This window comes from Alligator mississippiensis, chromosome 13 (assembly GCF_030867095.1).
Source record: "Alligator mississippiensis isolate rAllMis1 chromosome 13, rAllMis1, whole genome shotgun sequence".
Classification (NCBI taxonomy): Eukaryota; Metazoa; Chordata; order Crocodylia; family Alligatoridae; genus Alligator; species Alligator mississippiensis.
In genome coordinates, this window is record NC_081836.1 from 26,712,940 (window position 1) to 26,855,049 (window position 142,110).

General features: G+C 50.4%; 1 protein-coding gene and 1 long non-coding RNA gene across 5 annotated transcripts; one reads left to right on the top strand and one right to left on the bottom strand.

Annotated features, from left to right (window-relative positions):
• Window positions 1-11,284: 11,284 nt before the first annotated feature.
• CAPN15 (calpain 15) lies at window positions 11,285-95,057 on the top strand. Of its 4 annotated transcripts, none has more exons than XM_006278175.4 (12): window positions 11,285-11,431; window positions 71,425-72,919; window positions 77,920-78,128; window positions 79,481-79,664; window positions 82,730-82,953; window positions 84,696-84,821; window positions 85,880-86,032; window positions 87,190-87,351; window positions 88,706-88,920; window positions 89,711-89,877; window positions 91,218-91,396; window positions 91,706-95,057. In XM_006278175.4, exons 2-12 carry the CDS (start codon window positions 71,447-71,449, stop codon window positions 91,881-91,883), a joined length of 3,270 nt encoding a protein of 1,089 aa, XP_006278237.1. In that variant the 5' UTR covers window positions 11,285-11,431; window positions 71,425-71,446; the 3' UTR covers window positions 91,884-95,057. The 4 variants fall into 4 exon arrangements, with proteins under 4 accessions (XP_006278237.1, XP_014452977.1, XP_019348632.1 ...); XM_014597491.3 differs by lacking the exon at window positions 11,285-11,431 and adding an exon at window positions 24,273-24,376; XM_019493087.2 differs by lacking the exon at window positions 11,285-11,431 and adding an exon at window positions 24,554-27,649.
• A 33,434-nt stretch (window positions 95,058-128,491) lies between these two features.
• LOC109284508 (uncharacterized) lies at window positions 128,492-142,030 on the bottom strand. Its single transcript, XR_009456305.1, has 3 exons — window positions 141,936-142,030; window positions 136,055-136,238; window positions 128,492-133,428 (listed from the first exon to the last, which is right to left on the bottom strand). It is a non-coding gene; the product is annotated as an uncharacterized LOC109284508 (long non-coding RNA).
• Between the last annotated feature and the right edge of the window lie 80 nt (window positions 142,031-142,110).

Here is a 142,110-nt window from a genome sequence, read left to right on the forward strand (position 1 = left end):
GAGCCAGGGCAGCTTTGAAAAGTTGGTGACATTTTCTCCTTTGCTTCATGTGAGCTATGGGATGGCTGGTGGCTGGGGTGCAAATGCCATGGTTCATGTGGGGCCTTGGGTGGGGCAGCATGGGACCACCTTAACTGAAGACCTGTTGGCAGGTGCTGCCAACAGTAGTCTCACACCCCTTCTGATTGCAAGCGGCTGTGGACCAAGACTACTCTGCTCACAAAGTCCATGCCCAGGCAGCTGGTTAGCATGGGGTGGGAGCCTTCTGGGCCTCCTGGGGGATTGATCTGATGGTGGCTCCTGCTGAGATCAAGGCCTTAGTGTGTTTGATGCCATACAGGCACATGGTGAAAGGCCAGTCCCAGTGAGCTGATTAGCAGAAGTAACATGGCCAAGTAGTTTGAGCATGACCTGGGGTGAGCAGTTCTGAGTTTGACTCCCTGCTCTGTCCAGCCTTCCGTGACCCAAACCATGTCATTTTGCTCTGAGCACCTGTTTTCCTGCCTGCTAAATGACAATAGAATTTGCCTGGCAGAGGGCTGGTAAGTGTTAATGTTTCTAATGCACTTAACATTATCAGCCCTTTTGAACTTGTAAGATGGAGGCCAAAGAGGGAAGCCAGGCCTCCAGCAAGTGACTGGTGTCCTAATTAACGATTCCTGTGCTGCAGAGCAAACTCTAAGGTACTGCAATCAATAGGAGCTGCTGATTGCTCTTCCTGAGCGCCTGGAGTGAGCGATGGATTGTTTACCCCGCGGAGACGTGCTTCCTGCAGGTGAGAGGGGCTGACTCCAGAGAACCCACTGAGCGGTATTTCTGTTGGACAAGATGTAAATGATTGTATGCAGGGAGCTTCTGATGGGAGTGGCTGTGGACCCAGCTCTGACAGCCTGTCAATTCTTGCCCTTTACAGAAAAATGGAACAAACAGCGAAGTAAATATACCATCCTGGAAATATCCCGGGGGGAAGAGGTGTGGAGAGGGATGGATCCACTGGACCTTGCTTCCTGCCACTCTGTCTTTTTTGCAGTTGCTTTTCTCTGTGCCCACTTTGGATTCTGCACCTGCTTTGCATGGATATGAGTTATCACTGATGGTGCAGATCGATGGAGATTTGGGCCAGTTATGGCTGTAAGGTGCCATCTGTTTACGTGGTGCATTTGCAGAAATAGAGAAATGTGGTCTGTACTTCTAAGAACCTCCAGTCAAACCTGGATAAACAAAACCTGGGAGAGCCCAGGAGCTACGTCTAGAGGTGTTTGGGATTTGGCACATCACAAAAAGTTTTGCCCCAAAGGAAATGTTCCAGATGTTTCCAGCTGGACAGACTCTCCCCAGATCCATGGTTCTGACATTTTCCTGCTGTGTCAGTCCCAGTGCTGGGGATGTGAGAAGCTTGCAGGGTCCCTGTCCTTGAGAGACTTCCCGGGGAAGCTTGCTCTGGAGCTGGGGTCCCTGGGAAACCCCTACAGCTGCTTGCAGAAATTGTTCTTCTTCTTAACTCAGTAGTGAAACTGCCAAGAATAAGCAGCAGCAGGGACCAAGGAGCTTCTTGTGCAAGAAGACTATACAGACTTCTGACTGCAGCCTGATTCAGACTGAAACCAGGTTCTGATGCCATGAAACACTCTGCAGCCTGGGAATTCTCCTTTTGGGTTGACTCCCATGCCAACCAATCCTGGTTTGTTATGGATAATCTGTGGCATGCTACTGTTGCAATTCAGCTTTGTATTTGGGCTCCTAAATTTTCTTGGAGATTTCCATGATGGAAAAATCTCCGGGTAACCCATAGCTAGCATGCTGGCTGTGGTATACCACACACTGTCATGGGTTGTAGCCAGGAGACATAGGGAGTGGCTGGGAGTGCTCCTTCCTACTGGAACAGCCATCTGCAGCTGGTGCAATTTATTAGAATAGCCCTGAGGTGTCTCTAAGCTGCTCCTTTGAACCTATGAAGCTATGAAGGCTGTGTGGAGCCAGTTTGTAGTTGCCTCCAAGCTGCACCAGATGCAGAAGGGCTGGTCCCATGGTCTGTTAGAGGCTGGGGCATGTTGTGAATGATGCTTTTGCAGTCTAGCAGGTGTTTGAAAATGCAGGCTATAGTGTGGGTCTTTGGGGGAGCAGGGACATCCAGCCTGGAAGCTCACAGTGGGAAGCAAGAGACTGAGGCTTATGAAAGTGGCTGCATAGGGGCTCCCTGTTGATCTGCATCAAAAATTCCAAGTGATAGTGCAGGGTCAGTTACCCCTGCAATGACCCAGTGGGGCTATAGAAACGCCTGCATTGGGGCTTCCCGTTGTTGAACTCCTGCTGAGGTAGTTACAAATGGACAACAGTATCTTTGCCATTCGCTGGTGTCTCATTCCTCTGCCTGTGGTATGCTGCTGTGTGGGTGGAGAAGGGATATTTCTGCACCCATGATTGGTTTCTTAGCTGCTCCAGAGAGCATGCAGGCACTCCTGATTGTGGAACAGTAATCGGCCAAATCTCTCTCTCTGAACTGACACTACCCCTCATCCTGAATGTCGCACTCAGCTTCTCAAACTGGAGGCAAGTGGTAGAGCAGTGTGTTACAGTTTCTCAGCTGGGAAAATAGTTGGGGGTCACAGAGAAAAAAACAAACAGCAGCTCACGTCTCACTTTGCTGTTAGCATGTTGTATACATATGTCTGCGTGTGTCGGTGAGAGAGAGAGAAAGTAGCTTCTTCTCTTTCAGATCCCCTCCACTAAGTACACAGACATGACTGCTTTTAATCAAGACTATGAGTATGAGACCTGGCTCCATTGCTTGATTGCCATTCAAGGCCACTTGCTACCACCCAGGGTCTGAGTGCTCAAGAGAGCAGGCCAGATACAGGGATGTAAATACAGATTTCCTCATAGGTCTGCTGGACAGACAGCACCTCCTCTGCTTGATCTCCTCCCAGAAAGTGAGGGACTTAAATGAACTGAATTTGGAATGAACCACAGTCACATAGGCAACACTGTAGGAGGCAGTTCCTTGCACATCCTGTGGTGTACTGCACACCTGTCAGAGACTTCCATTAAAAAGGAGCCTTGTTTAATTAATTTGCCCCCAAATCTAGATGAGGACAAAAAAATAAACCAGGCCAAAGACTCTGTCCAATTCTAAACCCCTTGCCAGGTTTCAATGAATTTCCTGAAAGGACTCCTCAGTGGGGAAGAAGCAGCAAGGTATGTTTGTATGAAAAAAAAAAATTTGTGTTAGTTTGATCTCCTTGGGGCTTATGCCTTCACTTAGATATGGGGACAGGAAGAAATTTTGGAGCATGGGGTGTTTTTCTTTTTGCTTTTTGTGTTGTGTTCTAGGTGGAGAGTAGGTAGAGCACTAGAAGCAGAAAGTGAGTGACTATAAAGAAATGGAATTGATGGATCGAGTTTCACTGCTCAGGGTTAACAAAGTAGAAAGGCAAAGTACATCCCTGTTGACAAGTAAAATTTTATTCTTCCAAACTGTAACAGGGTGCCTCCTCATCACGTCTTCGCTGGCCACCCTGCTTCTGGGGTAACTGCCTGCTTCTTTTGTCTGCCATGCCTTGATGGAAAAATGAGAGTTGTTACTAAGGCGGGAGACTACCCATTACTCACCCTGCTGACAAGGGCCTAATACCCACTCTGACCTCCCCTCCACAGGTCCCATGCCTCGCAGATGTTACTCTGGTGTTACTTTTCTGGCCTATGGCCGGAGCAAAGCGGGCACATAATTGTAGCTCTTTTCTACAGCCCCAGAGGGCCACTCGCACACTACCCCTCTCTCACCAGGGTCCCACTCACTCTGCTGGCTCTCACCCAGCCTCTTTCATACTGCCGTCTCTCAGAGCTGTGCGGGCCGGGTGCGAATCCGCGGCCCTTGTCACGCTGCACGTGGGCTGTGGCCGGCAGCCCGGGCACGCCGGGTCGGAGAGGGCGGGTGCCGAGCTAGAATTAGGCACAGACGTGTAATGGTAGATTTTAAGATTGTTTACTTACACCGGGATGGTCGCGGTGCAGGCTGGAAAACTTGCTTGAGTTGCGGTTACAAACAAAAAGAACACGAACAATCACGTGGAGTTTGCTAGGCTCCACGCAAACAGAACTCCGGATGTCCTGGACAAGCGCGCCACCGAAATGGAAACTCGTAGATACGTCTTATAATTTTTTGTTTGAAGATGGGAAGAGGTGGGCGGTGGATCAGGCCACCAAACTCCTCTGGATCTCACACAAGGTTTCTATTGCCCTGCCGTGTACCCAGAGTCTCCACGAGATCGATGTGGAGTCCTCCTCGGCTTCGGCAGAAACCGCTCAAGCCTCTTATACAGCTAGCAGGCCAATCGCTAGCCGCCACGTGGGAATAATTTAGAACTAGCCAATAGCAGGGAACAAATTTGCATACGGGTGGCGGGAACTCCTTTGCACCGTGCATTTCTGTCGCAACTTGAGAAATGCACCCTGCAAAGACAGCTGCAAAGTGGCGGGAACTTTTCCCTTGCACGCGGGTTCTCTATGCAGCAAAACTCCACCGTGCAAAGAAGCTGTAATCCCACGGGGATAATTCTAGTGCCGAAGCACACACAAAACCAGACCTTTGGGTCATGACATCCCCCCTTGCTGAAGGCACAGTAGAATTATACTATATGTCCATCATCTGGGTTATTAGTAGCTCTGTTAACGGTTCATGAAACTAAACGAACAAATACAAAATTAGCTAACAATAAAAGTTCGTCCTCAAGGGATCGAATCAAATAATAGCTGGCACACACAAATATACACATAATTACATTCATAACAAAAAATTGGACGATCATGGCTTCAGTGGGCGTCATGGTGGAACCGCGTGTCAGGCCCTCGCTCCTTTTGGTGATGTTGTTCCTCTCGGGGCCTCTCTCCACCATGCACTCCGAATCCCGGATCTATAAAATAATTTTCTTAAAATTTACTAATATTTACAAAATTACACAGGACCTCACGATAATGCAGTCAATTAAACTTACTACCACTATTAAATACAGATATTTAAACACGACTCTATGCTGGACAGCTCTCTCTCTCTTTTCACACTCAGCAACTCAACAAAATCATCGAGGAGCCATCGTCACCTTCTTCTAGGTAATGAAAACCTAACTCGTAGGCTAGTTGCCATTGTCCCGCATCCCCCAAAATCCGAAGCTGTCGCTTATTAAGTCCAGAACGCTGCAGGAGGAATCCAAACATGTATCGTTCCTCTTGCGTTCTCTGGCGTAATACTGGATGTTCGGATTCGTGGTGTCTTGTGTTCTGAGCCTCAGTTGCGCGTTGACATTCCCGATCACTGGGCAGTTTTGGCTCCATCAGAACACGCAGTCTTGGCAACTGATGAAGGAGACTACTCACAGGGTGGTCGACCATTGGGTTAAGCACAGTTCACAAAACCACTATGTTCCTCTGCCCATAGACCTTAAGACAACTGTCTATGCTGTCGATGGTCACTGGAACAGTTCCAGGGTCTCGCAGGTGACGGTGAGGCCATGGTCGCATTCGCTGGAGCGGTGTCAGTCCCAGCGTACATACTCTTGGGTTCCAGGCACAATACGAGACTCCTATGATAGCCAGTACAAGCTGTTCTGCACCGGTGTGCTCTGGTCATCCATCATGCCATGTGTGGGCCTTTTGTTCGATTACTCCTGCCACAAGCGCTGGAATTGGAATAGGCCAGTGGACGCTAAACGCCACCATGTCAATGTCAGTGACATGTCCCCTACTCCATGAAGCCTGTCTCACCAAGAAGCTTGCCTCTTCCTGGTCTAGGAGGTTGGACCCAAGCTCCACGACCAGACGTCCCAACCACACAGCCTGAGTTTCCTCGGGTCGGATCCTGGATTCTCTACACAAATTTTGCAGTTCAGCTCTGGAGCGAGCGTAATAAGTAGTAGCATGAACTGCACTCTGCAGATTGATGACTTGGCTGCTTGATGCTGCAGGCTGATCAGTTTCTTCATGACTCGTTGTTGTCTCTGTTGGAGCTGTAGCTATTGTTACTGTGGGGGTTGTTGCTGTTTCAGATGGGAGGGGCGGATGCACTCCTCCGCTTAACTCCCCCTCCCGTCAGCAGAGGGGTGTGGTTGGCAGAAGCAGCGCTGCAGCGCTGGGCGGAGTCACCGGCCGAACCCTCGCGGGTTCCTCCGAAGCTCCATCCCTCTTTTCCAGCTCCTCCACGCGGTCTTCTTTCTGCTCGGCGCCATCTTGTCGTAGCATTCTAAGATCCCCTCTCTCAGCTGCTTCTCCGACCGCCCGAACGGCTATACGCAGCTGGGTCTTTAAACTTAGAGTTTTGTTCATTAGATCTGTCATGGTTTGAAAAGTTGCATTCAGTTCTCCCCCCTTGTCGCACCGTAGGACCACTCTCTCGTCTACGGCGCGTTCCTCCGTCTCCGGGTTTTCGCGGAGCTCAGACGGAAGATTGTGACCCCTCAGTCTAGGTATTACCATGCAAGGGGAGAGCCAGCCAATCGGCATCGGCTCTCCCATCTCCCGGGCACATCGCAAGCAACGGACACGCTCCCAGGTGAGGGTCGGGCCCACTGCGCTTGCCGGGTCGACTTCGGCGAGGGACACAGCATCGAGGGGCCTGTACAGGACCCTCTCGTCGCTCATGATACACCCGAACGCCGCAGGGTGAAGACACACTTCCCTCCCTTCTAGGGCTTCGTCTTCGGAAGCTCCCTCTTCTCCCTTTAGCGAAAGGCGTCCGCTGATACATCTCTTACCCGTTCCACCCGCCTGGTGGTAAGTGATATGCGCTTCCAGTTCTGCGACGCTTGCTACGTCGCGTCTCCCACTTCTCCAAGGACAGTTTTCAACTAATTCTAACTCTAGCGAGCCCTCTCCTGATCCCATCCTCGTCGCCATGTGCAGGCTGGGTGCGAATACACAGCCCTTGTCGCGCTGCACGCGGGCTGTGGCCGGCAGCCCGGGCACGCCGGGTCGGAGAGGGCGGGTGCCGAGCTAGAATTAGGCACAGACGTGTAATGGTAGATTTTAAGATTGTTTACTTACACCGGGATGGTCGCGGTGCAGGCTGGAAAACTTGCTTGAGTTGCGGTTACAAACAAAAAGAACACGAACAATCACGTGGAGTTTGCTAGGCTCCACGCAAACAGAACTCTGGATGTCCTGGACAAGCGCGCCACCGAAATGGAAACTCGTAGATACGTCTTATAATTTTTTGTTTGAAGTCGGGAGGAGGTGGGCGGTGGATCAGGCCGCCAAACTCCTCTGGATCTCACACAAGGTTTCTATTGCCCTGCCGTGTACCCAGAGTCTCCACGAGATCGATGTGGAGTCCTCCTCGGCTTGGGCAGAAACCACTCAAGCCTCTTATACGGCTAGCAGGCCAATCGCTAGCCGCCACGTGGGAATAATTTAGAACTAGCCAATAGCGGGGAACAAATTTGCATACGGGTGGCGGGAACTCCTTTGCACCGTGCATTTCTGTTGCAACTTGAGAAATGCACCCTGCAAAGACAGCTGCAAAGTGGCGGGAACTTTTCCCTTGCACGCGGGTTCTCTATGCAGCAAAACTCCACCGTGCAATGAAACTGTAATCCCACGGGGATAATTCTAGTGCCGAAGCACACACAAAATCATACCTTTGGGTCATGACAAGAGCCACACTCATCCCGCCCAGCCTCACCTGGGTTCGGGCTTAGTTCTCCTCACCTTGGTCAGCCCCGGTGCAGTCTGTTGGGTGTCTCCTGCTACCCTCACCTGAGCACTGACTGAGCAGTTGAACAACTGTAGGCCTATTTTGGCTACTGACCCCTCACTGAGCCACTATGCCCCCACTGGGCCTCCTCACTCGCCCACACTCATGGGGCCACTCTAATCATTGCCCTTCTCACTCAGGGTCTTTCTACTAGTCACCAGACGTTCCCTAATGCCTGGGCACGACCCCTTGTCTCTCCTCTGGCCTGAGCTCTGCCTCAGGACTCCTTAACGAACCCTGGGCTTCCCCTGCTCGTTAGAACACCACCAGGGACATGGGGCTGAGGTTATGAGGCGCCCCAACCCGCCTTTCACCTGGGAGGTCACTGGCCTGGCATGTCCTGGGGGCTCCCATGACACTAGGAGCCCCACCTGACCACCCTTTCCCAGCAGGGTGCAGTTCTATGTCTTACCCAGGACAAGGGGTCACCTCCACCCCATAGCTCGTGCCCTTACCTCCTGATCAGGCCAGAGCAGCCACTTAGCCTGATGTTACCTCTTTCCTCCTGCAGCAAACTGCAGCCCAGCTTCTATCCCTGGGTCCACCATGGCTGTCCTCATCAGGCACCTGGCTGCTGCCTGTTTTCTGCTCTTAAAGCAGCAGGCACCAAAGGTGCCCTGCCACACTGACTTTATCACTGTAGTTCCTGTGGCATCGCTAAAATGGGGAAGGGACCTCTTAACCATTTGTGCTGGAAGTGGACAGCACTGCCTTTGTTTCCAAAGATTGTAATGGCCTTCTGCTGTAATAGCAGCCTAAAGGTAATGTTATTCTAATAAGTGACTGCCCTTTTTTCCTTTAGCAAACATTGATTTCCCTCCCTGTTCTGAATGCAGCTGAATTAACAAAGCTGGTTTTGTTTGAACGACAATGATTTGTCTCATGTCTTGTGCCAAATCATCTTACTTAGCAAATCAACATCTGGGAATAATGTTCTCTCTTTTACTTGTGACAAAACAATAGCAGCAACCAAATCACACTATTTTTGATGGTCCTACAGAAATAGAGACTACTTCTGTTTTTAATTTCCTGGACTAAATTGGTTGCTATATAGTTTAAATAGAACTGGGAGGGGGTGGAAGGGATCTAGTTATTTTAAATGAGGTGGATTTTCAGTGTTGTGCCTCTGAGGGGATAGCACATACAACTGAGGCTTAAATAGCTTTGAAAGTGAGAGAAAGAGGTTTAATTAAACACAGTGAAGTACTAGTTGGATTCTATAGCATAGGCCAGTGAAAACAATCATCTTCAGAGACGAAATGAATCTCCTGAACTCTCATATGCAGCATTTTGTACATGATTCACCTGCGTTGACTGTGTTCTCAAGCAGAATACAGTTTTCACCCACACTTCAGGATGACTTAGTGTTTATAGCACAGCTCTGGCCATTTCATTAGGATTCTCACTTGTCTGTCACTGTGGTGTCCAAGGCTCTGCCCCCTGTGCCCACTCTGAGCTTCCAGCACTGTAAATGCTTGCAATTTTGTCAGGAGCTTCATAACTTTTTGTGGGTTTTCCTGGAGTCATGTGATCACCCAAGACACAAACCTGTCATTTTATTGACATGAATTTCAAACCCTCCTTGCTATGAGGAAAAGCTGGGGAATGTGACTGTTAAGAGCTCCTGAAAGAAGGCATATAAAAAAGAATGGTGGTAGTTGGTTTAAGTAAATTCTCCTGATTACTCATTAAAGATCCTGATGTTTTGATGCATAGGGCTTGCACTACTGAGCTCCATGTGAGAGTGTGGTGTGAGGCTGCAGCACTTGGCTTTTGCTGAGATTCTGTTCCCTCCTTGGGCAAATCCATTACCTTAGCTATAAACTTGGTAACAGCCCTGGCATCCCCAGCAGAGGTAGACTGAGAAATGCTTTGAATTCTTATTAAGGGGCCAGGCTGCAAAAGCTTATAATTTCTCATTGATTTTAAAGATTAAATCAAATGTACATTATTATTCCTTAATTGTCATAAATAATTAATTACGGTTTTGCTTTTCAGTTGTGCTAGTGAAACCCCATGAGCTCCAACCTGTTGCTTTGGATTGGAATGATAATGCAGGTTCTTCCTGGCACCCAGTCTTTTCTTTCTGGACCACGTGTAGCCCCTTTTGCATTCCTTCAACTTGTTTTCAACTGTGGTGCATGGCTGCTGTGTTACATCCTGGATGTAGATGCATTTGGGCAGAGGGTGGATAACTGTAGGGAAGCGGGTGGCGGACTGAAAGTGGTGTGTTCTAGTGGCTGTAAGGGACTGGGAGGTGGTGTTAGGGGTGGATCGGGGATGGGGGGTGCAAGTGCACCCCCACCCCTCTTTTAATTCCTCCTCCACCCAAAGTTTAAAACCAAGTTCCTGGCAGTGGCAGCAGCATTTCTAGTCGGGATCAGGTAAATTACACTCAGCCATAGACACCCTCAGCAGTGCCTGTCTCATTCATTCCACAGGTGTCAATGACCCTCTCTCTTCTTGTCTTGACATTCCACCCACCAAGCCAGCCTTCGCTCTGCCGTTCTGCCGTGAGCTGCTCCTAGTAACGTGGCAGCTTGTTTTTAACTTATTCCAATGAAGTGATATTTGTTTTTGCTTCAATCTTAAACCAGATAACACAGCCCTACATCCCTGGCATGTTAGTAAAGGTTCTAGTTTATTTTTGACAGAGAAAAATAGGCGTTGTGTGATCTGCACCCTGCTCTTCAGAGCTCCAGATCTGCCGGTGGCAGGGGCTGCTGCTGGGCCCTGATGCTTTGGGGGCTGGGGCACAGGACTTGAGCAGAGGCTGAGGGAACTGGGCTTACTTTTTTAGTCTGCAGAAGAGGAGACTGAGAGGGATTTTAATAGCAGCCTTCAGCTACCTGAAGGGGGTTCAAGAGAGGATGGAGGTAGACTGGTCTGAGTGGTGGCAGATGATGGAAGAAGGAGCAACTGTTTCAAGTTGCAGAGAGGGAAGTTTAGGGTGGATAGTAGGAAAAACTTTCTCGGGAGGAGGGTGGTGAAGCATTGGGCTAGGTTCCCCAGAGAGGTGGCGGAGTCTCCAGCCTTGGGCGGGGGGGCGGGGGTTTAAGACCTGTCTACAAAGCCTTGGCTGGGATAAGGTGGTTGGGGAGGGCTCTGTTTTGAGCAGGGGCGGGTCACTCGATGGCCGCCGGAGGTCCCTTCCCACCCTCACTTCCTCTGTGCTCCGGGCTTGTCCGTCGGGGACGAGGGGCTGAGAGGGGGCGCGGGGCGATCGGGGCAGGGCCCGGGGGGGCGCGAGGCCCCCGCAGTCCGCTCCGCTGCGGCCGGCGGCAGCTGCGGGCGAGCGCCGGGCCCGGGGCGCGGCTGCAGGCGCCGGCGCGTGCGGGGCCCGCTAGGACTCGCCGCCCACGAGAGCCCCCGCCTCGGGCGGACTACACGTCCCGTCGTGCTCCGCGCGCGCCGGCGGCTTCCGGTCCGGCCTCGCACCGCCCCCTGGGGCTTGTAGTCGGGCCGCGCGATTCAGCATCGCCAGCGCGCAGCGTCCGTGGCGTAGCGCCGCTCCCGGCGCGGGGCGCTGCGCTACGGCGCTGGCGTAGGGCCGCGTTTCTGGACTCCAGCGCGGGCGGCGCTCGGGCTGCTCCTGCCGGGAGAGGAAGCGGGTCGGGGCAGGCGCCGGGCGGGACGGGGCAACTTACAGCCGCGAGCGCGGGGCCGGGTCGCGCTGCCTCCCCCAGTCAGGTATCACCCGGGGGGTCGAGGATTCCGGGGCCGGTTCTGTGGGGTCCCCCGGCTCCGGCCGGGCCTCCCCCCGCCCGCGTCGCGCTGGGGACCGCGCCCCCCCGCGCCCCTTCACCTGCTCCGGCCCGGCCCGGCCCGGCGGGGCTGCCGCTCGGGGCACCTGGGGCGGCCCGGGGGGACACGAGCCTGTGGCCGGGTCTGCGCAGCGGGGCCCTGGACTCGGGTTTCCCGGTGCCCTAGTGTGGGGGGCCGGGGCCAGGGCCAGCGTGTCCCGACCCGACCCCGGGACATCGAGGGGGCCATGGCTGTTGTGGAGTTGCCCGTGCCCCAGTGGACGGGCTGGGCTGGGCGCCGTCCCTGCTACCCCTCGGCCTGGCCACCAGCTGCACATGGCAGCCGCAGAGCAATGACCGGACCAAGGAGGTCCTCATGCTGTGGTTGCGTGGCAGCTCCTGCCGGCCTTGGCGCGGTGGCGCGGGGACCGGTTTTGCACCCGACTCTCTTGTGGCACCGGCGAGCGTCCATGCCACTGCTGCGCGGGGAGAGGCAGCTTGGAGCGGCTGAGCGAACGCCCTGGGGCTGAGCTGGGAACAGCCGCCAGGACTCTGCTGCTTTCCAGTCCTCTGCACTGGTCGGGAATCCGGCTGCTATCTGAACTGGGGTTATGCCCCTCTTCTTTCTTTACCAGAGTGTTTAGGTGCAATTTGATCCTTCCTGTCGGCTCTCCTTCAACTGCACAGGTTGTAGATTGACCTAAGGCCGGTCACGTTGTCGTACAACTGTCCCTAGCTCTGGGGAGCCTCGGAGGGGGACTCTTGGGAACTGCCATGCTACGAATAAGGCATCAGTCAGAAATACGTCAGCCCATGATTCCTTAGGTGTAGGTATCTGATACGATGCACATATAAGTCTCTCTCCACTAACCAGCCCCTCTGTTATTCAAAAAGCACTTGCGTTTGTGCGTCACATTCGTATATTTTGGTTTTCACTGTATAGAGTCTGTGCTTGAAGTTTGAATGCAGGTTGCATGACCGTGCTGTCCTCTGTACTATCTGGTGGGTTGGACTCTGAATATTTGTAGTTAGTATGTGTTTTTTGGAGGGTTTTTGCTTTGCATTCCTGTAATGGAAATAAACATCCAGGCTTGTACTTTTCAGGTGGCATGGATTGGCACTGTGGTCAAACCATGTGAGTGGCTTTGTGGTGTATGGAGTCGGGGGCATTGTGCAGTGATGGTGGGAGGCTCCAATGGCTTGGTCAGGAGTCCCTGAAGCTCACACTTCTTGTCAGATGAGCCCTAAGGCTGAGAGAGGCAGAGTGGAGCACAGCTGCCGATGGATACATACAGAAGAGTGGCCCCAGCGGGCTGGCAGTCCCAGGATGCACTGCTCCTTATTGATCTGTGTTCACAGATCTCAGTGTGTTACTATACTTGGGGACCTGCTGTTCCTAGCGGTCCTTTCCCTCATGGGTGAAGGCAAAGGTGATCATGATTTATTTTATCCTTTGCGTTTGAGGTGTGACCTTTTGTAAATGGTAACAAAAATCTGTAGGGCCAGTAAATCCTGAGATGTGTGGCACACTAACTACAGTGACAGTCTGTTGGGATGCTTCCTTCACAGCCATGTCATGAGATTCATGGGCATAATTGATGGCTTTGAACTTGATCCTGCCCTGTCCAAGCCAGTAGGAATTTTCCCATTGAATACAATGGCAGCAGGATCAATCCTGTTTTGGAGTATTAAGGAGTCAGTAGTCAGGTGGCATGTTGGGTGAGGTGAATCATATCACTTCACCCCTGCTGGAAGCGTTACCCTGCTTGTTACTGAATCTGTAAGTTTGCCGGGTTTCTGTCTTGCTCATTGCCTCTCTTAATACAAGGCTAGTGGACTGCTGGGGAGGGATGTCCCCGTGCCTCACCTGTCCATGAGGCACACTAGGGAGCATAGTTGTATTGTACCCCTGTGACTACTCAGGCCAGTCTTGGGCTTGTGTGCAGCATTGCTGAATGAGTGGGGCTGTTCTCACTTGCCACAGCTGAGGATTTGATGTTTCTTTTGAAGCATGTGGTTATTTTAAGCTAGGCTGGAACCAAATGACTATTTCTCCCATCTTTCCTCTCCATCCAGTCACATTCCCATCCCAGTTAGGCTTCTGGTAGTAGCCTCTGCCGTGAATGAAGAGAGTGGTCTGATTGGAGCCCAGCTGGCTTCTGGGCCTGGCGTTGTATGGGTTGAAGGGTAGTTGGAGGAGATCCTGAGAGTTGTCTTTCTGAGCTGGCCATATTGGGCAGTAGCAGTCATTAATAGTTGAGTGATTGGACCCCATGCTTCTGCCTAAGAAGTGCAAGGATGATGCAGCCTGGATTAAGCAACCCCTGCTTGTAATGTAATTGGGGCAGGTGAATTGGTGTTATCCTCCCAGGCTTTCCTTCTTTGGCCCTTCTCTTCAGAGCAGGGTGAACTGTCATCCCCGTTCCCTTGCCTGACTGACATGGCCTGCATGTGGCCATAGGGCATAGATTCTGTGAGCCTCCTGCTCAAGCATGTGTGCCCTCTCCAGCCCAGGGTGACAGTGGTCTAGAGGGGCGCAGCAGGCCACCACCGTATTTAGTCCTGTATGGCTCCTGTTACTATTTTAAGTGTCATTGCTTGTCAAGTGTTCAGTGATCATTGTCTGAGAAGCAAGGGGAGGAAGAAGCACTACAGGCAGTGCTAGAGAGGCATGTAACTCTTGCCTCCCCAATTTACTGCCACATGTTTGAGGCTGTGGTGTTAGCAGATGGGGAATGCCAGGTGTCAGTGGTTCTTAGATTCCCAAGTTGTTCCTGCATTTGAAAGATGGTGAGTGGCTTAAGTGTCACTCCACCAGGCCTCCAAAGAAAAGCAGCTCCAGTTCTGTTTGGTGCGGGAGAAGGGGAAAGGAGCTAGCAGGGGAATCTGATCCAGAAGAGTGTGTCACCACAGCAAGAGGGACCTACCCTCTCCCCTGCATTTACATTGCACAGCATTACTGTTCTGTCAGTAGGACTGATGGGTGACAGCCAGGATAATGCATTTCTATTGATGTAATTAGGAGGACATGGAGTTCACTGTTTAGCTTAGGGGTAAACATGCTTTTGACTTTATCTCAGCAAATATAATGGAGGAGACCAGAACTGCTACAATGGGGCCACATTGCCCATGTTCCCTTCAGGGGTTTCTTATTGCACGGTATGAGGGATATTGGATGGGAAAAATATTGTCTGACTTATTCCCACAGCAAAGAGCACTGGCATTTTGGACTCCCTCCCATCTTGATGGATCCCTAAGCTTTCTGCTGATTTATATGAACTGTAACATGCATACATAAATACAAATAGCTTTGCCTACCTCTGAAAAGCAGCTGCTTCTTTGGTAACACGGAACTCCTCTTGAATGGTGTACGGCAAAATGCTTGGAGGGGAAGTGGATGACACTGGCAAAAGTTCCAAGGTGGGATTCGACTGTGACACCAGCATTAATGATTCTGTCCTTACTGCTGTGGGATCTGGAAGGGTCACAAAGAGTCAGGCGCTCTGAAAAGCAATGCCCCCCCAACACTTCCTAGATGAACAGCCAGCTCCTTAATCAAAAGTGCCACTTCCTGCAACTCCTACATTTTCCTTGCTTCATCTCAGCATGAACAGAGCCCAGACCAGGGGCGGGCAGTTATCTTGGGTGGAGGGCGGCTTACTGAGTTTTGGCAAGCCATCCAGGGCTGCATGATAGGCAGCCAGGGGCAGATTAATATTAATTTTCTAAATTTTTTAGGGGCCCCGCAGGCCAGATAGAATGGTCTGGGGGTCTGCATCTGGCCCCCAGGCCACATTTTGCCCACCCCTGGCCCAGACCCACGCAAATCACTGCAGACCTTACCGCCTCCTTTTCAACCACATTCCTGTGACCTCTGCAATGTGTTCATTCCCATCAAGAGGGAGTTTACAAGGAAGCTAAATCTTTAACTGCTTTGCCGGGTGACTTCCTCACTCCCTAATGGTTGTGTAGTACTGTTCAAATATGAAGCCCTATATAAGTGCCAAGCATTATTCAACTGGAGGCAGTGGATTTCCTTATAGTGGCAGACGTGGCATGCTATTCACAGCTCTGCCTGCTCGCTCCATTCTCTTGGGGAAGGGGGGTGAGGGGGTGGAGAACTGAACTGGACAAGGATCTGGGTCTCGGACTTGTCCATATGAATCACCTGTCTATGCATCAGACCAGAACTGAGAGGCAGAGTAAGGGTGGCGATGTGACATAGGCATGTGCAGTCCCCTGGAACATGAGTGCATTGCAGAGGATTAATTTTTAAGGTTCCGAGGTGTTGAATAGCATCCCCTTCTGGGGGGGGGTGTGCGTGTGCATGTGCATGCACACTTTACCAAGGATGCCAAACATGAACATGAGTGCATTGCAGAGGATTAATTTTTAAGGTTTCGAGGTGTTGAATAGCGTCCCCTTCTAGGTGTGTGCGTGTGTGTGTGCGCGCGCGTGTGTGTGTGCGCGTGTGTGTGCGTGTGCATGTGCATGCACACTTTACCAAGGATGCCAAAGGGTCTCCTCGCTTGACCAAAGTTATAAGTTATTAGTTAGACATTAAAAGATGTCCTCTTGTTCTGATCATCAAAGCTGTTTGTCTTGGGACTGAACTGGAGTTTGAATGGTTTGAGTGTCTGGATGGCTTTTAACAGATATGTATTAGCTCTACCAGGTTTTTTTGGGTGAGACTCGCTACTCTGTGCTGCACAGAGGGTTGAGTCAGCAGTGGGCTGTTCTGGACCTGGTTGCAGTCCTATGTGCCCCTGAAAAGCAGGTGGAAAATATCTCTGCACTGGCACTGGTTGTTGCCTCGTTGTCCCTTGTCCCAACTGTAATTAACAGCATGATCTGCAAAGCAGATGCAGAATCAGGCCCTTTGTTTTAGTTGTAAAATTTTGACTCTCTAACCCCTTTATTCTACTACTGGCACTCTTGCAAGATTCCCAAGGAGACTGGAAGTCTGTCATGTTGTGCTTAAGTGCTCAACCACTCCATGAACCCTGAGCTGCAGCGATCCTAGTACTTCTTTGTGACACCACAGCTACCTTGAAATGTAGGTTAAAAGAGCTACGCAATTATAAATGAGGATCCTTCACTCCCTCATCGTGGGCTATAAATTCTCTTGTGCAGTCTCATCCCAATGGAGACTTTTTTCTGAGGAGGAGGCTGAGGACAGGGACAGTGATACAAGGGCAGGTTTCATTAAAATCAGTCTGGCTGCTTTGCAGAGATAAGGAAATGAAAAAAACACAACTTTTTTTTCCCCCACGAAAGCTGGTTTTGTGGGAGGGTAACCAAGTCCAACTTTCAAACTTCAAACCTTGGAGAGTTTTGCTGGTGACAAGTGTTTGACATGTTCTGAGAAACCTGCATTCAGAATTTGCCAGTAGATGCAGTTGCAAAGACGTCTTGCTGGCCAGCCAGGGTAATTAACCTGTGTTGCTGTATTTGAACATGCCTGCAGTGTGTCCCTTCAGACATCCCTGCATTCACACACAGGTCTCTCGAGAGGGCCTGCCCTGCTGCTAATCATAGGAAGCTGTCCAGAATCCTTATCATTCAGATCCTGCTGAGTTTGCTAGGTGTTGTATTACCTGATTACGATCAAGGCTTTCATCAGAACCATAAACAGCAGCCTTTGGCAGAGTGAGGAGCAACAGAGATGATAACAGCGGCTGTCTGGCTGTCCTCTGCAACAGAGAGTCAGAGTTGTCCTGTAATGCCTAACTGCAGCAGAGAGGCTCCTGTTTCCAAGCAGGTTCAAACTCTCTCCCATTGTCAAGCTGATGCAGTAATAAGCCCAAAGGCTTCTGGGAATTGTAGTTCCAGTGAATCTGGAAGCCTGACAGGTGATTTAGGCATGGGATTTATTATCTGTGGGGCTGAGGTGCCCATTTGTGTGAGATCTCAGCAACTGTTTGTGCACGTATTAACACCCCCTCCATTCTCTGACCCTGTGCTGCTGTCAGCTGGTGCTCCTTCTAACAAACTGGGACTGCAATACAAGAAAGTGTTGTACAAGCTGGTGCATTCAGGGGCCATCTACTACAGCCCTGGGGCCAAGATGCCCAGCTGGCCCATGGGACTCACAGACTCCAGCAGCGCTATGAGGATCTTGTAGTAGAAATAACCTGGCCTGTGATGTAGAAACCAAGACTGAAAATTCTGGCCTGAGGCTTGGAATTCTTTTTTGTGGCTGTTCCCCAGTGTCACCCTTTATGGTGGATGGGAGGAAAAGGAAGACAAGGGAAGACCTATTCTGCCACCTGTGGCTCCTTGGCCCAGTGTGGATGCTACCACCTCCTCCTCCACCCCATCCAGTGGTGTTTTGTTTTCCTTTTTGGTGTTTCCCTCTCCTGCTCTGTGTACAGAAGGTTCTCAGCTGCTGCGGGTGGAAAGGACACGTGACTCTGGATTGCCTGAGCTCTTGTGTCTGAGCTGTGGCTGCAGGAGCACAGGAAAGAACCTGGGGCCATTGTGGGCTGATGCTTTGAACTTCACAGTCTTATGCACCAGAGCAGCTGTTCAAGCAGCTACATCAGAGGCTCCCACAAGAGCAAGGAAAGACAGGAGCTCAGTGTTGCTTTGCCTGTAGCTCCCTGAGTAAAATGGCTTTTCCCAGTTTAGGGAGTGGGGTCTACGTGTAGGGCAGCCTCCTGGGACAGATGTGAGGAGCAGCAATGGTCTAAGGTTATGCACTATTACTGCTCCTCACTCCAGCCCAGTCATTCATACCAAACCTGTCTGGTGCCCTGAATAGTAACTTAAGCATGTGGACCTGATTTGGCCTTCAGAGCTCCCAGAGAGGCCCGAAATTCAGGAGCTGGGTGAGCAGTGGCCCCATTAAGCCCTGTGTCTCCCTGAGCTGACACAGCAGCCATCACTCACCCTGGGGATGAATTCTGGGGTATGGAGCCCCTCTGAGAACTTGTTTCAATAGTAGCGGTGTGAGCATTAGTAGCGGTAAGACCTGCAGTTCTCTGAGGTTGTGCAGCAGGGCTCGTGGAGCCACAGGGCTTAACAGAGCTGCTGTTTGCATTGCTGCTGAAGGTGGGGCTGGAGCCAGTGCATGAGGAACCTCATGATCCAGATTTGGCCCAGGTGGAAAAAGTTTGACACCCCTGCTTTAGTGAATAGTCAGTTTCTGGCTTTGCATCAAAATGAACCAAGAATGTGGTTAAGGATGGGCTCATCCTCTCTGGAAACTCTAGCCTTAGACATGGACCTTCTCTGGATGTGGTCACCTTCATCATCCCCTGTTCTCAGTTATCAAGGAGGGGAATCCTCCAAGATATCCAAAACTCTGTAGAGAAGAACCTGGACCTGGAATCAGCTCTAGAGTATGAGGAGGAGCTAACAGACCGCAAGGGCACCTATGCAGTGTATCCTTACCAGCCTGGCTTGTGCAGGAGTCAGAAAGGTCCATACTATCTAGCTGGAGTCTTCATGTGATCTTAGCAGATAACTTCAGATAGTCACACAGCTCCTGGCAAGTGGAGCCTGCTGCCTCACTGAGTGAAACTCCTCTGAGTGTGGCAGATGCCACCTCTCAGGCAGAAAGGGTTGACATGGAGGAAATACCAGTGCAGAATTGTAATGTGACTGTACATGTCTTTACTAGGCATTTGAATGACTTCTGTAGCACATGAACTCTGAGCTGCCCTCCTTCCAGGCATTCCTTCTGCCAGGCTGATTTAAAGGTGATCTGAGCATCTGGATGGCTGATCTTGGGTGTAGCTGTGGATTCCCTCTCCCCCCCCCCAATGGGTCAGCTGCTGCTGCTTTCTGCTGATCTCTGATTTAACCCAAAGGTTGTGAGGAAGTGCAGTGCAATACTCTTGTTCTGGCCTGGGTCACCATGTTTACTTGCTGAAAGCATCTGTGTTTACATTGCAGTTCTTCCTTCTACAGAGTAGTTTCTTTCCATAAGATCATCTTCTTTGTTTAAAGAGCAGCTTTGCAGTTAAAGACTGCTAAGGCTTTGCCTAAACATCAAAGCTGTATGATTAGCTATATTGGGGTGCTTAAATTGGCACAATTTCCATAGTCTGCATACAGCTAAACTAGTATATAAGTGCACATACAGGAAAGAAGATATAAATTCCAGTGGTATAAGGCACTTTAACAATGATCTAATTGGATCTGCACCAGGGGGGTGTGTTTGTGTGTGTATAAAATATCTATCTCCCACCCCTACCAGAAGGAGTTCTGCCAATACAAAACCTCTGTGTCAAGCAGACTTTGTAAATGAGGTTCAGACACTCGTTCAGTTCTGTTACTCCTTTTCCTGTATTTTCTGGTTTGTTTCTAATGCAAACACTAAATGCCACCTGATTTTTGTCTGCCATGCTTGTTCTACTTCTGTGCCTGCCTGAGGCGAAATGTGAGACACCAGCCCTATAAAATCTAGGAAAGTGGATTAGAAATTGGGACGTGGTAAAGGATGAGAGCAGAGAAACTCCAATCTGTATTGAACAATGTAACCTGGGGGAAAGAGTCTCTCAAACTTATAGTGGCTTGTGGACCCACTGTAAAGGAGTTGCTTGCTGAGTCCCAAAAGGGGTATGGGAAAATGTAGCAGCGGTGTGCATGGCTCTGTTGAAGACAGCTGTGATATGAATGCTCATGCTGTAAGTAGCCCTTGTCTTATCCTGCTGGAGAAGTATTATGGGTGAGATATTCCAGTTGTTTTCTTATAGGATTTTCTATAGCATCCAAGCATTTCCTTGGAGAATTACAGCTGCTGGTCTTCCAGCCCCTATGCTGTGTGTGTTTTCCTTTTGGCTACAAAACTTCCTTTCTTACCACAAGTCCTGGCCCCACCCTATTCTGGCAAGCCAGCTAGTTATCTACTTATCTCTCTGACTTAGCTGGCATTAAATTAATGTACAATCCCCTTTGCCCTTTAGAATAATATCTTTTCTGTGTACAGTGCACTGGAACTCAAGGCACTCTACAAACGTAATTGAAATACAAAATGTACCTGGGATTGCTATACCCAGTGGAGGGTGAGGTGGTGCAAACATGGGATCTGATTTGGCTATGGCTAAAACCTGCCCATATCACAGGGAGCATAGGACTGTAGGAGTAAGAATGGGCAGCCCTCCTGGGACCTCAAGACTTCTTGTCACATCCCTTCCATAACTTCATCAAGTTCCATCTTGGTGGGTTGTTTGCCCCAAGAACGCCATTCTTCTGATGGTTCGAACCCTTCCTCTGATATTCTGTCTAAACTTATTTGTAGCCAGTTGATGCCCAACACAGACGTTAATCCTCATGCAACTTATAAATGCAGTTCCTTCGCTACTCTAGCATATCCAGCTGTTTTTAAGTTTCAGGACCCTGTGTCCTGAGTGACCTTTCTACTATGCAGGCTGTTTCTTTTTGTGTAGGGTTTTTTTGTTTTTTGGTGGGTTTTTTTAGTGTTCCCTTTGTTTTGCTTGGTGATTTCCCAGTGGTGGGACATTAAATGACTATGTGGAGCTGGAGTTCAGAATGGACACACAGTTTGTGGATTTCAGTCAGTGCAGAAGATCTCTCTACAAGCCAATGCTATTCCTGTTTGGCTTCACTTCTTGCTTTAGCTGCTTTCACAACAATGTCCCAGTAGGGGAAGTTGGTGTCAGAAGCCACCAGTGCCACGAATCAGGGAGACCCGGGAAGGCAGATGCTTCGAGGGGATGGTGCCTGGCTCTTAGTCATGGTTCTTACTCATGTTTATCTCGCGCTGTGAATGTGCAATAACAACAGTTCTGCTCTATGCAGGCTGGCTCAGCCTCAGACAGGAAGATCTGCCATTTACCAATCAACACTCAAGTGTAGCAGGAAAGAAAAATTTTTTTTTCATTGCTGCCGGGAAATTCAGTCAAGTTAAGCCCATCTAGAAAGAGAGAGAACTGGAGTGCATATCTGTATGAGAAGCATTCTCCTCACCAGTCTCGCATGCATTCCTTGTCTCATTTTGAACTATGTTGTCCATTAAATCTGTAGCGCATTTTTAGTCAGTAACTTAAAACTTACCATTTTTTATAATGGTCTCAGGCAGGATGTAAAGGTGATTTTCAGCTACCGTCTCTCAGCTGGGCTGTGTGAAATGATAAAGATATGTTATGAGGATTATAAACACTGAAGCGAAAGGGTTGGAAAATGAGACCTGCTGCTAATGCTTATGGAGGTTGGATGCAGTGGCCTGTCTTGTCTTGTTTTGTATTTTTTTTCCTCTCCTCTCTTCCTGTGGCACCTACAGATACTCCTGCGGTGTCACTAATGAGAGGAGCTGTGCCAGCCCACACAGGCTTTTGTTAATGCTGCACTCAGAATCTGCACACAATTGGCTAATAAACTGGAAAATAGAAAAAGCCCCCTCATATCTCATTGAAGGCATGTTAATTGGCTTAATGGAGTGCCAGGCTCTGCCAGTGTGTTTTTTTTAAACTTGTGTCTGTTTAGGCCCCAGCTTAATGGTGGTGGGTTGCAAACTTGGTGCTAATTCAGATAAAATGAACTTCCTGTTCATAAATCAATGACAGAAATGGACTTTGAAATTAGTTGTTACTTAAAGACACCATCAACCAACTGCCTCTTCCATAGCTTTTAATTAGGACTTTGATTCCCCTTCAAGAGCTGTATAATTCTCCATCTTGAAGCCTCTGTTACTCATGATAGATTTACTGTAATCAGTAAGAAAATTACTGTGCCCGCCCAGATGTCCAGCCTCCAGCAGCAGTTGCAACTTTGTACCATGTTGTGAAAGGGGGAGGGCTGCTTAACTTTGGCAACAATTGATTTGAAGCTTGTTGGGAAATGAGACTGCCTTTCATATCTGCTGTGACCCTCTTGTGCATTAACGTTTGCAGAGTGAGTCAGTGCTGGGGTTGGGCTGCCTTGTGTGTTGTTGGGTCATTTGCTAGTGATGGCCTAGAGTCAAATCCCAGTTTGCAGGGAGTTATGACATGAAACTGAGCTTTGTGGCTTTACTTTTGTGTGCAGCATCAGCTGGAACATGCAGAGATTTTACGGTTAAGCTGTGAGGCTTTGATTGACCTTTTATGACTAGATGCAGTGCACTCTGTGGAAAAGAACCTCTCACTGGCAAGTGTTGGCTGTGCTGTCCTGCTGAGGGACAGGTTATGCAGTGGGTTCATTCGTTCATAGATTCATAGATGTTAGGGTCGGAAGGGACCTCAATAGATCATTGAGTCCGACCCCCTGCATAGGCAGGACAGTGCTGGGTCTAGATGACCCCAGCTAGATGGCTATCCAACCCCCTCTTGAAGACCCCCAGGGTAGGGGAGAGCACCACCTCCCTTGGGAGCCCATTCCAGACCTTGGCCACTCGAACTGTGAAGAAGTTCTTCCTGATGTCCAATCTAAATCTGCTCTCTGCTAGCTTGTGGCCATTATTTCTTGTAACCCCTGGGGGCGCCTTGGTGAATAAAAACTCACCAATACCCTTCTGTGCCCCCGTGATGAACTTGAAGTTCTGGGCATACCTTCCCCCAAAAGTAAGGGCTCATCAGGGCAAATTTTCTCTCCCTGTTTATGCACGACTCCAACACCTAGGGTCTGAGCACCTCTGTCTTTGGTGTACATTTCTTTGTACCATCGACCCCTCTGTGATGTCGGAAGAATGGAGTAACTTGTTTGAGGTTGTGTAGGAAGTTGGTGGCAAAGCCAGGGTCCTGGGTCTTTCAGGTCCCAGGCTCTTGTTCACATCACTGCCTGTTCTTCCTGTTTTCATTCTGGTCTTGGTGACACCCAAAGCTGGTGTGTGACTCTTCAGGGGTTTGCACAGACTTGTAGTGGATTAGAAAGCAACTTGCTTACTGACTCCCCAAATGTGGAAACTCCAGCTCACTCCATCCCAGCTGTACTGGCTCTGCAGGGCTAACAGGATGATGGAAGAGCAGAAGCATTTGTTTGTTACCAAATTGTCAGATAGGCACAGGGCACCATCTGACTGCAAGGAGAGGCTGGGCGGGTTCACAAGGCCGCTCTGCTTCCCGGGGCAGAACAGCCCTTTTAAGCTCCTGCAGCTGCCGGCCGGGGGAGCCTGTAGCCACATCGGTACTACATGGTGGGCTGGATGAAGCCCTCGCACCGTGGCGGTAAACACTGGTGAAGCTCCCTTGAGGACAGTTTAGGAGGGACTGGAGCTTTGCTCCTAGCCCTTCTCCCCTCACTGAAGCGGTAGCCAGACTTCTTCGGCAGGTCGCCTTGTCCCCAGTACTGAGAGAATGCTCGGGTGGGTGCTGAGGAAGGCCCGCTCCCTGTCCTGCCTGAGGCAAGCATTTCGATCCCCGCTTTCACTGCACCGAGTGCACAGTTGGGATGGAGCGAGACAGGTCTTCCAGGGCAGACCTTCTCCAGGACGGGGCTCCCGTCGCCGCAGCCGTGCGGGCCCGCGGGACTCGGGGCCTCGCGCGCGGCGGCCGAGCCCGGAGAGCCGCAGCGCCCGGCGGGACACTGGCCTGGGGAGCAGGCGTCGCCTTGCTGTGGGGCAGAGCAGGGCTGGTTTGAAGCGGGCGGGTGAGGAGGCAGGCGCGGGCCGGCAGTGCCAGCGGCCGCTGCTTGGCCTCCCGCGCGGGGCCGCTCCAGCAGCGCAGCGCAGGGCTCGGGCTCGTGTCGGGGCGGGGAGGCGGGGGCAGGAGCACGAGCGCCCCCGGGCCCGCGAGTAGAGCCGCTCCTCCGCCCGCGGCACGGCACGGCCGGGTCCCTCAACGGGGCCGGACCCCTCCCCGGCCGGGGGCGGCGCTGGCTGCGGCTGCTGAGCGGCCCCGCCCGCCCACCCCGAGGAGCCGGTGCGCGCCCGGACGGCCGCAGCTGGTGCCGCGGGCTCGGGGCAGGCGCAGGACGGAGCCTTCGTGGGAGAACTTTGCCGCCGGGTCCCGTAAGTGCGGCCGGGGCGGCTCGTTTCGGCTCCAGGATCTCGGGAGCAGCGGCTCGTGGCCAGCAGCGCCAGACCCGGCCGCTCCGCTCGTCCCCGCTCCGCCGCCAGCTCCCGCCTCGGGCCGGGCCGGGCCCCGGGAGTAGCCGCCGCGCTGTGTGCAGCGGGCTCGGCTCCGGCCCCGCAGCTGCCAGTGCTGCGGGACTTCCCGGAGCGGAGGCTTCCCTGCCGGTCGCACCATCCCTGGCTGCCGGGTCTCAGTCCCGTGCTTCCCGCGGGGCAGGGTGGCGGCTCTTCTCTAGGAATTTCACAACCCTCCGAGCACCGGCCCCTTCAGCCTGCTCCTTAGTTTAGCCCTTTGCCTCCCCGGCAGCGTCCTGCTGTAAATGAATCCCCACGACCCCCCCGAGCGGTGGGGAAGCAGCCCCTAGACCCTGCCCTCCCTCAGTTGTGCCATGTAGCCTTGACAGGGGGCCGGCTCGTGCCTCACCCCGCGCTACTGCAGCCAGACACGCTGGGTGCAGAGCTGCAGCCCTCAAGCCTCCTGCAGTCCTGCTCTTACTTGTGCACAGATTTCCCCCCCCCTCCCCCTTTTGAATCATGGGTTTCCCTGAGCCCTTGTTTCCAGGGCCCCCTCCTAGTGTAGAGGGAGCCAGCTCAAAGCCAAAGGAATTTATTTTAACACTTTGCCCAGAGCAATCTGATTGCACAAAGCACTGACAGGAAAGTAGCCCAGTTAGACCAAGTGGTGTGAGACAGCTCCAGCTTAGGGAGGTTATCCTGCACCTATTTATAGATCCCTTCCTGTACCCAACTCCACCCATCACAGAGGTTTACCGAGCAGCCGGATTCCCATCTTCTGTTTCCTGAAATACATTTGCATTCCCGGTGCCTGATCAATCATACTTCTTGTTACAGTACAGACCTGGAGGGCTGGGGGAAGGGACAAGGCAGGGGCCACATGTTAGATGCCAACAGTCATGCTAATGGCCCACTTCTCTGTCACCTAGTAAAAGCCCAGGAGCTAAAACTGGGATGTTCATGTAGGAAGAGGAAGAAGATTGGCCTTTGGGTTGTCATCTTGGGCTGGATAGTTGAGGAAATGGTCACCAATACAGCTGAGTTGCTTTATCCAGTTGCTCAGCTCTTCTTGCAAAGGTGTTTCATGTTGCAAAGTTCCTTTTTCTAGCCTTACCTTGACTCCTAATTTGGTGTCACCTTGTCTGCTCCCTCTGAGCTTGATTTCCTTTTTGGCTGTTTGGGTCTTGGGACAGAAGTGCAGCCTGCTTATGATTCGTAAATCATATGAAAAGCACTTCTTAATCTTTTGCCTGCTGAGCTTTTGGAACTGATAGTGCCTGAGATTGGAAATTACTGGCATCTAGGACTGAGACAGAAAGTTAGGGTTCTGCTAGTTGTAAATAGGTCAGATGAGACATGATCTATCTTTTAAATTAAGATGATCATAGATTGTGTGTTTGGCCAGTAAATGGATATGCTTTTTTTTTTTTTTTAATTCCAGTTTCTCCTATTAGCAGGGAAAATCTGTTTTCTTACCAATTAGCTACTTGGATGACAGTAAAGGGGAGAAAAAGCAAGGGACTGCTTTTTTTTGGCAGAGCCACAAAAATCAATGAGGTCCTCATGTTGGCTGTGCAGCAGCAGCAGCAGAATAGAGCTGTGCTGTCTCTGGTAGTGCTAATACACCGAGTCCACGTTGGCCAATTAAGGAGACACAATCTAGGAGGAGAAAGTAATGCTATTCTCAGGCTTCTGCACCAATCATTACTGACCAGAGGGAATTAAAGAAGAAACCATTTAAAAAGTAGTTAACAATGTCTGTTTAATAACTAATGCTGGCATGGCAGTGCTAAGCTCCTAGCCAAACTGCACCTGTCACACAAGGTTCAGTGTTCTGGGGTCTGCTTTCTACCAAGGCCTTTCTTGATTCCCTGGAACAATCCTGGGATTGAAAAATGGTATTTTAGAGTCTTTGTTTCAGTGCTTTTACTGCACTAAGTAGCTTCTTCATGAAGTCTTTCTACAATTTGTTCATTTTAACGAATCCTGGTGGGTAATTGAATAAGCTCGGCTGGGCTAAGTTTTTTTTCCTCCTTGTTTCTTCTTTTTCACTCTGTTAAATGTTCCCTTGATCCTTTTTCTGACCCAAACCCAGATTGTAAAGTCTTTTTTTGAAAGTGGAAGAAAATAAAATGTTGCTGAATCTTTCTTAGAAATCTGTGATAGCTGTAAAAGAGTATGTATCTTCTGTTTAATTTCACTGTACAAAATGGCCCAAGAACTGACTAGGCAGCACAAAATCTACTCAATTCCCTCTTAACCATAATGATGGTAAGGACTAGCTCCCTTCAGCCCCCCAAAAGTTATTTTATTTAAAAGAAAAAACAAACCTTTTCACTTCAGATAGACAGGCAAGTTATATTTCCCTGGCTAATTTAATTGGCATGCCGGATTTTTAATTAGCTCCTGGAGCTTTCAGAATAACCCTTCTGTGCTAGTGCTTCCCAAGTGCTGGTGCTTCAGGCTCTGTGGCTGGGATTCTACATTTTCCCCTTATCCTACTTTACCTGCAGTAAGAGCCCAGCATAAAGGCTTGTGCTTGGCTCTCCTCCACTGACAGATTGGGTAGAAGTGAATAGGAAGCAGCAGGCACTGACCATTGCACCCTAAGTTTGGCTCTGTTGGTATGTGGTATTTAACCGGAAGATGCCTCTCTCAAACCTTCCTGCATCCCCCCACATCTACACTACAATGAACTACTTTAGTAAAACAGCCTTTCCCATCTCAGTAGATGCTGGAACTGGGTCCTGCCTAGAGAGTTCATTAACAAGCTTCTAGAACCATAGTGTTGCTGGCTTAAATCATACCTTGTTTCTTTCTCTTTCCCTTTTTCCTTTTCTTTCTTTCTCTTTTGTTTTTTTCCACCCTTTTGATCAGAACCGGCTTCCCTTTCTCCAGTGTTGGGATCTTTACACCAGTCCATGCCGCAGTGCCTCGCCCGACTGGCTGCGCCATTGGCCCTGCTGGCTTGGACCTAACCTAGGATAAGCCTCTGCGTGGGCCTGGGTAGGGGGGAGCCATGGGGAGCTCTGCCTCGTCGCTGGCCGCAGAGACGGAGTCGGACCATGGCTTCACTAGCCCACCCTACCCGGGGCACCCGGCTGCAGGCTGGTATAGGAGTAGCCACAGTGGCCCTGTTTGGGAAAGTGCCCTTATAACACGGCAGCATCAGCACTTGCATCACCGGGCACGAAGGTAAGAAAGGGGAAGGAGCCTGATCACATACCTCTCAGCTGCGCCCTGAACACAGGACAAGTCCCCTTAGGGGCTAAATTACTTAGGGCCATGCTGGACCATCTCTTTTGAAGGGCTAGATCCTGGTCCTATTGAGATCTATAGTTTAATTCTCATTGGGGTCAATGAGTCAGGATTTATCCTTTATATCAAGGAGCTTGTGTCTTGAGAAAACCCATCTGTGTGGCTCTCCCAAATTCCCCCCTCCATTTAATGGTAAAGCTGCCTGCAATGAGAGAGCTTTCCATTCTATTCAGCATCTGCCTTGTTCTGGTCCCATATGACCCCATTTCTTTGTGACCTCCCAACTGGTTGCTATAGAAGTGATTATGGTATCACGAATGGAGGATTATGATTTCAGGTTGGTGGGGATAAGCAACCAGAGTCTGCCAACTCAGGAGAATGAGAGATGCTATTTTCAAGCTAATGGCTTGAAAAGAAAGAACGAGGGGGAGAGGCAAAAATACCTCACGCCAAAAAAACATATAGGCTTCAGAGACCATTGCTTTGAAGGGGAACTTGGCCCATTCGTCACCAGTTCTCCACTTCTGCTCCTGTGAATCACGAAATCTAACTGCAGGCTAATTGCTGTACATCCTCCATCTCTTCCCTGCCAGCCACTTACAATTAGGAAATTTTCTTCCTATTAGAGGGCTGGTGTCCTGCATTTAGTTTCCCGCAGGTTGAGAGGTATGTCAAAAGTATGTAACAATGTGCTGCCCTGGGAGCTTTGGCTATGAAGGCTGCCATGTTCTGCACTAATAATATTTCAGCCTTTGATTTATGCTTGCTTTGTATAGCTTCTCAGCTTGTAGGGTGACTGGACTTGCTTGCCTCTGTCTGGAGACCCCAGCTTTTGGGAGTAGCAGCTTGCGCTTCACTTTGAAAGCATTTGCTCTGGCAACTGTGTGATGTGTGTTGCGTTTCTGTCTTTTGCCTGCTGCTGCAAGTCCCAGTGAGTCTCCTCCCTGCTTCACAGCATCTGGGTCTTGCCAGCATAGAGTGGGGGAGAAATTCCCTGGCAGACAGAGTCGTGCTTTGCACCTTGGCGGTTTGTGTCTTGAGTTTTCTGTCAAGTCGGTAACAGTGTGAAATCAATCAGTTTTGTCTGCTCTCAGTCATGTGACCATGTTGCTGGAAATGCCCAAGTGGTCTTTAAGAAGGATGTTTCATGTCATCTCTACCATTATTGCTCTTCTGCCAACCTGTAGGCAGACCTGCTGATAATGTCCATAGGTCTCTAGGGCTGGACCTTTTGTATCTGTGCAGCAATTGTTCTCCCTTCATGTAAGTCCTTTTTTCTTACCTATACTTCACATCAGAGCTCTGATATTGGATTTGCAAACTTCTAAGAGGGAAAATGTCTGCATCTGTGACTTTTCCTTCCCTCACTCTAACTTCTGAGAGGTATGAACTGGGAAGCCAGAGTCTGGGCTTGGATTTACAGGGTGGAGCCAGCCTGCTCCTTCTGGGTCAGCACGATACTGAACAGATCTGTTTTATTCATGTTGAAATAGCCTGGCAAGCTCTAACACCTGATGTAGAGTCTGGAGGACATGAAGACCTGTATCCTGGGACACCACCATACATGTTTCCTAAAGGGTCGCCCTTTGTGATGGAAAGGATGTAGGGCAAGAGGAGGAAGCGCTTGTCTCTGCAGATAAAGCCAGTGTCCTGTGAGGACAGCAAGCTTGTTAATGTTGCATTTCCCCATCTAGAGAGAAGAGAAACAATCCCCCCCCCTCCTCCCCCCCAGTGCATTGTCACTCTAGGAGGCGGGAAGAGATCTTGGTTGTGATTTGTTAAGGATTTACTGTGTGGGAAGAACTTGCTTTTTGGCTGGTGATTATGAAGCTGGGTTCAGAAGCTCCAGTGAAACTACACAGCCTTTCAGTGCATACATCAAAGTGCCCCCAGTACTGGGGGAACATCAGCACTAAACAAAGCAGCCAGTCTTTGTCCAAGGAGAGCTGGATAGATGTACTCCTTAAAAAAATAAATAAAACAAGCTGAAGCAGGCAGCGTCAGCTCTGGCTGGTTCTTGTTAACCTGCCTTTGAATGTCTTGGTCCCTGGAGCCCCGCCGAGCAGGAAGGAAGTATAGTGCTGTGCAGTCAATATGAGGTGGGAGTGAAGTTCTGAGGTAGACTTTACTTTTCCTGCTGATTTCCTGTCTGTATCCAGCTGGCTTCTGAGCTGATAAGTCCGGCCCAGAGGAAAACCCTCTGCAGCCAGTTTGTCATATGAATGAAAACAGATCTTCATGCTCGGAGAGGGTTGCTTGTAAGGTGATATCAGCACAGTTGGGGGTGGGGGGTGGAGAGGAAGGGGCCCTTCCCTTTTTGGATTTTATAGTTCAGAATGAGGCAGGCATTGTGTTCAGAGATTGGTGCTTTGGCTGGGGTGAAGCCTCAGGGATGGAGTCCTGCTTAGGCTGAAGGCAGGCAGAGCATGGAAAAGTCTAGTGGTGGAGGTGGTCACCTAGGACATGGGAGCCGCTGGGCCCAAGGGTCTGCCTTGATGTAGATTTTTGGTGTGACTCTGGCCACGCTGTTTAATCTCTCTGTTTCCATTCTCCATTTGCAAAATTGAGATGGTGGCACTGCTCTTACCTTCTGGGGGGTTTGTGAGGATCCATATGTTAAATACCAAGCTGCTGCTGCTGCTGTGAGGCTGACCTAATACATGGTGAAGAGTGGAAGTCCCTTGGGTTTAAGATCATTGTTTTGGTATTGAAATCCCTGTTTAGAGCAAGTGATTATATGCCCTTGGTGAAAACCCCAGGCAAAAGGACAGACCTGAGGGCTTGGCATTATTTTGTGAGGGATGAAATTGCAGGTCATGGGCAAAATTAGTCTGTCTTTGTGGGAGAGATTTCAATGGAGAATATAGGGCTAGGGACAGACATTCAAAAAGCTAGAGCCTGAATTCATTCAATATTTGCAGTTTACTCCAACTTGTGTAGATTGAACTGATTTGCAAGTGAACAGATATTTACTTCTGACTCCAGAAATACAGGCACATGCCTGCAGTGGCTCAGGTCAGAAGCCAGGGGGTGCTAGAGTGAGCCCGTGGCTGGAGGGAAAATAAGCTGAGGGAAGGGGCATGGCCAAGCCCAGGAAGCCCTGAGTATGATTGGGGAGGGGTTTAAAACCCCACCTTGGCCTGCAGGGACCCCTGCTGGGGTCTGCCTGGAGTGGGAGGGGGGAAGCAGCCCCTGTCAGGGGTCCCCAGTCCCCCAGCCCCACTCACTGGCTTGCAGTAGGAGCGGGGACTCCGGTAGCCTGAGGGGAAGTGGGGGTTTAACCCCCCCATTGCAGGGGGGGAGGGTTCTGTGTGGGCACCAACAGGTTTTGCTTGTGCACCCGGGGCCATGTACCTGGGGCTGCAGCAGCCAGACACCAGTAGCTTTGATCTCCAGGAGGCTTAATCTCCTCGTTGCAGGCAGCAGCAGTGGGGGCACCAACACAGCACCCTGAGCCGAGTCACTCCAAGGAGCGGCCGGGGAGAGGGCAAGGGAGGGGGGATGTGACCTGGCTGTAGGGGGGGGGGTGGGGAGCCGAGGCTGGTTATGGAGCGTGACTAACCTGTGCCTCCCGCTGTGGCAGCACAGCCTAGGCTGGGGTGGCCCCAGGGGGTGGGTGCCAGTGCTGGCTGCCTCCAGCCCTGCATGGGGGCTGCAGTTTGCAGGTAGGCTGCAGCTGCAGTGTGGCTCCCTGCTCCCCTCTGACTCCTGGCAGTGATGGCAGAGCAAATGCATTGCAGCGAGCAGAGGTGAAGCACCTCACATCTCCACCCCCTCCCCGTGGTCAGCTGGCCACTCCTCGGATGGACTCGGCCCAGGGTGTTGCTGCCTGCAACGGGGGGGGGGGGGGGGGATTAAACTCCTGCCCTTCCCCTCAGGCTACTGGCATCTGGCTGCTGCAGCCCCGAGTGCAAAAGTGTAGCCTGTACGTGCCTGCGCTATCCCACCCCATAATGGAGAGATTAAACCCACACTTCCTCTCAGGCTATCAGGGTCTGGACCCAACCCTACTTCTGCCACTGGGGCAGTGGGGTCGGGTGGGGCTGGGGGCTGAGGATGCTTGGTAAGGGCTGTTGCCCCCCTGCCAGGCAGACCTGGCACCACTCCAGAGCAGGGTTTCCCACCCCCACCCTTTTCTCAGGCAGCCGGAGCAATGATAGTTTTCCAGCTAGGGAGGAGAAGGGCAGGGCCAACCCTGCTTGGCTGGAATAGACAGCCCAGCCCAAGATTGCTGAGCATGCTGGGATGGTGGAGGACTCTGATTTAATTTAAACCAGGAATGGATCCGGGACACAAGTTCCACAAACTGGTTTGACCTCAGTCAGTTAAATCTGATGCTACATTCAACCATGTTTATCTCAAACCAGTTTCAGCCATTTTGAAACTGGTTTATGTGCACTGAACTTATTTTCTGTTACAGGTTTAAGCCAGTTTCTGATCACTTTAACAGTTTATGTGCACTTCTGTCCCTAGCCTAGATGAGGTGGCTCACTGGAATGTTCTATATCATCCATTGCAAGGTAAGATGGTTTGGGGCATACTGCTGCCCTTTGAATGAAATTTCAAACAGACATTCTGGTTGCTTCTCATGGCACTTTTTTCATGAGCAGAAGGAAGTGGCTATTTCTTGTCTTGGCCAAACTCTGCTGGGTGTGATTTCCCTCTGCCCTTCTTACTTCCTCCATGTAGTTGCAGACTAACATGGTAATTCTTGCACTAACTTCCTGTTCACTGGTGAACAGTTGCTGAGTCATATCCCAGAAGTGGTTGCAATTTCAAGGTGTGCCGAGGGATGTACCTAGTTGGCTCAGTCTTGTCTACAGTCTCCCTCTTATAGGGAGGATTCTTGAGAAAGGTGTGGCGAGAGAGCTCGGACTGGCTTTTGATTCCTCCAGTCCCCTTGACTGCAGTCAGTTTGTTTCCAGGGTTGGGCAGACAGTTCAGGCCCCATGTGTTCTCTGCCCAGCTGGCACTAAGTTCTGTAACACAGTTGTTACATTTTCCAGCACTCTAGAAATGCTTGAAATTTTGCAGCAGCTTCAGATTTTTCACTAAAAGCCTCTGTTTTTAATTAAATATTGATAACTCTCAGTCGCTGAGGGGACTGAAGGAAACAGTGTTGTCCAACTTGCAGTGAACGTTTGTGCTTATAGGATGAGGATTGTCACCGTGTGAGAGAATGATGAGGGAGGCAGTACTCTGCCCCATTCAGGTAGGGAAACTGAGGCACAGAGAGGGGTACCAACTTATGAGAGGCCACAAATGGGTCTTTCAGAGGCAGGGTAAAAAAAAAAAAGGCTCTTTTGCTTTTATTCCTCTGTTTCATTTCCCCCATGTGGTGCCTTTGGTGGTATTAAGCTGCCTCTCCTTGCAGCCAGCCACAACTCCAGCTGGTCAGTGGAGGAGATGGCTTAGCTCTTGGCATCAAGGTGAGGGAATAATTGCTGTATGCTTTCTATCAGTGGCCTGGGTAGCACTACCCCCTATAACTCCCAGGTTGTTGCCAGCCTTGAGGTATTCATGACTGTGGTTTGTGTGAACCCCAGACAAAAGCTGAGAATAGCTTGGACACATGTTACCAAACGGGGAGCAGCTGGAAGTGGGTAGTTGGTTCTCCCTGGCGGGCTCCTCCAGGTTCTGTTCTGTGGTCCTTCCATCTGCTGGTGTATGAGACTCTTGGGCAAGTTAACAAGAGGCAAAGGCAGCACTAAGCTCTTAACCAGTCCCTCAAATTTCTTAACTTGCACATGGAAACTTTTTACTGACCTGTGGTACCAGCAGTGTTTGTACTGACCCAGGAGAAGACTGGCTGATCTGTCCCCCTGTCATCCTCTGGCGTTTTATGCAATGGGGAGTGGTGTCATAGCATATTGCCTCGATGCAGAGGACTGCTGGATGCAGCGAGTCAGGTAAGAAACCCTAACTGACATTTGGGGTTATTTAAGCAGGCCAGCAAAACAGTCTTTTGTACATCTGTGGGACCAGGCTGGGGAAGATGAGGGCTTGGCGTTGGGGTTATTTCTTCTGGTTTGGTGTGAACAGGGTCTACTGGAACCTTTAACATAACTGGCATTTGGGTTGCTGAGACAGGTGGGCAAGTCCTGTAGAGATTTCTAAAGAACCTGCATTCTCTGTAGCAAGTTTTGCCCAGAAAGAGCTGATTTTGCTGCTCATTGAGGTTAGAGCTGCCTCATGAGCTCCTTCACTTCCATTGTAAGTGCAGCCTTATAATGCACATACCCCAGAACAATATACCTCTGGTTTTACTCTTTAGTAAAATTATACTGGTGTCTGGTGTGAACACACAGCCAAGCTCTACACAGGTTATACCAGCTGCAGCAGCTGGCAGGAGGCATTGGCAAAGGGTTACACATGGATGAAATATAGTCCTCCTGGATAACTTACACCAAGGGTATAGTTGCACCTCATTTTCTGAGGGTGGTAACTTCGTCAGAGTGGAGTGACTTACGCTGGTATTAGTGTCCACTCAACTCTTACCCCAGAATAAAGGCTTAATTACTCCAGAGTAAACATATTCATTGAATCATTGAAAATTAGGTTTGGATCTCTGCACTCATATATATACACTGAAGGCAGAAATTTAGCTCTATTATTTTATTGTAGTTATGATTGCCCCCTACATCTCCTGCTGCTTTTTATTCCTTAATACATTTAATCTGAAAAGCACAAGCCAGGGATAGTGGTATGATTTGGGATGCTCACTTAAGGTTGTCATGAATCTGTCCCAGCAGCATCTGGATATCTAAGTTCTATTTCCTCTACGCAAAGCCAGCCAAAACCCAGCCTGTGCTTGGAGATCATATCAGTCCTTGGGAAACTGCTTCTACAGCTCCCAGGTGAGGAACAGAGAAAGCCCTGCAAAGGGAAGGCAGAGGATGGCCAGAGTCTGGTTTGACTCTCTTGTACCTGGGCTAGAGCAAACAATGCTGCTGTTTCCCATGTGGGGAGCAGGGAGGAGGAAGGAAAGACTTCATCTCCACAGCCATGGGGGTGCAAAGATCTTGGGACTCTGGACTGTTTTGGGCCATGCTGATGAGGTCAGTGTTCCCAAGGCTGTGCTTCTGCTGATGCTTCCCTCTGTGCTGTCCTCTCTTTGGAGCCCCTTTGGTGCTGGCTGCAGATGCTGGAGCAGACCGAGGTGGGTAAGGCTGCCAGTCCCCCTGGGATCCACCACTGGGTTCAACTTCAGCTGGGATGTGGTAGCATAAGAATGCTGCTTGTTGCCACGGATACGCTCTGGATGGGAGCCTCCAGGCTGTAACTCTTTGTGTGCCTAGTCTCTCTAAAGCAAATGGTATATGCACTAATACCCTGCCTGACTAGTGTTGAGTACAGAGGAGACAGAGGTGAGAGTGGAAGAGGTGCATCCAGCTTCTTTTGACATCGTGCCAACCCCACGGCTTCAGATAAAGCGTGCTTGCTTTGCACACAGGCAGTTCCAGCAGCCCCTTGGTTTGCAAAGCCTCTTAGTTGTTTAAATTGTTGCTATTTTTAACACATTGCTCTGAGGCTGTGGAGAGCTTGGAGGAAATGCTTGTTGGGTGGGGACGGTGCAGTGGTGGAGACTGACGCTCAGCTTGTCCGTGGACCGGAATGGCACTGGCAGCACATGGACGTATTTACCCTTTCGCAGTGCTCCGGTAATGTGCCTTCATTCTGCCCTGGGACATGATAAGAGTCTGGCGCCTCTGCCCTGTGAAGGCCTTAACTGGTCTAGTTGTGGGGACTAGTCCTGGGGTGTGGACATCATTGGTTCTTAGGGAAGTTGGCCTGAGCTACCAACTCATCTCAAGATCCTTAGAGGCCCTCCCCTGGCAGCAGAGTTGATTCACTTCCCACCTCTGCTGGACTGCATCTCACCCATTCCTCGCTTTCCTGGAGCCAGTGCAGCAAAGTGGAACTATGTAAATGCCTTTGCCTGTTGCCCTCTCTAAAAGCCTGCCAGTGGATTTGGAGCTTGCCAGGGTCTCCCCTTGGGTAGAATCAAAAAGGCTGCTTCATAACCTATGACCTGTTTTTCAAGAGGAACTGTTCAAACTCAGCCTGAGGAGTGAAAGCAAGGGTCTGTACTCCAGTTTACCAGAGAGCACTGCAGCCTGATATTTAGATAGCATTAATATTAAGAGCCCAAATGCTTGTGTTTTGTTAGCAATAGAGCAGTGGCTCCATCAGACTTGATCTAGGCTCGTCCCACCTCTCCCTGTGGTATCCAAATGCTTCCACTCCCAGTGGTGTGTGCGTGGGTCTATCCTCCATTGACCTGCAAGGGCATTAGTAACTTGGCTTTGCTCTCTTGGTGGGGGCAGCCTGATTTAGGAAGGAGGTTGGCCTTTTGTTGTGAACATGCTCAGGTCCACGTCCTCTCTGAGTTTGTGGGCTGGTTGTCAAGGAGGTGGTTCAGTCCTGCCCTGGTTACTGGTTATTCTGTCAGCCCCTGTAAGCTACGGCAGCCCATCCCAAGAGAAGTGCTGTGGAGTTGACTGGGGTTTGTTCTCAGGGGCATAGGCAACCTGTGGTGCCCCCTAGGTTTCTGTGCCAGCTTCAGGGCTCAGGGCTGCAGCCTGGCTGGAGCCAGCTCCTGGCAGCAGTGTGGGGTTGTGAGCCCCCACTGTCGAATCTTACGCGATGTCTGTGCTCTGGGGCACCCAAAGTAAAGGACTTGGAGGCTGGGAGAAGCCAGAAGAAGGGGTGGGAGCGGACAGAGCAAATGCTTTAAAAGGGGAGATCTCTGTTATGATCTCTCCTGAACACCTGCTCCAGCCTCACTCTTCTGCTGCTGCAAGGAGGAAGCCCAGTCTGGCGGTTCATAGTAGATCATTCACAGGAGCTCTGGGACTGCCGAGAATCATTGTGTGTGCTACCTAGTGCTGCTTGTGCTGCGCGGCCGCCTCCCAAAAGGAACTGCTGAATGAATACCATGTCGGCAGGAAGGAGGAACATGCTGAGCCCCTTCAACGAAGCAGCAGACACAAGAAGGCCCCCCTAGGGGTCACATTAAAAGGCTAAAGGGTGGGGGGGAGGGGTAGAGGTAGAATGGGAGATGCCAAATCTGCCTGTTACCTCTGGAAAAACCTCTGCCTGTGTCAACTCCTTTGTTCTTGCTGTGATGTGCATGCCTTCTGGCAGACTGGGTAAGGGGCTTTTAAATCATGTGCTTTTGTGTGCGAGCTGATCTGGGCAAGGTCAGGCAGGGAGTTCCCTTCTGTGACAAGTACGGCATTGAGTGACTGGGCAGCTCCTGCACAGGTTCGTTCTTGTTGTGCACCTTCCTCTGAAGCATCAGGTAGTGGGCACGGCAGGAGTCAGGAGCTGATGGACCAGCAGCCTAATGTGGTCTGACACCTCCTATGCTGCTCTTAGGACATGGAAAATCAGGGCTTCAGCTAATGCAGTTCAGAAACCAGTGGAAGAAGAACTAAAAAGCAGCCATCTCCCTCCCCACAGCTCTTGGAAGGAGGCTTGCAGGCTCCTTGAAGCTGCCTTCATCTGCCTCTGGAGTCTTCATTGTGGTGCCTTGGAGTGGGCAAACAAGGCTTCTGGAAGCCTTGTCCAGTGCAGATGAAGACCCATGTGACCCCTGGTTGAGGAGGCAGGGCTGGCAGGGAGATGAGGGCGATGACTTGGAGAGGTGGTGAGAGAATTCAACAAGATGGTTAAAAATATGAGATTTGAATTCAGTAGTCTTTGCTCTGTGTGTGACACTGCATCTGTGCTCCTGCTCTGCAGACTCCAGCGAGGCCCAGCTGCTGTGTCTTATTAGATGTCTGTCTTCTAGTGTGTAGCTTCCTACTCATCTTTCTTGGGTCACAGGGTAGAGGGCACCATACCCAAGGGTTTGTATCTGCCAGCACCATATAGAGGCAAAGGGACCCTCTGCCACCCCCACTGGATCACGCTGTAGTGTGCTAGCAAGGCACAAGGTGTAATGTTAGTGAGAGGACAACAGGACCAGGTTTCAGATCACTGTATCATCTGTGCTAGCAAGCTGCACTCCCTGTGTCCCTTCAGAGGGCAGGCGCTGGCAGGGACTGTGGTGAGGTGTGACTGATGAGGCAAATGTTACAAATGGTCTCTGCTAGGCCTGGGTATTTCTCCTTGGCTGCAGGTTATTAGAGCAAGCAGCAGGCTCAAGTTGCACTGAAAATGCAGCTTTCATGTCATTTAGCTGGAGTCGTACATTGCACCTGCCTGTACCTGTTGGAATGGCTGCCAGAGCCTGTGTTGGGGAGCCCAGCTTATGCCCCGCTGAGCCAAACTGACAGCCTGCAGGAGCTTGAGCGTTGCACCAGCTGTGCATAAAGTGGGTCAGAACAACCCCGCTTGCCTTGGTGCAGCAGCTCAGACCCTGGAGGTTGGATGTCCCAGTGTGCCATGCTCAGAGTGCACTAAGCTGGGGCCTGTAGCTTCCACAGGACTGTGCCTCTATATTGAAGATGATGGGGGAAATTTTCCAAGTCATACATGACAGTTAGAAACCCACCTGAAGTAGGCACCAAACTGCCCTTTGCTGCCCTGGAATACTTCCCCCAAGCAGCTGTTGTGGTCACATTTGTAGGCCTGCAGGAACCATGCTTCCCTTGACCCAAGCTGAGTGAAGAGGGAACCTTCTTTCCAGCAGCCCCTTGGTGCTAGGGGAGGGACTGCAGAGAACGTACTTTGGCCCTGCTATAAATGGAGAAGCTTTTTCATCCTGGCATCGCTAAGCAGGAGGAATCATCTCTGTTCAGGCAGTGTTAAAGGGGATCAAGGATGTGAGTACAACTATTCTCTGCGGTTATTCTGCTTCTTGTGCAGAGGGTCACAGATGCTCCACAGAGCATTGGCAGGGTCTCCTCATGCTTGAGCTGCTTGTTAGAGCAAGAGGGCTTTCTTAACTTTTCTTGCCAGGAGCTTGAATGGAGAAATCTGTAGCTGAATCACCTGACAGCTTCAGTGCGTCTCCTCAGAGAGGGCTGGGTTTAGAAGCACAGGATGCTTCTGGGCGCATGAGGAAGATGTCTGATGAGCCCGGGGATTCCACTCACCCATGTAGGATGCTTGATTGTTAACATCAACTTGGGATCACACAGCTGGATCCATCAGCATTGGATTTGAATGCTGGCTGTTGTCTGGTTGTGTGTGTGTGTTGGGAAACTCCGTATTACCAGTACAACCAAGCATCATAGGTGGATTTTAGTGCAGTCTTTTTGATGCTTCCCATCCCTTTGGAGGGGTGGTGTGGGAGTCACAGCTGCTGGCTGGCTCTGGCTCTGTAAAAGCTGCCTGAGAGAGTGCTGTCCGTAGGGCTCAGCTGCAGACAGGGCCCATCTGTCATGTGTAGTGCTAAGTGTCTTGTGGGCGGGATGCTGCTTCTCGCTCCCCTTCATGTGTGACCACGGGTGGGAAGAAGTGTTACTTAGCTTGTCCTCTCTCCTTTGAGAGGGAATATGTGATCTTGGGCTAGAAAGAGGAGGAAGGGAAGGCAGGTAGGTATGTGTATATAAAGACGGATCAGAGTTTGGCCCACCTTAACCACTTCATTGCTGAATATTAAAAAAAAAAAAACAAAAAAAAAACCAAGAATGAGGGTGGGTGTGGATTTATGTTTAGCTCTCTAATGGCAGCGGAGGAAGATTGTGCTATTGCATGGGAACTGGAGCAGTGGGGTGGGGAGTGAGGCAGCAGGGGTGGGCGGGGAATCCAGTGATCATCAGAGTAGAGGGGTTGCAGGCCAGGCAGCAGCTCACACAGCTACAGCTGCAGCTGCCTATAATGGAGAGAGTGGGATCTGGCCTCCGGCAAAAGCAGTTGATCTGTGTTTGGGGAGAGGAGAGGCCTTGTACTGTGAGGGATGTAGGGCAGTGGGATTTCTGAAGCTCTTTGGGAATCCGGTAGTTCCTGGCCTGCCATCTCCCGCACCTGGGGATTAAGAGGTTAATTGGTTATGACTGAACAGGGAACATCCTCTGAATTCTAGCTCCTGAGACACTAATTTAAACATACTTCCTTTTTATGAGGCAATAAAATGTATCTTGGGTTCTATAAGTGGAGTTCAAAGGCCTCCAGGGTACGGTATAACTCATAGGTGCTTCCTTGGTAATTACTCTCCGATTGAATTGCTGAAGGGGTCAGAATTTCAGAGGCCTAGTTGAGCAGACTGAGATTTTCCCTTGTTGGACAGATACAGTGAGAGGCTGAGGTGGCCATGTTTGCAGTGGGCATCTGGATGCTGATGTCAGAGAGTGAGAATCAGAGGGCAGGACTTATGTCCTGTCCAGCTGCTGCAAACAGTCACGCAGTTGAGTCCATCTCTGCAACCTTCTGGTGGCCGGCTGCCCCTGCAGACCTCTCTGGTGCTGTGTAATCTCCATTTCTCTGTGCCCAAGAAATTAGACATCCAAATAGCTGCTGTTCTTAAGGGGGGACCACAGAGATTAACTGAAAATTAAACTAAATTTGGATTTGGATGTTAAGTGTTGCTCTTTGTGGGTCTGTGGCAACGAATGACTTCTGTCCAGGAAGAGAGCACGCCAACTGCTGAAACTTCCTCAGCCTGATGAAGGGTTTTTGAACCCGAAAGCTTGCTTAAAAATTGTTTTCCAACTATTTAAGTTGGTCTAATAAAAGATATCATATTCACCCAAAGAACCTTGTCTGCCTCAGTTTTGGTTGATGTTTACCCAGGAGAGGCTGCTCACTAGTCACTTGGTTCTGGGTAGAATTGGCCCTTGGGTACCTTGCATGTGCTTAGACCAGGGAACAGCTAGTTATGGCCCACGGGCTGGATTCAGCCCATGAGGCTGTTGGATCCAGCCCAAGGATCCAGGGGACTATGGCAGTGTTTGGCAGCCAGAGACTTTGCTCACCTTGGCTGCCCTCCACATGTGTAGTGTGGGAGGCTTTACCTTGCCTTTACCTTGCTGCAGCCAGGCAGCAGGGAGAAATGGTGGTGCCAGATGTGGCTTCATCCTAATACCACCCCTCCTGAGACCCAGGCCAGGTCATTTCAGCCACTGCTGCAGAAAGGTTGCCGATTGCTGGCTTAGACCTATTCAGTTACTTCAGCTAGCCTTGCCAGGCCTGCTCATGTGCCCCTTTCTGGATTGGGTTCTTAGTTTGCATGTCAGTCAGCACATTGAGCCCTTTGCAGCAGTGCCTGGGATTAAGGCTGTGAGAGAACACTTGTCCTTTAGCAAAAAGCTAAATCCAGTTTTGTGACCTCTATGGCCATGAGAAAAAACATCTCTTGGAAAAGCTGCTCCATTGGTTTTCCATGGGACCAGTTTTATGTCTGGGCTGCCTCTCAGGACGGGACTGATTCTAGGCTGACTCATCTCTACCCTTAGCCTGGCAAGTGGTATCAGCCGCCATGTTTAGCTGGTTCTTGCTGAGTGCAGATGACTCGGAGCCTTTGGAAACCATTGCTTGAAATGCCCAAGAGTGTTTGTGGGCGCAGCCCCTGCGTGAGCCCCCGCCCAACCAGCCATAAATCTGCTACTGTGGTAGTGGTGGAGGCAGGCAGGAGTTCTGTGTAGGGCCCAAGGTCTGCCCAAGCCAAGCAGCCCATCGGGCCAGAGTGGGGCTAAAGACCCCAGTTTCTGTAGCCAGGCAGGGATGCACACAGCTCTAGTAGTGTGTCTAGCATCGCACCTCTGAGTTCCCAGCCCAAGTGACCAGATGCCCATTTCAGCTTGGTTGATGGGAGGTATCTGGCAGTGGGAATCCAAAAAAGGCTCCAGCTCCATGAATGAAAGGGACCTGGGAGTAATAATAGACCACAGTATGAATATGAGCCGGCAGTGCGATGCTGTAGTCAGTAGGGCAAATAATACTTTGACGTGTATCAATCAATGCATCTCCAGCAAAGCCAAGGAGATGATTCTTCTGCTCTACTCAGCACTGGTGAGACCGCAGCTGGAGTACTGCATCCAGTTCTGGGCACCGCATTTTAACAAGGATGTGGTAAAGCTTGAGAGAGTCCAGAGAAGAGCCACCTGTATGATCAAAGTCTTAAAAGTCAAGTCAGACAAGGAGAGGCTGAGGGATCTGGAGCTCTTCAGCCTGAGGAAAAGAAGGCTGAGAGGGGACCTAGTAGCAGCTTACTGCTACACTAGGGGAGTACGTCAAGGACTTGGTGAGCAACTGTTCACCAGGGCACCCTTGGGGAAAACCAGGAGTAATGGCCAGAAACTCTTGGAAGATAGATTCAGGTTCAACATTAGGAAAAACTTCTTCACAATCAGGGCGTCCAGACTGGAATAAGCTCCCTCCAGTGGTAGTGCAAGCATCTACCCTGGAAATCTTCAAGAGGAGACTAGATGGTCACCTTGCTGGGATCACCTGAACCCCAGTTGTTTTTCCTGCTTGGTACAGGGGACTGGACCCAATGATCTTCTGAGGTCCCTTTGGCCTTACAATCTATGAAACTTGAGCCCCCCAAAGTGGCAGCTTGAAGTGAACCACTGTGCTAATGCACCCCTCCTCTGTGTGGTGCCCAGCATGCATGCCTGTGTGAAATGAAGCCAGCTTTTAGTATCTCAAGCACAAGAGGCTGGAACTTAGCAGCTGGAAATGCCTTGTGATTTATTAAATGGAGATGTGAGTGATGGGAGCAGACAGCTTTGGAGCTGCGCTGCTGCAGCTGACCCACTTCCCCCCCTCCTCTCCTCTTTCTTTTCTGACTTTATTAAGCAGTGTTGCAAATTGTAACATAAATTCCAGCCCAGCAGCTATCAATCAGGGTAGGAAGTATCCAGTAAAACTTTTCCCTCCCCCCACTTCCTTGCTCCCATGCACAAGAAGCCCTGGGAATGAAGGTCTGCAAGCACACGGGAGTTTCTCTGGGGAGTGAAAATGGTTTCTGTCCCAGCACTTCCCTATGGTTCTCTCCATCTGTGCAGCATGCGGTTGCCTTTAACTGAGTCCCAGTAGCTTCATCCCGTGTCAGCCTGTGTGAGCAGGAAAAGCTGTCCCTGTCTGAAAAAATGGCCTGGGATGTATTTCCTCTCTGACACTGTCCTCCGTGGGTGAGGCCTTGCCTGTTTGGACACAGTGAGGGACTCCCTCATGCTGGATGGGATGGGAGTTCAGACCAGATGCCTAATCAGAAATAGCTCCATTTGAGTGAAAGAAGGGAGACATTCCAATGGGATCATCCAGTCATCCTGCCTCCTTTCTTTAATAGAAAACATGTGGTTACATTGCCAGAACATGCTACAATAGCAGAGGTATACTTCCTCAGAGCCATGCTGGGAATGGAGCCTATAGGCTCCTTTTTTACTCGTAGAGGAAGAGCTCACACCTCCTCCACTGGTCATGCTTAGAGGATTGAGGTGAAATGTCCTGTTTCTTCTCCCTTTACCCAAATACTGACTGTCCAGTGGGCAAAATCCACTGCCATGAGGCTATGCAAGGGTCTGAGTTGGTATCCTGCAGCCTCTGGAGTAGGAGTAACTGTTCCTGTCAATTGTAGGGCATTTATACACATACTTGTTCATGCTGCGATGTGCTAGAGTTGGAGCAGACTTGATTAATTGAGTCTGCTTCACATGCAAGCTGACGCGCACCATGCTGTGTCGCTTGCAGTTGTATAAGTGGTGAAATGCACATCAGCATGGAGAAAATGGTGGCAGTGCGCTTTTGAACTAAAACACCTTTGTGTTTTAGTTCAAAAGCACACCGCTGACATTTTCTGCACGCTGATGTGCTTTTCGCCACTTATACCACTGCATGCGTCACAGTGCTGGGTGTTTTTTCAAAGCACCTGATGCTGCGGTGCGTGCATGTGTAAAAATGCCCATGGTTCCCAAATGTATGTTGTAGGTTCAGTTGTAGGCCCATTTCTCTTATAGGGCTCTTATTCCTCAGGTTGTTGCATGAACACCCCTTTTTAAAGCTGGGGAGGGGCTACATAAAATGATAGATCAGGTAGTCTTCTCAGCCTGTGCTTTGCTTTTGTCTTTGGCATCTTAGGATCATAGAAAAGTAGGACTAGGAAAAGAACTAACCCGTGCTCAAGGCAGGAACGTCTCTGACTAAACTATCTTAGTCGAGTGTACATCTAACCTGCTCTTAAAAAAAAATCCAAGGGTGGAGATTCCTCAACTTCTCAGGGCAGCCTGTTCCAAGGCGTTAACTACCTTCATAGTGAGAGAGTTCTTCCTAATATCCTGTCTACATTTCCTTTGCTGCAATTTGACGCCATAGCTCCTAGTGGTGTTCCCTGTGGCGGCAGAGTAGTCTTTCATCCTCCTCCTCCATATATCCACCCTCCATGTTGGGATCTCAGGGCTCTGGACAGTGCAGTAGAATCCAGCCCTTTGGCTCCCATCTCACTTAGGTAGAGCATCATTATGCAGGTTTTACCAATGGGGAAACTGAGGCATGGGAATGGAAGGTGACCTGCAAGACAGCTTTGGAAATGACAGACAGCTTTCAGCTCACTTTGTTGCTTGGGGATGAAGAAAGGCTGGAAGGACAAGTGGTGACGCATTTATAACTTGCTTTTTACTTTTAAAAATCTCAAGCACGTTGCATCTGGTTGTTCCCAGTTTTACAGGAGGACTTAGAGATCTGGAGAAAGTTTATTGAGAACATTAAGCCTTTAAGAGAAACAGCAGGGCCGATGTTCTTTCAATCACTAGAACACTGAACAGTCTGATGAAACAAATCCCTCCTCCAGCCCCATGGAGCTGCTCAGCAGTAATTCTTGCATCTCCCAATGTCCTGGTTTCACCAGCTCTCCAGTCAAGTAATGATAATGAGTTCTCCAGTTGGCCATGAGATACTAGCCACAGGTATCCATTTAGAGAGAGCATAGCATGGTCTCCCTGCACACCAGTGGTGGCTGCTGCTGCTGCCACTGTGCAGGTTCCCTGGCAGGGGCAACAGCTGGGCTCTCAGTCTCCAGTAAGACTCTCCCCCACTCTCCTGCTTTTTGATCCTCAGCACAGCCTCCCCTTCCTTGAACTGCCCACTAGTTAACTCACCCCTTCAGCTACCCCTGATAGAACATGGATACGTGGGATGGGTTTACTTCAGCTCCCGCGCTCTCTGTTCCCTAACTTATATCCCCGGACAGACCTGTCAGGCTTGTCACTGACTTTCCCCCTCCCCTTTCAGCACCGGATTCAAAGCTGAGTTCAAATCCTGCTTATGTCCCCCACAGTGGATTTTAAAGGTCCCCTTAGCCTTTCTTCTAGGGCGTCTAGTATTTGTGGGTTGCAGGCTTCCCATGCTGCAGCTGTTGTGGAGCTGCCTGCATAAGGGTGTTGCACAGGTCACTGGAATGGCTGCCCCTGTATGGCCCCTTTGTCTCGGAGGAGAGCATTGCTTTGGTGGATCATCAGCTGTTAGTGACACGTGGAGCCAGGATGATGAAGGGAACAGACTTTTCTTGTTTCAGGTCTTGCTGTACAGTTGTGCCCCTGTTTCCGCAGGGCAGTACTGCTGTTCTGTGCTAGCCTGACTTGCTCTGAGTTTGCTCTGCCATGTGGTATCCCCCGAGGAAAGGAAACTTAGCAGAGAAGTTTGCCTCGGGACACGGAGGCATGGGCTGGAGGGGGGGAGTTTGGAGGCATGTTTCTCTCTGAGCCTCCCCCTCAGGTAGGCCTGAGATTATGGGCCAAAAGAAGCCGGACAACAGGGAGCATGGTCAATGGTGTTAATGCCCCAGTGCAGACTGGCTGTCTATATCACAGCTAGCACACAGCGTGCTAGGACTTGCATTCCCCATAGCTCATGCCATTGTTTTTCAACAGGGGCTACAGGTGCCAGGTCCATTCAGCATAAACTAGATTTGTTCCTGCTGTCCCCTCTGATTCTGAGATGCTGGCCCTCCCAGCATCTAGGGCAGTGATTCTTAACAAGGGTGCTATAGCACCATGGGGTATCTGGAGATGATTTCAGGAGCGCCATAGGGGGCCATGCAATGTTTGCACTGATTCACAAAATAAACCCAGAGATTTCAAATAGGAATCTATAATGTTAAAAAGCTTCTGACCTGTTGTGGTTTTTCTGAGTTCTTTGCAACAGAAGAATTGCTCTATTCTCTTTCTGTATTCAAAAAAAGGAGTGAAAACTAAGCTGAAATTCCTTGAGGGGCGCCTTGAGCCTAAGAAGGCTGAGAACCACTGATTTAGGGTACACTGTGTCTACAACACTCCATGGAGGAGTTGACGCTGTAGCTGAAGGTAGGAAGAGATAATGATGGCTCTACAAACAACACTATAAATCTTCCTGTTAGCATTAGAGAACTTTGGGAGATGAAGTTCAAGAGCAAAAAAGGTTTCCATGAGTGTTGGTAGATCATGGTCCCCTGGTCCAATGCTTGGAGGTCGTGCCAGCCCATTGCATCACAGGCACCATTTACTGTGATGTTCTTTTAAAATTCCCTTCCTATCCCTTTAATTACTGTAATAAACCATATGCCTGTGTTATTTAAATAAAATAAATAAAGTTGAAAAGGCCGCCTAGGAGCATCTGGAACTTCACTGCCCGTGGAAAATCGGCAATAAAAGGAGCCATGTATATATGGAGGGGTGAAGAGCACAGCCCATAAAAGTAGCTTCCCTAGAACAAGGGGAAAGTCTGTAAGTCTGATTTTCCTGAGCCCCATATGAGGTACTCAGCTGGGGTGAGGTGAGTTGGTCATGGGCTGGTTGGGATGGTGGTGAGCATATGCTCAGAGTACCAGCCTGATTGTCATTCTGCCGGACAGCCCTTGTGCTATAGCTCCTTTGCACAGAGTTGAGGAGGCTCTGGCCACAGCTTGGCAGGTTCCTCCGTGCCCCCTCCTGCCCTATGAGAGCTGCGTCCCCTGAGGGATGAAAAAAGTTCAGTCTCTGGAGCACTGAATCTTCACCACTGTTGATTCAGAGTTGGGCAGGGAAGGACACTGGTTGTATTTGGGGAGCCTGATACCTCCTTGCTGGGAGAACTCGAGGGATGGCTTTGTGGCTAAGGCTCTGGAGTGGGACTCAGGAGACTTAAGTTCAGCTACTGGCTGTCAAAGACTCAGTGCTTGACCCAAGGCAAGTATTTGCTCTCTGTATGCTTTGGCACCCGTCTGTAGCGTGAGGCTGATGCTGACCTACCTCTGAGGATTTCCCTAGCTGACTTCCTGCCCTTAGGGCAGGGGGCTGGACTCGATGATCTCCTGAGGTCCCTTCCAGCCCTACTGTCTGTGAAATCTATGATGCTGGGGTGATTTAGATGCTACAGGGATAGGGTTTTATAAATACCTTGGGAGAGATCTGGGCACTATCAGAGCTCCACATGGGCAGTGAGGGAGACAGGGCAAAGCAGCCAGAGGCCATTAGGTTATCCAAGGGAAGGTGTGGGGTATTCAACTCTCCAATACCAAACTTGCTTTGCTTACATAGCCCCTTGGTTAGCAAGTGAGCCAGCTAGGCAGGATCCAGCCATATTGGTGTCTGAGTGGGAGACTCAGGCAATGCAGGTGATTCATAGGTAGCCAATGCCTGTATCTGAGTCAATGGCTGAACACTGTGCTGCAGGGCAGAGCTGTTTTTGGATGAAACCTGAGCCCAGGTGTCCTCAATGCTTGGAGTAATTAAAGATCCCATGGTCTCTTTCCTAAGAGCTAGAGTTATTTAGTCCTGACATTTTGTTCCAGTTCCAAATTGAATGACTACACACAGCCATTTCACGCTTCCCTTTGTAGGTTCACTTAGTTGGGAACTTGTCCCACCCAGTCCTGCCCTGCTGTGCCATGTTGCTCTGCATCATTAAATGGTGGCATTGTTGTACTCCAGAACAAAGTGAATTCCTCTGTGTGTAACAGTCCAGTGTTTGGGGATGAAAATTGCCATTGTATTGAACCTTGAGCTGCTAAATTTGCAGTCTGTCAGCCTGGAGTCCCAGAGCAGAGCACTGGGATGGCAGTGACTAGCTAGTATGATCACACTGCTCCTGTCATAAGGTTGGCTCTGTCAACTGTCAGCTTCCTTGGTTTAGCCCATTGGTGGAGGCTGAGTTGGTAACCAGGACACGTGGCTTGGGATAGGCATTAGTGGAAGGATGTCATGGGTTCAGTTCTCTCTTGGGGGAGAAGGGATAGGAGGAAAGGGGGAGGCCTTCAGGGTTCGTATTGGTTGAGTTTCCCACTCGCCAGTGGAGTTGACCTCTGCTTACCTCGGAGCAGCATCTGGCCTGCTGGCTCTGGCCCTCCCTCCTCCCATTTGTCGTGACTGCCTCCTTTATGGAGGCAATGTGCAACTGGCAACAGTGCCTTGTCTGGAAGGGCTGAATCAATGGAAGAGCTTAGCCAGTTGCCATGCTATATCAGTCCTTATCACCCAGTGGGTGGAGAAATGCCATTTCATTTGTGCTGAGTTTGAATAGTGCCAGGAACAGCTGCAACCCCCACCCCATACACCCCTTTTCCTGCCTGTGGGGAAGACAGAGGCAGTCAGAGGGTTGGAGCGTGGCAGCAAGCCGTGCTCCCTATGCTGTCAGTAGTACAGCAGCTAATTTTGCGCTTTGTTGCACTTGTCTGCTAGAACCAAAACACCCTGGGAACTCAGGGGAGAGGGGTCGGGAGCAAGGAAGAGCCAGGAGAACCGAGGTGGGGGCAGCGGTGAGGTTAATAGGATTTGTTACTGTTCAAAGTATTGACTCCCAGCGGAGCCATACAGGAGAGGGGTGATTCAGCTGCCACAACAGTCTGTTCTACACAGACACAAACCAAGGCCTCTGTTCTCCTGTACCCCATGGTTGGTGCGTCAGAAAGGCACAGGGGCCCAAGGCTCCTCTCTGGTAGGCTTAGGCTGATTTTTCTGCAGGGCTCTTTCAACTAGTGATGAATGTGATGCTGTATCCTGTGCACTGGGCTCAGGAGAAGGAGCATGAAGGGGGGGATGGGGGGGGGGGGTTATGTGTGAGCATGACAGCACATTCTTGGAAATGCTTCTTAAAACGTGAGCCCTATATCTGGCGTTCCGTAGAAGGGGTCACGTTCTCCCTATCTTTAGTGGCTACTGATAGAAAATAGGCACTTGGGGCATCTCTGGGGAACTCATCTGCTCCGGGATCTCTTACCACAAAAGGAACCAAGTTGTTCAAATAGCCACATCCCTAGAGATCTTGGACATGTCGACAGTGCCCAGAGTGGGTGGCATTGATGGCAGCTGGCTGCTTGCAGAGAATCATCTCGCTGACTCAGTGCTGGTCTGTTACCCAAAGGAATCGTCCTCTACCACCACCATGAGGTCAGTTCGGATATCATACCCTGGTCTGAAACCAGGTGAACTGAACTCCAGGAAACCTCAGGGCATCACATATCAACATAGTCATCATCCTGTTCCAGCCCTTGACCAACCTCTTCTTCCAAGATTGGAGTTTTGCAATAGGCTGGCAGTTGGCAGGATTGGCACCATCAAGAGGTGGTTTCCTTAGCAAATGCTTTGCTGCAGGTCTCTCAAGGGCTGCTGGCCCTCTTGAAGGGAGGCACTGACCGTTACCATAAGCAGAAGCCCCAATACTTTCGCTGCCAACCTTCGCTAGCCAAAAAGGCCCACTTGTTTGTCACCCAAAATGCAGCCAGTAGTTAAGGCAACCAGGCATTGACCCCCAGAGTTTCATCCCACCAACAGCAATGCCTGATGAGAGTGACTTCATTAATTTAGGTATGTGACATGAAAGCAAGGGTGTTCTGTGCATGGGGTTGTGGGGAGCAAGAATGAGTCTGGGATGAGCATGGGGAAGTGTGCTAAATTGGGGCTGAGGCAGAATGTGGCTTCTGGGATTGCAACTTGATGGTGAAAGGCCCAGGCCTATGGATTGGGAGATCTGGATGCTGTTTCCTAACTCTGCTGTGGACTCCTATGGGCCAGTCCCATTTTCACTTAATCCCAGAGCTCCACAGCTCTGCCAAGCCTGTCAGATGCATTAAGCCTGAGGTTGGCAGCCTTGTTAGGCCCAGGCTAGTGGGAGGCTGAGAGGAGAGATTGTGAAGGATGAAGACTGGTGTGAAAGGTGGAAGAAAGGACTCTGTTAGACCTGTGCCTCTGGTTTCCCCATTTATACAGTGGTGTCACATTCTCTAAGCCTTTGAGGCCTGTTCTTTTAGCTCTGGCAAAGGCGCCTTCTGATCCTCTGCCTGGAGGCACTCTGGATACGACAGGCATTTCTGCTGCAGGCTCTCCTGAGTGGAGGGACAGGAAACTTGAGGTTTCTATACTGCTTGGAGATAGAGCAGGCAATAGGGAGGAACAAACACAACTGCTGAGACAGGTGGGGGGCATGGCTGTCTTCATCATGTCAAGCAGAAGGGAATGAAAAGAGAGGTATTAATTAGGTTTTATGTGGTGATATCTGTGAAGCTTTGTGCCCACCTAGGGGAAGAGCCAGCAGTGGTGGGCTGTTCCACTGAGCTCAGTGTGGTTCCCTCCAACAGCAATGTTTGCTTCTCAGGCCTCAAAGTCAATAAATGATTTTGAATTTCCATTTCCTCCTGGGAGGAAGGAGTTTAATCTGATCTGTTAAATTAGGGGCAGCATTTTGAATCTGAGCTAGGGGCTGGTGGTGCCAGCTCGATTCAGGCAGGGTTGTGCAGCTTCCTACACAATGCTCCGCACTGGGCTGCCAACACCTCTCAAGCCTTCCTCTACCATGCAGCACAGTTAGCAGTTCATTCCCAGGCTTTCCTGACAGCTCTATGGCTGCTGCTTCCTCCTGACCTAACCCACTTCTACCCTCATCCCATTCTAGACCAGGAGATCTCTTGAGCACACTGTTGTTGCAAATAGGTGCCTTTTACCTAAGCTGCTTTACTACACAGCTAGCAAGCTGCAGACTGCTCAGTGCTGGCCCACCCTCTCAAGTAGCTGCTTCACTTGCATGGGTTATGTAGGTGAAGAATGTCTGCTGATTCACCTGGTCTGGTGTTAGTCATGTCCTGTAAAGTTCCTTTAGCTGATTTTAGGAGGAAAAGATTTACAGGGTGATGAGTTAACAATTTAACTGCAGCTTTCACCAAGAATCCTTTCAGATCAGGGTGTCATCACCCAAAGCTTCCTTTCAAGCCACCATATTCCTCTAAACCATCCACCTTTGGGCTGCTCTTCACCCAGACAAGAGGTATCTTCAGCAAGTTTGGTTAAGTCTCCTTAGTTTCTTTGGGCTTTTTATCAGGCAAGGAAAAATTATTTGGAAATTGCTTAAACCCCGACCATCCCCACTACATGCTGCTCTCTTCTCCCCCCAAATTATATCAGTTGGCCACCCGCATTACTAGTGTGTTGAAGGGTGTGGTGTCAGAGTAATGTATTTTGCCCATGTACAACATGTACAGTGAGTTCTGCACTCCATCCTCCAGAACTGTTGCTCTCACTGGTGCTTTCCCAAACCAAAGGGACGGTATTTGGGTTTGGTCTGAAGGCCACTGAAGTTAAAAAAAAAACAAAAAACCAAGCAAAAATAAACTCCTAAAATTAAATACAGAAAATGATGGCTCCAGCTACAACCATAACTTGGTAACATTGCACACATATATTGAAATTAAATAGAAGCAGTAATTCAGTGATCGCCAATAAAATATACTATATGGGACAGGAGCCTAGTTTTAGTTGCTGTAACAACCATGGCTTTCCTTGTTTTGACACTGTGGGCCTGATTCTCAGCTGGTTTTAAGTCAGTGGAACTCCTTTGAAAGTCATCGGATGTATATTGATTTACACCCGCTGACAATCTGTGCCCTCATTTTTAAGTCTTGGTAGTAGCACTAAATCTGTGCGCATTTGTTTTTATGTTAAGTTGTGGTGGTGTCAGCTTTCGTTGTTAGAGCTGAGAACTTAGTTTCCAGCCTCAGCTAAAAGAGCCATTTTCACTATTTTATTTAATGACACTTCTTTCCTGCCTGTCACTATTGTGTCTAAAAACCAAGTTCTGCCCTCCCTAATCCCTAGTTCAGTTGTTTTTACTTTTGTTAAGCAGATTCCTTTCATGCTGATATTTTCCATGCTGCTTCTCAGGCCAAAGATTGGGGAGGAGGTGGGAGTTGGGGTGCGTGCACATTATGTGTATAAAAGAACAAACTGAACCAATTTTGACTAGACATCCTTAATAAGCCAGACATGTTTTTTCTCTCATGTTTTGGCTTCAGTTCCTGCTCTTGTAGTGCACATAAAGAGAAGGCAGAGAAAAATCACATTTTTGTTCTGTCTTCCTCCTTTGAGGGTCTGAGCAATCTCCAGATCTACTGGCTCCTGGAGGAATTAAGGGAGCTTGGAACCTCACAAAATCACAGTTGAGATTATTCAGGTTTTGATGAGTTTATTCAGGGTAGGGATGAGGATTTTTACATTGTAAACTCTTAAAATCACATGTATTGGGATTTCGGTAGGGTTTTTTTCCCAGGTATCTTTAAGGAATTCTTTTAGGGATGCCTTTTAAAGGTTCATCTTTCATATATTTTAGTAGTGCCAGAAAGTCTTTTCAGACTTAGCTCTTGTCCACGAAAATTGCCCTGATTCATCCAGATTGATTCAGAAACTGATGCAGTGAATTTACTACAACTCCCTGGTGTGCATGGTTTTACATGGGTTCAAAACACATATTATAACAGGGATAAATCAGCGAGGTATTTACTAAGTTAAATCTATATATTGATTTAGCGTAGTCAATTCATTACTGCCTTAAGCTGCTCTTGAACCCACTCATCAGTGTGTCCATCAATGAGTTGCACTTAATTAACTACGCGTGTATGTAGATCTTCATACACATGTCCATGAAGTGGTGGGCCAGGCCTAGCTAGATCTTAGTATTACTTTATCCATATTTCTCCCATCCTTTCTCCCTAGCCCCCTCACCTGCAGAAACCCAGAAACACTAACAAAATTAAATGCAAAAATCTTAAGAAATTAAGTAGTTGAGTCCAAGCATGGCAGAAACCAGAAAACAATTGTAATTGGCCTACCTTGAAAAGGCTGCAGCTGTGACTGGAGTTTTCAGCTTCTCCAACCCAGTGCGTGAAATTCAGTTTAGTCCCTGTGATGGTTTAAACAGCTGTCCCAGGTCTAAGTGGAAATACTGTAATTCCAGAGGGCCAGTTTGCAATGTTCCCAAACAAATATCATTTAGTAGGAGCTTGCATTGAATTTTCTTATGAGGATCTTTGTACCTCTGTCTTTTGTTCCAGTGGAGAACTTAATGTCACTCCTTGTTACAAGAAAGACGCATTCAGCGGTGAGTCTTTTCTCAGTCTCTCTAAGCCAGTGGTTCTCAACCTTTTTAGAATCAAGGTACCCCTTCACAAGTTTTCAGAATTTAGTGGCACCCCATTAAAAACACATATAAATATAGGATGAATATTATAATATAAACATTACATTTTAATCAATTTGCTTTACATTACATTTTATATTATAATATAGTAAGTGTAATAGTCACACCTTCAGGGTGCTCTCCCCTTTGCTGCCAGAGTTATCCCTGGACTCCCTACACATCAGTCGCCACTAGTGTCTGGTGACCAGCAGGCCAGTTTCTGGCCTTAGTTTTCCCAGGGTGATCCCCCCCTAAAGTCCCCCCTGCGCACACATGGCACATGACCTAGTGGGTCAGAGGGAAAGGGTGGAGGGCAATAGAACATGCAAGGCCTCAGGTAGGTGAAGAGGGAACCCTCTCCCTGCCACCAGTCCATACCTGAGGGATAAGCACAGCCTCCACTGCCACAGCTGCTCCTCTGGGAACTTACTTGCTTTCCGGGGCCAAAATCACCTGGCCCTGTGAACGTGCAAGGAATTGGGGGATGAATCAGGCTGAAAAGTGCAGCTCTGTGTCCACATATTTTCCTGCCCACATGCAGAAGAGCATGGCGCTCAGAGCAGGTGGCACAGGCCTGCTGGGGTATAGGAGGGGGCAGCCATGGGTATCTTTGTTCTTAGGACTCTGGGACAGGTGGGCAGGGGGAGGAGCGAACGGCACACACTTCCTTGCACAGGCCTGGGTGCTTCAAAATCACCATGCTCTGAGCAATGGCTCCCATTCCTCTGCTTTCTGAGCACCTTGCTACTTTCTGACATTTCTCTTGCAGTTCTCCCCCCTGGGAGGGGTGAGGCTTCTTTTTGCCTCATTTAATGGATGGGGAACTCAGGCAGAGATGCTGAGTGACTTGCCCATTTCTCTTTGGCAGAATAGGTACTTGAACCCAGGATCGTGGACAAGCATTGGGACAAGTGACCCATCATTTCTCTCTCACCTCCTCTGCACTCCCTATCATGTTAGATTCCAGGGAACACTTAGGTATGATGTGCATTTCCCTTTGGCTTAACAAGATTATCTTCCACCCAAACCCCAAACTTTAGGTCAAGGAGGAGTCTTTGCAAACCTCCTTGAAATAATCTGTTGTCCTTCCTTTTTTCTGTTGCTCTAAAGATTCTGCAAGTTATGTCAGACAAAGGCGTGGGGAACATTTTCATCTGTGACTGAACCTTTAAAAATTGCATTGTCTTGACATGCCTGTAACTGCACAGCTCGCTGCTAGCCAAACTGGTTTCCTCCCAAAAGGTAATTGCTTCAATGTCCTGAGATATTAAGACCTATTAGAGACTAACGATGCGCATCCTGTTTTTCTCATAAGGCAGACCTTAAAAATTCAGATCCCGCTTTGATGATTTTACGGGCAAGATGATCAAGTCCCTGTCTTTGTGTCATTTTTTGGCTAAGAGGGTCCATAGCTCTACAGTGTGCTAGAGCTACATATTGCAGGGCAGCCTCAGAGGTGGGGGGGCATTCCGGACTCCCGCAGCATTGTATTTCATAGTGTGACACTGGGTTTGGGACCCCCAGGGCTGCAGAAAGTCCACTTATGCATCTAGTGCAGTCTTGTCCAACAAACGGCCCGCGGGCCGCTGTGTGGCCCGCCAAGCCGTTTTCTGTGGCCCGTGGTGCTGCAACAGGAAACGAAAGTAAACACTGTTTACTTTCGTTCCCACCCCTTGTCCCTCCCCCAGCCGCTCAGCAGCTTCCTAATGGCTGCTGAAGGGCTGGGGAAGGGACAAGGTTCCTACGCGCACCGCGTCAGCTTGACGTTGCCGATGCAGTGTGTGTGGGAAGAGGAGTAGCCATGTGCCACTTGGGACAGGATGAGCCCAGCCGGAGCAGCAGGGGCTCAGCTGCTTTTTCCCCCTACCTGTGCTGGTCAGTCCTGAGCGGCACACGGCTCCCCCGCTGCCTCTGCTGGCTGGTGCCAACCTGGGCAGGTCTGTCCCATCGGGAGCAGCATGCAGTTGAAGCCAGATTCCCACGTGCTGCTGGGGCCGGGAGAAGCCCAGCTGGGTCGGCACCGGCCAGCAGAAGCAGCGGTGGAGCCATGAGCTGCTTGGGACTGTGGGCAGGCAGGGGGAAAATGCAGCTGAGCCCCTGCCGCTCCGGCCGGGCTCGTCCCATCCCAAGCGGCACATGGCTCCGCCGCCGCTTCTGCTGGCCGGTGCAGACCTGGCCGGCCTCCTCCCGTCCCCAGCAGCTTGTGGGAAACCGGCTTCAGCTGCATGCTGCTCCAGATGGGACGGACCCAGCCGGGTCAGCACCAGCCAGGAAAAGCGGCATACAGCTGAAGCTGGCTTCCCACGAGCTGCTGGGGATGGGACGAGCCCGGCTGGGTCAGCACCGGCCAGCAGAAGCGGCGGCAGAGCCATATGCCGCTCGGGACGGGATGAGCCTGGCCGGAGTGGCAGGGTCTCAGCTGCACTTGCCCCCTGCCTGCGCGCCCGTCAGTCCTTAGTGGCACACAGCTCCGCTGCCACTTCTGCTGGCTGGTGCTGACCCGGCCAGGCTCCTCCCATCCCCAGCAGCACATGGGAAGCCAGCTTCAGCTGTGTGCTGCTCCCGATGGGACAGACCTGCCTGGGTCAGCACCAGCCAGCAGAAGTGGCGGCGGAGTCGTGTGCCGCTCAGGACTGACCAGCGCAGGTAGAGGGAAAGTGCAGCTGAGCCCCTGCTCCTCTGGCTGGGCTCATCCTAAGGTTCATTTCATGTTTGTAAAATGCTTGGAGAGCCCCACATAGATGCACTGCATAGAAATGCAAAATATATTTTGACTTCTTTGGTTGGCACCTTGGGCTGAGATTTTCAAAGCTGAGTCAAAAGGCCAACTTCCATTAAAATTAATGGGATTTAGAGGGCTCCAAATCTTTTATGACAACTTTGTAACATGCCTATCTACCCCTTATTGCAAATCTCAGCCATAGTTTGGAAGCTCAGCCAAAGAACATAAGAGCTTCTGAACATAGCATAAAAAATGCCATGCTTGGTCAGCCCCATGGTCCATCTAGCTCAGTATCCTGTCCCGAACAGTGGCAGAGGTGGATGCTATAGAGGGAGAGTTTTGAACTGGTTATTTAGACCCATTTCATTGTCACTTCCTGCAACTTCATTGGTGTCAAAGGTCACTTGACATCACTTCCTGATGTGATACCACTTCCTGTGAGGTCTTTGAATATGGCTCGCTGGCCCACTGGGTGATAAAAAGTTCGTGATCTGGCCCCACATTCAAAACGATTGGACACCCCTGATCTAGTGGATGGACTAGAGTCTCAGCTACTGCATTTCAGATGTTATGGAAAGAAGTTTCCTTCACTTTCCCCTCTACCCCTGGGACTGTGTTGGGGACTATTCACTCCCTGGTATAGCAGCTCTAATTTGTAGTGTGCTTGCCCGGACCTTCTATGAGCAGTGGGAAATGGAGAACAACCACAATGCATTGCTCTCTCGCCACACCCTGGATCCATTTTCTGTGCTTGGCATTGGGGTCTGCAGTTCATGTAGAAAACCCTTAAACTAGTCAAGGAAGGCTTCCTGAGCAGGGGGGATTTTTAAAGGGCCATTTACATTGCCTCTCCTTTGCCTGATCAGTGTAACAGGACTTGAGTGTAACCCAAAGCCCCCAGCTTTCCTGCCTTATCAGAAAACTGGAGAGCGAAACATGTTGGACGTGAAGGAACTGCTTTATAAAAGGCAGTATGCAATGTAAATTGGTGCAGAAAATCGTGCAGTTCAAAGCAGGTTCTGGGCTTTAGCTTGCTGGTACCGAAGCATCCTGTAAAATTCCCTGTGTTTCCAGCCCAGGGTTCTCATTACTTGAGTTCTTACATTTTCACCAGAAACCTTCCATTAAACATCCCAGCCTTTCATCCTCCAGCCTAGCACACTTGGTATAATTCTGCTAAGTATTTATTGATGTGCACAGTATGCTAATGTTAGAAGAGCTAATCCTAGCAAGGCAAGCACGGTACTAAATGGAAGCGACACAGGAGCCAACACAAGTTCCTGGTTTGGTGCAGCTGAACTGAAATTTTTTTTGCCACTGGGATATGCTATTAGAGGGACCAGCTATTTGTGTCAACCCTAGGTTGTGCGTTTGGTGTGTGAGCCTGAAAGTGTTATAGGGGATGCTAATGGCTCTTTCAAAATAGGCCTGGCACTCACAACTTGTCCTCCAGTCGTGTGCATTTGTCCGTGCTCTAGCTGCAAACCTGGATTTGTCTCTTTGCTGGATATCCCTCCTACCTCTGTGTCCCTATTAAGCTGTGAGAATATGGCTCTCATGCTTCGACTCGTTCGCAAGTGATTACCACTCCAAAGTGCCATTTTCAGCACAAATGCACTTGCATTGCTTCAGTAAATGGTTCTTTGCTCTGACTCTGCTGAAGCCAGAGGAGTGGAACTCCTGGGATGGAAGGGGCCCAGGTGGAGGTGGGGTTGGCATGAAGAGTGAGCAGACTGGACCCACGTGCATTTCTCCCCTGCCAAACTGGTCTCCCAGGAACCAATTGCTGATTTGTCCTGGGCTGACTCCAAAGAGCAAGCAGGCATTGGAGCAGGTATAAATATATAATAAAGCTGCGGAGCGCTCAATAATGAATATTTCAGGAACAAGGAGCTTTTATTTCATCAACCACAGCAACACAGGGAGGATTTTTTTAAATTTCTCCCTGTCCCTGTTCTCTCACACCAGGGTGAGGAAACTGAAGGACCAGCTCAAGTTTACAGAGAGCTGGGGGATGCACAAAACACATTGGCAACACAGGGGGGTGGGGAATGGGGGAGCATGCCCCCCCAGTTTCTGCGCCAACAGCAGGGTGTGGGGCACAGGGCTGCAGCCTAGCTGGAGCCAGAGCCTGGCAGCAGGGGGTGACAGCGATGGCGATGGCAACGGCACAATTTCTGTGCCAGTGGCGGGGCATGGGGCTGCAGTCTAGCCAGATCTAATGGTGGCAGTGGCACAGAGTTGTGCCCCAACACTGAGGCATTAGCGCAGAGTACTACCCTGCCCCTCCCCCCCCCCTCCCAGCAGCAGTTATACATCACCTATGACAAAATGGGTTTGTTTTGCCTGACCTTGTCTCTAATTGCTGGTTTGCCCTGCTACCTTTGCCCAGAGCACATGTGTGGATGAGCTTGTACTTGTGTGTACTGGTACACCACCCCCATGTAGAGCCCTGGGAGAGTTGGGGTCAGTAGGCTGGGCTACAGGTTAGCTTGCAAGCATGAACTGCTGGACTGTAGTGTGCAGATAGGACAGTGTTTCTCAACCAGCGTGCTGTAGGATCCTTTTAAGAGTGCTGTGGGGTGCCATACAATGTTAGCATTGTTAGGTGGGTAAACATGATTCACAAGATAAGTTCAGAGATTTCAAATAGGAATCTGCCATATCAGAAGCATTCAGACCTGCTGTGATCTTTCTGAGTTTTTTGTAACAAAGATTTTCTCTTTTACTTTTCTGTAGCCTAAAACACAGGTATTTTCCAAGGGGTGCCTCTAGCTTAACAAATCATGTGTAGGTGCTTCCACACCGAACAGTACTAATGTTGTACAACATCCTTGAAAGAATCTCAAGGCACCTTAGAGTGTCATGGCACCCTGGTTGAGAATTACTCCTCTAGAAACAGATTTACCTCTTTGCAATCTCTGGAGCATATGCCAGTACTCTACTAGTGACTTTTATCCAAAAATCTCTAACTACTCAACATAGCCCATTTTTGAGACAAGAATCTCACCATGCTTATCTTGCAAGGGGAAACAGAGTTTGAATGAGTTGCGCAAGGTTATACAGGGAATCAATGTCAGGGTTGGGATCAAAACCTAGAAACTCTGTTCTCCAGTGTCTGGCTGTAAGCCCTTACTTCCCACACCCTTTCACATAAGTCTGTGTTTTGCTAAAATGCCTCAGGGATTTATGTTCTTTTACATTTGCCTGAACAAAATACTGCTTCGAAGGAAGACAGAGCCCTACTTAATTTTGAAGGTGGCTTAGGCTTCAGCTGAGGCAGCAGTAGGCCCTGGGCCTGGACCTTACAATGAGAAACAACTCCTTTTTTCAGAGAGTTTTATGGGATATTGCCTGCCTAATTCTCCTGAAGTTTGGTGCTCCCTTGTGCTCCTGGATTAAGAAGATCAGATTCCTGAATTCAGTCCTGCTGTGGAGACATCTGAATAAAATGAAACCAAAGGGCATTTAGAAATTAACTTGTATAGGTAATGGTAGTTAAATTGCCCACTTAAGAAGAACTTGTGATCTCACAATGGAGCAACATGATGTTATAACTCAGGGCTGACTTGGAGCATTGGGTCCACTCAAGAAATGAGGCATCTGCTCTCCGCCTTGATACATCATGAATAGCTGCGTTCAGGTACCTACTCATAATCTTGTCTGGATGAATAGGTTAGAAGGTGAGTTGGACATGGAAAAGAAAAAGGAGAAGCTCACGTGTTTGGGGTTTTTCTTTCCCCACCTGGAAGACCATTAGCGGGTTGGCTTTTGGGACAAGTCTTGGAAAGCCAAGATCTTCTTCAGGCCCCTCCCTGCCTGTGCTGTAACTTCAGCAAACTGTGATGAAAGTCCCTACTGGGACCCACCTCATATTTAGACAATTTGTTTTTGTGTAATTGGCTGTTTTGGGAGCAGGTGGGGAGGCAGGGCTTGGAATGCTTACATGCCACAATAGTTTGCATGAAGTTGGCACAGAGGGTACCAGATACCCTGGTAATCTCTCCTCTAACTGCATAGTGCTAATTCTGTTTTAGATCCTAAATGACTATGGTCATCTCTATTCAGTGCCCCCTGCCTAGCTGGAGATAGACTCACAGCATTTTTGGGTCCATGCAGGAGTCAGAAAGTGCTATGCAAATGTGTATTGCACTGTTCCGGTATCTAACCTAGTATCTCCTGTTCTAGTCATTGACTTTCCTACAGCTGTGCCATTACAGTTGGTTTATAACCTGCCACATCTCCAGCAGGTCCACTCCTATACCCCCATAACAGTTCAGCCTAGGCACCTCAGTCCTGACCTAAAACACCTCTTTTTCCAGTTTAGTGTAAGAGACTTTAATGTGGGTGGTCAGTGGAGGCTGCCTGCTGGGAGAGGGCAGAGTCTAGAAGCTGGGATCACTGTTAGGCACCTGGAGTCAGGAACCAGAGTCAGAGGGAGCTGAAGTAAGAAGTAAAGTCAGGTATAGATGAGTGGTTTCAAGCAGGACAGGAGCACAGTATAGCAGTCTTTTTGCCCAGACATCTTGCTGCTGTCTTTGGGCTCATAGGCCATGTCCAAATGAGCGTAGTCGTGTGGTATGTGACACCACAGACATCTGTGGTGCTGCATAATGCACTTTCAGTTCTCCGTGCTGCAAGGGAGCAGTGTGGAGGGTTTTTTTGACCCCTGGATATCCAGGCCTCAAAAAAACCCTCAGAGAAAAAAAGAGAGCAGTGTACACATGGGCAGCACACGCTGCTCAAAAGCAGAGCCGGGCTGCCCAGAGCTGCTCTGCAGCTAGGTTCTGCATGGCAGAATTGCCACTTGCAGCCCTGGGAGGCCCCCAGGACTCCAGGGAAGGCTGCTGAGGCCAGCCCAGTGCTGGCCCCAGCCTCCCCTACCCCACCTGGGGTAACTTGCCATGCACCAGAGTGGGCATGGCACAGAGGTATTCCCCAGGGACAACTAATGGCGTCACAAGGTGCATCGCTGCTACTTGTCCCTGGGGAACCAGACTTCTACACTATGTGTGGACACAGCTGTAAAGGCCTATGCAGGCAGGTCCTTTTTCCCGTAGGTCTGGGGGGATGACTCGGTCTAGTAACTCTAGTCCCTGATCATCACTTCCAACAGGGGTCTGGGGCTAAATCCTCTCCAGCTGGGCCCAGACTCACTACATGGCAGGTGCACATATAGTTTTGTGAATGCAGCTCATTCATTGTCTGCTCTTTAGCTCCCCCTTCTTTCATAGTTACTGGACTCTATTTAGCATTGTCTGACCTAATGTGTGGAAGTTCCACGAATTGGCCCTGGAGCATGAATGGACCACACAGCAGTTCCCTGTGCTGCTCTGGAGATCTGCTCCGAGATCTGTGAGATATGTACCCGGAAAACGGTTGGTCTGGGGAGAATGGAAGTGATTTGCAGCTTGAGAAAAATGAAGCCAAATGTTTTCTATAAAGTTTAGTGCTTTTCTTTTGTAGTCAAGCAGAAGGATTTTGCTGAAATATATCATGTAATGGAGAATTCTGCCCTTATACTTTGTTAACAAGAATGATTGATTTTTTTTTTTTTTTTTTACTAGAGAACTGAGACAACAAGGTTTAGGGCTTTAGATGTTTTGAAGGAATTTTATTTAGAGAGAAGGTCTGATCCTGGTGCTGTTCCTGACTTACTCCTCTCAGTGATTCTGTGCCAGCTGGTGGAGAAGCCCCAGGCTAATACTGGGGCAATGGAGTCATCGTGTGCCTAACTCTGACACCCAAGTCTGCTTACTCCTCACAGTAGGATTGAACTGCTTTAATCACATAGCACAGGGGTGAGATGCATTTGCTGTGAGATGCTTAGCTTCACTGCAGAGAGCAGCCACAACACAGCTCCTGATCTCAAGAGTTGTATACGTTGTTGGATAGCAGACAGTCACTGATTCTCCCTCACTTGCTGTCCTAGAACATTGCCACAATTAAGTCTCCAGCCTCCCAGTGAAACATCTTTCTGAACTGTTGCAGTCCCCAGAATGGATCCATTGAGTTGTGCCAGTCTACCCAGTGCCTGTTAACAGCTAGTAATGGATGGGGCTGGCTGGAGCAGTATTGTAAAATTCAAGTCCCCCTTACCATCTGACCTGTTGTTGCTTTCTCTTTGCCAAGTGAATGGATGTGGTGGGAATATGAGTAACATTGGCTTGAAATAGGTGATGTGCCAGCTTCTCCTACAGTCAGCTGCCCCTTACTTTTGACATGAATTCCACCTTTCCCTGCTATTCCAGTCCTAACCCCTGAACGTGGCCAGTGCATGTCAATATAACCTGTGATTGTTTCTGCCATTCCAGACCAGCACCATCTGTCCTGTTGTCCTTTGCAATCAACCTCCTTGCTTACTCCAGTTCAGATCTCTTACAACCATTTCTGGACAAATATACCTCACCAGCTTAGCTCCCAAATTCATCACAGTTGAGACCCAGTATGAATGAGAACCTAGTTTTCCAATGGTGACTAGCTGTTGCTTTCACTCTCTCCACCCTCTAGTCCTAATAATTGCACCCCCGTTTAATTGAAGGAAGTTGCTTCAAATCAGCAGGAAGGAAAGGAACAATTATAGCTGTGTAATGGGCTCCCTGTTCTCTCTCTGCCTTTCTCTCTCTGTTTCCTGGTACATCTGGGAATGCTCAGGACTGTGGTGGGTCTCTTGCATTGGGGGTGGGGTGGAGCTCACATGGATATTTCCAGCTGCAGCCTCTTCCCAGCATAGCTGCATGTTTGAAAATTGAATAAAAAAGGAAAAATCGCCTTCCTGCCATGGCTACTGTCCCGAGCCTTTGTGAGGAGATTTTGCCCCTGGAAGCCGGTTCTCTAGCTCATGTGTCTGCCATTGTTACTGCAAGGTAACCATGTTTTTTGTCTGGACTGCATCTCATTAGGGGCATCTCCTTTGCTCCTGAGAAAAGCCTGCCCTGGCACACTCCTTGCTGTCCCTTCTGGACAAGCAAAGCACTGCACCGTTTTAAGATTTTCCTAGATCTAAGCTACACCTGGAAAGTTGTACATGTATAACTGTGTGAGGTGGGGGGAGAGGAGTGACTTTATTTAAACTGACAGACCTATTGCGCTGGAGGTCTGTAATCTTAGTAGACATATTCCTCTTCCTGTGTATCAGAATAACTATATCAGTGCAAAACACTTTTCTACTGATGTAAATGCATCTGTGCCAACGAGGGTTGTACAGCTTGAAGTGTGTTGCCATAGTTACATCTTTTCTGGTGTAGGCAAGAACTTCTTTAGCTCAGTGCTTCCCCAGCTGTATCACTACCTTCCTTGTCTCTCTTGCACCCTCTGAGTCAGGATTTGGGCTGCACTGATTTTTTAGAATAGCTCCTGGAAATGAAGCTGCCCTGCAGAAAACTTGTAAGGTTGGTTACAGAGTAGCTAGATAAGTGAGCCACTGACCAAGGGGGTTGGGGTTGGATAGAGGCACATAATTAGGACCTTGGTGCTTTCCACTCCTAGTTATGCAGTTTGAACAGAAAAAAAACTCCTATTTGTTTGTGATCTAGTGGAGCAGCAGTTGTCACTTTGGATCACTTGTGTCCCATAATCTCAACCAGGCCTATAGCTGCACTGGACATAGGGGTCCTTGGGCAGTCAGACAAGGCTCCACATTGCTGATGACTAAATTCCCCTGCTTGCTTGGCTCTCATCAACCACCATGGGTGAATGTCACCTTCTTGGCCTTTAAAGTACTGAGGCTGTCACCACAGTAAAAAAAAGCATTATTACAATAGTGTTCGTTTCTGTGTTCTGAGTTTCTTACCAGTAACACGCTTTTTGAGAGACAAGAAGACAGACTTGGGAGTAAGTATATAAAGAGGATTGTATTTTTAACTGAGGTGGTTAACTGGGTCTGCTGTGGTTCAGATGGGAAGGAGTGTAGGGTTTGTGATACTTTGTCAACCTCTAGAAAAGGCTAATTCCTTCCACCATTGAAATGCAGCCAGGTCTGGGGGTAGAACTTCATAGCTGTTCAGCACCCCTCAGTGCAGTCACTCAGGGCAGGGAGTGAAGGATAGATAGCACCTCCAGTCACAACTGCAGTGCAGAATTTTAGGCATAAGAAGCACAGTTAACTCAGACTGGAGTTTATTCTGGATATCAGGGCTGACCTCCCTATTCTTCCAAGAAGTTCTGGGAGTCCTGCATTTATATCCCTTCTAGACAAGTTTCTCCTACAGCAGCACAGCATCCTCTTCCTTCCATGGGAGTGTTGGATATGTGCTGAGTCCATGCTGGAAGTGCATAACTCGCTGAATTGTCAACTTCATTCCCTGCAATGTGTGATTTGACTTGAAAACCTCCCTTTGAAGTAGTGGTTCTGCAGCACCTAGTGGGGATGATCTGCTCCTCATCTGGAGACAAAACCTGCCTTGGGCCTGTAACTAGCCAGAGCCATTCCCCCAGCAGTTCTCTTGAGAAGGTATGTGTGATGTTGGTGGCTTTGTTACTGCTAGCACCAGAGACTGGCTGTGAGCTAACTTGAGCCCTGTAGCATAGACATGGGCAGGCATGGGATGCTGCTCCACTCGGGAAGGCTTATAATGGCTGTCAATCTCTGGCCTGTATGTGATGAGAGAGACTTGCACGTCCTCTCCTCCCTCCAGGTGCCTGATGCACAAGGAAGCCTTGTTGCTTAAACCAGCAACGTAGATGCAGCCCAGGCAAGAGCCCCATGAACTTCCCCTTGTCATGTGCCATAGCCCTAGTCGAGAGAGGGGAGGGGTGGTTCAGTGTCTGGTCCATCTCATCCTTGACTTTTGTGCTCCTGAAGCCACCTGCCACATCTGGATGGTCTGAGGCTCCCAGGTAAATGTGTGCAGTTATGTTAACAGCTGCGAGATAGTGATAGCCTCCAGCAGCTGCTAGTACTTGTGACCCAGGTGACTGTGCTGAATCATGGTGTGGACAAGAGCCTTCCTTGAGCCCATCTGATTTTATTCTTCTTGGGAGTGGGGGCAGGGTTTGAACTTGGGTGGTAGCTTTGTGCACTAGGATGTCATACTAGGATGCTACTGTAGATGGCACCTGCACAGAAAGAAGTTCTTTGGTGTCTTAGCTCTGTGTAGCTTGTGTCTCTGTTTAGTGCGCAGTGGCTGGTGGCTATAAAGAAATTCTCCCATTCCAGGAAGCATGGAGCAGGATGATCACACACGTGTTTATCTCAGTAGCTTCCTCTGGAGCTGAGAAATATTCCTGTTATTGGGTGGCAGAGATAAATGGCCAATAGATAGGGAACAATTGGATTTCCACACACCCACAGCCTGCTGGGAAAGGAGCCAACCAGGCCTTACTGTGGGGAAGTGGTGCAGAGCCAAAGTGTGCTGGCATTTACAGCCAGTGGTTTGACTCTCCAATCCTCAGCCACAACCCCTGTTAAGGAGGAAGCAGAGCTGTGGAGAGAGGGGACTGGGCAGTGCTAGTGTCAGGGTGGTTTGTCTGCACCAGCTCAGGAAGGCTTAGGGGGGCCAAAGCAGCTGAGGCCTAGGAGGAGGCAGGTGGCAAGGCATTGTATCTGCATGGAGTATCTCCGGAGGCAGGTGTGCTTGGTTGCTCTTTTCTGGCAAGGGCTGCCCTACAGGCATCTCTTCAAGGTGGCTTCATGCTGCTATGGCATCCTTTAGGAGCTGGCAAAGGGGGAGGTAAGGAGCTGTGGAGAAGCCCAGCAGCCTGATGTGTCCAGTCCAGCTGTCTGGCGTATAAGGGCTCACCTTCCCTCTTCCAGGGAAGCAGTTGTGCTGGGAACCAAAGGGAAAGCTCCAGGAGTCTCCCTCCACAGAAACCCCCCTGTTGATTTGGCTGGTCCAATGGTGTTTGCTCATTCAGCCCTCAGAGAGCAGGTAGGTAGTTTCACCCCAAAGCCTAGGTCAGAGGAGCTACTTAAGGTGGGGCTATGCTGCAAAAGCCTCAGGCTGTAACGGAGATGTCTTCTGAAGAGCAAGGGGCACACCTGTGTATGAACAGCCTGCTCTGTGCATAGTGTGATGTTCCCTATGGCCCCTCCTGGGACCCTGTTCTGGTATCTTCATGGAGAAACAGATCAAAGGCTCATGCAGGCTAGGAGGAAGCCAGTGCTGGGTGTCAGAGTGACCACACTTGTATAGGGCAAGTCCTTGGGAACACCTCTTCCAGGTTTAGAGTGGTTATCTTTTTGTGCCCTACTGTATGATACCCAAGGCCCTTGCTGAGTTCACTTAGGGAGCTGGTGCCTCTGCATATTGCTGTTGTGGGTACTGATTGATGCCTGCCGCTTTTTAAATTGTGTCCAGCACTTTTCCTCAGTAGCATCCCAAAGGGGTGAGTTCCTCAGGTCAATGAGGCACTGTAGTAGCCTCTTGCCTGTTGAGAGCAGTGAGCACCCTTTCATTTCTGAGATCACAGGGGGGTGGCCTGGGAGGGGTCCTCTGTTCACATGCTGTGTATGCATCCCTTATCCTCACCCCCTGCCCATATTCCTTCTATGGGCTCTGATTTGCAAAGTGCCTCCAACACATGTATAACTTGAAGTAGCCAGGATGCCCCATTGACTCCAGCAGGACACTAGCAGGCTGATGGGCTCATACTTAAGGTAATGTCTGGGTCACAGCTACAGGTTGGGAAGGACACCCATTGGCTCAGAATTTGCCTTGGTTGGGAGAAGAAGAGTTGGGTTGTGGAGAACAACCCCACCCCATGAGATTGGCATGCCCAGTTCCTTTCCCAATCTCCATGTCTCCTTCAGGTGCCCACACCCAGCTCCTTGCCGCTGTGCATGCTCCCAAGGGGGCATGGGGAGCACAAACCCCCCCAGATTTGTGCGTGGGTAGGGATGGGGACAGATGCAGGCTGCCCAGTGCAGGCTCAGGGTCCTCACCTTGCTGCTCTCCCCCCTGGGCTTCCATAGTCCAGCAGGCAGGACCTGGCAGAGCAGAGCGGGGCTGGACGGGGAAGCTTGGTGCTACCGATGGGAGCTCTGCACCGCCATAGCCAGGCACCCCCTGGCCGCCTGGCAGCAGAGAGGGGCACAACCTCCCACCGCCACCCCTACTGGTGCTGGACAGGCAGGGGGTGCCTTGCCATGGCTGTGCGGCGCTTGTGCCAGTGGCATCAAGCTTCTCCACCCCACTCTGCTCTGCCATGCCAGCTGCTGCCCTCCCTCCACGGAGGCCTTGCGGGGAAGGCAGCAGGGCAGGGAGCCGTGAGCCTACAGTGGGCAGCCCCCTCCCACCCCCACCCCCAATGGGCTCCACTCCGGCCCTCCCGCCCTTGGGGGAGGGGGAGCCAGAATCCATGCTCCCCTCTGGGGCCGTAGCAGCCTCTGCCTCCCACCAGCAGCAGCTGGGGTTTGGGTGCTGCTATGGGGGATGGGGCTGCGGATTTGGGTCCTTGGCCCTGTAGCCCTGCCAGCTGGGAGCCCCTTCCGATAGGGCTGGGGAAGGTGGGAGGCTTTGGGTGGGAAGTGAGGGGCACAGCGGGGCTGTGGCTTGGGAGTGAGGAGCAATGGCAGGGGCAGGGCGCTGGCATATCAGGGATGCTCAGCACCACAGACCAGTGGCAGGGGGGACAGCCTCAGCTGGACCCACCTCCTGGTGAGTGAAGGGGGCAGGGGAGCTCTGATTTTCCATGATAAAAAACCCGAAATCAGGTGCCAAAATTTATAGGTATTTAGAATTTATCTTGTTATAGTGACTGAGGCACTGCTAGGCTTTCAGATTGCTTTAAAATTGTAAATATATCAATAAAACATTATGTTCAATGGATGCCAATACATATAGTGGTGTTTCATTTTAATTGTGGATTTTGGGATTTTTAATGAGAGAATTTGCATTTTCTAAACAGAGAAAACCAGGATTCCTGCTTATCAGTCAGGGTGGAGGGTGTGTGAGAGGAGGGCTGTGCTGCAAGCAGTGTACCAGAGGGAAAGTCAGAGCCTGTGGGATAGAGATAGTGGCTCGGGGCACAGCTCATCCTGAGTATTCAGGGTCCCCACATGGAGATGCAAGCTTGCAGCCTGGGCTCTAACTCCTGGAGTCTCCTGTTCTGCCCCACTAGCCCACAGCTCAGTCCATGCATCTCTGGCCTGTCTTGACTGCAGTTCAGTGTCTCTGGGGCAATGCATTCCCTCCCACTTGAGAGCCTGCTTATATTTTCCTTTGGCAAACTCGAAATGGCCAAGCAGGGATTGTCACTACAGCTTCCTAGCATGGGAAGGGGGCATAGTTTTCCCATGACCCCACGGGTGTGGGCAGCCCTGTCGCATCTTGTGAAGCTCCCCAAATGCAAGTATGAGTTGTTTCCCAAGTCTGTTCAGAAAGAGGGGGGCACCCCTGAAGTGGGGGTGGGTAACTTTGGGGGTGGGGTTCCAGAAGGCTGATGCCCTGGCTGGGATGGAGTTGAGGTGGTGCTAGGTTGTCTGTGCCTCTTGTTGGCTGTGCTGGGGGAGAGAATAGAGGAAAGGGCTGTTAGGCATTCTTTCCTTGCATTTGTAGCTTGGTACTGGGTCTCTTCTACTTGTACCTCTAACAGCATGCACTGAGGCAAGGGCATGCATAGGCATCTGTGTCCAGCAGCATGTGGAGGATGACCTGCCCACCCACTCTCTTCTTTGCTCACCAGGTCCCAGAAAGGAGGCATGAGCACATATAATGTGAGCCCAGGCTCTCTCTGTCAAGTGTGTTCACTGGCAGGTGCTCAGTGCTGCTTTGAGGTGGCTTCATCGCCTCATTTCTGAAGTTAGTGCTTGGGGAGTGGGAGCGTGGGAGCAAGGGAGTGGGGGATGCTTCACCAGGAAGGTGCAGACATGTCTATAGTGTCTGGGTTGCACAATGGCAGGGGGCTCCAAACTTCCTTTTCTTGCTTGTGTGTGTGCACGTGTGTGCACACGTGCATGCAGATATGTGCATGTACACACACCATGCAGGAGCATACGCATTAGAGGCAAGGCCATCTTTCCCTAGATGTTGGTGCAGCATCTAACACAATGGGGCCACGTTAGAACAGCAGTTATACAAATAATGTGTGTGTTTGTGTGTATGTATCCACATGCATAAAGTATGCAAATGGGAAAAGTGGGAAGAGATAAGTGTCATCTTCATGGAGCTGGAGATTTGTCTGAGTTCTGTGGCTCCTGATGCCGATTTCGTGCTAGCTCCCAGCTCTATTAACTCAAGGCAGAAGGAAGAAAAATCAATTTTTACATTTCACTTTGTTATGAAAGATTCCTGAAATAACGCCAATAAATACCTTGTAAAGAACAAAATATTAAAGAATGTTATATATACCATAAAGAGTTTGCAATATCCCCGTCTCTCTCCTTCTCTCAGAATTCATTTGATTCTCTGAAATGGGCTTTGCTTTTAAAGATATTTATCTTATTATTAAATGGGTCCTGTCGGTAGTGCAGGTAGAGCAAGCAGAAGAGAGAACAAAGGTTATACTGGTCTTTGCGGAGGAAGGGCTTACCTGCACTCGGATCGCATGGGTTCATAGGTTGGGAGTGTTACTGGATCACTCTTAGGCTATTGATGGGTCATTGGCTTTCAGTACTGGCCAGGGCAGCCATTTCCCATTTGCCTCTACCCACTGGCAGTGCCTTTTCCTCTCCCCTGTGATTCTTACTACCTTGTTACATACCTCTGTTTGTCACAAGACCACGAATACTTGGGGTGACAGTCAACCAGCATAGCGCCTTGCTAGGGCATATCACACCTCCTCTCTGGCTGCTGGTGGGTATCTGGTTAGGGTTTGAGATGTCTGTATTCACCTGAAGAGATCTGAGCTCTGGGGCCTTTATATAAGAGGTGAGATGCCTTGTTTTCTGGGCAATATGGCTGTGCTTAAGATCAGTAGAGGAACCGGAGCCCAGCCTTGTACAACATAACAGTGAGGGAGTCATGGCCTTGTCCTATGGTGAGGTCCCCCAGATTTGGAGTTTGCTCCTGCTCGGTGGTCCAAAGCTTCTGGAGTTTGTCAGCCTTCAGAGCGCACTGCGCAGCTCCTCCTTTCAGATGAGATGTGCTGTGAGGTGTAATGTCCAGGAAGGGTTGGGGGTATCTTTCTTTCCAGTACAAGCTAAGTTGCTGCTGGGCTTCTTTGAAAGGGTCCAATCCCACAATCATACCTGCAGAGCTGTAGTGGAGCCGAAGGTCTTCTAGCATGGTTCTTTTCACAGGAAAAGGGCCTTAAGTTTGGTATTCTGTGATCCCTTATGAGGGGAACTCATGCTTGGTGACTGGAGTTTTGTAGTGTGTCTTTTTTAACATTACAGTCACTTGCGTAAGTGAAAAAAGAAGCCAGAAGTTCATTTTTGAGCCCAACCTGCTGAGTTTTGCTACTGCTTCAGGGCTCAGGGCTGGGCACAGGGCAACCACTTGTGCAGGTCATTGTCTGTACATGTTAGAAAGTGACATAAGATTCAAGTGCAGCCCAGTGCACATCATGCTCCTTTTGTTGTTTATGCACAAGGTAAGTGTAGTGCAAAGGTAAGGTAGTGGTATCCATCTCAGTGTTTACAGTGTCTGAGAAGCTGCCCATAGACATACTGGGTTTTACAAAATCTGGGATGACCAAAGGTGCTTCCAGGACCCTTTTATCTTTGCCAAGGAGAAGTTCCTTATTAGGATTCAAAGCCTCCTGTGCAGCAGAACCTGAAGTGAAACAGCAGTCCCAGAGTTGCGTGGGGTGTTAGAAGTACAGCACTGCCCTGATAAACCTGTGGGCCCAGTGCCCACAGCACTACCCTATGCCATGACAACCAGGTCAGAGTTGAAATTTGCTCCAGTTTCAAGCAAAAGGGGTTGCTGATCACCAGGCAAGTTTCTTTTACAAGCTTGATTTCTCTTCCTGCACAGACATGCTACTGCAGAGTTGTTAGCTAAAAGAAGCACTCTCTCTTTTTGGAAGTAAGATTGACATCTGTGTGTATGTTTCTGTGTGTCTGTCGCCTTGTGGCAGTAACAACGTGCTTCCCCTGCCTTTGTCCTCATATGCACTACCTGGGTGTTTCTCCACAACGTTGGGCCTAACCACAGTTCCTTTGTATTCCAGCCACGTGGACGTGGCATGCTGCAGCTAAGGGAGAGCAGTTGCTATTTGATGGTGTAATGGTGCATAGATTACTAACCAGGAGATTTATTAACTACACATAAAGGTGCTGCTAATATGGGGAATTTGCTGAGTGTAAAGCTAGAGGGGAGGGGAAGGGAGGAGGGGGCTCCCTTACTGCTCCTTAATGAATGGCCCTGGAACCAGGGGTGCTTGGAGGGGTGCATCTGGGCAGGGCAGGCACTGCACAGTGTTGGATTGCTGTCACTCTTTAAGAAACTTGGTAGGATGCCAGTTTACTACTTGTGCACTCAGAGGAATAGGTTGTCAGTGCCAGAGAAGCCAGTCCCAAGAGCACAGCTACACTGGATTCCTGCTTGCTCCCTTCCTGGAAGCAAGGTTCAGTCTATGGCAGGCAAAGAAACCCTGTTCATGCTTTTCTACAGCAGCTGTACTTGTTTGCTGCCAAGGGCAAGGCTGGTCCTGGTGGCCTATGCAGACAAGGTCCGAGAGTCTGGCCCGTAATGTGAGCCTGTCAGCAGATGTGTGAAGCCCCTCCTCCCATGGTGCTAGGCCCTGGTGTGATTCTTTCTCCCATCACTCCACTGCCTCATGTTCCCTGCTGGTAACGGTGTCCTCTCCTGCTCTCTTGCAGTCACACCCACTCTCCTGGTTCTATGGCTGCTGTGCGGGAGTGGTCCTGCACGCGCTGCACCTTCCTGAACCCTGTGGGACAGCGGCAATGCTCCATTTGTGAGGCTCCCCGCCAGAAGCCAGACCTCAACCACATCCTGAGGCTCAGTGTGGAGGAGCAGAAATGGGCCTGTGCCCGCTGCACCTTCAGAAACTTCTTGGGCAAAGAGGCCTGTGAGGTGTGTGGCTTCATGCCAGAACCCGGGCCGGGCGGCACCCCACTGCCCATCATCAACGGTGTCCTGCCCAAGCCCACCGTGCTGGTGGAACCCAAGGGGATCTCCAAGGAGGATGTACACAAAGCTGAGAGCAGCAGTGAGGAGTCAGGTGGGAAGAGCCCCGAGGAGACAGAGCTGGAGAATGGCTGGGCCTGCCAGCGCTGCACGCTGCACAACACACCTGTGGCCAACTCCTGCTCAGCCTGTGGGGGGCCACGCAAACTCTCACTGCCCAAGATCCCTCCGGAGGCACTGGTGGTCCCCGAGGTCATCGCCCCTGCTGGGTTCCACATGGCCCCTGCCGCCCCTCAGCCCGGCGTCTCTATAGAGATCACAGACAGCGACCCTGTGGCCAGTCAGGGCTCCACAGCCATGGAGCAGGATGCTCAGAAGATGCCAACCTTCAGCCCCTTCTCCCCTGGCCTGCAGAACAACCCTGTGCCCAGGAGCCGCAGGGAGGTGCCACCCCAGCTGCAGCCACAGGTATCCGAGACCTCTCAGCCCACGGCTCAGGCTGCAGCTGGGCAGAAGGGATCTCCACAAGGCCAGGCCCGGGTCCCCCCTGTTGCCCGCTTTCAGGAGCTGTTGTGCACCAAGCGTCTGAGTGTGCTGGAGGAGGAGATGGAAGTCAGCCCATCACACTGGAAGTGTAGCACCTGCTCCCTGCTCAATTCTGCTGGGGCTAGCAAGTGCGAGGCCTGCAGTGCTCAGAAGAGCAGTGACACGATTGACCTGGCAGGCGACTCAGTGAGGTTCACCCCCTGTAGCCCTTCAAGCCCTGACTTTACCACGTGGTCCTGTTCCAAATGCACCCTAAAAAACCCCACCCTTGTGCAGAAGTGCAAGGCCTGTGGCTCCTCCAAGCTGCACGGCTTCCAGGAGCATGGAGTGCAGAGTGAATCAGCCCCCAAGTGTCCCGACTGTGGCATTGACAAGGGGAGCTGTGCCTCTTGCAGCAGCAAGGCCCCGTCAGCCCGCAAGGTGGCCTGCCTCTTCCCCTCTCAGCCACCCTTGGTCCAGGATAGGCTGAACCAGTGGCCATGCCCTGCTTGCACCCTGCTCAATGAACTGAAGGCCAAGCATTGCGTGGCCTGCCACACTCCCCAGCAGTACATGACCCAGCGCAAGGGTGCCAAGCCACTCAAGAGGCGGGAAAGCATGCATGTGGAGAAGAGGCGGCAGACGGATGAGGGTGAGGCCAAGGCCCTGTGGGAAAACATCGTGACTTTCTGTCGGGAGGTGAGCACTCTTTAAGCTTCAACCTTCCCCTACCCCTTCCCCACGTCCTGTAAAGAATTCCTCCCGTGTGGAGGGAGGTGCGACCTGCCAGTTCTTGGCTGCCAAGCCTGGCATCTCTTTGGCAAGCTCTGCTCAATGTGCTGCTTGCCTGAATCTGCAGGGAACTTGAAACAATAGGTCTGAGACATGGGTACTGCCCAGCTCACCTCACTGGGTGTTGATTCTGAAACCTAATGTTACACAGAATAATATTATTATTTACTTACTACCTGGGAGCCTCAGTCATGAATCATTATGCTGAGCACTGTACAAACACATGAAGAAAAAAGCCTTGCCTCAGAGAGCTTTTAGTTCAAGCACAGGGCAAGAGACAGCCAGTGGGTACAAACACATGGCAAGAACACTATTATCGCCCACCCCGAGGATTTAAGTCATGAGTCAGGGCCCCAAGAGTTACACTATTGGATTGCTGCTTACCACCCCCCATTGCCCAGGCAATGAGCATTCCTCCTTGGCAGCTAGGAAGGCATTCATCCAAGATTGTAGAGCTAAATGAACCCAGTTGATTAGAGCTCCTGCCACAGGTTGGCGTCAGAGTGTAGTGTGGATTCCTGACAACTTCAGAGAGTTAAAGAACTAGAATTGCTCATTCAGAAACCCCTTTGTACTGTCCTGTTGTCTCCACTCTCCTCCCATTATCAGTCTCAGCTCAGAGCAGAGCAGCCCAAGAAGTCTGTGAAATCATTCCTGCCCTATGCCTGTTTTTCAAAGGAGGTTCAAGCCTTCTGTTGGCTGCTGTGTTCAGTAGTCCTAAAGTCGCCTATACATTCTGTTTGTTATGCTGTTGGAGTCAGGATGCCAGATTGCTCAGAGCATTGGTTTGTTCTGGGATAGCCACAACCCCCTGGATTAGCCTTGAGCATCCTCATGTGCCTGAAATATATCGAGTAACCTCTTGAAGCCCATTGATGCTGTTTGCATTGAGCGTTTCCCCTGGCAGCGTGCTCCATATGCTTGCAGCCGGCGGAGCTGGGAAGTTCTGCTTGAATTCACTGCTGATGGCATTTTTATTCTCACGTGTTTCTCTTGTACATTTCCAAATGTTTCTCCCTGGCTTTGCACATAAGTAAATAGGGCCCTGGCTTTATTCCTGTCTAGCTTTGCCCTTCCTCTGTTCTCCAGAGTGGAGCAGGATTTTGTCTCCACCTCAGCAGCCTGATTTTTCCCCCTGCCAACTTTTTGCACTGCACTATTGCATATTCTAACAGTTCCTCAAACCTGTGTCTGTGCCTTGTCCTCCCTTCTCGTCCTGCTGTGGTCTCCACCCTGCAGTCCTGCCTTTCTCCTTCCTTTCAGTAACACCTGCCACCACCATGTCCCCATCTGCACAGATCTTGGGGCAGGTCCATGGCTGATGCAAATTGACAGGACTCCTTTGGCGTCAGTCTGGGGATGACAGTTTATATCATTCAAGGATTTGTCCCATTAATTAACCCTCAGTATCCCCTCTGAGCTCGTTCTGGTAATGGAGCAAGCCTCCTTATCACCAGTTTGCCCCAGGGAAACTGAGGCAGGAAGAGGGAAGTGACACATCCAGGAGTTTTGTACAGTGAAGCAGTGGCTGAATAGGATGTTGAACCCGTGCGTCCTGGGCTCTCTGCCATGCGCCAGGCAAGCTGTGGAGGTCTTCTCCTTCTCCCATCCCATGCGGTGCCTTTTCTTACCTTCCTATTGACTTGTCTCTCCCCTCAGGTTTTGTTCCTCTGTCTTCTGAGCTATCATCTCTGTCCTTCTCTGTCTTTCCCCTTTGACACTGTTCACTGCTAGGGCTATACCTGGCTGTTTGTTCTCAGAAGCATCCTCCTCCCCCTGGCCCGTGACATCCCCTTGGTCTTGGTCACTGAAAAGCCCTTAAGGCCCTGGAATTAGGGTCAGGGATATGGGACCTGTTCCCAGCTATGACACTGACTTTGGGTAACTCCCTGCCATGTCCCTATGCCTCAGTTTCCCCCCTGCCCAATGGGAATCATGATACTGAGTCATCTTTTGTAAATCTTTCTAAGATCTCTGAGCAAAGCATCTTACAGAAGATCTAATTACTATGTTATCAGGTAGTTGTCAGACCATGTCATAAGTCTGATTCTTAGCCTTGCTGCGTTGGACTGAATGAACTCTGAAGTCAGGGGTATCATGCTCCACCTTTATGTGTGGAGGGCCAAACCCTGCAGATTCCTTTGGAAGGGCAAAACCAGCAGAGTCCAGGCTGAGCAGGGCCCTCAGGCAGCCCTGTGCGATCCCCAGCAAGAGCAGGTGCAGCCAGGCTCCAGGCTCTGGCTCAGCTCTGTTAGCAGCTTAAGATAAAGGTCACAGGTGTGAGTCATTGATTCCTAATCGCACAATTGCTTTAATTATGCAACTCTTTGAAAAGCAAATAAATAAATGACCAGGGGTGGAATGGGCAGCCTCAAACCGGTCTTTGACATGTTTAACTCTTTGGGATTCCAGCCAGAACGTTCCAACATTGCAGCACACCACTCCTGCCTCTCAGTAACCACAGGTGGATCAATAACTGAGTGAGCTTAGTAGCTTTGGGGTGTTTCTAGAATGGAGGTGATGTTACCAGCTAATGCCATATGGATGTGCAAGTCTCCTGCACATGCCTTGGCAGAAGAAGTGCAGACAGGAGCACTACAAGGAATAATATCCCTGCCCAGGCCAGCATCAGGGAGACCCAGAGCTGAGAGAGAGTGTTGTGCCAAGAGAAAGCATCACCAAATGGGGAGATCTTAGCTGACTTTAGGACCCTGCCAGTGGAGCACAGGGCAAGCCATGTGTTAGAAACAGACTAGGAGTTAAACATGAAGAATAATGAATTGGTATTCTGCTTACAGGGGAATGCTATCCCTGCAGGGCTGTGGCCATAGACAAACCAATGAGGTGAAGCTAGCTGCAGGGGAGGTCTGGGTCTCATGATTTATCTTCCGGAGGGTAATGTTAATGAGTGATTGGTTTCATTAGGGGAGTAGTGACTTTCCCCTGGGATCAGCAATGTATGTAGGGTGCACACAGGCCCCTTGGGACTGTAACACCACTTGCTTATACTCCTGTGTGTGCTTTCTGGGGACCACTTCTGGGATTCTGCCCCCATTGAAATCATTGGAAGTGGACTTGAATGAGGCCAAGATTTCACCTGGGATCCTCTCTGCTATCACTTCATTCCAAAGATATCCCACCACTGCAGCCCCTGTGGTGGAAAACAACCTGGCCAAAGCACTTCAGCATTCTTGGCTGTTCAAAGTCTTTGGGGCAGGAACCATCTTTTTCTTCTGTGTTTTTTCATTGCCCAACACAATGGGGCCCTGGCCATGACTGGGTCTTACCACAGGGTAGATAACAAAAATAATGGCACAAGTTCCAGATATTGCGAGATGTTGTTGGTTGCAAATCCAGCCCCAGCTATTTCCTCATCAGTTCTGTCTCGGGGACGGTGCTCTCCCAGTAGAGAAGGTTGATGAGTCCCAAGGACTTCTCTTTCTTTGGTCTAGAGCAGGGGTGGCCAGCCTGCAGCTCTGGAGCAACATGTGGCTCTTCAGAAGTTAATATGCATCTCCTTCCACTTGGAAGCTGGTCACTGTGTGCTTGTGCAAAGATTTAAGGAGACATATATTAACTTCTGAAGAACCGCACATGGCTCCAGAGCCACACATTGGCCACCCCTGGTCTAGAGGAATATTTTAAGTATTAAATTTCCCACTTAAGAAAGAACCCCTTTATAAAATATGAGGTTCTATGTACAATTAGGAGATGGTTGTTAAAGAAAAAAACCACACAAAGCAGTCATTTTAATGATTCAAGACCATAACAAGAGAAGAAAGTACCATCCTTATGTATATAAAAGCTGATTTATATCAAATTGGATTTTAATCATAACAGTTTGATTTCTTTTAATTACAAAAATATCCTGATTCTTAATCACCCTGTTTTAAACACTACTTCTCCTCTCAGTTAGCTTTGGCTTCCTTGATAGCTCTTATGCTATAAACCTAAAAACTTGCCTATGCTTGAAAGTTAATTTGGATTAAGGCAGACTGAATTTCGAGTGTGGCCAGCATTTCTAATGGACACATGAGTGTCCGCATGTGAACATTTGGCTGCTATGGAGTCATGACAGTTCAGAACATGGTTTAAGGCAAAGGCCTGGAAGATTTGCTGCTATTTATACAAGCCCCTTGAGGCCCTGCTGTGCCAGGAGATGGGGGAACACCTAGTGAGAGACACTTCCTGCCCTGAAAAAGTTACAGTTGAGGTGGGAGACAAAAGAAGGCTGGTTATCTCCACATTGCAGCTGGAGGCTGAGACCCAGAGAGATTAAGTGAATTGTCCAAGGACGTTCAGGGAATCTAGCACAGCTGGGGATTGAGCCCAGGCGTCCTGAGTGCAGTAGCAGATAGTGGAGCATCGTTGTGGTGGCCCTGCATGCACAAGGTGTGCTGTATACCCTGGTGTCAGTATAAGAGGAGGGGTGAAAAGGCTGGTTCCTGAGCTACTTATTGACTCATGGGAAAACTGCCGTTGCATCATGTGAGCAAATGCCTCTGGGCTTGTCTCTCCTGTTAGTTCCAGCCCTTGCCAGCCTGTGCCCATTGTGAGGGTCTGAGCCATGCAGATTTCTGTCTGTTTTGAAACTTCCCCTAAGGGATGTGCAGTCACAGGATGGGCCCCTCCATACAGGTCAGCTCTGTGCCCTTAGCCCTGCCTCATTCAGAAACTCCCACTCTTACTGCAGCAGGGAATGTCTAATGACCCTCTGCTCTTGCCACTCACCTGACTCTGGCCACCTGGCTTAACACAGCCTTTGCAGTGCTGCCCTCCTTGCCTGGGCTAAGTCGTGCACTCACACCTGAGACCTGCCTCTGTGAGCCCCTGTGGACTTGTGGGGCTAGGACCACTATGTAGCATGGACTGCTTGGTGTCATTGCCCATGTGATTTGTGTTTGCAGAACAAGGTGAATTTTGTGGATGACAGTTTCCACCCCGGGCCCAAATCCGTAGGGTTCCCGGATGGGGACAGTGTCCAGCAGAGAGTGAAGCAATGGCTGCGGCCTCATGAAATCAACTGCAGCATCTTCAAGGACCAGTCTGTCAAGTGGTCGGTGTTCCGGACACCCCGGCCCTCGGACATCCTGCAGGGACTGCTGGGAAACTGCTGGTAAGGGGTAGTGCAACCCAGGCCCGCACAGCCCCCTCCTCTGCTCCTGCAGGCACAGAGCTTACTGCCTGTCATCTAGCTGCTATCAGATCTTTATCCTGCTAGGCTTCTGCCACCCTCTGATGTTGTCCCACCCTATGTTGTGGCTCATGCCCCATTATAGACCCTTGTCTCGTTCCTCTGCCACCAGCTGTCATCCCACCACATGTTACCCCTCTCCCTTCTTTGCCTCCCCACCGGCTGCTGTCTAGTTCCCTTTCCCCCCACCCAGCACCCATTCCGGGTTCATTCCCTCCTCCACATTGCATTGACTCCCATTCCTGCCACCTCCGAGACCAGTTTAGAAGGTGCCAGAGAACTCATCCCTCCCAACCCCCATTCTCTTCATGGTCTCCTGCCCCTCAGTGTTGGCTGCAGGACTGAGAATGTGACTGGACTGTCATATCAGAGGTCCAGTTTACCTAAGACCTTGCCTCCTGCATGGGCCAAGACCATGTCCTTCCGAGGGAGGTGCATAATCCCACAAAGGGCAGGGTAGGATTATCTGACCATATGAGATCTCTAACAGCTGCTGATTGGCCTGAGCCCCAAAATGGAGCCCTCCCCTCCTTTTCAGGGTGCATGTCGTAACTCTGGCCAGCTCTGCCTGTTCTTGTGATCCCCATGAATGCCCAGACTCAACTTGGCAGCAGGTGCCCAGATACCACAGGAAGCCAGCTCTTTCCCTGGACACGTGGGCTAGTCACCCTTTTGTAGGGTTTCTCCTATGTGCTGGCTGCTAGCTTTGAGTGCCCTTTGCTAGCAGTGCCTAGCGGTGCATGCTCCTATGCATGGCTGGCCTACGCACTGCTCACTACTGCTGTTTTTAGAGCAGGAAGGTAGGGAAGGCTTTGAGGCATTCACTGGAGCCAGTGAGAAGAATGCTTCAGGAACCTCATGGCTGGATGTGAACCAGGTCCTGAGCTTGCTGTCAGAGACCCCAGCCCAGTTCCCATCAGGTGATAGATCTGGGCTGGGGAGTCACCACAGTCTGCTGAAAGGCCATGAATCTTCCTCTGGGCACCTTTCTCCTTTAGGTTCTTCAGTTATGTCGAGGGGACTCAACTAAGTTGCCCAGTGGTATCGTGGGGAGCATTTAACAAGCCCCTGGCTCTACATGGGGTCTGCCCAGGTTGTATTAAATTGTTCTTTGGAGCCAGCTCTAGAGGCAATATTCATTTTCCCCCTCAGCCCCTGTGGCTGAGAGAGGTTGGGCCCTTCTCTCTTCAAGGCCTGAGGCAGCAGCGTTTAGAGTCCTTTTGCAGTGATCCAGCGCAGATGCCCAGCATGGACTTCATCTCATGTCTCCCCAGGTTCCTGAGTGCACTGGCAGTGCTGGCAGAGCGCCCCGAGCTGGTGGAGAGGGTCATGATCACACGGACACTGTGCCCAGAGGGGGCCTACCAGGTGCGACTTTGCAAGGATGGCACGTGGACCACAGTGCTGGTGGATGACATGCTGCCATGTGATGAGTGTGGCTACCTCCTCTTTTCCCAGGTCAGTCCCTGCTCTGATATGAAAGCCCTTGGCCACTGAGCTAGTTGCTATAGGGAGGAGAGGGCTTAAATAGTCCCCTGACTCCATGGGGCTGGAGAGGGCAGTGGAGCTCATAGGAACAGAGGGTGGTAACACAGCAGGAAGATCAGGCTAATTTCAAGCAGCCCACTCATAGTTGTGGGGCTGGGGGACTGACCTTAGTCGATCCTATGGGATAAGTTAGCAGGGAGCTGCCCCAGGTCTAGAGCCTGATCTTCAGCTGTGCTACTGACACAGGTGACTGGTGGTGGGAGCACGGGGGGGCATGTGCCCCCCCCCCAAGATTGGCCCCCAACTTGGCACCACTCAGGATGGAGCAGTTTTTTTGCTGTGTGGGCTGGCAGTGTGTTGGTGGAGGGCGCTAAGCCTCAGCACAGAAGTATAGGAGCTTTTGGCCCGTCCCTGGGCCTGCCCACAAATTGTGCCCCCCCCCCCCCCCCCCCCCCTACACAGGAGGCACCAGTCACCCCTGGCTACTGAGATGCATTTTGCCCCCACCCTGAAACTGGTGCCTGCTTTAGGGCTGGAAAGCAGGCTCCATTGCAGAGCCCCTTGAGTGTCATGTACCTTGAATTTTCTGGAACTGGAGCTGGAAGTTTCCTTACTGCATTCTCTGCTTAAAGGCTATTTGGGTTTTGAGCCATTTTTGTGCTGCGATGAGCGTGAGGGGTGAGACAGTGTTTTATCCCCCACTTTTGCCTGGACTTCCTGCAGACAGGGGCTGAGGTTTGATGGGAGGCAGAAGCACGGTTCTTGTTGATGCCTGCTGTCTGCCTGCTTCAAGTGGGACCTCAGAAGTGCTCTGAGCCATGGTTTAGTCACTTCTGAGCATGCTCAGTTGAGGTCAGCGGGAAATGTAGTGATTTCAAGAAGTCTTTGGGACATCAGTACACTCTGTCCCTGCCCAGCCTGACAGGCTCAGAGGCTGCTGCTGGGAGCATTTGCAGAGACACAGTTAAAAAAACCTTTATTGAAAGACAGACAGCGCAATTCTCCAGACAAACTGAACGGCCTCAGTATTGGAGATGGAAGTGAATTTGGGGATGCAAAGAGGCATCCTGGCTCTTTGCAGGCTGTGTGCTGTAATCCTGAACATTTGTTTTAAACAACACAAAAATAAAAGGCTTGATTTCTGCAGACTTGCCTTGAAACTCAGATCATATGCAGAGAGCTGTGTAGGAAAAATGCTGATGCAGTTTTAAGGGTGTAGCCTTCAAGGTAACCTGCAAATGGCAGTCATGGGTGTATGCATAGGAAAAGGGTGATGAGAGCCTTATTTATGTATTTACTGTCAAAATAAGATTTTTTTTTTTTAATCAACTTCTTTCTGTCACAAAAATGTCAAGTCTGCCTTTCCTGCTTTTGCTGGAGGTGTTGTTGCAAGTCTTGCATGTAGACTGAGCTTTGTCTGCCTTTGGCTGAAGATATGTAGTGTCACATTTTTAGGAAAAATAATTTTTTCCTGAATGTCTCTTAAGCATTTGAGTTATAAGTGTTATTCAACAAGAACAAAAAGCCAAAATGTTAAAGTAGTATCACCTCAGGGCACACTTGCATGGATTTTCAAAAAGAAATAAATAGAAGTTTCAATGGTGATGGGAGAAGAGGAATTTTTAAGTCAAAACAAACAATAAGCATTTTCTGGCCTTCCTTGTAGATTATATAAACACCCAGCTCTTCTTTTCCAGCCCAAAAGGTTCAACCCCAGTTTACCCCTCCTTTCTTGCATATCACCTTTTAATCTCCCCAAGTCATCTAAGGCAAATATCAGTCGCATGTTGCTTTGCTTTTCACCTGTGGATCTCAAAGTATGTACATTCCTGCTGCAGGAAATGCTGTAAGATAAGCCAGGCTGCCTGCAGGTAGTGATTTCTGTTACAGTTTCAAATGCGTAAACAGACAGGCTAACAAAACTCACACCAAATAGCACCTCTGCAGCTTCATTTCTAGGTTTGACCCCTTCACCTACTGTTTGTCTGCTGTTTACTCTCCTTAGACTGTAAACCCCTTGGGGCTGGGATTTGTTTTGTTATGTGTCTGCAGTGAGTTTGTCATAAGCTGTATGCCACATGCTGATGTATTTGAGGTAGCACCTAGGAGCCTCGGTCCCAGGCCAGAGCCCCATCCTGCTAGGTGCTACCAAGACAACAGCAATATAGACTGTTCAAATCACTCCTGATGGAACCTTTGAAAAAGGGCCGGTTGCTTTCATGAGGGTAATGTATCCCCTGTATTTATTTATGAACATATAATCAGCGTAACGATGCCAGAGCAACAGCCTACCACCATTTCAAAACGACTTAAGGGTAAGCTCCATTTGTAAAGTGTGCTAAATCTAATTAGGTCTCCCCATTGTCCCCATGCCATGGGTGAAAGAAGTTTGCCTCAGTGTCTCTAACATCTCCATGCTGTCATCCTCTCGTCCGTGAAGAACCTCGCCTCACCGTTGTGTGAAATGTAATTGGTTCCATCTCCAAATATTCTCTCGGCTGTCTAATCCAGGGAGCCATTGTGGGTGGGAAGGAGGGAGGGTGGGAGGGGAGCATTTGAAATCCAGGCATTCAGGATGTGTATGAAATCCCCTTTTCTTATGAAACATTCCTAAATCTAGATTTACTGGGAAATGGGGCCATTAGCCTGTCATAGAAATAATGCCTGCATTTGAAAGAACTGTCCAAATATATATTTACAGTGCAGTGCAATGCACCATGCAGGCTGTAAAGTGATCGCAGCCTCTTGTCTCTGCTCCAGTGCATTTCCAGAATGGGAGAGGGGGGAAATCACTTCCTGGGCACAAGATGCTGATCAGATCATGTACAGATCTCATTTGGCCCCATAAGTAACTCACCGTGACTACCACCATTGCTGGCTCCTCGCTGACTCTGGACAAGCAGACCATGGTAGCTTTAGTGCAAGTGTCCTGCCTGGCCTGAGGGGGTCCACGCTTGTTTTGTTCAGGTGTTGTCTGCTGTTTCTTTGTGGAGCTGCCATGTGAACTGTAACCTGTATCCCTGTCCCTTTCGCAGGCCCAGAGGAAGCAGCTGTGGGTAGCCCTCATTGAGAAGGCTCTGGCCAAGCTACATGGTTCGTACTTTGCCCTCCAGGCAGGGCGTGCTATTGAAGGCCTGGCTACGCTAACCGGCGCCCCTTGCGAGAGCCTGATGCTGCAGGTCAGCTCCACTAACCCTCGCGAGGAGCCCATTGACACTGACCTCATCTGGGCCAAAATGCTGAGTTCTAAGGAGGCTGGGTAAGACGAGGCGGGAGGGGTTCATGCGAGTTGTCAGGAGCATAGCGATCCTAGAAGAGAGGCTAGGGTGGCAGCTTTCATTCATATTGCTCAGAGAAGAGAGGATAGTGTTGACTCAGGTTGTAACCTGCTACACTTGGCAGCCATCTTAAATGCTGCCAGAAGGCCCATGGATATAGTGCTAGGAAATTAATTTCTCCTTGTTTGTTTTCATATTGAAGATAAAACCCTGATGAATTTCCCATCCATAATTAGTGTCATTCTGTGTGGGTTTCTAAATGGCTGATGATTAACCTAACTTTGTTTTTGCTTTGATCAAGTTTTATTTTCCAATCTCCTATGTTACAACAGGCCTGACCCTGCAGATTCCCCTACTGGGTTATAACAGCTCTGCTGTCTGTAACAAGCTGCAATTAGGAGCGAAGTCAGTCCAGAGCTGAACAAGACTAGGAGGAGACAGGGCCCATTTGGATCTGCAGCTAAGAGCATTTCTGGAAGATTCAGGCTGAGTGGTGTGGGAGGGAAATTGGATTGCTAGGTGTCAGAGATGCTGCTGGGCTATGGAAAACAGGGTTATTTCCATTAGAATTGAAACCAGAGGGGCTAAACCAGACCACATGACCCATAATGTTCTGCAATACAGTGCATTGGCTGCCATCATTTTTAACATGTGTGTACTGCATGTATGTGGAGACTCCCTATCCCAGCATGTATTGCTTTTCTGTGACTAGAATGGTGTGACCCAGGATAATGCTAGCCTCCAGCCGAGATTGGGTTTATTTCTCAATCCAAGCAGACAGGAGTGTTGTATGTGAGGGCCTGCAGTCTCAGCAGGCTGTATCACCAGGCAAGTAACTAGGGTGGTTGCTGCCTCCTCTTCTGCATGCCTCTTGGATGTGGCCAAACCCACAGATATTGGCAATGGCTGGGTCAAAGCCAGGTCTTCTCTGACAGGGAGAAGAGGTGAGCCAGGATGATGAGCCTGGCTTAGGGTGTGAATAATACCTTACACCCTGGCAAGCTCAAAGGAAGGGTGGATCTATGAGGAGAAGGCATCAGGATGGTGTTTCTGGTTCAACTCCAATGACCTGTCTGAGACTGTTGGTTCTGGGCAAAGCCTTCCCTGGGTTTTCTGTGGTACATAGAACATGGTTTCCCCTGGCTGCCTTGGCTGTATCCATCCTCACTCCCCTGGCTGCTGTTTTATGAGTCTCCTCTCAATGCTGTTCTGCCTGTGTAGTGTTAGGATTGAAGGGCTGGTAGAGGGCTATGTGTGGGGCAGAGCTTGGTCTCTCTTTCATATGCTGAAGTTTAAAAAAAGTAAGAGTTAGAGTGCTGTTGCGGGGAAGCTCACACCTCCAGGGTCTTTATTGGCCTCAGTGTGAATTACAGTGCATTGTTGAAATGCTAGAGAGCTCTGCCTCTCAGGCAGGCTTGCCAGTTCACTGCACAGGCCATGAGCTGTTGCAGAGGTTGGTGGGATAGGGTCAGAGCACAGAGTGAAAGCTCCTAAGAGTGGAGTAGAAGCAGCTGGCTCCAGCAATCCTGGCCTGCATCATGGCCAGCAACAGGGCATCTGTTACAGTGACAGTGGGAACTTCCACCAGGGGGTTGAGAATGACTGACTAACCCTGGCTCAGGTAGAAGGGTCACATCCAGCTTATCCTATGTCCCATTGGTACGAAGCAGGTGATGCCAATCTCCATTGTTTCTTCTTCCTCTTCCCTTGGTCCCTACTGCAGGTTTCTAATGGGCGCATCCTGTGGTGGCGGAAACATGAAGGTGGATGACGCGGCCTACGAGAGCATGGGCCTTCGCCCACGGCATGCTTACTCCATATTGGACGTACGGGACGTGCAAGGCTTCAGGTGACGTATCAGAGACATTCAGGCAACCTCTCTGCATCTCCAGGGTGTGGGGGTCAAGTCCCCAAGCAGGGCAGGGTCAGCCTGCTGTTGGGACAGGAGAGTTAGAGACTTCATCAGTAGCCGTGCACTGTGGCAAGGGTACATGAGAGAGCCAGGCTGTGGCTGGGAACAAGCTGTCAATGTTGAGGCCATCTGGAATCCTGCAGAAAAGAGAAGGGGGTATCAGGAGGCTGTGGGTAGGATGCTGAAATAAGGGAGAATCCATGCTGAATTGGATGCTGGAGGTTCCATCCCCTTTTAACTGGGACACCCAGGGACCCCAGGAAACCAGTCACTAGGTCTCCCCTCCATGTGGCAGCAGATGCTTTACTGCATGTCTTGGGGTTGCACAAGTTTGTTTGCATCTTGGTGCACCGCTGAGTCACCAGGGCAGCCTCCTACCCCCCTGGCAATTAGCTGGGCCAGAGTCAGTGAAACCAGCCCCTTTGATCTTTCAGGGTGAGGGGAGAAGGAACCCATGGTAGGTTTTCTCACATGGCCTCCCTGAGGGGCAGTGTAATGCAGATGCTTTTGCTGAGGTTGTTCAGGCCTGGGGATGGAGCTGGACACATCCGATGCATTGTCCTTGTCACCATTCAGGGCACTGTGGCAGGTGTTGTGTCTAGAGGCTTGCTTTCAGTGACTGCAGCTTGGGTCACTGTTAAAGTGTTTGCTGTGATGCATTCATCCAAAACACTCCACTGCTTGGCTCTTTGGGGCCAGTGGCCTCTCCAGAGCTGAGATTTCAGACTGTGTGTGGAAGCCCAGGGCTGGACCAGCAGAGTGCTGCAGTGTGGGATCCTAGTGTGCTGGTAGAAGGGCCTGGGGAGGGTTGCACAGCCCTTGCCTGTACTGGGCCAGGCCAGGCTTTAGGCTTTAGGCCCTGTGGTTCCCAGGACTCTGCCTGTTGTCAAGGCTCCATCTCCTGGGTGATGAACAGGCCCTGGGGCTCACAGCTGCCCCGCATCCAGTACGAGTGCATCCCTCCCAATTCCACGTTTGTGCTTCTGCCCTGCCAGGCTCCTACGGCTCCGTAACCCTTGGGGCCGTTTCTCCTGGAATGGTGACTGGTCCGACGAGTGGCCTCACTGGCCAACACACCTGCGACATGATCTGATGCCGCACGGGAGCAGCGAGGGCGTCTTCTGGATGGAGTACAGCGATTTCATCAGGTAACACAGGGCAGAAAGGCACCCCTTATGCCAGCACCTGGGCCCTTCTCAGCTGACCGGACTCAGCATTGTTATCCCTGTCACTGTCTTAGATCAGTCTGTGGGGAAGTGGGAGTATGGTGAGCTAAGCCACACCAGGGCAGTGCATGGGGCCCTTTGTACTGCTTTCTGCTCACCCATGTTGCCTCAGGCTGTCACCAAGCTGAACCTAATGCTTTAAGCAGGGCCGGAGATGGGCAGCATGTGGGAAGGAGCTTTGTAGAGATGGGCTCCAGCAGGTGCAATGCTGGCGATTCCTGGGCATGTGCTGCCAATCGTGGGGGAACATTGTCATTCCCATCAGTAGCTGGGTCTGTTGCAGTCTGTAAGCAGGTGGTATGGGGCTCTGTGTAGGGCTGGGGGAGAGGAGGGCTCCTGTTGCATGACTTGGTAGAGGCTCCCTGGGCTGTGCCTCCAGGATCGCTCTTCTCTAAATGCGAAGCTCTGGTGCCACCTAGTGCCAGTTGGCTCACTGCTGCCTCGAGGAAGAGGAGCCCTCTCCCTTCTCCACCCCTGTGGGATCCTTTGGGGACCCCTGGCAAGAGCAGGGGCTGCACAGGTTTGGGGTAGTGGCTCTTAATTGCCCTTCCTGCACACCTGAGTGCTGCTCTCCTCCTTTTCCCTTTCTCAGTCTCTTCCACACTCACTCTTTCCACTGGGAGCCCTTGGGTTTCTCCCACACCAACAGGTACTGGCACATTTTGGTCACAGGTGGGTTCTGCCATCATTGAGTGCTTACTGGCCAGGCCACTGGAGGCACATTGAGCTTTCCACACCACAGCAGCTCTCTGGAGCCCTGTAAGTGCTTAGCTTAGTTCTAGGGGTGCCCCGGGCTGAGCCCAGTGGTCTTTCCATTCATGCCTGAGATATCTAGCCATTGACCAACCCTCCTGCCAAAGCCTGAAACAAAGCTTTACTGAAACAAGGGGTGCGAGCTTCCCCTTCCAGGCACCCCCCGTTGTCCCCAAAAAAGGTTGTCTGAGGGCTTTGCTTTGGGAATGGCATCCAGCATGGCCAGCGTGGGGACATGGTTGGGATTTTGTCAGGTGGGTTTGGCACTGCTGGTGCTGCTGGTGCCATTGCTTGGGTCAACTGTAATGTCTGTCCCCTGCCCACAGGTATTTCGATTCAGTGGACATCTGTAAGCTGCATTCAGACTGGCATGAGGTTCGAGTGCAGGGCACCTTCCCCAACAAGGCCAGCGGGCCTGTCACAGTGACCTCACTGACAGTGCTGGAGCGTGCCACACTGGAGTTTGCCCTTTTCCAGGAGGGCAGCAGGTGAGCCAGAAAACAGGGCCTGGCACCTATGCCTGCCCTACAATCAGCCAGACACCTGCAGTGGGCAGAATGGGCCACAGGCTAAGGCATCATGCCAGAAATCAGGAGTCCTGCACTTCATTCCCAGGCTCCTTTGGCAAGGCACTGCCCCCCTCTATGCCTCAGTTGCTCCACCAGCAAACAGAATTACAGTCTTACCTGCTTCTTTGGGCAGAAAGACTTTTGGGATTCTTTTGCAGGAGGGGCTGGTTACAGGCAGCTGCCATTCCTCTCCCAAGTGTCTGGAGCAGCCCAGGTATGAGACCAGTCTCAGCTGGCCTTATTTGGTGTACAGGCTTGTGAAGCAATGGGAGAAGCAGTTCTGCTCTGAGCCTACAACCCTTCCAATGTCACGTGGCAACAGGGCCTGAAATGCCTCTGCAGAGTTTATCCAGGCTTTGCCATCAGGTGGGTTAAGCCCATGGTTTACAAAGAGCAGCCCCATTCTTTCCCTGCCACAACAAAATTATAGGATCATAGGAAAGTAGGGCTGGGAGGGACCTCACAAGATCATTTGTCATAGCCCCTTGCTCAAGGTAGGATCATCCCTGACTAAACCATCCAAGGCAAGTGTCTGTGTAATTTGCTTTTGAAAGCTTCCAAGGATGGAGATTCCACAATTTCTCTAGGTAGCCTGTTCCAATGCTTGACAACCCTCATAGTCAGAAAGTTCATTTTAATCTCAAACCTAAATCTCCCCTGCTGCAGCTTGAGGCCATTGCTCTTAGTCCTGTCCCCTACAACCACAGAGAAAAGCCTATCTCCATTCTCTCTGTAGTCACCCTTCTGGTATTTGAAGACAGTTATCAAATCCCCCCTCAGTCTTCTCTTCAGACTAAATTACCCTAGCTCTTTCAGCCTTTCTTCATAAGTCTTGCCTCTGAAACCCCTAATCATTTTTGTTGTGCTGCACTGGATTCTTTCTAAATTGTCCACATCCTTATTGAAGTATGGGGTCCAAAACTGGACACAGTAGCTGTTTGAGGCCTCACCAGTGCTGAATAGAGTGAACAGATAGCTTCCCTTGATTTGCAAATGACATTACTATTAATACAGCCCAGGATGCTGTTAACTTTTTTTGCAATAAGAGCATACTGTTGGCTCATATTTATTTTATGGTCTACTGTAACCCTGAGGTCCTTCCCTGCAGTACTGCAGCTTAGCCATTTACTCTCCAGTCTCTATTTTGTGCATGCAATTACTCTGTCCCAAGTGCTGGACCTTGCACCTGTCCTTGTTGAATCTCATCTGATTGCTGCCCGAGGGCAGAGGAGGCCGGGACATGGATCACACCTGAGCTGTTCCCACCTTGCAGGCGCTCTGACATGATGGACAGCCATTTGCTAGACCTGTGCATCATGGTGTTCCGGGCCACATTCACCAGTGGGAACAAACTGAGCCTGGGCCGGCTGATGGCGCACAGCAAGCGGGCAGTGAAGAAGTTTGTGAACTGTGATGTCATGCTGGAGCCTGGAGAGTATGCAGTTGTGTGCTGTGCCTTCAACCACTGGAACACAGCCTCCGCCCAGGGTGAGGCACATGGCCGGTTGCAGTGGCCGGCTCGGTGGAGGAGCATGGGGTTGGGAGAGTGAGACCAGCAGACAGCACATTCAGGAGGGGAGGGGAGTAGCTAGGGGGTGTAACTGGCTACTAGGGAATCCAACTTAATTTATTACCTGTCTCCTGTCCAGCAGGTTGGGCTGGAGGGTTGCCCTGGGAAGCTACAGCACATGGGTTCAGCCAGGCAGTGATCAGAGAATCTCAGGCTCCCCACTCCCTGGGTCTGTGGCCAGTGCGAGGGGTGGGGAGGTGGCTCTGCGATTTTGCTGGAGGGAGATGGCCAGGCCTGTAGGAAGCCCACTGTGCTTTGCCAGTCTGCTCCCCTCTGGGCAGAGAGCTCTCTTCCTCATCCAGGTCCCCCATCCCACAGGTGTTGGCCAGCTAGGCTAGTATCCTTGCCATTACCCCAGTTTGCCACTGCAGACACAATTTGGGCATCAGGATTCCTGGGCTCTATCCTTGGTTCTGCTACTGATTCACTATGTGACCTGGGTCAAGTTATGTCATCCCATGGTACCTCAGTTTCTGCCTTTGTGCAGTGGTGTTAGCAAGGCCTTGCTTCTGGTGCTGAGAGAGGTGACTCATCGGTGTCTGCAGGCCTCTGAGGAGCTGGAGCAGGGGGTGTGCAGTGCCAGGGGAGCAGGGTGCCCTGTGCAGCAGGCCCACTATCTGGAGGCGGCGTTAGTGTGGCAGCAGTTAACAGGAATCCCAGAGATGATCCCAGGAAGTGCGCCCCCCGAATCCATCTGTGTCTCCCCAGTCTCTAGCCCCACCAGCAGCAGCGGGCGCCCCCCAACCGACTACTCCAGCTACATCCTGGCCATCTACAGCTCCCGCCTGGTGATGGTGGAGCAGATTGAAGCACAGCCCACCACGCTGGCCGATGCCATCATCCTGCTGACAGAGAACAAGGGCGAACGGCATGAGGTAGGTAATGCCTACCTGAGCCCCAGGGTGGGAGAGGGTTGCAGCTGAGGCAGGGCACCCTGCAGAAGCACTTTGCAGTGGGGCAGGAAAGCCATGTCCTGGGGTACCGTTGGTCTGGGCTGGGTGCCTCTGTCCCTGCCATACCACCAGCAGGGCAGGCATGCACCTCCCTAGGGCACCACTAGATGGCACTAATGGACCAGCCTGTGTCACCTGTGTGAGACCAGAGCTGTAGGAACCTGAGACCTCTGGGGTTACTGAATGCAGCCCCTGCATAGCTGAAGACTGCTGACTTTGCCCCTTCTTCTCCCTGTCTTGCTGACCCAGTCACCACTCCAGTGTCCCCTACTGTCCCTGATCCCTCAGCTAAGGGGCCTGCCCCTGTTTGAGGAAAACCAGACCCTTCTATGTCAGGCAAAACCCTTGAAAGGTTCTTTGCAGTACAACTCACCCCCTGCTTCAGCCTCAGCCTGGGGTGTCATGAGCAGGATGGTGCAGTGGATTTCCTGTCTTCTGCAGGTACAGCTCAGTGGGATGCCCAGGGTGCCCCAGCCAGGGGGTGGCAGTTGGCAGGAGGCCATATGCCCCTAGGGTGGAGGCAGCTCAGGCTTCTGGAGATGCGGGCAGGGGACCCAGACAGCAGTGAGAGGGAAAGTGAGCAGGCTTAGTCTTGGGAAGTGGCAAGCATGGGAAATGGAGTGCACAGGACAATGCTGGGCCCCAGAAGTGTCCATCTGTCCAACCCTGTGTTCTGAGGAGGGTCAGGCCCTGAGTTGGTGCACTGAGTGCAGGGCTGATGCCTTGGGTGCCACCGGGGTGCCAGGAGTTCCCTGGAGCAGGCATTATGACCACGAAGGTGTCAGGGGAGAGTACCTGACCAAGTAGGTGCCTCACAATTGGCTTTGTGTAGTGGAAGGTTCACCCTTGTCTGCTTGCAGACAGGACTCCCTACAAGAGCCTCCTCCATAGCTTGCTCCTACAGCCATATGGCTGAGGGCAAGTGAAACTCAGGGGCATCCAAACCCCAAGTCTCTAGGCTTGGGCCTGCACATAGGATGCCTTCCAAGGGATTTGGATGTATCTGAAGCCCTGGGCTGGGGTGGAGGATACTTGCCGGTAGCAGGGCTACATATGATTCTTGAATCATTCAAACAGATTTGGACCTGATCTGGCTAATTTGACCTGGGACACAAAAAAAATTGCTTAAAAAGAAAAAAAAGGTATCAGCCTTCCCCATTGCAGTTCTGAGCCTGGCACTGCGAGCCAGCCCAGCTGTGGTGCTCTGGTCATGCAGTGGGGGAGGGGAGCTGTGTACCTGACTGCAGGTTTGCTCTTGGCAGGGCCGTGAGGGGATGACCTGCTACTACCTGACGCACGGCTGGGCAGGGCTCATTGTGGTGGTGGAGAACCGGCACCCCAAGTCCTACCTACATGTCCAGTGCGACTGCACAGACAGCTTCAATGTGGTGTCCACGCGGGGCAGCCTGAAGACCCAGGACAGTGTGCCACCTCTGCACCGGTGAGAGAGCATGGGGGGCCTGTAGGGCAGGGGTGGGGTGGAGAAATCCACAGAGACTGCCAGAGGTGGGGCCATGGGCCACAAACTCCCATGAAGCAACAGAGTCCTGTGCCAATGGTCTGGTCAGAGGCCAACCCACAGGGCCCAGCCTAGCTGGAGAAACCACCCCATCCTGCCAACACCCTGGCCAAGGAATCCCCACAGAGGCAGAGCCTGGTGAGGGAGTCCACATGACTCTGTCCCCTTGCCCCCAGCATCAGGTTTGGGGTGCCCCTGCCAGACCAGGCACTAACTCCTCTTTCCTCACAGGCAAGTGCTGGTGATCCTCTCCCAGCTGGAAGGCAACGCTGGGTTCTCCATCACCCACCGCCTGGCGCACCGCAAAGCCACCCAAGCTTTTCTTAATGACTGGATGTCTACAAAAGGGACCCACAACCCACTGCTCACACCTGAGGTGGCTGGGCTGCACGGACCCCGGCCACTATGACAAATGGCCCAGCCTTCCCCACCCTTCTTCTGCTTCTGCCTTTTTGCTTTAATCAAGTCCCTGGCCCCTTTGGCTTCAGGCTTCTTCCCCAGCTGGCATTACTGAGCCACTGCAGGGGTGGAGGCAGGAGCGCGAGCCTCATGCCAAGCGCCTTGCCTTATGCCTGCTCTACTTCCATGGGGTGGGCTGGGGCTAAGGAGGACTCAGGACCCCCCTGGCTTCCTCCCTGTATCTGCACACCCCTTCTTCCTCACCAACTCACGCACTTTACGAGGAGCCGTCAGGAGTGCGGGAGCAACAGCGTGGCTTGAATCATGGCAATCTCAGGATCTGGGCCCTCCCCACTGGAGTCCAGGGCCTCTCATCCCCTTCTCCACCCCTTCTCATGGGAAGGATCGCTGCCACTCACCAGGAAGAAGTCTGGGCACCTTGGCAAGACTTGGAGAGGGGAGTCGGTAGGACAGGTCCCTCCCCTCCCCCATGGCATGCTCAGGACTCAGCCCCCTTTCCTAGTGTCAGAACCCTAAGGCTGTGAAAAATATACCTCTGACCAACTTTTGTCCATCTGTGTGAACCCCAGTGCCCAGCTGGTATTGCTGTGCAAGAGATCAGCTGGGTGCCACTCTAAAGTAGGGTTACCAAGGCTGAATTGGTCCTGCAGAGCTGACTGGAGTGTTGGACATCCCAAGAGGCTGGGGAATGTGGGCTGGAGCTGTGTCAGGGTCATGGGGAAGTGGGAGGATGTGGAATGGATGCGGGGGGAGGTTGCTGCAGCTGTGTATGTGTGGTATTGCCCTCCCCAGCCAGGCTTGTGGAATAGGAGGGCGTCAGTCCCTCTGTCTAGGGCTGGCAGGCTGGTGGCTGAGGGCAGGGACAAAGCGCTCAGGCTGGGATTGAACACACCCAGTGTGATAGAAGATACTGGGAAGTTCCTTTTTCCCCAAACAGCTGTGCCCTGCAGCTGGGGCCTTCTGCCTCAAAGGCTTGTGGAACTTGTAGTTCTCTTGTCCCCTAGCCACGATCTGTATCCTTGGAGGCAACTTCTTCGTAGTGGGCAGGAGTTGGAGGCTGCTTGTTACTGCTGGGAAGGCAGCTGATTCACAGCATCTTGTACCAAAAATCGCATCGAGCAGCCCTTTCCTCTGTTGTGCTGTGGGCTATGGGGCAGATGAGGGGCTCCTGCCTCTTGGAGTGTGGGGTGGCCCGCCTCCAGCCCAGTGCCAGCAAGGGCACTTCAACTCATTACTATGCAACTGTGACCACCAAGCACAGCACTAGGAGAGAAGCCACGAGCCCTGAGCTGGAGAACCACTGCCCCCATTCACATGCCCTGCTTCCTCTGGCTCCTCCATATCTGGCCTCAGCCCCAGGTGGAGGGGATAAGGGTTCCTTCCAAGCACCGCTGGGCCTCTGCTCCCTGGTGGCTGAGTTGCATTCACCTGCCAGGTAAAAGCAGTCTGGGAATGGGGCCAGTGTGAGAGCCCAGTTGCAAAGACCCAGTACAGGGCTTGGGCTCTCCAGGGCTGTTGATGCCAGCCTGGGTCAGTGGGTGTGGGGCAGAGGGATGCAGGTACAGGGTAGCGGGTACAGGGTTTCCAGCCAGCATGTGGGGCTCAGACACAGGGTTGGGGGTTGCAGTTTTCCCAAGTCTCAGGGCCTGGACTCAGCCCCAGTTTAACACATTGCTGTGCACTGTTCTAGATGTGTTTTGTATAATCACTTTGAGGAATCAGCGGGATCTAGCTCAATCTGCCAGTGCTTTGCTGACAGATCTAGTCCCTCCCAGGCCCCCTTCCCCCTGAGGTAAACCTTGCACCTGCCGGCAGGGCCAGACATCTGCCCAGGCAGGACCTGGGCTCTGTGAGGCAGGAGCGTTGTGAGCCCAATGGGAGCGGAGGCCGAGGTTCACTGGGTGGGAGAAAAGCCAGCAGTACAGGCAGTTCCTGTGGGCTAAATCCTGCTCCCATGGAAGTGAATGGACCTCAGGGGCTGCTGGGGGTGCAGCCTGCTGGTGAAATGTACCCGGCCAGGGGGCCCATGCTGCCACCTCTTTGTCCAGCTGGGTCCTATGCACATGCTGTCAGTGACGGGGTGGACCTATTCCTACCTGGGATGGGATGGATGGGAGCCCCTCACCATTCACATGGAATGGAGGAGTGGGGAGGGTGTCTGTGCAGTGCACAGGGCATGGCTAAATGGGGCCATGCCTCTCCCTTATAACACAAGTCCTTTGGCATTAAAATCTTGGGGGGTTGCAGTTCTTATTTAAGCTTTGCTGTAACCTCCACTCGGGCTCCTGGGAAATGCAGGAGGTCACTTGGGCAGGGCAGGGCTGGAAGCCCTTGTAAGGAGAGGCAGGTCAGTTTTGCTCTCTGTTCTTTCCTTCCTTCAGTCTGATTTCTGTAGAGGTCCTGAGCTCCTGCCCCTGCTCTCAGTCCCCAGGCAGGCAGCCAGGTGCCCTGGGCCCTGGCTTGCTTGCATCAAGGGATTCCCTATAGGACTGCGTAAGAGGGTGAGGCCTGCACAGTTGGGTCCCAGGCTGCTTGCACCCCATGGGTCTCCCCCAAACCAGCGCTCTGCCCTGGGAGATGGCAGCTCCATCACTCTACTTTGGAGACCAGGCTGGGGGCAGGCTGATGTTCTTATGGGCATGGGCAGGGGCTGCCAGTGCCAAGGTTTTATTCTGCCCTTCCTTTGGACCCTCAGTGTTGTGTTTCCCCTCTAGATGCCTCAGTTCTGTGGCAAGCATAGGGCACATCTCCCCGTCCTCTTGTGTTCACCCCCACCTCCTGTTCACTGGGATGGGGGTGACTCAGACTGGGGGTGCCCTGTGAGGAGTCCTCCTCCTACATCTGTCTGTTGCCCCTCGGGCCCTGCTGGTCCCTAGGAAACGGATCGGCCGAGCCAAGCTGTGTTTGTACTTTTCTTTGTCAGCCTGTCTTCTCCCCTTCCCCACTTGGATATTTTTTGTCCTTTTTTTCTCTCTGGTTCTGTCATTCTCTTTCTGAGCTGTGAATATTTTTAACCCTGTAAATACTGTCCAGCCCTTATGAAACATAGGCTATTTTATCAATTGTAAATCAAATCCGTAATCCCTGTATGATATGAATTATCCATGGATGGTTTTCAAACTCAGGTTCCGATGGACCAAATAAAGTTTTGTTTTTTAATTAATCCCCAGCTTAATTCTCTTTTTTGTTGAATGCTTTGGATCAGACAAGAAGTCCCAGAAGCTTGGCACTGTGGGACCAGGGTGGTGAAATCATACAGGTTCAGAGGAGACTGACCTGTGGAACTGGCTGCTGCAAGATGTCCCTGAAGTCAAGAACGGAGCAGGGGTTGGGCTGTTATGTGGAGGAACAGCAACCAGAGCTAACAGCATGTTGAATAATGACTTAAGATGCTGTTGAGTCTGAGCTTCAAGGCATGAGTCATCCTTTAGCTGCTGGGGATCAGAAGGGACCTTTCCTTGGGTGAGTTTATCCTGCACTTACTAACATGGGCGTTCTCCTCCCTGGCTGTAAGGTGGGAGTTTGGATGCCGACATAGACAGACTCTCAGCCTGATCCCTTTTGGCAACTCCTGCACAACACTCACTGCTTCATCCAGCTCAGTTTCTCCAGACCCTCTGTTCTGCAAGCTAGTTTGCAACCCCAGGCCCCGCATGGGAAACCTGACTGGGTAGGGGCTCTTCAGGCAAGTTCTGTTCCCTCTCTGTGCTTATCTGTGCCCAGAGGGTGGTGACAGTTTTGTAAAGAGCTGCCACTTCTAGTGATGAAGTGGTACATGCATACTCTGCAGTACTGTCACTGCCCTGGACTCCAGGGTCTCTCAGATCCCTTCAGCCCAAAAGCACTGACCTCTGTCACAGGAGTGAACAGCTGCCAACTGGCACAGCAGGAGATGAGGCCAGTTCTGCCCACTGGAGGGCAGCAGTAACCAGCAGTATCTTGCTTGGGCTACTAACTGCCCTGATAGCTGCTTCCTTTAACCCTTGAAGGACCGCAGACCTGCTGCGTCCTTCTTTGCCATCCCTTGGCCAGCAGGATCAGACCAAGGAGAGAGCTGGCAACATGATGCATCCCACAGAGGTCCTGGTTATGCCACAGCAGGTTGTCACAGCTTTGCACCATGCTTCTCTTGGCTCAGGAGCAGGGAGGTTTGCACTGGTCCTGACAGCAGAGGGGATGCAATGTGCTGTGCAGGTCATGGCCAGGGGTACAGACAAGCACTGTGAAGGGTGCGCTGTGCGGGGCCCAGTACTTCCAAACTTCTTGGCTTGGGAGCTTGAACCTTGGAGGAGGCTAAGTAGCTGCAGCCAACACCTCCTGGCTCCTGGCAGCTTCTCTGCCTGGCAGGGGTCCCCAGAAGTGCAAGGGGGCATAGTGCAGTCGTTCAATCCACCCAGGTCTGAACTGGGCCCAAAGTGCATTAAAAACTAACCTTTTTCTTCTAGAGATAGTGACTGTGTATACATGTGTGCATATATGCATATATGTGTGCATACATGTGTATGTATATTCATAAAACATTAACTCTTCCTAAGTAGCCAAGTCCTGACTGGAGGGGGACACATTAATGCCAGTACACAAAAGCCCCCATGGCTGTGAATGTCTCTCATTCCTAGCTGCCCTGAGTCACTGGGAGACATCCAGCGCATCCAGGAAGAAAATTTATCCTGGAAAAACCAGTAAGCCCCTGAACCTGTGCCTCTTCTGGGCTGCTTGTGAAGAGCTTCGTACACTGTATGCAGGGATGAGGAGAGCCAGCAAGGGTAACAAACCCCAAGGGCCAGGGCCAGTGCCAGCTTGGGCCTGATTTGCCTTTCCCTGCCTGCTGGGATGCTCTTGAGCTGCACCTTTGACTTTAGAGATGCTTGGCACATGCCCCCATCCCACAGCGCTCAGATGCTGCAGAGACCAAAGCCAGGCAGATGTTACTGGTCCAGCCAGCACCCCCCTGTGTGCTGTGCTGGGGGATGGATATGGGACTACTGGACAGTTTGGGGGCAGGCTGGGGTAAGAATGACGGTGTAGCTGCCAGTGCAGGGGGACTTGCTCCTCTCCCAGTGCCCCTGCTCCTGCAGACAGCATGGCATTGTGGCTGGCCAGTGCACTGCAGTGCCCCTACTTAGCCCTTGTGCTCAACTGGCAAGGGACAGAGCAAGGGAAAGCAAGGGGCAGAGGCATAATTGTTTGCTCCCAATCCCCCAAGATTATGTGGGGTGGTTGATGCAGCATGTCAGCCATGAGGCAGGATGGCTCCCAGCTGAGAGCACTACCTTCTGCTATGAGGGCTGGGCCAGCAGGTATGTCTGTCTCCACAGGGTGGTTGTGCCTGCCTTCCCTAGGGTCCAGAGCCTGGGCACAGCCTGGCAGTGGCTTGCTGTTCATATCCCTGGACACAGCAAGGGAGGAGCCTGCAGGGCGCAGCTCTGGCACTGGGGGGTGCTGCTGCACTAGGCTGGGAGGCTCTGTGGCCTCTTTGGCTGCTTGGAGATTTCTTTGCTCTTTAGTTTTGGGAGCTGTTTTAAACCCCCTTAGGTGGGGGTTACATGAAATGTCACTGTGCAGTTGATTTATTACTGCACAGTAAGCATCTGGGTGCTTACATGTGCACCCCTATTAGGGCACAGGAAATGAAACTCCATAGTAGGGTAGGACTTGGACTGCTGCGGCGTTTTTTCATGCTCAGCAAAGCATATGTAGATGCTAACAGGGCTGGCTGGGGCATGAGCATGCTTCAGTGCAGAGACTGCCTGCCAGCTAGCCCCACCCACATTGAAGTACCCTCATGCCCCAGCCAGTCCCTCCGCAGCACATTGAGCTGAGCTGGAGCAGCCCTGGGCTGGCAGGCTGACCCCCTGCACCCCCTGCCAGCTGAGACTGCTGTGACCCAGTTCAATGTGCTGTGATCTGGGCATACATGTAAACCATGTGTCTGGGAGCTTCCCAGGAGCAATAAACTGGGGAGCAATAAGCCTGGGTGGGGGCAATGCTGGGGATGTGCACAGGTTGCTGCCCTAACCTGAGTCTGTGTTGTTGCATCTCTGCTGCTTAGGTGCCCCACCACAGTGAGGTCTGAGCTAGGGCAGGCCCCAGTGACCTCCCTCCCTGGCTGCTATATAGACACAGCTGCAGCTTGCCAGCCTGGTGCTTTGGGGTTAACTGCTGCTGTCTCCTCAGCCTTGGCCCAGATGAAGCTCTGGGGATAGTCACCCTGCAATCCCATGTAGAAGGGGCATGGCACAGATCCGCAGGCAGGAGGGCAGGAAGGTGAGGGCTGTTCTCACTTAGTGCCGCACTGCATTTGTCAGCTTGTCAACTGGGGCCCTAACAGCACCTCAGCAGCCATCTGGTGCTAAGTGCAGCATGTTCAGGGCAGGGAAGGGGGGGAGGGGACTTGACTGCTTTGATATCTAGGGCTCTCTTAGAGGCTGAAACATTCTCATATCTATCTCCAGAACAATGCCTACCACAACAGGCCAGGCACAAGGGCCACCATCCCTCCCCCCACCTCAGCCCAGCCATGTGAAGTGAGCCATGCTGCAGCCAGGGCCTCTCAGTACCTGCCCCTGCCAGTGTCTTCAACACTTCTGATTTCAGCCACTTCAGTTGCAAATGGAGTTGGTGCTACATTGAGGGAGCACATTTCTCCTCTAGCACTGACAGTGCTGGGAGCCACAACTTCATTACAAAGCTGGGGCTGGGTGGAAGGATGCTGGCAACTTGTTGCAAAGACACTTGAGGTTTAGTTTAATTGCCTGGATTGCAAACAGAGCAATTTTCTGTCGAGGTGAGTATATTTCTTGACCAGTTTGGGCTTGGAAAATATTTGAGTTGTTTGTTTTTTTTAATTCTCTTTTTTTCTATTTGCCACTGAAAGGAAAGCAGGGAATCAGAGGGGAAAATGAAGCTGGACTCCATGGCCTGGTCGACCTTTTCCATCCCTCACTCCTTTGGACCTCGCATGCTCCTAGGAAGGTCTCTGTCTCTCTCTTGCAGAGCCTGGGCTCTGACACCACCTACCTCCAGCATCTTCCCTCAGGCAGATCTAGCCACACACTCTGCTTTTAGGCAGCGACAAGGACCTTAGAAACCTGGCCCCTTGTTACCTTCAGCCTCCAATTTATGCTAACCAGGGAACCTGTGGCTGTGTTCTGCCCCAGATGTGGTGGAGCTAGGACTTACTGAGAGGGCTTTGCTGTGGGTATACATCTTGGTGCTGCAGGTCCTGCTGCGGTAGAAGAGGTCATGCCAATGCAGCTGGGAGCACTCAGCAAAATGAGGCACCTGCCTCCCCTCATGCCAGACAGGCCAGGATGGGATGGGAAGCTCATCCCTGCTTACTGTGCTGGTGATAACACAACTATGCCCAGCACTTGGACCACACAACACTCATGGCTACTCTGGGGGGCTAGGGTCAATACTATTAGCCCCATGGCAGGGACAGGAAAATGGAGGCTGTGAAAGGAGTGTAACTTAGCTTAGGCTAACCCCTAATACTGCAGTATTGTCTGCTTTAGCACATGGAGCATAAATGCCTCCCCCCAGGCTTTGGTTATTATGCAGGTGACTGGTGCGTATGGGTCTGCAAACCTGGCTTCTACAGGGCTCTATTGGTGATGGATGCTAGGGTGAAGGCGGCATGGGTGGGAGTGACTCAGGTCAAAAGAGAGCTCTTGGAAAAGATTTGGCCCACACCCAAGGGGAGGGGAGGGCTATAAGGCACAAGAGTCAAAAAGGCCATCGAGTGGGCCTACCCAGGCTGAGTTACTTGGGGGCCTTATTTCCAGAGGTACTGGGCACCCACACTTTTAGCCAGAGACAATGGGAGTGGCTAGTGTATGCAGCTAGCTGGTGGGTGGGGGAGCAGCAGGTAAGTTAGTACTGCTGGGTGGAGGGTCCCAGCTACTTCAGTGCAGGTGGGTGGCAGATGTATTAGCAGGGCTGGGGTGTCCCTGTGTTGGCATTACCAAGGTGCCTCGGCCGCATTAGCAGCGCTGGGAGGGAGGGGAGATGCACTGTTGAGGCTATTTTGCAATCAATTATATGTTCATTTCCAGCCCCAAATAAGCTGGATTTGCCACAGAATCCTCCGGCTGCCATCAAAGCCATAAGAGCTCCCAGCCCCACACGAGGCACCACCATGTGGCCATTATGGGTCCTGGAGGCAGCAGGGGGCAGCCAGGCCCTGGCCTCCCCATGAGCTCACAAAGGCAAGCTTTCCACCTCAGTGGAGGCAGCAGCCTGCATGTGCCAGCCCCCAGAGCCCTCTCTTGCCTGGGGTGGGCACCTTGAGAGACCAGCACGGGGAGACAGAAGGAGTGAATTTCTGTCTTTCTTAGAGCAACTTGTAATAGATTTTCCAGGCGAAACATCTTTGCATTCAGGAGCCCTGTCACAAGCCATCACAATCAGCCGAAGAGAAACAGATGGAGAGTTAATTTTGGGGGAGGGGGCTCAGGGTAGCAGCTCCTCAGCAAGGGGTTGGCTCTCTTCAGGAAGGGAAATAAAGGAGATGGAGGGACTTGCTTATTTAACCCTTACACTTCCCAGCCTCTCCCACAGGAGCATGTGCCAAAAATACATGGGGGGAACCAGACGGGGCTGCTCACATGCTCCCATAGTTGGTCTCTTGCCCTCCCCCTCCCTGCTGCATCCTCCTGCCCCATGACGTGCTGTGTCTTTGTCTCCCCAGCATGTGAAGCCAGAGCACGAGGTGTCCTTCTTGAGACTGCCGGTTGCAGACAATCCCCAGTGGGTATCCCAGAATGCCTAGCACAGCCTGTCCCCACTCAGTGACCAATGGGCTCCTGCAGACATCACAGCCAATGTCCCTCACTCACCGCAGAGCTTTTTTTTGCTCTACCCTGTGTACTGCAGATGGAAGTTTACAGTGGCTGTAGCAAAAAGCAGTGATGGAGGCTCCGGGGATTGCAGTGGCTGTACCTGGTGTTTGTTCTTGGTGATGGGGGTGAAAGCTATAACGTGAACAGGGACAGCTTGAGTCTCCCCCTGGAGCTCCTGAAGTCAGGCGCTCTCCTAACTAGCAGGGCACACCCATCTCCAGTTTCTGTCCACTGAGCTGCATCAACTGTGGGCATCTACAACGTTCATTCTGAAATACACCACTGGTACCTGCGTCCTCTAGTGTGTAATTAATTCCTGCATGCTACTGACTTAACAAGGTGATGGCAGGGGGTCCTCCATGTCCATCCCCCTCCCTTCTCCCCCCCCTTCCCCAGGCTTTCTCCTGATTGTAAGCCAGGCTATTAGTAGAGAGAAGGAGAACCACAGTGCCTCTCATCCTGCATTCAGCCGATAAATCTGTATTCTCTGTGTCATTTCCAGCCTATGAGACCTTTGCACAGTGTTTGATATATGTTGTCCATGCTCAGTGGTAGATCACTGCTATCCTGACTGGATAAGTAAAATACATGGCACAGGCACAGGAAAGAGTGAGTAACATGATATCTGGTATAAACTGTTGCACTACTCCTCAGTTATGTTAAAATGCTCAATGCTTTAGGGGCCTACCACCATTTTCATGAGTGCCTGGGGGCTGTGAATTCTCCAATAAGGAATAAGACCAGCTCAGTCCAATCAGCCAGCTCTATATATGCTAATAATCTCTTGGAGGGTGTGGTGATGGGTTTTTTTGACATTGGAGAATGCAAGGCCAAAGGTAGCTACTTCTTTTGGGTTGATTTCCCCCAAGAAACCCGCTGATAGAATAAAACTTTAGGAGGGGAGGGAGGGATGTGGACAGTAGGATTGTTAGAAAGAGTAAAGGAAGAGGGATGGGAGCCAACTGGGTCAGCAGGATGTCAAGCCTGACATGGCAAGAGAGGGATCAACACATGAAGCTGCTGCACAAGTCAGTGTGAATGAGGCTCATCCCAATGGGTTCAATGACTCCTTGTAGGCCAATGTGAAGGCAACAGTAGGAAAACCGACCAGAGCATCGTGTCCAGCTACTGCAAAAAGGAAGGCACAGCCAGGACTGGCTGGCTGGGCACTCTTAGGCACTGGAGTTAGAAGTGGACACTGATTTTGAGTGCTCAAAATAAAGCACCTGGCAGAAATGTCTGGTGCCTTGTCTGTCAGCTAAAGCAACTATGGATGTTTGTGGTGGGACAAAAAGGTCACAGTTCTTCTAGGAAGGTCCTCCAGGGGTCAGGGTGTCAAGTTAATGGATCCCTACAACTTTGGGATCCAGTCTTTACAAGTAAGCATGTGTTTGGCAGGCTTGACCTAGTCCTCATTGTTGAAGAGTAGGTCTGTGTCACACATGGTATGGTAACAGGTCCATGTGCATAAGTATCAGGGGAGTTTCACATCAGGGCTGAGGGATAAGGGGCATGGACTGTGTGAGGATACAGACCAGTGGTAGCAAGGGGGTGGTGGATCAGGAGCAAATGCAGAGGTGAATAAGGAGCCCATGACTGGTATAGAAGAGTGCTGGAGACCAGGTTGTTGGGCCATGCCAGAGCTGAGAGGAGGCCAGGACTGGAGTAGCATGAGAGGTGCTGGGTTAGGGCTAAAGAGCAATGACAAGGTCCATGTGGGGCCCAGCACTGGAGCTGGAAGGGGGGGTTGCTTTTTAGTGTCTTCTTGATTTATTTGTTGTCATACTTTTACTGAATCTGTGTAAAATGAGACGAGTGCCTTCCCCTCTGAGCTGAGTAGCCACTGCAGCCAGTTGTAGATGTCCTCTAAGAAATGTGGTGGCTGTGGTCAGGCATTCCCTTCTGAGCATCCACTGCTGACCTGAGCCATTACCCTGGGAGGTGCACAGCTGAGACATCATGGAAACACTGTCAAGGCTCATCCAGCCCTCAGACTTCTCCATTCAGAGGGCACTAATGATGCTCCCAGGTGTGGCCTTGAGCAGATCAGCCATGACTGCAGGGTGCCAGAAGCAAGGTTGATAGAGTGATGGGGGCACAAGTGGTGTTTGTATTAAGTCATCCAGTTTAAGGGACAATATCTATATCTAAGGCAGGAGCAGACAAATACTGGAGCTGAACACACGGTGTCAGCAGCAGGGCTTTGGTTTCCTTAACCAGGGGCAGTGGCCTGTGGAGGAGGATTGCTGGGAAGAGATGCATCAGAATGTATGTCCTTGTTCCAAAGTCCAGGAAGAGGTGAGAAGTGGATTGGATGAATGTCTGTGGGGGGAGCTAAGTGTGTGACAGCACAAGGGCAATATCATGGTTGGGGGCTGGAGGAGGAGGTAGAGGAGGCTTTTCTGAGCAATGAACAGCAGTATCCAAAGCACAAGCTGTTGTGAAAAAGGAGAACTTGAATACTGAGATATCTACTGGGAAAGCAAGGACGAAAGCCACTAGTAGCCAAAACATACCAGGGAAAGACTCTAAAGCAAATGATCAGACACCTAATTTCTTGGCACCTGTAAAGCAGCCAAATGGATCACTAAGAAGCAATCATTTCCAACCAGCCTAATGCCTTTATCTGGCCAGGTACTTTGCCTGGTTGATAGGGGGGAAATAGTACAACTGACCTGGCTTGATTTCAATAAAAATTTGACATGCCCCACACTCGTAAGCAAACTAGGAAACTGCGGGCTTCTGATGGGCGTACGCATAGCTGGGAACCTGCTCTCGGAGAGTGTTTCAGAGTGGTCTGCTGTCAGACTGGGAAGAAAGATCTTATGGGGTGTGACAGGTCTGTCCTGGACCCCTTGCTCCTCAGCAGTTTTGTGAATGATTTGGCTGATGGAAGGAGCAGTGTACTAATAAAATAAATGGAGCTGCAGCCTGAAAGAGGCTGCAAGGGGGGGGCTGTGAAATCACCTTCAGAAGCTTTTAGGAAGAAGTTAGACCAATGCCTGTCAGGGATGGTCTAGATTTACACACACATGCCTGCTCACATGCATGTACACATACACAGGCTGAGCAAGAGGCAGGCTCTGGCTGCTCGTCAGGCGCTAGCACCATTTCCTCACTGCCTGCTGGGTTTCCCTCCCCTCACAAGCAGGCCCTGGCATCTCCCTGCCATGCTCTCTGCTTGCTGGCAATGGCTGGAGAGCATGTACAGTTTACACCATTAAGGAGAGCATGGGGAAGTGTCACTGAGCGAGGCCTGTAGCTTTCTCTGCCTCCCTGATTCACTCTGACTATAATGGGAGTTGCTGGTGAATATTTTATGGCTCCCACAGGGCAGATAGAACATATTGTGCATTTTACGCCACAAATCTCCGCCTAGAGACAGAGGGAGGTTTAAAAAGAACAACGCCAACACGCTCCTGGGGTAGGGGGTGGGGGCGCAGAAGGGGGAGGGGGCACATTAGTGCCTGTATGAATAGAGAGGGTTTGTGAGGAGTCCCTATCGCCTCCCTGCCCACAGCTCCACAGCCTCAGCTTGGTACCCTGAAATGGCTGCTCCTGTGCCAACCACATGTGATATCCCTTTGCCGACAGCCCTGTGCAACACTCATGGGATCCCTCCTTGTCATGGTATATGCCAGTCCCCTGTGTCCTGCCCATGTCAACCCTGTGTTCTTTCTAGGTGCGGGGTCACTGTGGGCAGGTGTAGGCACCAGCCCAGAAGCTTGCTCCCAGGCAATGCCTAGGGCAGCAGGCAACAACCAGGAGAGTCCTGGCACCATAGCAGGGTCTCTGGGCAGCCTAGCACTCACCAACCAGGGAGGGAGGGCAAGGTGACCAGGGCTTGTGGCATGGTTGTTATAGCCCTTAGTCCCTTCTCTGGTCTGTGCAACACCTCACTCCCAATGCAGCCAACACATAGGGGAGAGTCCTGCAGAGCTGTCCCATGACACATACTCCCTCCTCTTTCCCTCTGTCCACAGCCCAGGTCCAGACCCAGGCCCAGGCCCAGGGTGACCCAGGCATGTGCCAGTTGTCTCCACAGGCAGGTCTTGCCCTTTGCTGTTAAACGCTCCTCAGGGGGCTCGGCTTCTCCCAGGCAGCCCTCCCTGCATGACTGGCCTGCTGCATGGCTTTGTGCAGCAGGCTAAGTGCTTTGCCTGGGGGCTGCAGGCTGCAAGCCCAGCCAGGCACACATGCAGCCTCCCCAGCTCGGGCTGGCTAAGCTGGGGCCCATCCTCATCAGTGCTGCAGCCCACACAGGGTGCACCCACCAGCAATCATGGGGCACCAGCAATCACATCCTCAGCCTCATCTGAGGACAGGGCAGCTGGCTCTGCTGCCCCTACAGCTCCTAGCAGGAAGGAGACAGCTTCCCCCTGCCTTCTGCCCTGCCCTGTGCCTGGCTGTCCCTGGCACCCCTTGCCTGGAGACTCTCTGCAGTGAGGGGAACAGGCCCCTTCCTATGAGGGCCCCTCTGCTTGGCCATCCCTTCCCTAGCCCTGTGAAAAGCAAGGGTATCACTGAGGTTTCCACTGCTGGCACCAGGATTGAACCCCTGATACTGTCCAGGATTTGGGTCTCAAGTGCCCAGATCAGCCATGGAGCACACTATATCACATCTCTCCTGGAAGGTGGTGCCAGCAGTGCCCAGCACCCACCTCAGTACCCCCTTGGTGTTGCCCAACAGCATCACCCACTCCTCCCACCACAGGGCTACTCAGGGGTCTCCTCCATCCCCTGCCTGAGCATTACACATGTGAACTGTAGCAGCCTCACAGGGCATGTGAGCACTGTCACAGGACAGATAGGGAGATGGTATGTGTGCTCCATGCATGCATCCCGAACTGGAGCTGCCTCTGAGCACATGTGGAGGAGGTAGGCTCTCTCTCCCTGTGGGGCTCTCCAGCAGAGTCATAGGCAATGCAGACATCCTGGCACTGCCCCTTACCTCCCTTGAGAAACAGTCACAGTCACTTTGGTTGCTGTTTCTGCAGGGTCTTGCTTTGTCTACCCAGGGAGGGCTCAGCAGAAGCCACCAGGCTGGGAAGTACACCCCCAAAATTGGGGAGAGGCCCCCAGAGGCTTGGCCCTGGAACTTAGTTGGTGGTGGTAAGAATCCAGTCACAGGAGCACCAGTGACTGGCAGGACCAGAGTGGGCAGCACAGGTCTGGAACAGCAGGGAGGGCTAGGATTCAAGTGTGAGGAGCATTGGTGTGCAGAGCCCAAGGTTGGGCAGGCAGGCAGGGGCTGTCTAGAGGACTCGCACAGCCCAAGGAGGGCAGGACAAGGAGGACAAGGCGTGTTTATACCTGGGTGAAACCAGCTGTCTCCCTCCCAGCTGGGGACACACTCCCCCTCCAGCCTGACTGGGCACTTAGCAGGGAGGGATCCATTAGACACATTGCCGGCAGCTGCCTTGAGCTGGAGGCTCCATTAGGGAGAGGGGGAAGCTTGAAGTGAGAATGCAAGCAGCAGGGAAGGAGCACATCCCCCTGGGCTCCAGCACTCTAGGTCTGGCCCTCAGGCCCCACCACTTGGTTCAACAAAGTCCAGCCCCTTCCCCAGCAGTGGGAGCCTCCCATCAACACTGGCACTAGTTCCCACTGGGAGCCAGTGCAGAGCTGAGCATCCAGCCATAAGCCAGGGGTAAGGAGACTTCAGTTCCTTCACTTAAGAACGAAAGACTCCAAGCCTCAGCTCTCCCCAGCTCTGTTGAAGCCCCTTCTTCCTCACCTCTGCTATCGCAGCGCTTTCCCCCTTCATCCCCAGCTCTGCCAAAGCCCTTCATTCCTGACTTTCAGCTCCTGTTACTCCAGGCCTGGGACCCACATATAGGTCTGACAGTGCCCTTCAGTGCTGCCACACCATCCCTGCCGCACCAGGGCTGCCCCTCTCCACAGCACTCTGCATCTCAGTCTCATCTGCTCCTCCATGACAGGGTGGCATGGCTCAGGACCCAGACAGCCACAGACTGGAAGTGCTGTGTCAATGCCCTTCTCTCCCAGGCAGTAGTGATGGCTCTGGCTCCTCTCCCCCTCTCCCCAACACACCTGATACACTTCACTGCTTACCTGGCAGGCCTGTCCTGCCCTGCCCAGAACATCCTTGCTTGGGTGGCTCAGACTACGCTGTGTGCAGCATGGCTCAGGAGCCCCATTAAGAGACTCAGGTTCAGCAGCACCCTGAGGCCCTTTTCTGCCAAGAGCCGCTTGGAGTAGTGACCTGTTAAAAGAAGAAATTGCCATTCAGCTTAGAGAGCAAAGCCGTATACTGGAGGGGGGAGGGGTAGCTTGTGGTGCAAAAGCCCGTGTGTGTGTCTGAGTGCACGTGTGCATACATGCGGGCATCAGAGACCCATACGTAGGTGGGACATGACAAGAACCCTGCAGTGTAGCTTGTCCCTGCTTCCCAACGGGATTCTCCTAATCATCCCTTGGTGCCATTAACGCTGCAGCCCCCTTGTACCTGTCAAATAAGGAGCTCAGAGCTCTTCATAGGCAGTAATGAGGCCTCCCAGTGGGTACTGTCCATTAGCGCCATCCTCTACTGAGGCTCAGAGAGGTTACAGGGTGCAGCACCTCGCTGCTACAGGGAATGGCACATCAGAGATACCTGAGAGGGAGGGATAAGATGGGTGGACAGTCACTTGCCTAAAGCCAGCAGGTCAGTCCAGAAGGACCCATGAGTCCTGACTCACTGCCCTTGAGTCTAACCAGAAGACGCCTTCCCACACTCAGAAGAGAATACAGGATCCTGGATGCTCCTGCCCTGCTCTGACCATTAGACCCCACCTTCCTGGACTGGGACCAGTACCTCAGGGCTCTTCCTGAGGCTGAGATTAGAGTCAAGGAGCCCTGCTGCTCAGTTCCCCATTGCTCTAATCACTGCACCACCTGGCTGAGCTGGTACAGGGCCCAAGAGGCTAGACTTCCAATCCTCTGAGCTAACCCTGTATGCTCTGATGACCCTGGGACTCCTGACTTCAAGTTGCCCCTTGCCCCCGCATTCCTTCTACCCTTTCTTGAGCGGGCTGGTGTATGGCACTGTGCAGATCTGTGTGTCAAAACACTACAAGTATTAATAGGTGGGGGTCTCCTCTCCCTGAGTGACAGCTTGGGGCAGGTACTCTGCTCCCCAGCTTGCCTAGCCCCAGCCTAACAAAAAGGAAAGTATTTAGCAGTGTTTCATCTACAGCCTTGTGTGTTTTAATGAAGCCCTGCTTGCCCTGAGAGCCTGCTCCCCAATTCCCAGTACAGTCAATATAGTCCAGTTGCTGGGCTGGCCGACTCGGTCACTTGTGGCAACAGCTGTTTCCAAGGCAGTGGAGTTTAATGTCACGTTTACATAGCTGGTCACTGGAGCCCATATGGGGCAGCACAGGTGAGAGGTGAAATGTTCCTTTAAAGTGCCATATCCCGTTTCAGAGCCCTGGCTATAGCACTGCCATGGCCTGATCTGGCAGCAGGGAGGATGGGGTAGAGCCATGGTTACAGCATATGGCTGGGTCATATGACAGCTCTACAAAAATCCAGAGCCCCAGTTGGGCTCACAGCTGCTTGGGGCTGAGACCCTAAGAGCATTTGGTGGCCTCTAGTGAAGGGGCTTCAGGCAGAGGCCTATGGGTTTGCTGCTGCATTCACTCTGGTTGGAGAAGGTTAGGCTTTTAGCTCTGTTCAAGGCCCTGATGACCCAGCCAGGGAGGTGAAAAGCACAGTCCCCCATAGCAGTCTTGCTGAATGGGTCCTGGGGAGTGACCATGGTGGAACTGGTATGGTTACATGTCAAGCATTGTGACTGAGGGGCCTAAGCATGCAGCTTCAAACCAACCTGGGCTTCCTGTTTAGCTCCTTGTGGTCACATGGCTTTCAGTGCAGGTGCTGATAGGGACCAGGAGGAAGCGCTGGACACTGCTGAGTGGGGCTGGAGGGCTGGTGGGGTGGGATATTGGTTGCCCCTTTAGAACACCTGCATCCCACTGCTCCAGGACTGCTTCATGATAAATCCATTGCGCCACCCACTTGAGAATGTCAGTGCCCCAAGCCAAGCTCCAGAATCCAACAGGAGGGAGGAGATTATAATAATGCCCAGCTGACAGGTGGGGAAACTGAGGCACAGAGAAGGGGAATGGTCTATAGTTATGGGCAAAGTAGATTCCTGACTTCCTGTCCTTACCCCAAGCATGAGGTCACACAAAGGAGGAATGGAACCTGGGAGTCCTGGCTCCGAGGCCCCTGCTCTTACCACTGGACAGTGCTAGCTGTACTTTGGGTGAACTAGTTCAGTTCCTCACCCACCCCCGGGGCTTCTCTCACATGCTGTTTGTTGGGTTGTGTGCTCACTTTGGACGAGCTTCACATTGTCCCTTCTTCTCCCTTAACCACACTCTGAGACACCCCAGTCTCAGAAACCAAGGCAAATCCCACAGGTGGTTGCATGAGAGCAAGCTCCTCTCCCTTCCCCTTCCCAGTCTGCAACTGGTTAGATTGGGAGTGCGTGAGAAACTTACAGAGCAAAACTGCTTGGCTGTCACTGGGTAAGCAGAGGGGGCCAGGGGCCAGGGCTTGTGACCTGTAGAGAGGGAGTAGCCTCACCTAGTGGCTAGAGCAGGAGCATCTATTCCTCACTATGCCACTGACTAGTGTCACCTTGGGCTAATTGGGAGCTGTTTTCCTGGCTGTTAATAAACTGCTCACAGAAGGGCCATGAGGCTTGGCTGAGGTTTGTGAAGTGTTTGGGGAACCTTAGCCAGAAGGCAGCAGGCAGTAAACTGATATTGGTCCTGTTATTAACATGCCCTGGTGTTAATAGATAAGTGGGTGTGGTGTGGTGTCCTCCTGGCATGCGGGGGCCTGGCAGGGCTGGGCCTGGATGGCCTGGCTGGGTGGAAGGGTCTGAGGGCTCAGAGTGCTGGGATCTAAGTGACGAGTTTACCAGTTTGTACAAGGAGCCGGGCACTTTCTTGCTTGTGTTTTTCTGTTTCTTTCTTTCAAAAGCAGCCAGGAGAGGAGATGAAAACCAGACCCCCATCCCTCCCAAAGTGGGGACACTTGGCAGAGCTGCAGCTGCTCCAGTTGCACAGCCAAGGCTGTCACGGGCTAGGCTATCGAATCTGAAAGCAATTAAAGCCATCATCAGTGCTAGCTCCGGGCTGGCTCCAGGCTGCAGGGAAGCTGCCACAACAGATCATGCACTGTATGCTGCTGTCCCGAGGACCCAGACTCAGACGGTCTCTCCCTGCCTCCCACCTGCCTGAGAGGGATGGCCGCAGCCCGGCACAGCCCCATGCGCTGGTGGGTAAGCGCTTTGCAAAATGCTCTGTCACAACGATGTTCTGTATAGCTGCTCATGCCTCCAGGGAGGGGGCAGCTTGGTCCGGCCTGGCCTGGCGTGGCCTGGCTGCCTGGAGAGGGCAAGTAGCTTTCCTCCCGGGCCTGGCATCAGGGCCAGCACTGAAATGCTGGTCTAATTAACCCATTAGTGCCAAGGAGCAGCAGCTCACATTGACCCAGGGACTCCACCCAGCTCCATACCTCCAGGCCACCAGCCATACCCCAAAGTGCCTGCCCTGCACCCTACATGCTATCACTGTTACTGGGCAGAAGGAAAATCACCGAGTGTTTGCTCAGTATGCACTGGGTCCTGGTTGCAGTCCCCCTCTGCTACCAGGGTGTACAGCATTGCTGTCAGCATGGCTCCTTAGACGGGGCTGCTCACCTCAGCTTCTTGCTTAGGGCCCCACCAGCCAGTTTGACTGCCCCGCAAGCCCCTTCTGCATTATAAAGGAGTCAGTGGTGTTGCCTAGGTAGAGGCTTGGGGAGTCAGGGCTGCACTGGAGCGAGTGCGAAGCCTGGTCTCCAGCTACTGAGAGCAGGTACCTTGTATGCCCAGGTTCCAGGGCCCTGCCAGAGAAGAGCAGGGCAGCTACCCCAGTGAGCTCCCAACATCTTTCAGCTTAGCCAGTGGCTGCTACAAGCAGAGAATAACAGGGTCAAATATTTAAAGGAACTATCCACTGCTGCCCTCTCCTGGCTGCACTTGGAACGGAGGCAGCACATCTCTAGGGGCCTGCTCTGAGCAGAGGGCTCCAGGTTCTAGGCCTGCTCTTTCTGCTGTGAGGATAATGGGGAATCCTAAGGGATTTTCCACATTATCCTCCCCCCTCCATTTATCCCTGTGTGTTTGCTGAAGCTGTTTTTCCAGGTTCTTGCACATACTGGAACTCCCTACTACTGTGAACATGGTCTAGCAAGATGGGAGCGGTGACGGCTTCCATCAGTTTGATCTCAGCCTTCCTGCCTTTGGGTGTGTGCGAGCGCCAGCAAGGAGGCACTGGCCATTTATTGCTGCTGCTTTCTGTGGGACTAGAAGTAACAGACCCTCAAGGGATCCTGGGAGCCATGGCTTCTGATGTGTAACACTGCTGGGTTGTCCTTACAGCTTTTCTATATTCACGCTTCCTGCAGGAGCTCCCAACAGGCACGGTGCCGTCTCTCAAGGCTTGGGCATGAGTCCCAGAGATACATCAATATGCAAAGCAGAGGACAGGCTCCCAGTCAGGAGATGACTTTGCTGCTTCTTGAATGGAGCTAGTCATGAAATGATGCCACCTGATCCAGCTCTAGCTGTGGTCCCCAACCCTATATACCCACCCCATGCTCTAAGCAGGTAACTGCTGACAGGCATTGTGGGGAGATTGCTTTTCCATTGTTTTCATCTGTCCCACAGAAGCTCTCAGAACTGAGTTCAGACAGTGCAGGGTAAATAGCAAGCAAAGCAAGTGATAGATGCATTGAGACTTTCCCTAGCCATAGATCAATGCTACGAAGTGCTAAGCAGGCTGGCCTTGCTCCTGCCCCTACTAACCGGTACAGGAGGCAGGGCTGCTTGCCCTTGATCTCAAAGCACTTTACAAAGGAAGGCAGCAGCAGCAGGTGGAGAAAACAAAGCATGGGGAAGCAAAGTGACTTGGCCAAAGGTCACCGATCAGGCCAGTGGCAGATCCAGGGCTGGAACTGAAATCTCATGTGTCCCAATCAAATGCTCTGTATTAGGCTGATTGCTGCCTATTCCTATATTCCTATTACTGCCTGTAGGGGCATTGGGCCACTGTCCTTTCTCACCTGCCCCTCTGATAGTGCAGAGGAGGTGTCCATTGTGTCTATTATCCTAAAGGCAGAGCAGAGAGAGTGTGTGATTCATGATTAGACATCTGTGCTGGCCTAGCTATGAGCTTCCTTGAACTCCCCTCTCCTAGGGCTCATGCCCATTTCCCTTATTCATTTGTTGACTCTTGGTTGTAGCCAGTAAACCCCCTGCACTGTAACCCATTCATTCATGGACACAGAAAAAATGACCACTCCAGGTCAGGGCTAGAAACAGGGCAAGTTTTCTCCAGGCCAGTCAGTGGAGCTCCTGCAGGAAGGCAGGATGTCATGCTGGGTATTTCTTCTTAATGCAAGCAGTTTGGATGATGTTGCTTGTATCCCATAGAACATCACTCTTATACTACCATAATCCTTTTTAGACAACCTTAATAATCCCTTTGCCTTGATGCCTTATGTCACTGAGGCCCACAGATGAAGAATATTGCAGCCTATTGGGATTCCTTTGGATTCCTTGGTGTGCAAGCTAGGGCCACTAAGGCATGCCACCTTCCTACTGAGCACTGCCACCTTGCCCTTGGTCTAGTCCTTGCCGCCCTCCTCCCAGCCTGTCATGCTGCCTGGCAGTGCCCACTACCACTGCCTGGGTGCTTTTTATCCTGCTGCCCTGACCAGCTGCTTCAATCAGCTGTAGGTGCAGCCAGAGGTGCTGGGCCCTGCTGCTCAGGTCCCAGGATTAGCTGCCATCAAAGTGCCCCAATGGCTCCCACCCAGCACAAGTAGCAGGGCAGGGTGTGTGTGTGTGTGTGTGTGTGTGTGTGTGGCACCCCCCTGACCATGGTGCCCCAGGCAGTTGCCCACACTGCCCACACTTAAGGCTGTTTCTGGAAGCCACTGTGGTTGCAGGCTGGATGCTGCATTCTCTTCCCACCTGTTCTTTCTGAACATATCCCATTTACATTGCAGGCCTTAGGCCTGTGGCTATCCAGCAGCCACAGTTCACAGCTCTTCCCCTTCCAGACTAGGTGGTTGGCTATAGTACACTATAGTCCACAGTAGTGCACCTACTGTTCTTACCAAACAAGTCAGACTGGGTCCACTACCTGCTGTTGTTCCCTTCAGACAGCTTTCACAAACTGACTGTGTTTGTGCTGCTGTAAGAGCAAAAGATTTAGAGAAAAAAATGATTTTCAAGCAGCAATCAACCCAATGGTGAACTCATCGGGCCTAACTTCTTCACACACCTCACTGGCTGCTTGTGCCTCAATCTGATCCTTCTGGACAACTCTCTCCTGCCCCCAGCTCATGTGAGTACTGCTTTTTAGCTCTGCCAGAGTCCTTTGGATCTCTATGTATACAGGCATTTTCCTGCCCTCTCATTCAATCCTACCAACTCGCAAGAATTTGTGGAGAAGCAGCTTATCTTGAAACATCTCTTTTCTTTCCTGGCATTTCCTTCCCACCACAGTGGTATGTCCATGGTAACACTGTGTCTCTATCCCACTTTGGTGATTAGACCACTTCTACCTGCTTGCACAGATGATCAACCCTCTTGCTTTCTTACTTCAGGTCCCATCAACGCATCTGGCTGGTTTTGCCAACCTTCTCCTGGAGTTCTCTGTTCCTTCCGGGAAGGGGCACAGTCAAGGTGAACACAGTGTTCTGTGTAAGGCGTGGGCTGCTGACTCCTAGCATAAGCTTCTACTCACAATATTTTTCTCTCTTCGTACAACCTGACATATTGTTCAGTTGTCTGACCTCCTGCATGGATTGAATACAGGTTCCCACAGAACTAACACCCCCACCTTGTCAGTCTGTATAACTAGTTGTAATTACTACTTCCAGTGCCTTGCTACACCAAATTTCACCTGCTGTTATGGTAGTGGGTGGCAGCTTTGTCACCATCCTCCCTGCAGAAGTTCCTTACACTTGTTGTTTGTCATTCCTCAACCTTGTTACCTCTCTGTTCACCTCTTAGCTCCTCATCATGAACTAATACCTGTATTATGTGACCTAGGTCAATGACTCTCAACCTTTTTAGACTCAAGGCACCCCACAATACATTCAAATGCACATCTTGTGAGGCATGAGATACCCTTTGGTAGACTTGAGGTACCCCTTGAACAACGCCAGATCTTAGCTTTCACTCAGTTTTTGACTACAGAAAGATAACACAGCAATGCTTCTGTTACAAAGAACTCAGAAAGACCACAGCAGGTCGCACCAGCTTTAACACTGTGGATTCTTATTTGAAATCTCTTGATTTAACTTGTGAATCATGTTTGCACATTTAACAGTGGTAACATTATGTGGCACCCTGCAGCACCTTTGAAAGGATCTCAAAGCATGCCAAGGTGCCATAGCATCCTGGCTGAGTATCACTGACTTCGATCCTGAGCAGCTAGCACCACCCTTTCCTTTCCATCTATTTATGTTGCCCACAGTGGAGCATGTGGGCATTTGCCAGGCAACAGAGGATTGCTATCTGCACACTGTCCCTAACAGGCACAACAAGAATATCCCTGTTTTACCAGCAGGAAGCTGACAGACTGTGATTTGCCCCATGCCCCATAGTTGGAGTGCCCACCCACAGGAAAGCTTTGGATACTTCTGGGGCAGCAGGGCCCACCCCTGGCTCATGGGCAACAAAACCTTCTGATGTTGCGTGTGGTCACAAGAAATGAAACACTTAGTGGGAATAGCAAAGAATGGTGTTGACCACTGTGTCCCATCATTTCCCCACTACCCAGGGGAATCTACTGGGGTGCAGAGATTCTCCTTGCTCAGGTTCATCCCACTGCTCCCTGACCAGTCCCCATGGACACTCCCACACAATTCTTCTCCCTGCCTGGCATCCACTGGGTATGGAAGCAGAGGGGTACAGAGCCTAACTATAACTCTAGAAATGTGAGTCTGAGCCCTGCTCTGGATTCATACTAAGGACTAGAGAACCCATGTGTAAACAGGCACTTGTCATTTGGGCTGAGAAGTCAAAGGCGCCAGACATGATGCTGGCCAGTGGCCACATCACTCCCTTGTGTGTCACTGGCTATGGAAACCGGTAAGTCCTAACCACACTATGGTGCTGGGCTGAGGAAGACCTTTGACCTGGCATTTATACATCTCTCAAGGGTTTGGAGCTGCCAGTGTTTGTTTTCGGCCAGACCATACAAACCTGAAAATGCTTATACACATGCATAACTTCCAGCATGGAGCAGGCCCGTTGACCCCAACAGAGCTACAGTCAGCTACGCATATAACAAACACAGTAAAATCGGGGCCTTGGGGTCAGATTTGCCAAAGAGCATGATGGATGTTGGGTGAGGTGGAAAGTCTGGCTATAAGCATCTCATGGGGAGCTGCTGCAGACGGAGCACATCAAAACAGCTGGCCCCATTTGTGGGTGCAGAGTCCTTGGAAATACTCCCTGCAGCATTCAGCAAATTAGCCCTTTGTTCCAAGTCTCTCTTCAGCAGCCCATCCTTGCAATGGTGCTCTTGCATTGGCAAAGCTGGGCTTGCCCCCAGCTGATGCTGAGCTTCTTGCCAGCTAGGAGTTGGGATCAGGCCCCTATCTTCTTGGGCCCTCAGCTGAGTTCCCCAACCCCAGTCAGCCACCAAGGCCAGGAAGTTTTAACCTTGAACTGACCTCACCTGTAGTCCTGGCTTCTGAAAGTACAGAGCATACAGCCTCGACTCACCAGTGTGATTGTCCCCAAGGGGGTCAGTAGGCACTTGTGGCCCATTTTCTCTCATGGGAAACATGAACAGCAGCAGAGGTAACAGGGCTGGTGAATTTGGCCTGCTCTGCTTGGCATTTATGAGGTTCCCCTTTATTCCTGCACTAAACAGTTAAGCAGAAGTTTGCCGATACGGAAGCTGAACATTTTCTTGAGGCACATTTTCTGTTTTTTCACTTGTGAAATATTTCTGTCAGAACCAGTTAATGTACAAATTAGCAGCGGTGGTCTCTCTTACGTCTTCTGACTCACTAATTTGACAGGGGGTGTTTTGTCTGTGTAGCAAACTCTTGACAGGCAAATAGCAGGTCAGTAATCGGGTCTTACTAGTAAAGGACCCGCAGGTGAACAGCACTGGAGGGGCCGGGGGAGGGGAGGGGAGGCAGAGGGCTTGGCGGTACACAGCTGTGACAATTAGAGGACCACAGCTGAATGAATTACACTTCTGAGGCAAAGCACTTCCCTCTTCCAGTTGTAAAGGAGCATTCCCTCTGTTCCTGCTATAAATTCCTGGATGCCTTTTACAAGTTGCCTTTAAAAGCTGGATTAATCATTTTAATACAAGGGCTGGTTAGCAGCTTTAAGCACTATGTCAAAGCCAGAGGTTGGAGGAGAGGTGTGGTGACAGGGTGGACGGTCCCAGGTTCCATCTCATTTAGGCATCAAAGATCCGGACCCAGGCTTCCCTGTAAAAAGCCTGGGGGCTCTGGGGTCCCCAGACTGAAGGCTCCCTCTCTGCTAAATCACTCAGCTGAGGAGAAGAACCAGGACTGCATTCACCTGGGTGGGTGCTCTGGGCGCAGATGGCTAATACTGTGAGTACATCCACTGAGAGAAGGAGAACATCAAATTGACCCTGTGGAGGGAAACCCGGCCTCTGAAGGGCTGTCGGGTGTGCTCCCCTTCTCACCCTCTGCGGGGTGTGGGGGCCTGTTCTTTCCCCATCTGCTCTGGAGAAGCTGGCAGTGGGAACAGCCTCGCAGAGCCCACATTGGGTCTAGAGTTTCCTCAAAGGGCCAAGCACTCGCCCCAAGTGTGCCACATTCTTGATGCCTGCTGGCTGGACCGGATCTTGGCAGGCTCCTCACTGAGCCTCAGGCTGCTGTGCTCTGCGGGGACAATGCACTGCAGTCTCAGAGAAGCAAGAAGAGTAAAGCTCAGCTCTGCTGCTCGGAGGGAAGCCAGCACTGGTGTGAGGGGGGTGGGCCTGGGAAGGGTCCCTACGGTCACAGTCACCAGGAGACTCACCTGCATCTGCTGTTGGCCTCAGCTGGCAGAATACACATTCCTCACCATGAAGGGAGGATGGCCCAATACCTCACACCTGTCTCTTTCTCTCTTGATTAGATAGCATTGCTTAGCTCTTCACTGATTCCCACCTCATTCACAAAAGTCTGGTTTTCCCTGAAATGTGGGAATATGCAGAGCTCTCACAAGCTCAAGCTGCTGATGCATAGAGGTACAAGCTTTAGTGACTCTCATTGCCTTGGTTCCCTCTGTTGCACATTGGAATAAAGAGCCCCTGCCCATGAGCTATGAAACCCAGGCAGCCACTGCTAGTTTGGGGGCCAGTGCCTTCCCCACAGATTAAGCAACTCCTAACTCTAGTCCAAACATCACTACTCAACCCCTGCCTCAGTTTTCCTATCTATACCATGAGAGTAACAACAGCAGAGGACCTCAGAGGGAGCTTTTGGGGCATTAGTTAGTGACTGTGCTAAGTGCTGTTTGATTGTATTTTCCTTACTGCTTATCGGTTACAATGATGGAGAAGCAATAATTACCACTAGCTAGGATCAGTCTATGACTCCCTTTATTTGCTTATTTTATTAATCAGTTAATTAGATGATAGCTAAGAGTGCACCATCACACCTGCCCCAGGCCACACAGCTACAGCCTTTCAAAACAATCTACAGTGCGCTGACCAGCGTCAAACCAGAGATGATGGACTCAGCCCTAGAGTTAAACTATGTTCAGAACCATATCCCACGATCTGTCCCCAGGGCAAAAGTCTGATGGAGCAGATGGGCAATGCATCATGCCCTGGAGGTCAACAGATTTTGGCTCTGTCAGACCAAGAGGGAGAAAGCAGATTTCAGCATTGATGGACAGCCATTGAAAAAAAACCCACAACCCCTTCCTCTGCCCCCCATGGTCAGGTTTCAGGGCTGCGCAAGCAAGAACACATCAACTGAGCTCAGCTTTTGCAATGGTGGCTGGGGAGAAAGACCATCTCTGAGGTTGCTAGAACACAAAGGGCTAGATCTTCAGGTGGCATAAAGTAGTGTGGCTCTCCTAACTTTGAGAGTGATGCTGATGAATGCCAAGGCATGTAGAGCTTTCAAATCCAGTGTTAGACCCTTGAATGGCATCAAGAATTGATGAGGGAAGCCAGGCATTCTTTGGAGTCCTCATATAAACTGTTCCCTAGGGCTAGCAGTGTCCACCAGCTATAGCTTCCTGGTGATGCCTGAGGGTAGCACAGGGGAAAAACAGTCCCATCTGACAATTGTATAGGGGCAGGCAACTGTAGCACAGTACACTGCAGAAGCAGTCACAATCACTCTGGCTGATACCTCACTGGGTGAGGTGTGGAAGCCCTAGGTCTTCACAATGTAGATGGCAGATGTACTATAGTTTAATATGGCCTCTCACCCATGCAGCTTACAGAGGGAGGTAAGCATTGCTGGTTTCATAGGGAAATTGAGGCACAGTGAGGGACCATAATTTGTTTAAGGTCACATGGCAGGCCAGTGGCAGAGCTGGGAATTCAACTTGAGCCTCTTGACCCCACAGAGCCCAGACCAGTGCTGCCGGTGAGCAATTCCTCCACCATTTATAAACCTCACTGCGATGGCTAGCCAAGCCCTGCACAGTCACAGTAGCTCATACCTGTGTTGCCATATTCTCAGCCAATGTGACCTTCTTCCTACCCAGCCTGTGCCCAAGCACAAGAGGCATATTAGACCATCTGACTCAATGTCACAGGACTGTGTCTCAGCAGCAACCCAGGCTCTCCCACATGACTCAGAATCTCTTTCATAGATTCATAGATTCATAGATGTTAGGGTCAGAAGGGACCTTAATAGATCATCGAGTCCGACCCCCTGCATAAGCAGGAAAGAGTGCTGGGTCTAGATGACCCCAGCTAGATACTCATCTAACCTCCTCTTGAAGACCCCCAGGGTAGGGGAGAGCACCACCTCCCTTGGGAGCCCGTTCCAGACCTTGGCCACTCGAACTGTGAAGAAGTTCTTCCTAATGTCCAGTCTAAATCTGCTCTCTGCTAGCTTGTGGCCATTGTTTCTTGTAACCCCCGGGGGCGCCTTGGTGAATAAATACTCACCAATTCCCTTCTGTGCCCCCATGATGAACTTATAGGCAGCCACAAGGTCGCCTCTCAACCTTCTCTTGCGGAGGCTGAAAAGGTCCAGTTTCTCTAGTCTCTCCTCGTAGGGCTTGGTCTGCAGGCCCTTGACCATACGAGTGGCCCTTCTCTGGACCCTCTCCAGGTTATCCACATCCTTCTTGAAGTGCGGCGCCCAGAATTGCACACAGTACTCCAATTGCGGTCTGACCAGCGCCCGATAGAGGGGAAGTATCACCTCCCTGGACCTATTCGTCATGCATCTGCTGATGCACGATCAAGTGCCATTGGCTTTTCTGATGGCTTCGTCACACTGTCGGCTCATGTTCACCTTGGACATCTTGTTCATCCCTCCCCTTCCTCCCCTCCTCCCCTTCCTCCCCTCCTCTTGTAATTCATAGATTACAAGAGGCTGGAAGGAACCTTGGAAGATTATCGGGTCCAGCCCTTGCATCAGGCAGGAAAGACAGCTGCGGTCAGGCAACCCCAGCAAGGTGACTGTCCAGTCTTCTCTTCAAGATTTCCAGGGTAGGCAATTGCACCACCTCTGGAGGGAGCTTATTCCACAGTCGGGACACCCTGACTGTGAAGAAATTTTTCCTAATGTTGAGCCTGAAACGGTCTTCCAGGAGTTTGTGGCCATTAGTCCTGGTTTTCCTCAAGGGAGCCCTGGTAAACATTTGTTCATCGAGCCCTTGATGTACTCCCCTGATGTAGTGGTAAGCTGCTACCAAGTCCCTGCTCAACCTTCTCTTTTTCACGCTGAAGACCGGGTCCCTCAGCCTTTCCTCGTATGGCTTGCTGTGCAAGTCTGATTATACGGGTGGCCCCTCTCTGGAATCTCTCAAGTTTTACCATGTCCTTGTTAAAGTGCAGTGCCCAGAACTGGATGCAGTACCCCAGTTGGGGTCTCACCAATGCTGAGTAGAGCAGAAGAATCACTTTCTTGGTTTTGCTGGAGATGCATTGATTGATGCATGCCAGAGTATTATTTGCCCTGCCATCAACAGTGTCGTACTGCAGGCTCATATTCATACTGTGGTCAATTTTTACCCCCAAGTCCCTTTCATTTGTGGTGCTGGTCAGTTTGGCGCTGCCAAGCCAAGGTTGTTCATGCCAAAGTTGTTCATCCCCAGGTGGAGCACTTTACATTTCTTTGGGCAGAAAGAGGGGTGGGGATTGCCATTTGAGAGAGAAACCTTGGTGACCAACTGCCCTTCAAGGCTAGCCTTTCTCTGAGAGATAGAAGCAGCACCCCTCAAATGCAAGCTCTTCCTTCTACTGAAGAGCAAGGACCCTGCCAGCATAGGCTTTGCACTCCAGCAGTGACCCCAAAGGAGAACATCGGGTTGAGTGATGACTGTGTCCTGACTGGTGTGCCAGAGCTGAAGTCTGCTCTCACTTGGTCCTGTTGGATCCATTGCACCAGTGATGAGATAACTCATGCAACAATCCCCATTCCAGTCCTCCAGCAAACACCCCATCCCAGGGCAGAGCGGCTCAGTCTGGTTAACTATTTGCTCCCTTAAAAAGAACTTGAGAGATCAAACTGACTAAGCTTACATCATAGATGAATTAGGACTGTAAAGACCATAACAAGTGAAAGAATTATAAACTACCAGCAGCATTTGTCTGTTGTTAAGTGGCAGCAACTGAAATGGAGATAGCTTAGCTTATCATTTTATACATTCCTGTTGGTACCTCACTTGTTCATAACATCATTTTGCACAATTTAGCCAACACCCAGCTGCTCACTTATCTTAAAAGCAGAAGTACAAGACTTCCAGAATACCAGATTATCTCTGGCTGACATTTTTCTGGCAGTTTGAAACATGGGAGTGCAAGTATACAGGACATGCAAATCGTCCATGGTGGATACAAAGAGAAATCCCCTTATCTAAGCAAGTTTTAAGATATTTTGACAAACTACAGGTCACACAAAGTTCAGTTAAGTCTCTCAACAGGATGGGGGTCCTGTTCACAGCATAACATAGCACAGAAGAGGCCTTTATCCTGAAGTGTATGAATTCAGATAGATGCCTTACCATATGCCATTGGTTAACATACAACAGTTTAAGACATCTAGTATTAGCTTATAGTCCTTTCTGCTTCCCTTACCACTGCCATGGAAGGGGCCTGTTCTTTCCCCAACAGAAAGGGGAGGGACAAGGAAAGCCATGAGAAAACATCACAAATTCAAACAGAGACTGCCTCGTAAGGAATGGGCCTTCAACCTGGCAGTGGTAAGATACAGCCTCCTTGTCACAGTGAAGAAGGATCCCCGACCTGAGATTTCATGACAGGATCACAGTAAGCAAAAGAAATAAACTCAAAGGTGTCAGCACAACATCCCTGAATTTAACACAAGGCTTCAACTGCTGCATGGTGTCACTAACCTCTCTTCCCTCCAAGCAGCTTTGTTCTCAAGCAATGACTCCATGTGGTGAGGCTTGGGCCAACCTGAACTTTCCAAGATGCCCTGCCATTGGAAGGCTCAAATCTGGAAAGCTTCTTCCATAAGCAGAGAACTGACACAGTGATCACTGTGCCAGAGACAATGCAGTCTGGGAGATCCATTTGATTATATGTTGGCCCTGCATGAAGAAATCAGCTCCTGTAACACTTTGCATTTGATGGCAATGGCTTCTTTTCATACTGAGCCTCTCCAAAGCCTGTTGAAGGTACCATGCTTCTGCAGAGGCACTGAGCACCAAAAGGGGCATGAAAAAAATGACCTGTGTCACCCCAGGCAGGTCCAACCCAGGGTGCCAATGTGGATAGAGGATGCATATTCCAATCCATGAGACTATGCAGGAACCAAAACTCAAACATAGCATGGGCAGGAGCAGAGACAGGAATTTATCGAGGTGAGGTAGTCCTGAGGCAGCCTTGCCATATGTGCAAGAGGCATGCCCTGTAGAGGGTACCATTAGGGGTGGGACCTGTGGAGGGAGCCTGCCCTGTGGGGAGGCATTCAGTGGTCTCTAACGGCAGCACAATGCTATCACTCCTTCTGCCCCTATGTTGTCATCCTGGGGGTGGGGGCAGCATCTGCTTTATCAGCATCCAGGGAGAAAAGGGCAGAGGAGAATAGAAAACATGCTGGATTTGGTTATTGAGCCTTGAACTAGACACTGTGGAGGCACTTCACTGCTCACAGCATTTTTGATGGCAGCTGAGGGAAAAGAGTCTGATCATTAGTCTGAGTGTCTGCATGCCACTAGCCAGCAAACATCACCCAGGGGTCCCTGCCCTGAGCCTACTGCTGGGGTCTGAGCTGGACCCCAGGGTTTAGAAGCATTTCCCAAGACTCCAACCGATGGCAAATCCATCCTTCCCTAGGAAAGCTCTTCTGCTGGTTCAGGATTTTCACACTTAAACCATTGCACCCTGGATATAGCCTGAATTTACCTGGCTCCAGCTTCCAGCCTCAGGACCTTGGGATGGCTTTGCTAAAAGACTATAAAGCCCTCTCATACCTGATAATTTCCTCCTCATCCCTCAGCAGTTCACATCACTAGCCTTCACAGCACCAAGCTGTCGGAGGCTGGAGAAACCCCTGGTCCAAGGTCCTTTGGAAGGAGAGAGCATCCCACTGCTAAAGGGGCACACTGAGGACCTAAGTTCTCCACATTCCAGTCCACAGTTACCTTAGATTTCTTGTCAGGATACTCAACTCCCTGCCAGCCAAATCCTGGGCTCTGCCCAGCTGTGCTAATGCACTCCAGTCAGCCTAACCTGCAGCACCTGTGCTAGCACTTCTACAGCCCCAGATGGGCCTGCCCATGTCCTTGCATCCCATGCCATGCTGTTCTTGTGCTGTCCCCTGCTCTACCAATACCTCAGCCCCAGCCTGCATCAGCCCTTGCCAAACCTACTGCAGTATTTGTACAGAAGACATCACTGTGCTCTTTGTGATTAACCCAGACTGGGCCCCACCCGAGGCCCCACCCAAGGATGCACTTTAGTCTTGTCCTGCTGTCCATCTCTGATCCTTCTCTCTGTTGTTCTGGCCTCCCCCCCATAGCTACCAACTGCATCAGCTTCCTTGATCTGGCCATCTCTTGCAAGAGCTCTGCTCTCCTCCACTACCAGAGCGCTCCTTCCCTTTACTGCTGAGGCCTTTCCCTTATATCTTTGCAATGGCGGGACCTATTTTATTTCTCTGAAAGAATCCTTCCCTTTGTAATGGGGACCAGTTGGGATTCTGTTACACACACACACCCCCACACACCCTCAGAATGAGGAAGATATTCAACGGCTGGCTGCAAACCCACCTTATCCTGAGGCAGTTACTGAGCCATCCTCTGCCATGAGCACTTGGGCTGTGACACTGACCCTGGAAATGTCATAATGCATGTGCCCACTGAGCACACAGTGCACCTGAGCCATGCAGCTGTCTGGCATTGTGCTTCACCTGGGTATATGAAATTGCTGGGAGACCGCAAGGACGCCACCCAGTGCTGACCCAAGTCAGCTCCTAGAATCATAGAATCATAGAAGTAGGGTCGGAAGGGACCTTGTAGATCTCCAAGTCCAACCCCCTGCCTGGGCAGGAGGAAAACTGGGCTCAAATGACCCCAGCCAGGTAGGCATCAAGCCTCTTCTTAAAGACTGCCAGGGTAGGAGCCAGCACCACTTCCTAGTCACAGGCAGGATAAGACGCCTAGCCTATAGGCATAGTGGACCTCTACGGCAGGTGGGACGCCCTTGGGTGGGCTTTTCTCCAACTTGCCACTGCCCAGACTGTAAATGTCCAGTGCTCTTCACTCTCCAAACCACAGTGGACTTAGTCTCTGAGCAGGACTGAAATGTAACTTAAGCCAATGGGCAGTGAAACTCAATCTTGTGGGATTCAATCTTCAAACTTACAGACTTTTGACAGTGCTTCCTAGTGTTCAAAAGTGTGTACAACACCTACTAAAGTGTGGCTGTTCTGTTTGCCTAGGATCCAACTGCCAGACCATAACATAAAACAGACTGAGGATCAGAGGAACATACACAAACACTTCCCATAGGCTTAGCTAAGACCTTTTAAAAACGCAAAAGAAGAATGAACAAGCTGGAACTACTTCAGGGGCTTCACTGAGTGATTGGGGGCAGAAGTCTTCAGTTTTTTTCTTTTGCAGATTATTCTCTTTTATCTAGGGCTGCAGGTTTTCCTGTGTTCCCTCTTGGGAAGGCACAAAGAGACCAGGTGAGCTGTAGTTCATAGCAGAATTGTTAGCCAGAGGATGGCTCTGCTTTGAGTAACAGAAAGGTTGATGCAAGTCAGGACTGCTTTGGCCTACTTGTTTAGGTGTTTCTTGCTGCAAACAGTATCCATGACAAAGTGGGATTCACGTGATACCGAGCCATGCTGGGGGGCCGGGAAATGATGATCCCACACATACCGTGCACACTCATGACACTATACTCATGGTACATCCCTGCTGTCAGGTAATGCGTGCAAATCTTCTCCCCTTTCTTTCTCCCCACCCGAACACACGCAGCCAGGTTCCGCATACATAGTTGCTGCCTCTGGGAGTACTCTCAGAGCAGTGCCTACTACACCTGGCTTACATACATACACCCATGCATAATGACACATCAACTGTCCCTGTGTACTTCTATCTATAGCAGGATCTGCTCACAGAATGGTGTGCCCTATGCCTTCCCCATCTTTGTGTGTTGCCACACATGTGTGCACACACACAAGCACACATGCACACACATATATACATCTGAATGGCAGGTGCAAACAGGTATGTGCTAACCCTACATGCTCTATAATGACAACCTGACAGGTGAACTGGAAGCAGTTTGGGTCATTATTACCTTTCCATATACATACAGAGTCTCTGTGTCTTAGAGCAAAATGGAGCTCCCTGCTTGATGCCTATCCAAAAATTCCAGGAATGTCCTATCTAACCTGCTCAGTTGCATTGGAAGATCTCTTGCATAAAGTGTGCTTTCAGTCTATAGCTAAATGGCCTGGGAAACTGGACCTGTTCACAGGGTTATAAACCTTATGGAGACAATGAACCATTATATCTAGTCTGACCTCCTGTATAGCAGAAGCCATTAATTTACCCAAGTTTCCTATATAATGCCTCAAACTTTGGTTAAACAAAGCATTTCAGTCCACATGAGACTAAACTATTATGTGCCATCAGTACCCAAGGCCCCAGCAGTGGTGGCTGAATTGATGACGAGATCCATGGAGATGTCCCACATAGGTGCTCACCCTGAAGAAGGCAAAAAACCTGCAAATTCTCATGAATCTGATTTGGGGGAAATTATTGTCTACCCCCAGATCTGGGGAAACACACTTGATAGTCAGGCATTTAGAACGGGTAGTCCCTCTACCTCTTCTGAGCATGGTCCAATGTCTTTTCATCAGCTGTAGTCAATCTCTGTAACCAAAAGAGAATATGTCCTGCTAATTATACACTGGGAGAAAAAATCCTTCCTGATCTTGCAGACACTGCTAACACTGCCCTGAAGCATGAGATTTATTATAGTCACTGTCTTAATGCATGTTTTAAGAGCATGTCAAAAGCACTGCAGGCAACCTTGTTGTCCCCACAACCCACAAAGAAAGGGGGTGAGCAGACAGCTCAGCTTTACAGAATGCAAGGCCAGAAAGAACTACTGCAACTCTTTATACTGGCACCCTTGTGCACCCAGGCCATAGAGTTTCTTCCAGAAGCTGGATGAAAACATCTTTCTCAAAGGTATCTCACTTTGTTTAAATGACTCCAAGCAATGCTAAATCCTCCATCTCCCCTGGAGAACTTTCCAATATTTAATTAGCTCAACAGCTTGGAAATAATACCTTATTTCCAAGTTGATTGGGTCTAGTTAATCTTTTAACCTATAGAACTTGTTATGCCATTTCAGTAAGGCTGAAAAGCCCCCCTCTCTCCCCCACAATATCATATAGCTATTCCACATGCAAACACCTATTCCCAGTGATCAAGTCACCTCTTGGTGTTCTCTTTGATAAACAGGGCAAGTTTAGTGTCTTAAACCTCACATCATAAGGCTTATTTTCCAGCTCATTAATAATTGTTGTGGCCTTCCTTTCTCGTGGCCTTGCATTTTAACAGTTCTTTAACCAAAGAGATTCTGTTCATTCAAGGACTTGAGTTCAAGGGTGTCAAAGAGATGTCAACAGTTGGAGTACAATTAATCTTCCCTCTCAATGGGCATCTCTACACAAAATGCTTTACTGCACAGCAGAGCTAACTACTACGTAGTAAGAGACTGTCAACACGTGCAGACACTTACTGTGTAATAATTGGCTTTAATTATGAGTAAATTTGCTACCTGCAAATGCAAGTAGCAAGTTTACTCAAGATTACTTACTGCATAGTAGCGTACATGTAAATACCTGACCAGGAGCAAATTTGCTCTGTCAGTGTCTGATGGGGGTGGGAGATTGGAGCAAATTTGATCCAAAGGTGGGAGATTGTAGCAAATTTGCTCCACCCAGCATCTGCAGAGGGCGAGAGATTGCTCCCTGCCCCCAGTAGCTGCCTGCTTCCAGGGCAGACTGCACCACTGCAGCCTGGGTGGGGACTGTGACAAAATCATCCTCAGTCCGCCTCACTTCTGTAAGGGGACAGCACAACCCACTCTTCACACTGCCTGGTTGCTTAGGCAACTGAGCCTAGTCACCTAGTGGACTGGGCTGTATAAATTCCTTTGTCCTAAGTTTCCCACCAAGGGACCTGCTGGGCCAGTTTTGTGATCTTGGTCTCTCTACCTGAGGATGCTGATGACTTTTAAAATAATTGGTCACATCCAATACCTCCTGTTTCTGGTTGGGACTTAGTGATGATGAGGTCACAAAAGTTATGTAAAGGGTCACTCCATTTTGGAGGGAGAAGTCATCTTTGGGGCCTGGAAACTAGCAGTAAGGCTCCAGAGCTCCATCGGTCTCTAGATGAACATGGGAGTAACTTATCTGAAATTTAGCCAGTAATTTAGGATTAAGTGAACTAGACACATATCAAAAGGGGCCAATGAGCCCATTCTGTTTTGCTCAAGTAGGTTTTCTTTCAATTTTCTGTTGTTTTGTATTCCTTCCTCACTCTCTCCCTCTTTGATCAATCAAGCTATCTGTTATAACATGCCTTGCTGTAAATGCTTATGAGGGTGAAACTAGCCTTTAAAGCCCTCTTTGCTTGGCTGGCTAAAGTGGGTGTGGCTTTTTACTTCACTCCCATGCAGGAGGCTACTTGTGAATGCTTCAGGCTAAAAGAAGCATCCCAAAATACCATGGTGGGCTAAGCAACCCAAGGTAAAAAGGGTCTGTGTATCCCAGGCTTCACAGAGCCCTAACAAAGACCAGGGTCCAAGTGGTGGCAGAGCTTGCAGGTGTGCTTGAGGAAGGGGGTTGGCTGGACATAGGTACCCCAGGAGAGACACCCCAGGCATGGTTTTTGGTCTGGCACAGTGAGGCGATGACTCAGCACAGGAGCGCCCTCTACTGGTCCACCACGTGGACAATGTCCCCCTGCCCTGGCAGCAGGGAGCTCCTAGCTCCTGCTCCATGGTCATGGGGCTGGGAGATCATTATCTCCCAGTTCAAGACCCATGGTCATGGGTCCTGGGCTGGGAGATCTTTCTTTCCCAGTCCCAGCTCCATGGTTGTGGGGCCAGTGCTGGGAGATTCTTCTCTGCCAGCCTAAGTCTCACAGTCATGGGGTCCAGGCTGGGAGATCCTTATCTGGGAGGATCTCCCAGTGCTGGCCTCATGACCATGAAGCTGGCACTGGGAGAGAAGGATTTCCCAGCCCAAGCCCTGTGACTGCAGAGCAGGGACTGGGAGCTCCCTGCTACCAGGGCAGGAGGACATTGTCCCCACCCAGGCTCTGGTGATAGAGCTCTCCCTGGCAGCAGGCAGTTGCCAAGGGCAGGGAACAATGTCTCAGCCCCCACCAAGAGACAGCTGTTTCCTAGTCCCTGGGCTAGCACCTAGGGATAGCCTAGACCTCCCCCTGACTGCTGCAGGGGCACATTGTAGGGCCACAGGGAGCAGGAGCAGTCTGGTGCTAGGAGCAGCGAATCTGCTCCAGCATCCCTGCACATGTAGACATGTGCCTAGGAGAGTTTACTCTTGAGCAGTTTACTTGAGAGTAAACTGCTCCTGAATTATTTTCACATGTAGATGCACCCAGCAAGAATCATCCTCACTTTCAGAGCATCTGGGACGTCACAAGTCACTCAGAATACCAGTCCATAAAGTCTCCAATATGACTATCTAATGTAAACACCAGCAAAGGAATAAAAGACAGCAGGAGTTTTGAATAGTACAATAGGATGAGAAATGTAGGGGAGCATTAGGAATTGGATACAGGGTGTCTTCTGTTAATTTTTATGGATACTTCCAGACCAGACAGTCAACCCATGTTGATATGACCCAGTGACTGTACACTAACAAGGGTCAAAGTTTTGAATGCAGCCTGTTTAGACCTATGGCAAATATATGAGAAAGTTCTGAAGTTTACTGATTAAAGCAGTGATTTTCAATCTTTTTTGGCCACATGACTCTTTATTGGAAAAGTATTGTTCCTTGTATCCTACAAATCTACATATCTCTGCATGTTCATTCCTTAGGAAGAATGTCAATACTACTGTCAACATGTGACAACACTATTATTCACTGCATGTTGACCAATCAGAAACTTCACTACTATTATTAAAATTTAGGTACGTTCCCTTGGCAAATCACTGTTTACTACCAGGGGGTATGCATACCCCACTTTGAAAACCACTGGATTAAAGAAAACAACCAGAACAAAGCCATCAAACAATTTATACGGACAAATTTGGTCAAAACTTCCCCAACTTCCTTGTCCAGTAAGAGGATTTAGGTTAAAGTCTCCAGTTCTATCAGGGAATCTTTTCTCCTGGAGAGGAAAGGGTTAGCTCTTTTGGTCAGTTCTAAGTTGTGAATGACATGCCTACCAAAAAACTTGGCCCCTACTGCATGGTGGATTTGGTAAAGTATGGTGTACAGAGGAATATAATGGCAGAGTGGTTATGATGGGGCAGGATAAAGGACAGAGATTTAATGGAGCAGTGTGTGGGGGGCCACCTCCTTACAGGTGTAACAGGTACAGAACACAGCCCTCTGGTTCTGCACCACCTTCTCTGCAGAACTCTATGATTCCAAGAACAAAGTGAAACTGAGGCGAGTGCGACCATGCCAGTCAAGCAGTGAAAATCAACTGTGACAAGCTCCATAAAGGCTGAGCCTGGGGGAGCGGAAAAATACAAGTTAGTTTCCTTTGCCTTACCATATGGTCTCCTTCAGCTGTGTGCTGCGTGATAATTACTGCTACCCACCATGCTGGTTTGCTTTGTCAGGCAGTCTGACTGCCTCTTTCTTTGTCTGCTGCTCAGCCTCTGCTCCTCAGACACTGACAGATGAGCTAGCAGGGACAGGAAAGAACAAACCCAGAATTTGTGGCCTTATCCTGGGGGTTCCCCACTGACCATTCTGGGCAGGCCATAGAAATCCAATGCAGGTTTGCACTGGCCCAAGAGGCGCTTAAAGAATCCACCACTCCAGGACAGAAATACAGGTCTTGTCCCATTGAGCAGCAGCTGAGGTTCAGGTCAGGTCAGGCCCTTCTCTCCAAGCAAAGGTCAGGATGGAGGGGATAACCCTTCATCACAGGAACACTGTGGCTAGTATTGGTGGCAATACCTCACAGAGAGTTCATTGGGTGGCTCTAAGGCAGGGATGGGCAAAATGGCAGATCCAGCCATGGAAACTCTGGCCCCATGCTGTCACGGCGCCGCCACTGCTGGGGTCTCCATGAAAACCAGCTGCAGCAATATGGGCTGGGGCTCCTGGAAAATGGAATCTGCCATGGGCCCAATCCAGCCCATAGGCTGGACTTTGCCCGCCCCTGCTGTAAGGAGACTCCTGCAACTGGAAATGCTTTGGCATGAGGAGAAAGGTATGACTTGGAGCTGAGTGGCCAAAGGAAATGGAGGGTGTTTGCAGTGGAGACTTTCTGCCTTGGGCTCCTTGAGATGCATGCAACCTCTCCATTTCACTTACAGTTGAATATCCTTGTGTACTTTTCAAAAGCATGTAGTACAACAGGGCATTTGAATACTCATGGGCCAGCACATGGGAAATGGAGCCTGTCTTCTAGTTTGGATTGATGGCGGTGACTTAAAACGAGCTGGTGGCTGTTCAGTTCAGCTCTTAATAGACAAAACCCAATATCAAAGCATTAACACAACTGATATCTATGATAGTGACCTCAGCCTGGAGATTAGAACCCAGCAGGCCATTAGGGCTGAAACACAACACACATTGGCTATTTCCTAGCTGAGGCCCTTTAGCAGAGCAGGCATGAGTGGAGACTTATTCTGAGCAATCCAGGAGTTACTGTCTATGTTCTGCAGATAAACAAAGAACTGCATGTACCACAGCTGCCAATCTGGCCTTTTTCACCAGCATGAATTTCTGATACCTTCATTTGGCAAACAAATGAAGACCAAGTCAGACCAAGACTTCCTTCTGGCAGCTTCACTTCACCATCTAGTTAGGGCCTTGGCCATGCTCAGGGTCTATTATAGATGGGCATCAACACTAATGTTGTAGCTTTCTTTTTTCCACAGCTTGCAACTTAAGGTTTTACAGTAAAAATCCATTACCCATAGGGTGAAGTTAATGTATGGATTATTGTCCCTTCTCACAATGAGTCAGGCTGGACTGCACTGATGACTTCTCCAAAGGAGAGACGTCTCCCTGGAAATGACAAGGGCACCTGAAGACAATTCCTGAGGACACAGGGAATGGTCTCTGGTGGTAAATCAATGGGAAGGTAAGAATGTGAGCTGCTGGTCTGAGCCCAGCTGGAATGTCTTCTCCTAAGTCAGCCCTCAAGAAGTAGACAAAAGTTACCTTCAGTGTTTAGTGACTTTCCAGAAACACTCAGTTCTCTGTTGCTGATGGGACAGCCAACTATTCAAGATGGATTCAGAAAAGGATTGGACAACACTGGGCACATCTATATATGCACATTTACTGTGTAGTAGTACAGTATGGGTGCATGTCTACATGTGCACACCTGTACTGCACAGTAAATATGGGAACTTATGCCGACTTGAACATAAATTTGAGACCTGCATCATGCAGGTCTCAAATTTATGCCCAGTTAGTTACTGTGTAGTAATGCACATGTAGATGCTTTAATGTGCAGGAACACTGTGCGTGTGGACTGATTTAGTCCCAAGTCAATTCACGCAGTGTTAATGCACTTGAATGCCTACATGTGTAGACGCCAGCCTATTCCCATTTACTGTGCAGTAAATTTAAGCAGGTGTAAATGCACATGTAGACAAGCCCACTGAAGACAAAAATGTCCAGAGTTCTAAAAGCTGTTGCTAACAACAATTCTGAAAGGGACATGAAGCCTCACATTTCACTCTAAATGTTTGGCATGTCATCTTTAATGTGAAGAGAAATGGGAAGTAGGTAGGAAACAATTTTGAGGAGCTGTGAGCTGAGTTTGATCTGACTGGGGATGACTGAGAATAAAGGACTGTAGACAAGCTCCTGAAAGAGCTGGTCCCTGGACAGTGTCTGGGTTGTTCCAATCAGACTAAGACAGGACTTGCTAGGGATGCAGAGAAGGAAGGAGGAGTGTGTTATGCTCAAGAACTCCTCATTCTGATCAGAACAAACCCAAATCCAACAAAAAGCCCCAAACAGCCCAATTCAGGAAATGATATGCAGGATAGAGGGGCATGGCTTGCTCTTTCTGAAGTCTTCCTGAAGAGACATAATAGAGAACACCATCCTGTGGGCAGTTATAGTCTTATGCCATGGATCACTGTCCTGTGGAAGGCACAGTGCATATGGATATAGAAGTAGTCTGAGGACTCACACTCACCAGGGTTCAATATTAGTGTCCCTCTCGCTGGGCCCACTTTAAACTTCCCATGTTTGGAATATGCTGAAGTAGTAGTTCTTTCACTGGCTTTCCAGTCATCCCTTCACAGAAACTGGATCTTATGACCCAGCTGCTTTAAACTTCCAAAACCAGTGCAGGACCTCCGGGTTAGACTCCCCAATAGCATAAGCAAGGGCATTCCCAGAACTCCACCTGTGTAGTCATATGATAATTGGAACAGACCAAAAGCCAGGCTTAAACCAATCATTTTGCTTTAGCTAGCACATGGACAAAATCATAATCCCCCAGATACATTTTCCTGCTTCTGCTTCCTCAGCACTTTGGTGCAGTCTCTGACCTTAGCACCACACCCTTTAAGGAGCCTATTTTACAGATGAGGTCCTGAGGCTTATTTTTTGGAGGTTCTGAGCACCTCCAGTTCCAACTGAAATCCAGAGCAGCCGAGCACCTTTGACAACACCATGACCCAGGGAGTCTGTGTCAGAAATAGGAAATGAGTCCCAGTTGGGTTGTTTTGGGGGGGGAGGAGGGGGTTAGGGGGGAAAAAAAAATATATTTATTCAGCATCCCACATAAGCATTTCTACACCTTAAAATGAATTAAAAACCCATGCACCCATTACAATGGTCACATCTGCGCTCACATGCCCCCGCACACCTGTCCACAGTCCTTTCAGTAACATAGTCTCTTAGTTCTCACCCCACTGTTGGGGTTTACATTGTTTACTTATTCCATCTTTGTTGTTGTCACTGTCACTCTCACTGTTGCTTCTGCTGCTGCCGACACTGCTGTTCTCACAGTCGCTGTTTTGAGGTCTGGATGTGTCGCTGCCATCTTCATTATCGCTGACCACTCTGCCTCTTGGAGTGTCTTGGAGTGTCTTTGCTAAGCGCCCCTTTGCCAAGTGGAGTTGGCCACATCTTCTCTGTCCTCTCCCACCACTTTTCAGTAGTAGGACTGGACTGCCCAGTGTCTTGTACAGCATCTTGGCTACACAGCCATCCATGCTGGCTGCTCTGTGGGTAAGGGAAGGACTAGAATATTTAGGCATGTCAACCTGCAGCCTTTCACCAGGGTGAAATGCACTGAGAAGCCAAGTTTACACTAAGTAGTTGGATACTGAAGGGTGGCTGACATTCAAAGAGTTGCTGGCAACCTTTGTCCCCTTGCTCCTACATGTTGCATCCTGATAGATATTAATTTCCTATGTTAAAAGACCCTTTTTAAAAGAAATAACTTCTTTTTAATCCCCTCTCTAGCTCATCCACAGCATTCCTAGCAGAGACCAGCATCTCATCAGTGACCTGAGCTGCAATTGGTCCTGCCCAGCCAATGGAGTGAATCACTGACTCCTTAAACTGGTTCTGCGGCTAAGGACTTAATCGAGTCACCGCACTATGGCCAGGACATTGATGCGATGTGACAGCAGCCCCACACACCTCCCTGAACGCGGCTGCTCCAGGCAATGGCCAGCACACTTCTCAAGATCCTGGAGAGTGCAGAGGCAGCTTGTCGTGGCATGGCTTTCCAGTTGGCTTCAAATCATCATCCACCTAGATGGAAAAGGGAACCTGAGCACTCTCCCCTACCTGGGAAGGGAAGGGTGGGGGAGAAGGAATGGAGTAAGGTGGGGGGAGTGGTAGTCTTCATCCAGTGCCGAAGTGACCTTTGACGTCACTGAAAGGCGGTTTAATGTCTGTTGATCAGATAGAAAATTGCTGGCTTGGCCCCTCAGCCTTCCCTCCCCCCTGCCAATTGTGTCCTTTTTGAAGGGCTCATTTTAACAGCACTAATGAAAGTGACAGGCTGGCAGGGGATGATATTTGGTATTATGAGAGAGAATGTTAATGGGTGACGCTCAGAATTAACTCTTTGGGGGCCTAGGCATTTGTGCTTGGCTGGACAAATCACAGCCTTCATCTAGGCTGGGACTCCTGTAAGGCTGCACCACAGAAAAGGACTCATGTATCCTGTGGTGACTCTGGGGCTCCTGATGCAAGGGAAGCTGGTAGCGGAAGGTGGGGGCCTGGAGTGAGCCAGGAGGAGGAGGTGATTTTAGGAGGTGCTTTTGTTTCAGAATATTTTATTCCATGTCAGGGAGCCAAGAAGCCATGTCTACTCCTTCTGAGAAAGGGAAGGCCATGGAGAAGGAAACAAAGAGAATGAGGAAAGGGCAAGAATGAGAGATGTTCATATAAGAGTAAGGGGGAAAGTAGAGAGAGAATGTGCTGGGTTTCTAGGTGATATATTTTTACCAATAGACACTGCACGGACAGAAAGGATGGTGTCACATAAGGTATGATCTCACTGGATTGGAAGAGGCACCTAAAAACCATGAGAGACAAGAATTAGGGCTGCAGGAGGCTGGAAACATTGTGACCATAAAGCCAGGAGATCCCTCAGTTCCCTTTAGGCAAGGCACTTGAAGCAGGGATGGGGTGTGGAGACAGTTTAGTTATAAAATCAAGCATGTTCTTGGTGTGTACAGTCTGTTTCTCATCATGACCAAGGCAGGGCTGCTGTTCTGCCTGGAAGTCCAGAGGTTGGCTAGCAGGCACCAAAGACCATTTACACTTGGTTATTTAACTCAGGCCTTTTTACCCAACCCCAACCATAAAATACTTTCCCAAGTTCTGTCCAAAAGATGTACAAATCAGAAAATTCTCATCATTTTCTTTAAGGCCTCAGAAATTGTATCTCCAGCAGCATCAATCTCAGCGCTTGGAAAAGCACTTGGAAAAGATAAGATGTGTCTAACCTTTCCACTGCATGTCTTCAATGCTTGCTTCTATCATTTAGCAGTTTTTGCACTCTACCTTGGAGATGACTGCATTCCCAGCTTGACACTCTCAGCCATTCTCTGTCTCACTGGGTGCATCTACACGAGACATTAAATGCTCAGTAGACTAATTCCACTGTGCATGAGCATGTCACTGCAAAAGTCATGCTAATGCACTAAAGTGCAGTAGAATTAGTCTACTGTGCATTAGTATCACTAAAAAGGCATGCACTAGCACTACTGCACAGTAGTGCCAGTTGCTGCACATTGAGTTAGTATCTGTTATTACAGGTAATACATTTAAGGTGCCATAACTATGGCACATTAATGCACATGTAGACATGCCCACTGAGTTCTCAAGAGCATGCAAAATACATTAAAGGAAAATGTAAAGAGTACATTGCACCTGGAAATCAGAAGTCTCAGACTACCGAAGCAGTGATGTTTTAGAACAGCCTCCCAGCAGGAGTATTGGGGGCAAACAACCAAGAACCTGATTAGTTGATGAAAGAGATGTCTCTGTCTCTAGCAACATGCCATGGTTGCTAGAGACAGTAGTGGACTAGACAGCATTTGACTACCCAAGATGTTCCTCCTAATCCGATGAGCTTTTAACATTAAGGCTCTTGTCCCAAGGGACTTTCATTCTAAGGTAGGCCAAAAGCAAAGCAAGACAATACATTATGGCATAACTGCTAAGTGGTAGAGAACAACAAATTTTGGAAGCATAGTTTTCCACAGAGTGGATTGTCAGTAAAGCAAATGTATGTTATTACATTTTAAAAACTGAATAGTGTTGGCTTAGAAATTGTATTTAAAAGTTTGTTTTTTAGGAATTGACTTATAGGTGTGTGTGTGTGTGTGTGTGTGTGTGTATTAGGATGGTTCAAGATGGGCAGCAGGGGTTAATTGATTTCTAAGAGCTTGGGTCTTACAGTTTCACCCAGCCTTGGAAGCAGACAGGCTGTCTAACACAACAAGGCCAATGGATAGATACAGCCTGAGAAATGAGAATTGAGAATGGGGGCATATACCATACTGTCTAACACAACAAGGTCAACAAGGACACAAAGTCTGGGAACCAAGGGAGTATTACTATACTGCCCATAATGAGATAAGTGACACCAGCTACAAGGCCTCAGAGCAGGGGGGGCTGAGTCCTGGTTTTGGGGGAACAGGCCAAATTAGGAGAAGGATGAGAAGGCTATGTGGATGTGTGACCACAGAGAGACAACCAACCAGAGATAGCCACGAATGAAGAATCATCAGGTGGGAAGGAAGATACAAAAGCAAAGACTTGATAGTAACAAAGTGTCCCTCCTTCTCTTCCTTTCTATCCCTCCCTGTCCCACCCGGGTTCTTCCTCCTTCTCCTCCTTGAGAGGGGTCTCCATCCAATACCTGTTCCCTGGGAAGGGTCCTCAAGGCCATCATGGATCGAGGTCATACAACCAGCCCATCTCATGCACCCCACTGGAGGGGGGCTGTAGGTCTTGGTATCCCATCTCCAGACTGCTGACATCTAAGAGAGCCTCAGAGTAAAGACTGCATCCTGGCCAGATGTACTTTGACTCTGATGACAGCCCTAGGATTTGTTAGATATATAGAATTGTTTGATTGTTGGTATTGAGGTTTTTTTTTGTTATCACAATGTATCAATAAATTTGCCTATTATTGAATGGAAAGGTTGTGGTCAATCTGAGGGTGGGTCCCCTTGCCCCGAACAAGGTATCTGGATCCTAAATCCAGAGCCAACAAATAGAAGCTATCAAAATCTCCCCTGTAAAACTCAGTTCTTTTGTATAACTTCTCCCCTCTGATCCATCACTGACATAGCATACTGACTAGTTGTTATCAGCATGCGTCTTCCAGTTGCTGACATTCTGAGCAATATTAGAGTAACCAGTGGTACATGCAAGTTCTAAATCCTCCTCCATCCCCCAACCATAGAGGATATTAGTCTGTTTCAGTCCCACATAGAGAAGCTGACTCTTTAGCACAGTAGCACATGGGTATACACACGGCATTTAACCTACTCCTCCATGCAAACCTGATCTTGCACTTATTTGCACTGGTGGAAATTAGGAGTGGTGCCAGGAAAGCCAACGCAACGTCAGTGACAAATCTAGTTGAAAGGATAAACAAGCCTGGGTGAGGGGGAAGGGAGGAAACTCAATGTCAGTTGTTGCTTTGGACATGAGCTTTTATGGCACAGTCTGGGCTACTCAACCCCTACCCAGGAGCTGAGTGGTTATTTCTGAAGCCCCCTTAATTGGATGCATTTAAGGATGCTTCCTGAGCTGCCTTTACCTCCTTGCGGCCAGGTTACACAGCCCTAAAATGGCACTTGGTAATTAAGGTCGTGGAAGCCCAAGAAATCTTCTGTGACTTGTTTGTTATCTAAGAGCCTGAGGCAACATTGAGGCCAGTCGGACCCTGACAGACGGCTGGGGAAACCTGGTAATGATGGAGCTGCCAAACCAAGAGAAGGAGAGAAGGACACAGGGCTTACTAACAACAGTAACAACAACTGGCCCTAACAGTGCTGAGAGCCTGGAAGAGCCTCAGAGAGATGGGATCAATGAACTGGACTGAACTTGCTTGCTGATTCCTGCCTTTGGGTGCAGCAATATCAGAGCTATAATGGGATGGAAGGTGAGTGTAAGTACCAGGGGACAGAACAGATTGAGTGTGAGTTTGAAGATCAGCCTCTCTCTGTCTCCTATGTGGCTACTCTGTGCTCATCAGAAAGCTGTCTGAGGGCTTCAAAAGGATCTCACTTCTCTTCCGAGCTTCGGTAATGGTCAGACAACACCCAGAGGGCTAGAAACTTGCCTGGCCTTCATACCCATTCTGATTGGGGAGGGGGGTTTTTTAATTCCTTCCATCTCAGTTGTAGACTGGGAAGTGCAAGAATTGTGTGTATATGTGCAAATAGCTGCATGTGTCTGTGGCTGCCAGTGTGTGCACACCCACATGCATGCAAGCATGGATCTGGGGATATGTATGAGTACACACATGCCCATGTGTACCATTTTTTGCTCTCTATTCTCCTTCTCCTAGAACTTCTTTCAGGATCATAGAAGAGTAGGGCTGGAAGGGACTCCAATGCCCTGCTCCAAGTAAGATCATCCCTGACTAGACCATTCCACAATTCCCCATGATCCTACCATTTCCCTGTCATTCTCATCCCATCTATCTTCTTCACTTCACTTCCTATCACCTACCTGGGGAAGCTCCAGGAACACAGGAACAGTGAGTGAGTGCCCTGTTTGCACATTCCTCATAATTACTTTGGGGATAAGACAAACCCTGATCCCTCTTGATGTTCTTACAGTAGCCTCTGTTGCTCAGAAGACCAAGAAGATCTCATATCATATTAATGTATTGTCTTAGACCTTTGCCACCACTCTCAAGTGAGGGCACTATCTCATGGTCAGCAGTGTTGAGTGCTGCAGAGGCTGAGTGAATGTCTGCCCTTTATCAATTAACAGTAGATCATCCCTCAGTGCTGCTGAAGCAGCCTGTAGATCATATCCTGGTCTGAGTCTGAATTGTGTCAGGTCTGGGATATTAAAATTTATGTTTTGAGCATATAGATGTGCTTTGGACAGTTTCTCCATGAAGTGGCTCAGAAGGGGAGGTTTTATACTGGGCAGCAGATGGCTACAAGTAATAAATCCCAGGTGGGCTTCTTCAGGGCTGGTGGGATGACTGTGGAGTGAAGTAGAAAAGAAGCTCCCTTCTGTGAATGATGCATTGGCTAGTTCAGCCAGAGGCAGCACCAGTGGTTCACAGCTCTTTTTCTGGTCAGGAAAAGCAAGTGTTGGATTCACAAGTATTGGGTTGTGAATCCCGTATGGCATCCAGAACTTCCTGATCAGTGAGTGCACTGAACACTGGGAATACAAGGTGAGCTGTTGGTTGGTAGGCTGAGGCAAAGCAGACCCACATGCTCTGAGAAGGGTTCCCAAATGTGCATGGTCTTTGCAGTGTGGAAGGTTTCATAGATTTCATAGACATTAGGGCTGGAAGGGACCTCAAAGATCATCAAGTCCAGTCCCCTGCCCCAAGGGCAGGAAGTCAGCTAGGGTCAAAGGAGCCCAGCAAGATAAGCACCTAAGCGTTTCTTGAGTAAGCCCAGAGTAGGTGCCTGCACCATATCTGGAGGGAGTCTATTCCAGGTCTTGGGGGCTCGGACAGTAAAGAAATGTTTTCTCGTGTCCAGCCTAAAATGGTCTTGTAGGAGTTTATGACCATTGGTCCTTGTTTTTCCTTGGGGAACTCTGGTGAACAGACATTCCTCCAGATCCTGATGAACACCCCTTGTGTACTTATAGACAGCCACCAGGTTCCCCCAGAGCCTGCATTTTTCCAGACTGAAGAGTCCCATGGCTCTCAGCCTCTCTTCATAAGGCCTGTTCTCTTGCCCTCTGATCTTGCGCATGGCTGTCTTCTGGACTCTCTCAAGTTTCTTGACATCCTTCTTGAATTGTGGAGCCCAGAATTGGATGCAGTACTCCAGCTGTGGCCTGACCAAGGCCGCGTACAGTGGGAGGATGACATCCTGAGATTTACTTAAGAAGTATCTATAGACCCAAGCCAGGGTTTTGTTTGCTTTACCAGCTGCAACATCGCATTGGTGGCTCATGTTCTTCTTGTGGTCAATCATGCCCCCCAAGTCTCTTTCAGCAGTGGTGCTAGGAAGTGTAGCACTGCCAAGCCTATATGTATGCTGCGGATTTTTTCCCCCCCGAGGTGGAGTACCTTGCATTTATCAGTATTAAATGTTATTAGGTTTGTGTCCGCCACTTACTAAGTTTATCCAAGTCAGGCTGGATCACTGGCCTGTCTTCAGGTGTGGACGCTATGCCCCAAAGTTTAGTGTCAAGATGATTGGTCTTTGCAGTGTTTGGTGTTGGGTTCCACTACAGACTACAGACACTTAAGACGGATGAAATGGTTAACCATCAGGGATAGCTCTGGGGGAAGTTTTTGCAGTGCCAATATAGCTGACAAAAGGTTCTCTCAGTCTGTCCCTAGCACAGACTCAAATTAATTTGTTGATAGAGACAGAATAAAATGCAACCTTTGTTTTTCATCACCAGTGCCCAGTTTTCTGCTTCCTCTCTTGGACCAGTGAAGAGGAGATCTGTGCATGCAGTGTGCAGGAAGGTGGCATTTCAGGTGAAGCGGGTCAACGACCAAAGTAATTGTTTAATGATAATTCCAAGTATTCTTTTCCTGGCCCTGTGGGTATGGTGTAGTTATCCATTAACAGGTGTGGAATTTTGAAATCCAATCTTCAGGGTTATGTTCAGATCATTGCTTGCCTTTGTTGTCTGAGAGTTAGAAGGTCTCTGACCACTGTGTGGTCTGTCTGAGGTGGTCTGTCCAAGGCAGATCAGTGTTGCGACTCCTTGATCTTCACATCTAGGTCAACAATTGGATTCATGTTGCCATTGCCTGTGTGTGCTGGAGCAAATGGCTTATGAAAGCACTAGGAAGGCAATAGAGGAGATGAGTTTTAGGGCTTTTATGCCCATGGTCTTGTTGGTATGTAAGCTGTCATTTCCCATAAGGACAAATATAGGGCCATTCATAACTATTAACCATAAGAAATGTGTCTTTTCATCTTTATGAATCCTTTCATTTGTGGTGGTCTATAAATGAACATAAAAATCTGTTACCTTTGGTTGCAGTTTCTACTGCCAGATGAATGGATCAGAATGAAGTTGTCGCAGGGACCTCTTTCGGATTTAATGCTGGCTGAGAAGATAAATTCAGTACCACCTGCCTGGGGCTGCAATGGCTTATTATTCAGCATTATTGGGTGGGCTAGCACAGGACTCATGGGACATGTCTACATGTGAATTTATGTGTACCTCAACTTAATGCACCTTAGGCTAAGGCGCATTAAAGCAATTTAGGTGCGTGTCTACATTTGCACACCTTAAGGTGCCTTAATGTGGCTTGCTGGGTGAACGTGTTTGCAGTCTACCCTGCAGGACAGCACTCTGGACAGCCCCCAGTACACACAGCTGTGCTGGGGCCTCCAGGAAGGTACCATGCTGGGAAAGTGGCTGGGGGCAGTGCAAGTAATGCCAGAACTGCTGCTTCAGCTCCAGCGTCAGCATCTGGGAGAACAGCACCTGCTGCTTCTTCTTCTTGGCGGCACCCAGTGGCAGCATGGGGCCCTGTGGGCTCAGCTCCAGCCGACTCAGTTGACATACACAGCATTAAAATGCCTTAAGGCATCTACATATCCCTTAAGGCACCTTAACTATTTGTGCCTAAATTTGATACCTGCCTTATGCAGGTATCAAATTTAGGTGCAATTAACCTAGAATCACCATTTTTAAGGCATATTAAGGGTACACACATGTAGACCTGCACTGTTAATGTGCCTTAAAAATGGCTAAAGTGCCTTAAATAGGCACGTGTAGACATGCCCCATGGTGCCATACAGCCAATCTGGTGCCCCTTCATGGAATGTAATAAGATGATGGTGATTCAGGTATGGTGAAGAAAGTTTTTTTGTCCAGCTGGGATTGTTATAAGGAATAGGTCATAGAGGGAAGGAATTTACTTGCAAGCAGAGTGTAGAGGCCACTGCAAAATCTCCTGGATAAGGCTCTTGGTTCTTTAAATGACTCGGCTTTGGGGATGTTCATGAGTTTTGAGGTTTGCTTTCCACCAGCCAAGACAGGAAAGAGAAGCAGTAGTCAAGACAGATACTCTGTCTGTTCAAAACAGAGGGTAGGTCAGCTTCTTGGTAGTGTTCCCCCTTCTTGACTGGTGCAGTGAGAGTGCCCCCTGCTGTTCAGTCTATTTTAAACATTACTTTTCACAGACACTTGTCTGATCTAGTTCCTCTGATGAGAATTATTGTGTTATGGCAGCAGCAGGGTGTGGATGTGGAGCAGTTAAAGCTTGTTGTGACTCCACGTTGCTGTTGACTTGTGCCAAAGACACCCTGCTTTTTTGACCAGGCTGTAAGGAAACACTTGCCATTCAGGCTGGAGAGTGGAAGGCGCCTAGATACGGTGCTAGCTATATTTCTCCTTTACATGCTGCTGACTACAGAAATTGGCTCCCAAGTCTAGGGAGGGTCTTTCATCTCTGATAAAGGATAGCAGTTAGAGGCCCCAACTGAGATCAGCATCTCACTGTGCAAGGTGCTACATGCACACAGTGACAGCCCCTGCTCCAACTAGCATATCTTTTAAATAGACTAGGCAGACAAAGCATACAGAGAACAGAAAGAAGCAGAACAACTTACCCAGGAGTTTAATGTTAGAGTTGAGACTAGAACCCAAGTCCTCCTGCCGCCTGTCCTTGCTATGAGCCAATGTAGCCTCCCCACTGCACAGGGCAGGCAAGCCTCAAAGTCACATGCTGTTATGTACACACATATGAATATTCATAGTATTCATAGTCAGTGTATCTGCCCTTCA

Bases quoted from the DNA above. Each gene is read 5' to 3' on its own strand.
- CAPN15 (XM_019493087.2), top strand. From the start codon at position 27,474: ATGGGGAGCTCTGCCTCGTCGCTGGCCGCAGAGACGGAGTCGGACCAT. The intron at 79,665-82,729 runs GTCAGTCCCTGC...TCCCTTTCGCAG, and splicing joins GCTACCTCCTCTTTTCCCAG to GCCCAGAGGAAGCAGCTGTG. The intron at 84,822-85,879 runs GTGACGTATCAG...CTGCCCTGCCAG, and splicing joins CGGGACGTGCAAGGCTTCAG to GCTCCTACGGCTCCGTAACC.